Source organism: Papilio machaon, chromosome 22 (assembly GCF_912999745.1).
Source record: "Papilio machaon chromosome 22, ilPapMach1.1, whole genome shotgun sequence".
NCBI lineage: Eukaryota > Metazoa > Arthropoda > Insecta > Lepidoptera > Papilionidae > Papilio > Papilio machaon.
Window position 1 is genome coordinate 2,394,479 of NC_060007.1, and position 123,692 is coordinate 2,518,170.

At 33.1% G+C, this 123,692-nt stretch overlaps 5 protein-coding genes across 5 annotated transcripts; 3 read left to right on the plus strand and 2 right to left on the minus strand.

Annotated features, from left to right (window-relative positions):
• Nucleotides 1–6,413: 6,413 nt before the first annotated feature.
• On the minus strand, nucleotides 6,414–20,326 carry LOC106712533 (neuropeptides capa receptor). Its single transcript, XM_014505132.2, has 6 exons — nucleotides 20,026–20,326; nucleotides 8,090–8,180; nucleotides 7,523–7,722; nucleotides 7,125–7,266; nucleotides 6,917–7,020; nucleotides 6,414–6,601 (listed from the first exon to the last, which is right to left on the minus strand). The coding sequence occupies exons 1-6, from the start codon at nucleotides 20,324–20,326 to the stop codon at nucleotides 6,414–6,416; spliced, it is 1,026 nt and encodes a 341-aa protein (XP_014360618.2).
• Nucleotides 20,327–23,684: 3,358 nt separating this feature from the next.
• On the plus strand, nucleotides 23,685–36,095 carry LOC106712532 (histone acetyltransferase KAT2A). The gene is made up of 20 exons (XM_045683488.1): nucleotides 23,685–23,936; nucleotides 24,263–24,438; nucleotides 24,759–24,885; nucleotides 25,544–25,689; nucleotides 26,167–26,391; nucleotides 26,971–27,020; nucleotides 29,072–29,237; nucleotides 29,732–29,870; nucleotides 30,402–30,485; nucleotides 30,908–31,062; nucleotides 31,671–31,803; nucleotides 32,327–32,399; nucleotides 32,529–32,604; nucleotides 32,925–33,069; nucleotides 33,561–33,721; nucleotides 33,882–33,959; nucleotides 34,197–34,322; nucleotides 34,667–34,757; nucleotides 35,165–35,291; nucleotides 35,772–36,095. The coding sequence occupies exons 1-20, from the start codon at nucleotides 23,852–23,854 to the stop codon at nucleotides 35,836–35,838; spliced, it is 2,430 nt and encodes an 809-aa protein (XP_045539444.1). The 5' UTR covers nucleotides 23,685–23,851; the 3' UTR covers nucleotides 35,839–36,095.
• Nucleotides 36,096–38,903: 2,808 nt separating this feature from the next.
• Nucleotides 38,904–96,518, minus strand: LOC106712531 (protein goliath). The gene is made up of 12 exons (XM_045683503.1): nucleotides 96,204–96,518; nucleotides 61,708–62,284; nucleotides 52,817–53,014; nucleotides 51,029–51,128; nucleotides 45,910–46,042; nucleotides 44,987–45,104; nucleotides 44,638–44,709; nucleotides 44,476–44,558; nucleotides 44,155–44,251; nucleotides 43,747–43,842; nucleotides 43,071–43,186; nucleotides 38,904–39,292 (listed from the first exon to the last, which is right to left on the minus strand). Exons 2-12 carry the CDS (start codon nucleotides 61,906–61,908, stop codon nucleotides 39,199–39,201), a joined length of 1,308 nt encoding a protein of 435 aa, XP_045539459.1. The 5' UTR covers nucleotides 61,909–62,284; nucleotides 96,204–96,518; the 3' UTR covers nucleotides 38,904–39,198.
• Nucleotides 57,647–59,632, plus strand: LOC106712583. The gene is made up of 2 exons (XM_014505194.2): nucleotides 57,647–58,001; nucleotides 58,575–59,632. The coding sequence occupies exons 1-2, from the start codon at nucleotides 57,872–57,874 to the stop codon at nucleotides 59,105–59,107; spliced, it is 663 nt and encodes a 220-aa protein (XP_014360680.2). The 5' UTR covers nucleotides 57,647–57,871; the 3' UTR covers nucleotides 59,108–59,632.
• A 1,653-nt stretch (nucleotides 96,519–98,171) lies between the features above and the next one.
• On the plus strand, nucleotides 98,172–121,228 carry LOC106712530 (protein mini spindles). Its single transcript, XM_045683463.1, has 35 exons — nucleotides 98,172–98,390; nucleotides 99,001–99,131; nucleotides 99,298–99,542; nucleotides 100,285–100,445; nucleotides 100,710–100,948; nucleotides 101,295–101,489; nucleotides 101,947–102,127; nucleotides 102,992–103,125; nucleotides 103,688–103,952; nucleotides 104,491–104,698; nucleotides 105,006–105,227; nucleotides 105,362–105,599; nucleotides 106,027–106,185; nucleotides 106,429–106,648; nucleotides 107,076–107,255; nucleotides 107,858–108,027; nucleotides 108,625–108,792; nucleotides 109,064–109,184; nucleotides 109,490–109,607; nucleotides 110,316–110,553; nucleotides 110,941–111,076; nucleotides 111,723–111,919; nucleotides 113,892–114,023; nucleotides 114,463–114,563; nucleotides 115,246–115,413; nucleotides 115,720–115,888; nucleotides 116,421–116,612; nucleotides 117,527–117,702; nucleotides 117,944–118,171; nucleotides 118,410–118,533; nucleotides 118,649–118,903; nucleotides 119,060–119,213; nucleotides 119,734–119,798; nucleotides 119,895–120,029; nucleotides 120,432–121,228. The coding sequence occupies exons 1-35, from the start codon at nucleotides 98,189–98,191 to the stop codon at nucleotides 120,525–120,527; spliced, it is 6,123 nt and encodes a 2,040-aa protein (XP_045539419.1). The 5' UTR covers nucleotides 98,172–98,188; the 3' UTR covers nucleotides 120,528–121,228.
• The last annotated feature ends 2,464 nt before the right edge of the window (nucleotides 121,229–123,692 follow it).

A 123,692-nucleotide genomic window follows, 5' to 3' on the forward strand; every position in this document is an offset into this window, starting at 1 on the left:
AGTACTTTTTGGAGTAATAGGTACATCATGTGTTTCGGCGGTGGAATTTCATAGTATACCTATTTAAAATAAAACATTGTTGGAAATAAACTCGATTATGTAAGAGTAAAATCACGTAGTAAAGATAGTAAAATACATATGTTAGGAAAGTCCGACACGGGCCGTCAGTTACGATCCTTAATGAGCTGTAACTAAAGTGCAGAGTTAGATGTTAAATGCTCACATAATACGTGTACGTTTACATTTCTTTTTACTGGTGTTGAAAGTAAATACATATTGAGGCTATTTAATTCAACATAGTCATTTATTGACGTTTAATATATTCATAGTTATTGAGATATTAAATCAAGATTTAGAACTGTAAAAAAACTGAAAAAGTAAATACTTAAACTGAAAAAGCTTTTGTGATTTATCATTAAGAATCCTCTTGATTATCTTTACCTACCTTTCAATCTTGTATATTAAAAATTTATCATGCTAATATTATAAATGCGAATGTTTAGATGTATGGATGGATGTTTGTTTGAAGTTATCTCCGAAACGGCTCAATGGATCTTGACGAAATTTGACACAGATGTAGAATATAGTCTGGAAGAACATAGGCTTATTGCGTTTTTTTTTAATTCCGCGCGGACGGAGTCGCGGGCGACAGCTAGTTTCAAATACGTTTAATGTAAAACTAACAACATAAAACACTTTCTGTGTAAATTTGTAATGAGATAACGAAAGTCTTGTGCTTAAATCTCATTAGGAGCGTCTGGGTGTAATATTGTTACCTTGAGTTTGCACTATAACAATACTTGTATAGGTCGTCTATTTCTACGAAATTTATATGTACGCTTTTTCGCTTGCCACCTTATGAAATAAAAAAAAACATAGATTTTTTTGAATATTCTATTTTTTTTTATCATTCATATTCATATTTACTTTTACTGCGTCAAATTTTTCGCTTCACGTATTAATACGATAATGACGTGTAATTTATATAATCTGTAATTTATATATTGCCAATTGTATTGTATTATATTGACAATTTTGTTAACTTCTTTTATTGTGTATATTACTTAAAGTTTTCACGTACTATGGTCACCGACTAGACGTCTTTATCGACCTCATAATGGCTTATTAACATTGAATTTCAGTCAATTAAGCTGTATTATAAAGTTAACTAACCTAACCTTGATTAGGTTTAAGTTAGCAAGACCAGAATAATGACCCTTGCTTGTGGAAAGTATTTTTGAAATAAGTTATTGAGTAATAATACATATAACAAAACATATAAATGTAATAAAAAACGATAAAGAAACAAATTTTTTTACTTTTTATCAGCAAGATATTGGATCAAACATTTTGGCAAAATCGTGAAGCCGGCATAAAATCGGCATGTAATCGTTTACCGGTCGCTTTATTAATCAATCAAATTTTAGATTCTTTATTTAAATAGTTGTCCTATTAAAAATCCTATTATAATACCATTTGTTTGAAGCAAACAAAAATAAACAATTTTTTTTTCTTATATTCTCACTGGCCAGTTTAAATACAACCAAATTATTTTACAAAAAAAAATTTTTGAAAAAAAAAAATAATTACGTCCAATTTCCTCTAAGGAAAAAGGTTTGTTAAACTGAGTGTTGCATTTGTATTTATCTACGACTTGAAAATATATTTTTATAAAATATTTCTCTATAAAAAGCGACAAGATTGTGACCCATTTCGATGCAAATTGACGATTTCCTTTCGTAGACTGCAAATACGAGACACTTACAAATAATACAGGATACGAAGAAGGTAAGGCGTTTTATTTTTTATTATCTTACTAATATTATAAATGCGAATGTTTAGATGGATGTCAGGATGGATGGATGGATGGATGTTTGTTGGAAGCTATCTGCAGAACAGCTCAACGGATCTTGATGAAATTTGGCACGTCTGTAGAATATAGTCTGGAAGAACACATACGCTTATATTTTTTTTAATCCAGGCAGACGGAGTCGCGGGTGACAGCTAGTCTTTAGTAAAAACAGAGATAAATAAATGTTTATACACAAGCGATTTTGCAGTGAAAAGTAAAGATTAGAAAATATATAAAACACTTTTATTTTTTTTAATGCCTCGCGGACAGAGTCGCGGGCGACAGCTAGAAAATAGATTAATTAGAAAACTTATATCATCCAACACCAGGTTTCGTTCACATAATCGATTTATCATTCGTCATTTCATTATAAATATTAAACTAACTTCAACAAGCTCATCAACTCCCGGACCTTTTCTCACTGACGTGACGTGGGCTCGCCACACGAGGTTTTATAAACCTAAAGCAGAAACAAAAACAAATCTAGTAGTACAACGAGAAAAATTGGTGGTCGTAACACCGCTTTATAAAACATCTTTATAAAAGATGTACCTTATAAAAGCTTAAAGTGCATACTTTTAGAAGTTGGCACAAGATGTGACAAGTAATCAGTTAAGAAAGTCTGTTCATCGGGAGATAGCTTTTAAAAAGGATTATTCATTCCAATAAAACACAGAGAAAAGATATTACATTTTTTATTTTATTTATAGCATTTGTAGAACCAAAAGGCAAGTCAATACAAAAAAAAACATATTAGTTATACCTTTTTTAAACTGTTTTTTTTTTTGTAATTTTTAAAGAATTTAGAATTTTTTATTTTATTTTATTTTACATTGTCATCTGCAAAAAAAAATTAACATAATATTTCTGAGAAATTAAATATTTAGAATAAAATTACGTCATAAAATAAAAAAAAAATAGTTAAAAATAAAGTTTTAGCATTTTGTAAAGTACTACCTAGTATTTGTAGCACTGAAATGTTGCTAATATTATAAATGCCAATGTCTAGATGGTTGAATGGATGTTTGAAGGTATCTCAAGAACGACTGCATGGGTCTCGCTGAAATTAAGCGCATAAAACATAGTCTGGAAGAATACATACACTACTAATTAAGATTTTTTTTATTCCGCGCGGACGAAGTCGCGGGCGACAGCTAGTACTAAATATGCCGTTAAATGAATACTTAATAAATTTTCTATAATACGAAATTTTACGTCTTTTGATCAAGAATAAACTTTGTGTTTACACAAACGTAAGGAATACTTCACTCCGGTAGTCTCGTATACTTAAGTAATTGTTTCAAGAGAAATCAAGTATCAAAAATGTACGAAGGATTTTATGACGTAATTTTATGGTATTTCAAATGAAATTTGTTTTCTCTGTAAAAATAGAGGATGGAATATAAAGTTTCTATCTTACTAATATTATAAATGCGAAAGTTTAGTTGGAAGGATGTTTGTTAGAAGGTATCTGCAGAACGGGTTAATGTATATCGATGAAATTTGGCACAGATGTAGAACATAATCTTTAAGGACACATAGACTACTTATTAAGGTTCATTCATGTCTTTTATTAAGTAGTCTTACCTGTCTCAGAGTGCCAAGTCTCAGATGAAGATGTCGAGGACAGGGCGAGGTGGAGTAAACTGATTGGAAAAGCCGATCCCACCACCATGTGGGATACGAGCTAGGCAGAGAGAGAGAGAGAGAGACCACTTATTAAGGCAAAGACCAAGGTGCTTCTAATTGGCGCGGATCTGACATACCTTCTCGCTTGTTCTACAAACATACGCTTACATAGTTACACGTCGGTTTCGGGCGCTCTTAATATTCATCATCCATCCATCATCCATACATACTGTTAATCTAGCTAAGTTAACATTATTCTGTATGTATTTATATCATCAATGGAAACCCACTTAATAAAATCTTTTTTACAAAAGATTATTGGAGAGAGCAACGAAAATTTTAAACTAATCAAACAAATTACGTATTTTATTCAAAAAAATTGCATGAAACTTTACAGGTACAAATTTTATTTGCTAAAACTTTGATAAGTCGTTGACATGCCATTAAATGTAGACTTTAAAAGACTAGACAGGTATTAAGGAAATATTAATTTCATATTAAAGGTTTTAGACCCGAAGGCACGGCATCCAAGAACTTTTTTAAGTAAGGTACGACGGTATAGGAATTTTAATAACTGGTCGTAATAAAAAAAAACTGTATGGCATAACGAGATAGAAAAACAAACTGAAAAAAAAATGTCACGTAGCAAAATATGTCTCAAGTACTATTCTGTTTAGTCTAGTCAAGTCTGTCGTAGCTTAAATGAAATTCAATTCAGGCCAATTGTATGTCTTCCTACAATGTTTCCGCATTAGAAGATTGTTTAACGCAGGGATTCCCAAAGGGGTCGAATATTGAACTTAAAGCATTTCTAATTCTCTAATGACCTAAGTCAGAATGAAATTGATCTTAAAAGTAGATAATTTGGCAATGGGGAGTCTGTGGAAACGGTTCATTTTGGAAAAGGGGGTCACTTGTCCAAAATAGTTTGCTGATCACTGGTTTAACGAAAACGTTTGTTTTTTAGTAACACACACAAAGGCACACATAAACACACACGCATATTGCTATGGTTTACTTTTTCTCTTTTGGTTTTAAAATGTTCATTTTACTAAAAATTGTACATACTTTTAACATGTAAGGGAAGTCATTGGCTCCTTAATACTGGGAAACCTAGTAAAGGAGCCAAGGTTACAATGAAAAAGATGTGTAAAATGTAATTTATTATTATTAAAAAAGTGAGTATAAAAAAAACACGGTCTTAAATAAATTAATTACATTTATTATTTAAAAAAAAAACATTTTATAAATGGCATTTTAAAATATGTATGGAGCCATTCCATTTTATGGCAACATAAAATAAATCGATGATTTAAATTTATAAATGTTTTTTATTTTTATTCTACAATATTCTACAAGTTTTGGGTTTATCCATAAGATTAAAAGTCTAGAAAAATAAGTCTATTTTCGATGAAGTATGTTGAATTATTTATAATTAACTGCAGTGAAAACTTATAAACTGCATTTATTATGACTCATAACTTAATATAGGTATAGTATATAACAATTAACATATACAACAGTTTATTTACGACACTTAACATAACATATTTATATCTTACAAAATAATCATGACACATATTTCATACTGCTGACACATATGTACAATCGGGGAAACTGGCGGTATTCATAGTTATAGTCGCTTGAACATTCCGAACGCATTGAAACGACGTCGCGAACCAAGTAATAGGATGCAGCTTTTAAATGTGTATGTACCAAAAATGTCAGTCAGTTGTACTTGTACACGACTAATTGCTTTTACCTTTATACCATCGTTTACGCAATTGACTGCTTTTGTAAGAAGGGGAGGTGTTTGTCTCGTTGCAAACAACAAGGCAATTCTTCTGTAAGGGGAATACCGCGAAATTCCCTTACTGTACATAAACACACATACGTTTTCGTCGTATAGTTACACATTTTACATACAATTAATAAAATTGACTATCATAAAAAAATCAAGTGGACTGGCGTGGCATTTGTATTGAAAAATATAGCTGTCTCTGTTATTCTCAAAGAGTATTTGAAGGATGATAATCTTACTATATCTTAGTTTAATATTATTAAATGTTGTTTAGATGGATGTTTCCTATTTGATATCACCAGAACGTATTCATATAGCAATATATACAGTTCTGTAAGAACACATAGGCAACTAATTAAGTTTTTATTTTTGATTGACTCACTCGAGATTCGACACAAATATAGAGTATATTACGTACTGTGGATTTTGACTAGTGACTTGTATTGACACATATTGTTGTCACTGTTTTTTTCAAACAGAGTGTAGGGGATGGAAATATGTGTCAAAGCAGTCGAAACCTAAAGTTAAAGTGGATTTAATAAACGAAAATATGTATTAATTCAATTAAATTCAATGACCGCTTCGTCATTCAAGCTAACTCTCTTTTCATCTTTACTGAAGAAATAAGCCGCCGTTCCAGCGGCCTTGATGGCTTCAGTTACACAAAATGGCGACGGTTCTTTTATAAAATCGACTTTGTTGGCAGAAATAGTGTTTCGTGTGTCACGATTCTGATACTTTGATTTGTTGTAAGTAGAGAATTCGATAGTGTCTCGACATGTGTTATCCAGTGTTCGTGAATCCAGTCGCTTTCGTTTACGGCAAAGTAGTGTTTCTTGAAACGCCGTGCGGTACCTATGGACAATAATTACAAGATTAGATTAACATTGGTTTCTACTACCACCACAAAAACATATTATCCTTTCCATTCTTTCTGATAACGCTTAAAATGTTTCGGTAGTGGGAACCCGCGATTAGGATACAAACCAGAGTCGCCCACCTGTGTGTATACGTAATAAATCCCTGAAACTGTATATCCTTGCTTCGCAAGTATCGCGTTGCGCGCGCTCTCTACACATAACATTGAATCGTCAACGCGAGTTGTCTAGGCGGTCAGTATAGGCATGGCGATTACCTGGCACTCATAACGTTGTATAAAATAGGATTAACAGTAGCAGACACGTAGTAAAGAGCCCCAGCGACGTTGAAAAGATGTTCGTTGATGACGTGGAACTGAGGCAGATCGTAGCCGTAGATGTAGAATAGTCGCTGGAAGTGGAACGGCGTCCAGCACACGAAGAATGCCACAACAACAGCAACTGTATAAACAAAAGACTTTAGTAAAGTCAATAGCCTATAGCGGCATAGTCAAGGGTGGACTTCTGATAGAGAGGTAAGTAATGAATGAATTAACGTAGAGACCCTGGCCTCCGACAGTAAAAGTCTCCACTTCCCTTGATCGCGCGCCTTCTCGAGTCAGTCCTGTACTTGGTGCTCCTTAAGGTCCACGATATTTTTTTTACTTTTTTGACATCTTTAAGGTATTACGAGTATATGTTAATTATAAAACAACTAGCTACTAGACTTTATGAAGCTCTTATAGAGATTATACTTAAATATATTTTTGTTTTTACCGAGCATCCTGATAATAGCTTTCCTAGACCTTGCTTGTTTTGTTTCTCCGTGCACGTGACCATTTAAGAGACCAATTTTCGTCTTTTTCGTAACCTTCGTTGACCTAAAAATATAAGAATTTAATAAGTGTAAAGATAAATTCAGTAATATTTAATTTGGATTGAACTATATCGCTTGTGATGTTTGTAATGTAACTCAAATTCTTACCTGATGTGTAATGCAATAGTTACATAGAGGCAGAGAATAAGAACAGCAGGAACAAAGAAGAAGAAGATGCTGCTTAGTTCAAGAAGAGGCGACGGAGCCATTAGCGCGCAGAATGCTGAATTCAGTGACATGTTGCCTGAATCTGGATAAAATATAAATTGAAATATATTCATAAAGCGTAATTACACACTTTTACTATCCGTGCATATAATGACAAGGGCATGTGGCTACTATAATCCCACAAAGTTAGCTGACCTAGTAAGAAGCGATTCTATTAATGTTAGTTCTGTCAGATGTTTTATATGTATTTTAGTTTTGGAATCTATTTTAAAAACTATATTTATTTTCCTAAACCTTCCGATAAGAGCCGTCTCTACATTACATTAGAGTTAATTTACTTGGTGGATAATCTCTATAGCTGATCTCGCTGTAGACAGCAAACGGAGCGGCGCAGAGGAAGGAGATGAACCACAGGATCAGGATGATCCGCGAGGCGCGCGTCAACCCCGCCATCGCGTATAGGTACAGCGGGTGACAAATCGCCAGGTATCGCTCCAGTGAGAACGCAGATATTGTTAACACGGACACATAAGTTGCTCTGAAAACATTTATTATAAGTTAAGAAATAAATAAGTTCTAACTAATAACAAAATTGCGTGCCGAAGGCCAAATTTTTGTCCCCTTCCTCTTTCCCTTCGTCTTCCCGCCATTTTCTTATAAGGAAAGGGTGGGAAGAGGAAGTGGATTTGACGGAGGAGGGGACACGTAGGATATATCCTCTTTCTGTACGTCTCCTCCTTTGTTGATTAATGGTAGGCAACGCATCTGCAATTGCGGGTATCTAAGCAGCGGTCTCTTTGCCATTTAGGCGTATTAAGGTAGCCGCTTGCTCGTTTGTCACCTTACGATTTTAAAAAAAGGACACAATTTCTTGAATTGAATTGAATCTTCTTGCACAAACTTACGCTTCGGATATAAGTGCTCGTAGTTTGCAGAACACGAGTCCCAAACTGTACGGATACTGGTGCCAGTACACGGACAGGTCGTTGGGGAGACCTGCAATAAGATATTTAAAATTAAATATTGAAAAGCTTAATAACTTGTTTATGTAATATATGTTTTTCTACAATCGGTTTGGCAATGGAACTAACGGTAATTGAAATACTATGTCTTAAACTTTTCTCTTGATTTAAATCTATGCAACCATGCTCGTCATTTATGACTACGTTATGGCGTATTTTTAGTGTCAAAACCTTAATCGTAACTGTGTAATCATTTTTCATTCGTCTTTATACGCTCGAAGTTATGAAGCAAATCTTTTTAAATTTTTGTCACATCATCCTCTTTTATGTGGATAAATATAAGAGTACTTTAAAAACTTCCTTAAAAACTTTTTTAGTTTATATTTCCACTTCGAAGTGTAATTAATCAAATATCGAATGAAGTATCCCAAGTGATAAATTAATTTAAATATATGAACCAACATGCGGGTTTGACCTTCAATGACCAATGAAATGGAGTAAATTAGAGCCCTTAATGATTAATGCCATTTCAACGCTAATTACGGTACAGACTTTGAAGATATTACATCGACAGATGTAAATACAAAATGAAAATAGAAAATATTCCATCAAGAGTACAACTTTCAAACAACATTAAAATATTTTTAATACCATAATCTTACTAGTTATAATTATGAAAACAGTCGTTTGGACGTTACTTATGAGTTAACTCCAGAACGAATGAATGGATCTTGGAACAGAGATCGATTACTGTCTGGTCTAGCGCAAAAGCTATTCAGTTTCTTTTAATCCCACGCTGAGGAAATCACGGACGAAAGCTGGTTTTAACAAGCAGCTCTCGACTAAATATAAGGATTTTCTGATTCCTTAATAGGTACCTTATTTTATCTGCTGCCTCGATGTAACAATCTGCTTTTAATGTTGATGATATAAAAGAAAAAACTGTGCAACACTACTGACGGGCGTGTGTATTTAATTATCCAACACTGCATCTGATGTAGCACTTTTGTTCATTTTAAAATTATAACCAGTATTGAAAACATTATAAACACAAAAAACCTTATATGATTTTGCCAATCCGGTGAAGAACATGACTATTCGTGCATATAATTTATATTGGTTTTATAATCTCACTTATCAAACTTAAACCGTTTAGTAGGTTTTCAATAAAAATGAAATCGGTCAAGTGCGAGTACGACTCATGCGCCGAGTGTTCCGTACAAACCTCAAGGTACATAAGTAAAATTTACAGTTTTCGCCATATTTTCTTTGTCTGTACTGTCAGACATTGCATCGTAAATTACGAGATTCTGAGTTCACAAAAAGTACCCTGTAGGTTTTTATTCCCTTGCGATTGTCGAAAATTTGCGGATATTTGCGGCATTTCCGTTGATTGCGTTGGCTTAGAAGTTTGAATTTCATAGCTCCAAGGGACAGTAGACCTGAGTATTTGGTATAAATTCCAGCTTAATACCTCCACGCGTTCCTAAAAAAAGGGTCTTGAGAGACAGACGGAGAGACAACAAAGTGATCATATAAGGGTTCCGTTTTTTCTTTTCGAGATACATAACCCTAAGAAGAATATATTTTATTACATAGAAGATTACCTACTCTCCTATTAAAGCAAAGAGATTTTAGAAACGTTGTAATGTTTGAGAGAAACAAGTTGCTAAAATAGTAAACAACTAATATTGTATACTCCAAGTTTAAAAAAAGTTAAATTACTGCTGTATAAGTTTTAAAATTAAAAATATTTCTCTAGCGTTTTCTGGAATTCAGGATATCAATATCTGGAAATTTAATAAAAACTTTCCAAATAAACGACAAACGTTAGCTTCCATCAGTGCAGTATAACTGTAGGGTAGTCTCAAGTTAGCCTTTATTTAATTAGTGCCACATATAAGAGTAATGTATCACGAACCGCTTTGAAACTGACAACTCTCTTAATGAATTTACTTCGTGTATACCCCCCTCTGGAGTGGAAAGGGGGGATCAATTGCATTTATAACTACTACATAGAGAATTAAATTAAATCTATTTTAATATATGACATACGCATTAAGTATTATAAAAATCAATAAACAAACTTTAACTAGAATATACTAAAAAAGAATACAAATCTAACATTTTTAAAAATCAATGGTTTTTCTTTGAATAAAAAATTAATTGTTTTCAGTGAAAAACTAGGTTAAGTATTACACGCACACATACACTAACACACTTAGGATCAGACTAATACTTAATCATAAAGTAAAATATTTTGCTTGCTAAAACTGTCTCCTTAAGTGTAACAGTATATTCGGATATACGAATCTAGGTCATTGTGTCATAATACTAAGTTCTTCATTTTATAAATATTGTTTACCATTTTATAAGAAGACTAATATTTTAACTCTACTTTATGCTCGTGGGTTGCCATGTTGAAAGGTTAAATAATGAAAGAGACGCGGGGAAAATTTAAATTGCAAACTTGAGTGGCAGCGTCGTTAGAGGAAGACTAATAGAGACTAAAAGAAGCCATACACGTACTGTTTAAAGAAGTCTATGGAGGACTATAAGCAATTGACGTTGGACACGGAGCTTGTAGTTTCAGAGTGCAGTCGCTATAAAATGCAGCAGACCGTACGCCGACCACTTGTCTTGTCGATACCGACTGTTTAAAGCAATCCGCAATAAGTATGGTAACCGACAAGGAAATGTATGTTAATTTATGGATGTCGACAAAGCAAAAGAGGATCTTTACAATTTTCATATCAGCTTTTTGCTGTATAAACAAAAGGCATTTCTTCTTTACTGTGACCTCCGATAACCGAAACAGCTTTTAAATATGGAATCGAGTTCATTTGTTTTTGAAATTAATTACTAGTTTAGAGTAATTTAATAATTCACAATCTTTTTCTTTATTTAAGATTTACCCTTTTATGGTACTAGCAATTCGTCCATTTCTGCACATGTATGAATATGGATATACTTTGGTCGTTGGATACATTACGCCATTTTCTCTGATATAATAAATTCCTTCTTTAATAACATTTTCATTTTACTCCATTTATGTAGAACACGAATGAATTAAACAGCGTCCTCATAAATCCGTCTATTGATAAAACCCATATGAAAACCTGTTCAGTAATATTATTAGTTATCTTGTTTAAACAGACGAGGCGAGCTTTTATATAAGTACACAGTATGACAAACGACAAGGATTTCAATTCTATGCATTTAGAATTCCAAACTAAAATTGTAGAGTATTTGTTGCAATAACTTGAAAAAATATAACAAAGTTTTTAACGTTCAGAAAAGTTATAGGAAAAAAGTCTGCAAACATATAATAATTATTATTATTGAATAGAAAATAACTGTATTATGAAAAATTTAAGTACAAATGTAGACGAGGGTATTATAATAAAAACAGTATAAGATACGAAAACAAGGTCAATAATTTATTTTGAACAGATTTTTTTTAATTACTAGCGAAAACTCATATAAAGTGTTACAACCACACTCAGAGACTTTTTTTTAACTGAGTCCCTTAATTTAGATTTTACATACAAAATCAAGACTAAACGATTCTCATATTGTTGATAGACGTCCATTGTAAATACTATCTCATACAGATAGATATTACAAGAGTCCGTAACGAAAATTTACGATCGTAGAAAAATCAAAGTATCTGTTCCTCAATAAGCACATTAGGTAGTTTTTTTTTTAATTTCATCTCATGACAAGGGTTTTTCCGATGTTGTTAGAAAAGTGCTCATATTAAATGTCACTTTGCACAATCCAATCAAGAATGTGACTAAAAGCAATTGTTATTCGTGCTCCATGAACCTTGTCACGTCCTAGCGAACTGCAATAGCTTTTTTAATACGCTGAATACATTCTGTCGCCACACATAACTGCCAATTCTAAACGTAAAATGAACACCTAGGGAATATTTTTAATATTATTCGTATTATGGTTTTGGAATTTGCATATTTAAAGATTCTTTAAAGGAAAGATAGACTTTAATTACAACGCCATCTAGCGAATATATAATTTCACACTTGTATTAAAACATAATGTATCTGGTTTTTTTTTTTCAAAGAAAATGTGAAAGATGACAATATATTTCACATAAGTGTACGACAGTGGAAACCCACCCTTATAAAGACTTATTTTTATCTCCGACTGTTCCAATAATATGTTGATTTTCTACCAACCAAAATAAAATTTGAATGTCGAATAAAACAAATATCGAAAACATTTCTGTGAAAACGGTTAAAATTAGCAAAATGTACGTTGTTTTTTTTGTACTTGCTGTTACTCTTTAAGTCAATTCTACGTAGACGCTTAAGACTTCGCTGAATCTTTGCCTTCATGTTTTTCTATCGAAACATCGTAGTCTACTAATAGAACAATAATCTTCATATTTCATATAAATTGTACTTAAAAAATTTCTAGACAGTCAATAAAATTGGCATGTCTATATATCTATTTATATAAAAGAAAGTCGTGTTAGTTACACCATTTATAACTCAAGAACGGCTGAATCGATTTGACTGAAAATTGGTGGGCAGCTTAGAACCAGGAAACGAACATAGGATAATTTTTACCCCGTTTTCTATTTTTTATTCCGCGCGGACGGTGTCGCGGGTAAAAGCTAGTTTAATATTTAAAAAAAAACAAATTTCGTGTCCATAATGTATTTGCGTTACGTAAAATGAAAAACTGTTTTTTGTATCTCATCTGTCTGTCTGTCTTCAAGTGCTCTTTTTTCCGGGTTATCTCTGAAACGGCAAGACTGATTTTTTCGAGTCTTTTAAGGAAAAATAGCTTATGTTTGGTATACAGGGATAACATATGCATTTCTTTTTCTTTTTTTTTATTCCACGTACATGAATACATTCTTTCGATATTAGAAACTCTGATCTAGACGAAACTTAGGCTGTATTTGTTTGTTTGTAACTTGAAATATTGGAATTCTTGCAAGGGACTACGCGGACAGACAAGAACAGAAAGTTTCTAATAAATTCCACAAATAAGATTGTGACCATAATACAATGAGTTCTAGGTATTTGCATGCAAGTAAAGTAAAAAAAAGGTTTGTTTTCGTAAATTTGGACTTGTTGGCCCTGGTAGTGAATCCAGCTACAGATATAGCTCCATAAATAATAATAAATGTGTTTTTGGCTCTATGACTATGACTTAACTCTTAAATCACTTAATTGATTTTCATTTTTTTTTTAATTTATTTTACAAATCAATTTAGAAGGCACAATACAATTCGATTAGACAGCAATACGAAAACCCACAGAGTTTAAGTGTACTCACTGGTCGCTTAGTTAGTTTATAAACTCAACAAATTAGCAATATTACAGACGTCATTTACTTCATTCCAATAGTTTATTTATTTATTATTTCTTTTGAATACATAATAATATTGATTAATAAAACAATACTCTATGTTTATCATACCAAACAAAATTCACTGTTTTTTCTTACTTTGAAAACGTCCTAACTTTGCCGTACACATTCATCTCTCATTTTATAAAGAATATTGAATTGACCCTTTCAACCTACATCGCATACGGTACCCGCTATATTAAGTTACTAAGCATTCCGTAGCTGTCGCCTACGGCGTAGCACATGCCTACGCCCTCCCGCCATAGTTGGTCAAAACTAATTTTAAGGGGTAGTTAGAATTTCATTGTCTCTGTCTCTCTTTAAGAATTGACTGTAGATAATATCACACAAGTCACGTTGTTTCCCTTTTGTAATGTTGCCAACGTAACTTGGCAAGCACCAAAATTACCTAACACCAATGCTCATTCACACTTTATACTCAGTAATAGAATTCTATTCCAACTTTTTATATACCAAGCCATTTACGGATAAAGGAAGTAAAACAAAAAGTAAAATTAGTTTACGCGTCACTTATTATTGTCTTACGGCAATTTGTACGTAAGCCAAATTGCTAGGAAATGATATCCCATGGCTAAAACGAGGAAAATAAAACACTCAAGTAAGAAAGTAATGCTTAAAGTTGTACACATAACTTGCTTACTTCGTAACTTTGATTAGGCGATTTTTTTTTCAACACAAATAAGTACTTACTTATATGCTTCTATATAAATTCTATACGAATATTATAAAGAAGTACTATTTGTATTTTTTTTATATTTCTATATAACTTATAAACTCAAAAACTAACAATAGAAAGCTACATTATCACTGATTAACAAAGGCTTTATTCATTACTAGGAAAAAAAGTTTTTTTTTCAATTCCTCGCGGACTTATTCACGAGCAAAAGCAAGTTATAAGTATGAAAACGATACACACATATTGCTGTTGGTCGAGCAATAAAGATTTAAAAAAAGATTGAGTTTTATCTAAAAGATATTCGCGAAGTCCAAATAAAATTTCCAAGTTGTGACAATAATAAAATTCAGAAGTTTAATAATGTCATTTTTGTGGACATTTCTCACAAAGCTTTTACAATATTTAATACAAAAAAAACTCAAGGACGGAAACATCGTAAAAGTAATTAAAATAGACGATAAAGCCCTAGACTAGACGAAAGCACGTCTTTTAGACTTTTTATTAAATTTAAAGTCACTCGACTGTGAGATTGAGTTTGTCTAACACCACTACGAAATTATGTAAGATGAAAAATAAATTAACTCCGGAGACATTTACAAAAATCTAAAGTTAAGTTAACCTCTATATTGTTCGTAATACATGTGATTAGTGACTATATCTTAGTTAACAAATATTAGTCTCTACTATAAATTGAAGTCATGAATTCTCGATCAGATGCAGTAAAAGACGACGCAAACAGTTTATTTAAAACTATATGAGATTTACTAAGACCTTATTTAAAACACTTTTATGTACTCCTAGTACATGTACTCTTCTTCAGAGAAACCGCTAATAAACTCTCAGCTCTCACATCTGGTTAATTAATTAAGAAGGAACTTCTGATTAACTCTTTAATAACTGACATGCAATAAATACCTTCCATCAAATTAAATAGTACAGTTATAAATTGCAATATCTTTTAAACTGTTTAACTTAGAGTTTTCAAATATAAAAAGTTATGCCATACAAGAAAGATGATAACATTTTCTATAAAATCGTTTTTGTAACAAAACTTTAAGTATGTTAAGTTGAGAAGATATTGCGTTGTTTATATTGTAATACTTATTTTTAATGGACATTAATATTTATCAGGCAGGAAAGAATTTATTTTAATTAAGTATTGCCATATAAGAAATTGTGTTATATCAGCCTTGCTCTCTAAATCAGAATCCCTAGGGATCTTATTAGTGTCGTAGATTCCAGTAGGAAGTATCTTTTTCTATACTGAATAAGAACATAATGTACCTTATCTTGATATACTTCAAAAAAATTATATACTCTTTTGGCAAAAAATAACTAAAACGTACTTCAATATGAACTATATACGATGAATTTCCACTGTTGTAAAACATGTACTACAACAATATTGCTCTCTTACTCGCTTAGAAAAAACAGTGATATCAATTGAATCGGTCATTTCAAAAACCTCATAAGTCACAAAATTATAATTTTTCAGAAATCAATAAAAACTGTTTCATACACAAACAAATGAGTTTTGAAGAGCTTCTTTATGGTTAATTTAGTATTCGAGGGGTAAAAAATTAAAATAGCGTATAATCTTTTCGCTTTATTAATAGAAATAATGAAAAAAACCTGATAAACAGTTCTTGACTTATGTTGTTTTAGCGAGAAATAGGTTTAGTGGTATATAATTTAACCAAAAAAATTGTAGTAATCATATTTTTTATTGCTTGTAATTAAGAATTACACTTAAAAATAATCTTATTAATATTTCACATGTATTAATTTGTCATGTTTTAATATCTTTATGGTACATAGTCATATTCTCCATCATTCTCATCTGGATTATCTTCAACATTTGCAGTTGGCTAAAAATGTTGTTATAAAATGGCATATGCTCTTCCGGAATGCTATCTTGAACTAGTTTTAAATCGTCTATTTTATTTTTATTGATGGGCACTTTCAAATTATAGGCTTTCGTTGATGGAAGTGAAACAGAAGTTGTTATTTTCTTCAATAATGAGAATGAATGTTCAATCAATCGGTATTATTAAAAGAGGAAGGAATGTTTTGACTTAAGTTGTTTTCACCCAGAATATACATCTACCTTTGAAAAACCATTTTCTGTAAAAAAAGCATGTTGGAAAAAATGTTGACTTAAGTGGTTTTTGAAATGACCGATTCAATTATGTTCTCATGTATACAACATGTTACGACACTTGCAAATAAGTTTTTGCCGTTGCACAGACCGACTTAATGGGGTTTCGATTGAACGACGGACGTACCAATTGATCAGCTCAAATACATTTTCTATTGGGTCGATTGAGTCTGTAGCGGCAAAATAGATCCTATTGGGCCGAATAATAGTCCCAACGGAAACGAAACACCTTTGAAAATTAGTCACCCTTATTTATTAATTAAAAAACCATTAAAATCAAGTTGCAGTTGAATATTAATTCAATATTCTACATATTAAAAGCCTATTCAGTCGTTGTCAATGACACCCACACGGTCGAAGAAAGGGACGCAAGTAAATTATTTCAGCCCATTGCTCCGAATAGAATTCCGCTCATTGCCTTTGATGGTTACGGAAACTGGAAATAAATAAAAGCTACGTATTTTATATTGATGTAATTTTACTGCCCCGCTCCGAGTCTACACTAAACGATTGTTAAGTTACCATTAAAATAACTCTGAGTACCGTTAAATTGTTGACATCACAATCTTTATAAAAAGATACTTATAGGTTTTCAGCTTTTCACTTTAGTGGTTCATGTCGAGGTTATAACTAAACGTTTCTCAGGTCTCTTTTATTTGTTTTTTTTTTATTTGAAAAGGTATACGAGCACCTGAATAAGTGACAACCGCTGTTTGCTATCATTAAGGGCAAAGGACAGAAATAAAACATGACGTTTTACTATCTCGTCCCTTGATAAATCCTTATACTCTACCCATACTTTCATTATTAGAATAGAAATGGAAGAGGATTAAAACTCGTCCTTTAATATATTGGAACGAAGTTCCTTATCGCGCGTTGTGAAAGGGGGCTAGACGGAAAAAATTCTTACGAAAAGTTGTCACGACACTTTTTGCTATAGTAAGCATGTTAACGACGAATGAGCGCTACTTCACCATGGCAACGACGTGACAATATACTAGGGCTGGTTGAAAAGAATCCGAAACGACAATTAAAAAAAAAGAAATAACATTTTTTTTTACTAGAAACGTAATTTGCAGTCTTTTACGATCTCAATACATGTAATTTTGGGAAATAATAATTATTTGTTTAAAAAATATTCAGCTTTATAGTGAGACAGTTTTCATTTTCATGAAAGTGGAGAAAACGGTGGTTCGTGCCGTCATAAAGTTCTATGTTTTAAAAGGGAAATCGGCGACCCAGATTGAAACTAAGTTGAATAGTGTGTTAGGGGATTCTTCACCTTCATTTAGCACTATCCACTCTTGGGTGGCAGAATTCAAACGAGGACGAACGAGCTGCAATGACGCTCCCCGTAGCGGAAGACCAAATGAGGTAACTACCCCAGAAATGGTCACTAAAATAAAAAATATCGTATTAGAAGACCGTCGATTAAAACTCAGGGAGATAGCCCAAATTGTGAACATCTCATCTGAACGCGTTTTGAACATATTATATGAGCATTTATCTATGAAAAAGCTTTGTGCGAGATGGGTGCCGCGGCTTTTAAACGACGAGCAAAAGAAACAAAGAGTGAATGTTTCAAAGGAGTGTTCGGAACTTTTTAGACGGAATCCCAATGAATTTCTTCGTCGATTTATAACAGTGGATGAGTCCTGGATCCACCACTACACGCCGGAGACCAAAGAGCAGTCTAAACAGTGTACTAAAAGCGGCGAACCCGCACCAAAGAAGGCGAAAACGACATTATCGGCAGGCAAGGTTATGGCAACCGTATTTTGGGATGCTAGAGGTGTCATCTATGTGGATTACCTTGAAACGGGGAAAACAATAAATGGCCCATACTATGCAAACTTGTTGCAAAAGTTGAGTGACGCAGTGAAACAAGAAAGACCCCACTTGAATAGGAAAAAAAAATTGTTCCACCACGATAATGCACCGGTCCACACTGCAAAGGTTGCGATGGCAAAAATTAAAGAGTTACGCCTTGAATTACTGCCCCACCCGCCATATTCGCCAGATTTGGTCCCCTGCGACTTCCATCTGTTCCCAAATTTGAAAAAATGGCTAGGAGGACAGAAATTTTCGTCCAACACTGAAGTGATTGACGCCGTTAATGGCTATTTTGAAGGACTTGACAGTTTTTTTTATAAAAATGGAATAATAGCCCTGGAGAAGCGTTGGTCTAAGTGTATTCAGCTAGGAGGAACATATGTAGAAAAATAAATTAAATTTATTCAAATCTCTTTTTTCTCCTCTTCATTCCGGATACTTATCAATCAGCCCTCGTATAACGAAAATTCATAGAAATAAAATGTACTTCTTGTGAAGACTTAAGTTTTTTATTCATAGAATAAACATTGGTTCCTTCACTAATTAATTGTAAGGAACTTCGTTCCATCCGGGTGTCCCTTGACACCTCTCAAGTTTTTTTATACTACCTGTCGCTCGCGACTTCATCCGCGCGAAATTAGAAAAAAACCTAAATAGGCAGCCTATGTGTTTGAAGAAAAGAAGAAGAAAATTCGCATTTATTACATTAGCAAGATTTATTATTTTCTTTATCGTGTTATATTAATATTTGATAATAAATTTTGCAAATAAATGTAAATAAATTATACAATATCCATTTATCTATATTCAAGGAAATAGTTCGTGTAAATAACAAAGTCAGAACTCAAAGATGTGGTTCCACTGAAATTATTCACTCAAGAAATCTTTGATATAAAATTCAAAAGTGCAAACATAAATAAACGAGTAAATAAAATGCAAAAGAAAGCATAAAATAAATTAAAAGCTCAACTTTTGCTACTTCCCTTTTGCTATTCTCAAACAGAAATATTATAGTCGTCTTTTTCTTATTATAAGTACCACAGTTTTATAAACTTCAAAAGGTAGCAATTTCTTTGGCATAATATGTACAAGAAAGTAAAGAAATGCTCTTTCAATTTTTCCAATGGTATGAAAGAGCTCAATGCATTTCTTCGTTTATGAGCTTACGAAATGACTTAATATGCAGTTTTTTATTTTTTTTATTAAATGTTTACTTATAAAATTGGATTTGAAAAATAGATCATCTGAGATTAGCATGAACTCAGCGACAACATGACAGACAAAATTAAAAAAAAATGTGAAGCCAAAAGCTATGTGGTGTCTATAGCATTGATAAAAACCAACTAAGTATAATATTTTTTCTTATATATTTCCCGTGTGCAAACACCAACCAGATATATTTTACATGTACAGACATGTGTTAACTCTTATCTTACTAATATTATAAATGCGAATGTTTGTATGTATGATTGGTTGGATGGAATTTTGTTACTACTTAAGTTTTTTTTATAATTCCGCGCCGATGGAGTTGCCAGTGTATACCTATACAATGACTAAATAAATTAGTAATTAATTTTATATATAAAATTCTCGTGTCACAATGTTAGTTGCCATACTCTTCCGAAACAGCTTGACCGATTTTTATGAAATTTTATATGCATATTCAATAGGTCTGAGAATCGGCTACTATCTATTTTTCATATCCTTTTTAATTTTTTTTAACTACGCGAGGATGGAGTTGCTGACGACAACTAGTTTTCTATAAAATTATTGCATTGAAATAATAGATAATAATAATTTACTACTTACCGAATAAAAGTAATAACAAATCACTAACAGCAAGACTGAATAAATAATAATTGGTAGCAGTATGTAGTCCAGGATTCCTGACTATCACAACACAAACGCATACATTTCCTATCACTCCGGTAAGAAATATTACCACCAAAATAATACTGATCGGCACGATCTCAATCAATGGCAATCTCCGAGATCCCATCATCCACCACAACATTTCCTCTTCACTACAATCGAAATGTGTCAAATTATTGCAACGGTTATAAAAGTCATCGTATGTCTCGTTTGCGCGCAAAAATAAATTCAATTCCATTTTTAAAACATCAATATTTAAAAAATTAATTAACCGTTTTTTTTTTAAATATCGTTAATGTTGAAAATCGTTCGAAATCTCTGGGATCGCAGAAAACATGTCCATACGAGACGGTTTCCCGCGCGTACTGAGACCAAATTGCCTTTGGAATCTCGCCTATCAACTAACGCGCTAAACTTTCAAAAACAATTCCATACTATTTATTATGTTATACGACTAGTAGTATATGTACATAGAGTAGTAGTAACTCTTAGATAGTTGAATGTTTTTAATTCGTTTCGTTAAAGCCGATTTTTCAAATATCATTGTGCTTTATAGAACTTTGTTGTGACCAAAAATCATCATCTCCGTCAGATTCCACTGCAGAAACACCCGTACAATAGCACATTATTGTCTCAGTTTTTGAAATCAAATCACGGACGATGTTTTTTTTAGCTTGGAATGTTTGATTTACGAAGTTACTAATTTATAACTTTGATATGGCTTCACTTTAAAGTTCAGATTAAGTATCTGGTGATATTGATATAATGAATATTTATAATAATGAACCGCCATTCTTTTTAATTTTAGCAAAATGTAAATTGTAACTTGACAGACAGTTTAACTTGATTAAGGTAAAGAATTTGAGAAATTTCTAATATAATTTCTTAGAATCCAAATAAAATAAAAGTAAATTTATATAAAAGCACAGTCAAATTAAATTACGTTAGTTTAATGAGTTTTAAAAAAGGTTATTTTTTTTAACTTTTAGAATTTCACCTTCAACTTAAATAGCCGTCTACTTTTAGACATCCCCACCAAATTGTTCAGACCTACCCTAAATTAGAGAACGTATTCAGACGCTATCATAATTAATATTACTGAAATCCTTTTGATTTATATATTTAATAACACCTCTTTTCCACTAGCGCGACTAGACACGCCACTTTGAGCACACGCTTTTGCTGTTTTTGCGAGATTCCCTGCTTCCATCTCAAGTGGCAGGGCAACGACTGCATAATTTAAAGAAATATCCTTAAAACTTAGTTAACTATTAAAATACGAGCCAATTTTCGAATTCCAAAAGATATGAAAGCGAAAAATCGAAAAACCATGGTCGTAAAAAAGCTTTAATTAAACTGCCAGTGTGCTCGATTGGGTCGTCGCTCAGTCGTGAATGGGTTTTGCGAATTGAAAATAAGCGTATTCAGTAGTGTAAAAATCGTACTAATATCGTAAATGCCAATGTTTAGATGGATGGATGGATGGATGTTTGTTACAAGGTGTATCCAGAATGCATGGATCTCGATGAAATTTTACACAGATGTAAAACACAGTCTGGAAAAACACATAGGCTAATTATTTGTTTTTTTAATACCCTGCGGACGGATTCGCGGGCGACAACTAGTTATACTGATAAATCTGTACATCAGAGGTAGATTTTTTCTCACCGACATTTATTAACTGTCCCATTATCTGTTAAAATCTTTACTTCCGATCGAAACAATAATTTGTTTGATTTTTTAAATCAATAATTTATATGTGTAATCTATGATTGATGTTATCTCCCTATTTTAGTCTTGTAAAGTTTCCTGAAAATTCCACAGTGACATCTTTTTGAAACTTGGATTAAAATATTATCGAAAGTAATTTCAATTATAAGTTTTTAAAAATAAAGATAAGATATAACAATATTAAAGATACCAGGTAAATCCGATATTACTTGCTTTCATAAAGCCCTCGTTAAAAAATCCAAAACTTTAATTAAAACAGAAAAACACTTTTAGATTGTTTTGAATTTTGATTTGATTTGATTTGTTTATTTAAATTTATCAAGTCTTCACTAGCGTGGCGTCTTCACATACCTTAACAACGTTACTTAAACATTTGTACATTAGTTTAAGAATGTGAAACGAACACACAAACATTTTTCTTATTTACATAGATAGATAGACAGACAGACAGGCAGACAGATATTTTTATATTAGTAATGATGACATACCGACGTTGATTAACTTTGGGTACCGCTTTGACAACGCCGCGGGCCTCAATCAAACTTATCACTTCGCAGTAATTAAATTTGTTTTAAAGTGGTCCGTCTGGTATCTGGTTAGACATTACTAGTAATTAATTTATTAAAAACTTTATTTGATAATTAACTGAATATTTAAATTAAAAGAGGTTTGCTAACTTCATAAGTCATACAGTAAACAGTTATTTTACAGTTTTCGGTTAAACTCAAATGTAGCAATTCGATAGGCAATACTACAAATCTATATATATAAAAGAAAGTCGTGTTAGTTACACTATTTATAACTTAAGAACGGCTGAATCGATTTGACTGAAAATTGGTGGGCAGGTAGCTTAGAACTAGGAGACGGACATAGGATAATTTTTTACCCCGTTTTCTATTTTTTATTCCGCGCGGTCGGAGTCGCGGGTGAAAACTAGTTTAAAATATTTATATGACTATATGTACTAATAGTAAAATTCGGAATAAGTTAATATACTATCGCAATACTATGTTTAAATTCTAACAAATTCAATTAGGTTTCATTTAGAAATATGTTCTTTTTCGTGTTTTACAAAGGCCATTATTAAAGTAGATGAATCAATTTTTCCTTCACACAAATCCATTTCGAGAAGGAAATTGCAAATGATCTTGCGATGAAAAATTCCATTACGTTTATTTTACAAATTGTAAGGTAAAATATTTTTTATGTTGAACTTTACAGTTTTGTGAGATAATAATATTTAATTTATTAATATATATAATTTAATTTAATAATAATTATGATCTCGCTTTTTTCTATGTTTTTTTTTCACAGTACGAGGTGGCAAGCAGCTAAAATAGAGAAGTGACCACTGCCCATAGATATCCGCATTTGCAAATACGTTGTCTACCTTTAATCGAAATGTGATTGGGGCCACAGAAATAGAATATTTCTACTTCCTATGCGTCCCCTCATCCGTCAAATGCTCTTCCTCCTCATCCCTTTCTTTTAAAGAAAGGATGGGGAGGAGAATTACTTCCACTTCAAACTTATACAATGGATATATCATACATAAATTTCACACAAATATTCAAAAGTTTTAAAATACACGACATTTACGATCGATCGGTGGCATATATGGATTTAGAATTTGGATCGCGGTATACTCACAAACATAACCTTTTGTTTACATAATGGTACTTTTCGGCATTATGTCAACACAAAGGAAAAATATAACCGTTTAATAATACCCTTCACATAGTGTTTCATTATTTTTTTTAATAATTATTATCAAATGTTCCATTTTGGTAATGGCGGTAAAATGTATCCCGGTGAACTGGTAATGGTAACACTAGAATTTTTCGCCATTTTATTTAAACTGACATTTGAGTTTGACAGCAAACATAGCAACGGGGAAATATAATTTTGTACAGTGTATTTGTTAATTATTTTAGATTTGTGCATAGTTAAAGAACGGTGAACTAAATAACATAAAATTTATCAACACTTTTTAATGGGGACAAACTGTCTTCGATAGCGTCTTATAAGCAATATGACGTCTCAAATGACAAACGACATAGGTGACATAGGAATGACAAACACAGAAGCGGATTCCTCGCAAGCACACGCACAAGAAGGTAAATAAATATGAAACTTCCCGCTCAATATTTCAAACCTGAATTAAAAAATCTGATTATCTAAAACAGCCATTACGTAAAACAAGTACTAGAAAGTTTTGAAATAATAACAACTATGTCATCTGACAGTATATGAAAAGATATATGTAGTAAAATAGTATAAGTATAGTTAAAATAGTTAATTAAAATTAAAAATTTGTACAAACGTTATCTCCATTTTATTAATATGAATCAAACATAAATCAGGAGCGAAAATTATATTACATCCCCAATTTAAAGTCATTATAATAATTTGTGATACATTAAAATATTTTTTTAAATTAAAGCTACATCAAGTGCAACTCCAGATGACGCGACTTCTAGCAATGCAACCACCCCTTCAGGCAGCGAAGGAGCCTCAAGACAATCCAACCTTCAAAGAATCCAGCAGAGAAAGCAGCAAGTGTACAACTGGCCACATAACAAGAAGCTTCTCAAACTGGCCATATACTCTGCCTGTCAAGTGAGTTCTACAATGCTAGTCATTCTTTTCAGACCCAGTGTAAATCTCAATGTTATTGCAGTTAGTTCTGTCAGAAGATGTATAATCTTGGGCATAGAAGACAAGACAGTTATTTTAATTTCACTTATTTCAAATGGCCGCATAAATGTGATCCACTAGAAAACAAAAAAGTGTAAAAATTGTGTAGAAAACATTGTTTCCTATTTTGTTCTTTTTAATCTAAATTACAGTAAACTACAAATGTTGCATTAATACTTAACAAAATTGTTTTATTTGAATGTTTACATGTTTATTTACTACATAATACTTGTATCTCCTAGACTCCGGAATGTTCCTGCAATGGATGGAAGGCACCGGTAGCACAACAGCCTGCGAAAGCAAATGCCAGAACTGACCAGCCTTTAGCCAATTTTACTGATCCATGTCGCAATTGTAATCATATTTTAGGTTTGTTAAATACTTATATTTATAGTTGTCAAAGAGCGTTGGGTCTCAGGGGTTAAGCACTTCATTTGGCAGGTCCTGGGTTCGAATCCCGCTATGTAACAATGTGATTTTCGAGTTTCAATTTACATATGTACACTTATCCAACATTCTTATGGTGAAGGTAAAAACATCTGGATGCAACCTGCACATATCTGAGAATAAAATTCAAAGATATGTGTGAAGTCAATCCGCACTGGGCCAGTGTGGTTGACTATGGCCTAGTCACCCTTAAATTAGGCTCCTAGCCCCTCGGTGGGGACATATAGTAAGCTGATGATAATAGTTGTCACATGTTTTATAAACATTATTGTAATGAAGTAAAGTCACTTAAATGATACTTATTTCCCAAAAATTATGATAAATATATTCTTAAACACTATAAACTAAAAATTGATTACACAACAGAGTTAGACAACAACAATAACATAACTCACATCTGTAACCCAGAGGGGTTGGCAGAAACCATGGACCTCCATTTCGCATGGTCTAACAAACCACTCTCTCATCTACATTCATATATCTATACATACATGCTCATCAGTTTCTAGTACTAGACATAAATGGTAAATTGTAAGCTAATTTCAACAGGACAGCAAAACTTTTTTTTTATTATTTACAGAAAAACATGTGACCCACCTGCAAGGACTGGCTGTGTCTGAGGTGAATCGATTATTAGGAGCTGTTGTTGATGTAGAAAACATATTCATGTCTATGCATAGAGAGGATGACCATGACACAAAGAGGGTTTATTACTTTTTATTTAAGGTTTGTATTAAAATAATCCTATGGTGTCTTTACCAATCAATTTATATAAATACTGGTTGTTTACTGTATCATTGATATGAATTTGAGAACATTGTTTATATGGAGGGGTGAAAGGCTATTTGTTTTAAGCGACATTTTAAGCGATAAAAACATTTTGTAGCTTGAAATAAAAAAAAATATTATTATATATATTCAGAATCAGGGAATTTTTCTGTTATTATCAGGAAATTATATATATATTTAATTGTAATTGTAGAATATATATATATTCAATATCTCAAAAAATGTCGCTTAAAACAAATAGCCTTTCACCCCTCGACATGTAAAAAAAATTTACATTTCTCAGGGTAGCTCATATAGTATTTCAGATTTTATTCTGTCTATGTTCCATATTTCACCATTCAGCCATTTTAGTGTCAAGTGGTCAAGATTGAATCTTGCCGTAAAATTAAATTTAAAAACTATTTTGTTTTTCAGCTGCTCCGAAAGTGTATTCTAACAAGAACACAACCTCGTATAGAGGGTCCATTAGGACAGCCGCCTTTTGAAAGGCCTTCGATAGCAAAGGCTATTACTAATTTTGTTCTGTACAAATTTAATTCGCTAGCACAACGTGAGTGGCAGACAATGTATGATTTAGCCAAAATGTTCCTGCATTGTTTCAATCATTGGAACTTTGAAACACCCAGTGTTAGGAAATTGGTGAGTAGATTATGCTAATGGTCGGCCATTTGTCGAAATTAGACCATAATTCAAAATTAAAGAATTTTTTATTGGTTAAAAATTATTTACTTCTTCTTTTTCACATAAACTAAAATTGTGTTTAATTAAAATTTCATCCGCGCATTTTCCTTCAAAAGGTATACAATGTTTTGTTTTATGTAATTATACAGAACCGGACATGTGCAATGTTAATAAAAAGAAAGTCGTGTTAGTTACACTATTTATAACTCAAGAACGGCTGCTTAGAACCAGGAAACGGACATAGGATAATTTTTACCCCGTTTTCTATTTTTTATTCCGCGCGGACGGAGTCGCGGGTAAAAGCTAGTAAAAAAATAAAAGAAAGTCGTGTTAGTTACACTATTTATAGCTCAAGATTGGTCGAACTGATTTAGCTGAAAATTGATGGGGAGGTAGCTTAGAACTAGGAGACGGACATAGGAACTTTTTAATCTTGTGTGCATTTTTTTATTCCACGCGGACGGAGTCGCGGGTAAAAGCTAGTATTGCATATTTAACAATAAAAAAGTTTAATTAAAAATGAATGTTTTTTTTCAGCAAGTTTCAAATCAAGAAGATATATCCGCATATCAAATAAATTACACAAGGTGAGTGATTTTAACTTTATATTTGTTGTTTGGCCATTTTTATTGAAGGTACAATCAGAGTAGGTTAGGAATAATAATATAAATAACACTGGTCTGCAAAAAAAATTTTTTTTTCTCTCCTTCAAATGTTATGCAGTTATCTTGTCTGATACAACAATACTGAACATAAATATATCATTCAAAGTTTTCTAGCACATTATATATATATCATATAACATATATTCTTTGGGATGGAATTTTTAAGAAAAACAATTTTTTTAAATGAAATTTTTATCATTCATTTAATTACTTAAATAATGTTCGATGTACACTATTACACAACCTTTAAAACGCATATGACATGTCATTACTAGTTGTCAATCCCATTTTACTTAGTCATTTTTTTCGTTTTCATATTTTATAATGGAGTTTCCTGATAAATCGACCAACAAAAATCTGCAAGCATTGCTTCGGACCATTTTCCGTTGTGTCCTCTCTATGTGCAAAATATCGTGATGAAACCTCTCACAGTCTTCATCAGATACTGTTCTGAGATTTGGTGCGAAAAATTTTAAGTGAGAGTGCAAAAAATGAATTTTAAGAAACATGTTACTTTTTTGAGCCTTGCAGGAAATAAGAAGTTCTTGTTTGATTTCCTGGTAGTTCTGATTTTTTTCCAAGAAAATTTTGGCACAAATTTTCTACAAAAGCAGTCTGCGCCCTTTTTTCGAATTGATTTAAATTTATTTTAAAACTTGAGTCCTTCATAAGCTCGCGTATTTGAGGACCTACAAAAATTCCTTCTTCTAATTTCGGTCTTGATCCGGGGAAACTTTGTTTTCTATTACTGAAAGTACTGGGCTTTCACAAAGTTTTTCATAAGACCCAGCTTTATATGAAGTGGTGGAATTTTTTTTCACTAGGAACGAAAGGATATTCCTTTACATTTTTAGATACAGGAGTCAAACTCAGAGAGGTTTTGATTTTGAAAAAAAAACGTTCTTTGTGGTCAGCTTTTTACTATATTGTGTTTGTCTTTTGCGCGACTGTCCCACTCACATAAAAAACCACAAAATTTGGTATTTACCATTTGGTGATTTTAACTGAACTGCAAGGAGGAAATCCTCCTTGCAGTTCAGTTAAAATTGCTATAACTTTTAGATCAACACAAATGTTCTATGCTTATTGTGAATTTTTGATTTCTTGCAGTAATAACATCATATTCTCATATAATTTTCTTTCATATTCGCTTAAAAAAGCGTCAGATAATATTTTTTTCTCTCTTTCTATCACTGCACACCGTTTATTTGTGTGCAAATACAATCTCAACCAATTAAAGTTGCTTTAACGCGAGAATAACATAGTATAGTAATATTAGTATAGCAAATAATCCCATAATTTCTAAAAATCTAAAATCAACATTAAAAAAAATTACACGTGATAGCATAAAACGAAAAGCAGATATAGATTGAGGATGGTAAACTCTTTAAATGGATCATACTTTTATTGAAAGGAGGATTTCGTTGCAGACCAGTGTAATTTACCAGCCGTCCCTTTAAGTAATTTTAAAACCGCAATATATTGAAAAAAATCAAGCGGTTAACTGTTATAGTGCATTTTTAATATGTAAAGATAACATTATTTTACTAATATTATAAATGTGAAAGTATAGATGGTTGATGGATGGATGTTTATTAGAATGTATCTCCAGAATGGCTTAACACTACTAAATGAAATTTTGCATAGATGTAGAACATAATCTGGAAGAATACAAAGGCTAGTAATTTTTTTTTTTTTCGATCCCGCACTTACAGGGTCGCAGGCAACATATAGTTATTCAACCACATTCTAACATTTATGTTATTACTAGTTATCGCCCGCGACCCCGTCAGCGCGGAATTCAAATAAAAAACCTTGATAAGTATTCTATGTATTCTTCCAGACTATGTTCTACATCTGTGCCAAATTTCATCGAGATCTGTTGATTCGTTCCGGAGATACCTTCAAACAAACATCCATCCATCCATTTAAACATTTATAATGTTAGTAAGATTAATTTATTTTATTTCTAGATGGTTAGTATTCTGCCATGTACCAGCATTCTGTGACTCACTACCTCACTTTGAAACATCTCTAGTCTTCGGGAGGACGTTACTAAGAGCTGTGTTTAAATCAGTCTGTCGTCAATTAATGGACAAATGTCATTCTGAACGGGACAGAATGCCACCGGAGAAGAGGGTAAGTGTCATATTTATCTGACAATACAACGGGTATTTGTTTTAACTTGTTCCTATGCAATGTATGTAATAAATTTTTACTTGATTCTGACTAATTCTCGAAAACAAATATTATATTTTAATATATGAAAACTAGCTGTCGCCCGCGACTCCGTCCGCGCGCAGTTAAAAAAAATGAAAAATAGATGTTGTCCGATTCTCAGACCTACTGAATATGCTCACAAAATTTCATGAGAATCGGTCAAGCCGTTTCGGAAGAGTTCAAGTTCGAACCCCGTGACACAATTTGATATATTAGATAATCTATAACAAGCTGTGCGTAATGTACAGCAAAATGGATATTTTTCTCTCCTGTCCCCTTCCATTCAAAATCCTAGGTGGTTCTCTTATCAATAAAGGTTGGGAAGGGGAAGATAATTCAATTTAACGCCTCTCATTAACGCCATCTTGCGGCTGAAATAAAATTTATTTAATAATTGTTATTATTATCAACAGGTATTAGTCCTGACACACTTCCCACGTTTCCTGGCTTTACTTGAAGAGGAGATTTTTAGCAGCAACTCCCCCATCTGGGACCCGGACTACAAGCAAGTGCCTCCAAACCATCTACAAGCTATATTGGACAATAAAAACAGTTAGTATATATGTTCTGAAAATTTAAATAATATTTTATTTTTATTTATTTAGGGTTGCCAACAAAATATGTTACACACAGTTATACATAATCTAAAACATAAGTTTCATCTAAGCGTAATCTTAAACATATTTCAATTACAGGCAAACACAGCATTCATGTAATCATAATATTAACTAGACTAAAAATAGATTTAAGTGACATTTAAGACCTTAAGAGACATATTATATGTGAATATTCAGATGGATGTTTGTTTGAAGGTATCTCTGGAATGGATCAATGGATCTTGATAAAATTTGGCACAGACTGGAACATAGTCTGGAAAAATATATTACATAGGCTTTTTATTGCGTTTTTCTTTTAATTCCGCGAGGACGGAGTCGAGGGCGACAGCTAGTATTTTTTAAATTTCTCTGCATTATTTAAATCCTTGATTATAAGTAAATTAAAAAAAACTTTATAATAACCACTTATGACAGTATTTGGAATCTTTTAATACGGAATAATATTTTATGATCCAATCTCCAATAGGTGTTCGTCGCACGGGCGAGTTTGAACGTGTGACCCCGTCCGGGGAGAGCAAAGATGGATTCACTACAGTCACTTTGTCATCAGGTGAGATATAGTAATTAAATTATTATTCTGGAATCTGCTATTAGGATGTCCCTTTGTGACTATTAATTAATTATAGCAGTAAATCTAATCTGTTAGTTTTTTTTTTATTAACTGAAGAACTAAAGCTACCTTTATGTTCAAAAAAATCCATATTGTGCTTTGTCAATGAGTTAAATTGTCCAACCACTCTGTCACTCTGCATAAGAAAGTATTTGCCTCAAAATTTGTCTTTACTTGATTTATTTATCAATACTATAAATAAAAATGGAATGTAAAACATCGACAAAAAAAAATTATATCGTACTAATGTCTGCGTTTGTTTCGGTTAAACTCTGAAACGGCTGGACCGATTTTGACGGGACTTTTACTTGAAGGTAGCTTATGTATCCAGGAGTAACATAGACTATTTTTTTTTTGGTTAGGTTCAATAAAGCAGGAAGGTACGAAGCGTAGTGTGAGCGGCGCGGGCGAAGCAGGCGGCAAGCGGCGGAGGTTGGACGATGATGACGTCAGCGAGCGCACTGTCGCAGAGATAGTCGCTACTATCACAGATCCTAACTATATGTGCGGCCCTGATGTAAGTACACCGACAAGGATACACTATACACCGACAAGGATATCTGAACCGATGGGAATAAGTCTAAATTATGACAGCCCACTAGCGCCCTCCTGTTAACGTCAAAATGTCACAATATCCTCTTTGTACTTTAGTTGTCAGCTTATTTTTTTTTCCATATCTAAGTAGGTTTTATATAATGACAACCAACCGCAATAGCAGTGCCTTTGATCAGTTCAGATATTAATGTTTGATTATAAGTACTATTTCCACCAATGGACTAGTCGCGCTCGCTACTTCTATGGAAGTTGACAGTTGCTCGCAGTGAGTGGAAAAAGGCGCTAAAACCTCCCTAATGTAATAAATTCTCTAGTAGAAACTGAAGTAAGTTATGAATACTCTATTATCCACTAGTGGTAAGAATTGTAACGACAGTGGATCTTAATAAATTTACATTTCTACCATTGAAATGTAAAAATACCAAAACCTACCGAAAATTACCAACTAATTTCCTAACAACTAACTAAATTATAGTTCAAGCTACTTTTTAAAACTGCATCCTACTGTTTAAATATTAAACTACTAAAATCTTCCGATTCCTACCAAGTTTGCTACGTTTATGTTATCAGGCGCTGTTCCAAATGCAAGCGCCGCGCGACGAGGCCGCCAAGTTGGAGGAGCAGCGCAAGATGATTGAGTTCCACGTGATAGGGAACTCCCTCACTGGACCCGTCAACAAGCAGACCATGCTCTGGCTCATTGGTAACCATTTCTACAATGCTTTAAAAAAAAGTAGATACTGCAAATTTGTACATGGCAATATTAAACAGTATTTCAGTGTTGCCATGATTTAATTCGGACGACTCAAAGAGGATACATAATTGTTAACTTTTTATTTCAACTGTAATGACACTTGTATTAATTTATATTGCAGTCTCTGTTTTCTCAAAGTAAAATAAAAGGAATGGCAATACTAATACAAGTAGTGTTTTAGTTAGTTGGAGTCGAATTATGTTGTAACGTCTATAACTGCATTTAAAACTTAATATTAATGTCACTTGTGACAATAAAAAAAATTATAGTCTCGATGAGAGGGGCGCTGCTATCGCAATTAATTTTGTCAAAAATATATAAAACCTACAACGCTATCCACAATGATATAAAAGAATAAATAACAGCTACAGTACTGATATTGGCAGGAGGGCGCTAGTGTACTGTCATCTTTAGTTTGACTTATGTCCCCCGGGTCAAATATCCTTGTTGGTTTAAAAAAAACTTTTTCCAGGTCTTCACAACGTATTCTCTCATCAGTTGCCAGAAATGACAAAAGAGTATATTTCACAATTAGTTTTCGATCCGTAAGTTATTAATTCATTATTATTATATAGAAAAATAATTATTAAAATGATAAAATGGAACGTAATTTATATTAAGTAATTATTAATTTAGAAATAGCGCAAAGACAAATGTTTTGTTTTTTTTTTCAGCAAACACAAGACATTGGCTCTTATAAAAGAAGGTCGACCTATTGGTGGGATTTGCTTCCGAACATTTCATTCACAGGTAACCGTGGGTTTACACTGTTAATATATATGAGAAAAAATAATTACACTGTAATTCTTTTGCCGAAAGAATATTACGAAGATATATTTATCTATATTTTGAGAGGCAAAACATTATATTTTCTATAAAATATTTGGTGAAATGTTTGAAATAAACAAGAAAGTAATGAGATTTAATTGCAGTAAGACCAAGAAAGTATGGATGGATTGTGTGGAAGAGGATATGCGTAAGAGAGTGAATTTAGATATGACCAACGAATATGACATGCAAGTATTTCAGTGGAAACCAAGCTTATGATTTGTAACATGAAATGTTTGTAGGGTTTCAGTGAGATCGTGTTCTGTGCGGTGACGTCCAACGAGCAGGTGAAGGGTTACGGCACTCATCTCATGAACCACCTCAAGGACTACCACATACGGAACAACATCCTGCATTTTCTAACATTCGCTGACGAATTCGCTATCGGTATGAACAATTCAATATGTACTTAAGTTAGCTGTCGCCCGCGATTCCGTCTGCACGGAATTAAAAAAAAACTTAATAAGCAGCCTATGTCTTCTTTCAGATTATTTTCTACACATGTGCCAAATTTTATTAAGATCCGTTGAGCTATTCCGGAGATACTTTCAAACAAATATCCATCCATCTAAATTTTCGCATTACATTAGTAAGATTAAAAAAAAACTCACATTCGAACCTTTACAATAACATACATACAGAAACTAATCTAATATATAAAATTCTCGTGTCACAGTTTTCGTTCCCGTACTCCTCCGAAACGCTTTGACCGATTCTCAAGAAATTTTGTGAGCATATTCAGTAGGTCTGAGAATCGGCCAACATCTATTTTTCATACCCCCCCCCCCCCCATTTTTTTATTAACTGCGCGCGGACGGAGTCGCGGGCGACAGCTAGTAATATATATATATTAGATTTAATTACCTTGTTACTGTCAGGTTACTTCAAGAAGCAGGGCTTCAGCAAGGACATAAAGCTGCCGCGTGCAATGTACCAGGGCTACATAAAGGACTACGAGGGCGCCACTCTCATGCACTGCGAGCTCAACCCACGCATTGTATATACACAGTTCACATCTGTCATACGACGACAGAAAGAGGTCAGTTGACCCCTAACTAAACCCTTACAGTCGAGGATTTAAATTCCCTTCCCTCTTATATGAAGCGTAGCTAATTCATCGTAATCATAAATGTAGTAAAGTACATTTAAAAACTTATGGGAAACCTAAACATTGACTTATCAGTTACTTCAATTTGCAGATTGTTAAAAAATTGATCGACATGCGTCAGAAAGAGATCAGGAAAATTCATCCCGGACTTACTTGTTTTAAAGAAGGCGTAAGTACTATTTTGTTACCGTCTAATATCTTTTAAATCTAGATAATAAATTTCGAATCATTAAAAAAAATTATAAACCCAAAATGATAATTAAGACAAAAAATCTTATTCTTTCAAATTAAAAAATAACTTGATATTATTGTTATAACTTAAACCCTTTTTCCACTAAGTGAATGGCTGTCTTAATTTCTATGACTAATTTAGATAAAATTTCTCAAGTTTTAATTTAAATTCCAGGTTCGCAATATCCCCATAGAATGTATCCCGGGGTTACGAGACAGCGGGTGGCGAAGCACTAGAGGCGCGGGGGCGGAGCCCGAGCCTGACGCGGAGCCCGCGACACTACGCGCCGTGTTGCATGCGGTCAGTTGCCCAACTGTGGGCTATATTGCCCAACTGTGGGCTATATTGCCCAACTGTGGGCTATATTGCCCAACTGTGGGCTATATTGTGCAACTGTGTGCTATATTGCCCTAATATTTTACGCGTACTTTATAATAAGAAACTAAAACATATGTTGGATTAGAAATAACTAAAAGACATATACTGTAATATTCTATTTACTTAAATTTAGTATCACCGACTATTCTGATTATTTGAAAAAATCCTAGGAATTTGTGTCAATTTTCTTTTTTAATGCTCATATTAAGACTTAATTAACGTATTTCTTCTATAATTGTCAATTTACGTATATATTTTTGTTGCAGGTAAAGAACCACGCGGCGGCTTGGCCGTTCCTGAAGCCTGTAGACAAGACTGAAGTCCCCGACTACTATGATCATATCAAATATCCCATGGGTATTTTTTTTATTTATGAATTAGTAAATGTCCATTTTATCTCAAAATTAATACTAAGGGACCACTTAATTAACTATTTATGTAATAACTGACCAAAATTCTTGTCTGTACAGTCAGCTTCATAAATATGTCTACAATGTTTCAGAAAAAAAAGCTAGATAATAATAAAATTTAAGATGTATACATATTTATGATTCCAACAATGACTACATTTTATATTTTTTAAACTAATTGTGTACACAAATTTCAGAATTTTTTGTAAATGTATACATATTTATGTAGCTGACTGTACACAAAAATGTTTGTATATTAGTCCCTTACGAGTTTAACAAGTCAGAGAAAGTTTGTTCCCTAAAAAAATCTAAAAACTAAATATGTTTTTTTTTTATACTTTTGTACTTGTGTAGATCTACGTACAATGGGCGAGCGTTTAAAGTCCAGATATTACGTATCAAAGAGACTGTTCATAGCGGACATGACTCGGATATTCACCAACTGCAGGCTTTACAACTCTCCAGATACAGACTACTACAGGTTAGTAATAGATAAATATTATAATTATTACTTTAATAGTTAAAATAGTGACATGAAATTAATAGAAATTAAAAAAAATTGTTCAATTGACAATTACGGATTCCAAAAGTTGATCAACGACTCATATAGATTTGTGACATGTAAAAGGAATATAATTGAAAAAAATAACATATTAAGGAGCATGCATGACGTTTGGATGTAGAATTACCCACCAATACATTTTATGTAATAATTGTATGACTATTATACAAAACTAGCTGTCGCCCGCGACTCCGTTCGCGCGCAGTTAAAAAATGGGGGGGGGTTATGAGAAACAGATGTCCGATTCTCAGACCTACTGAATATGCTCACGAAATTTCATGAGAGGTGAAGCCGTTTCGGAGGAGTTCAAGTTCGAACCCCGTGACACAATTTTATATATTAGATTGATTTTTTGTAATTTTTATGTTCCTTATATAAAAGTGGTTTATTTATTTCCAGATGTGCGAATCTCTTGGAGAAATATTTCCAAACGAAGATGAAAGAAGTTGGTTTGTGGGATAAATGATGGCTGAACGAGTTTGTACAAATCTCAAGTACATAATGTATATATAGGACTTTTATATAACAAGATAGTGTATTTTTAGTGCCAATAGACTTATGATTAAAGTTACGGACTGCTAAATAAGTTGTAGGTTCGAATCCATTATGACTATTATCATATATATAAGTTTAATTGGAATGGTTAAAATATTAGACAGTATGAGTTTTGAATTAGAATGGGTGAACTCGATCTGTCAAAAATTGCTGTCAAAAAGTACAATTTTTTTTTCTAGCATATTTAAAACACATTAAATACTAAATTACCTAAAATTAAAAAAAATAATGTCCAAGTGACATACAAATTTTCGTTCTTTTTACCTTGTTGGGTTAAATGAGGTAATATTTTTTTTTTGTATTTTTTTACGTATTAGTTAATTGGTTGTTATTTATTGGATCTTAAAAATTCAATTTAAATGATAAAGATCGTGATAAAATTCAAATTTTAGTGGTAATTTTTTGCCAATATCAATATAATACTGGTCTTGATGTTTTATTTTTAGTTTTTTAGTTAGTAATTTGTAAATATTTCTCTATATATATGAATGGTTTTTACTGTTACAATATGTAATAAATAATTCTCAAATTTACTGTTTGATTTTTTTTCTATTCTCTTACATTTTAAATATCTATATTAAACTAGCTTTTACCCGCGACTTCGTCCGCGCGGAATAAAAAAATGCACACAAGATCAAAAAGTTCCTATGTCCATCTCCTAGTTCTAAGCTACCTCCCCATCAATTTTCAGCTAAATCAGTTCCACCGATCTTGAGTTATAAATAGTGTAACTAACACGACTTTCTTTTATATATATATACTAGCTTTTACCCGCGACTCCGTCCGCGCGGAATAAAAAATAGAAAACGTGGTAAAAATTATCCCTATGTCCTATTCCTGGTTCTAAGCTACCTGCACACCAATTTTCAGTCAAATCCATTCAGCCGTTCTTGAGTTATAAATGGTGTAACTAATACAACTTTCTTTTATATATATAGATATTAATAAAATTGGAGTGTCTGTATGTTAATAACACTGATAAAGAAAAACAAATTTTGTAAAATTTTATCTGTATATCCAAAAAGGCCGCGTTTGTGCTGGATAATCTCCGAAACGACTGGACAGATTTTGACCGGACTTAAACGGGAAGGTAGCTGCTGTATGGGGGCTTGTCATAGACTACTTTTTTTAAATTCTGCGTTGAGAAATTCGCGAGCTATCGAGATAAAAAATATTTTACATGTGCCGCATCCGCATCATGTAGTACGTCTGAAATTTATCAATGTGTGTATTTTAGCGGGCAATAAAACGCAAATAAATTAAATACTGTATTGGTTTTTATTAACATTCTGATGTACACTCTGAGTACGAACATTTTAAGGGAATGTAAATAATACATATTATTTTTTACATTAGTTGATACAATAAAGTACATACCAGTCTCCTTGTTAATTATAAAATCCGATGGATTCCGCAATAAGTACCTACGGCGTTAAGCGGTAACTTAAATGTTTAACTTAACACTTAAGAGATATTAATTAAAACTTAAAATTATGAACGAATGATTAATTTTTTTTAGTAAATCATTCGATTAAAAACCGATTACAGCTTTGGTTGATAAGTTGGGCGCGATATAACACGAAAAAATACATAGTTAAAAAAAAGAACAATAAAAGCGAAAATAACTTGTTAGTTATTCGGACTAGATTTTTTTTTATCTATCATTTTCTTAGAGCCATGTTAATGAATGTGAACAGTCTAGCCACCCTACACCTACGTCAACATAGTGATGTTAACACTCGAAAGTAATAAAAATCTAACATAATGAAGTTTTTTTTATCATATAATTCCAGACAAGTTATTTATCAGAAAATGTTTTCGGTCTCAATAAAATTTCATTTTAAGTAGAAACAGATATTAAATGAAGTATAGAACTAGAAGCGCAAACATATCTTATAATTAATAAAAAAAATCTCGACTATATGATTTTTTTAGTGTTTTCACGATCTAATAATAAAACAATAAGATTATTGATGCCAAGATAAAGTAAAATGATATCTCTGACTCTGAGATGATTTGCAATAATTGTAAGAACGTTATATCTATGGACGGATATTTCCAAAGACAAACGTTTCGTTTCGGGGACACCACAACCGATTCGTTAACAAAGTACCACTTAAGTTGATATACCACTCAGAAACATATCTTAATTCAAATTATGAATATCTCTTATCAATAGAAAAACATTTATTTTCAGTTATGTTAAAAAAATCATAGCAATGACTACTGAAACTTGTTTAAACTTGTTTGATAAAGTATTTTTTTTTTAGTAAATACTCTATATTTACAAATTTTAAGACAGTTTGGAAAAAATCGTTACAAAAAATATGGTCCTTCGAGTCAGACCTTTAGAGATCTTAATGTCTTTATTATTTAGATATTTCAAAATTGACTATTTTTTAGTCCAAATAAGATATGAAACAAATACAGTTGAATGATTGTCTACATTGTGAAATGAATTAGGAGACATTTATGAGATCTATCAAACGAATTTAGCATTTAAGTACAACATTCCAACGGCTCATAATTCCTTGCGAATGATATACAATATGTCACATGAACACTATTTCGTTGACTAGGCGGAGTCGCGATGTTTCTTAACTAATTATAATTATAACCTTATTTAATTAATATCCATTTCCATACAAAAAAAATATCACTTGTCACATCTATCGTCACTGGAGCACGTATGATTCAGGGGATATTTTTTTAAACTTTTTTTTTTGAGTATTTTTTTATATGTTAAACTTAATTACGATGTGATTAATTCATAAATGAACACATAACGTCTCACTGTTCACTCTCACTTGAACTACAGACTTACGCATTGCCATTGTTGGTAGATGTTTGCCAAATCTATCCAAATGTTTGGTCCAAAAGAATTCCACGTGTATTTGTTTGTTTAGTCAGGAAGCTTATTAAAAGGATGAATCCTGTCCGATTCTCAGTTGTAAAAACACATCTTCTTCCTTTTACTTGCAGTTCGTTAAACGTCATTAATATCAGTAATACTCCAATAGACCTAGTCATCCATCCAAAAGTCATACGTCAATGAATTTAATGAGTTTGGCAAACGGCACAAATGCAAACATTGGAACATAACGCCAACTCCAACAACCAGCATTCCATACACATATGTGATGATTGCGATAGTTTGTCCAACATTGGAATGCCAACATGGAGGCCATCCATTCAGGGCACTGGTGATGAGGGGAGTTTGGCAAACGTCACAATCACAAATGATGGGCAAATACGCCAATGTTGGACGCGTTCAGTCTTGGCCGTCGCTGGCCGAGCTCACTGAGGCCGTCTCCTGCCTCGAGCACTCCGCTCTCGGACCACCAGATGGCGATGATGTACACGAACTGAAATGTTAAAACAAATATTCTTTATTATTTTTATTAATATTAGATTTATACTAATTAATAATATTAGAGGAGAGATTTGATTGTTTAAATAGATTTCAAAACTACTGAAATAATTAAAAAAAATCTTTCACTGTTCGGAAGCTACACTATTCCTGGGTTCAGCACAGATGAAATCGCGGCCAACTGCTAGTTTATTAATAAAATGAAAAGGATAACAAATATTGTTAATATCTGTAGATAGTCAAGTAAGTAAGACGTAAGTTACCATATTATGATACTAAAATTTACCACCTCACGGTAAAAGTTAACGACCACAGTATGGTAAGTGTCAGTGACCACAGTATGGTAAGTGTTAGTGACCACAGTATGGTGTCATTGATCACAGTATGGTAAGTGTTAGTGACCACAGTATGGTAAGTGTTAGTGACCACAGTATGGTGTCATTGATCACAGTATGGTAAGTGTTAGTGACCACAGTATGGTAAGTGTCAGTGACCACAGTATGGTAAGTGTTAGTGACCACAGTATGGTGTCATTGATCACAGTATGGTAAGTGTTAGTGACCACAGTATGGTAAGTGTTAGTGACCACAGTATGGTGTCATTGATCACAGTATGGTAAGTGTTAGTGACCACAGTATGGTAAGTGTTAGTGACCACAGTATGGTAAGTGTCAGTGACCACAGTATGGTAAGTGTCAGTGACCACAGTATGGTAAGTGTTAGTGACCACAGTATGGTGTCATTGATCACAGTATGATAAGTGTTAGTGACCACAGTATGGTGTCATTGATCACAGTATGGTAAGTGTTAGTGACCACAGTATGGTAAGTGTTAGTGACCACAGTATGGTAAGTGTCAGTGACCACAGTATGGTAAGTGTTAGTGACCACAGTATGGTGTCATTGATCACAGTATGGTAAGTGTTAGTGACCACAGTATGGTAAGTGTTAGTGACCACAGTATGGTGTCATTGATCACAGTATGGTAAGTGTTAGTGACCACAGTATGGTAAGTGTTAGTGACCACAGTATGGTAAGTGTCAGTGACCACAGTATGGTAAGTGTTAGTGACCACAGTATGGTGTCATTGATCACAGTATGGTAAGTGTTAGTGACCACAGTATGGTAAGTGTCAGTGACCACAGTATGGTAAGTGTTAGTGACCACAGTATGGTGTCATTGATCACAGTATGGTAAGTGTTAGTGACCACAGTATGGTAAGTGTTAGTGACCACAGTATGGTAAGTGTTAGTGACCACAGTATAGTAAGTGTTAGTGACCACAGTATGGTAAGTGTCAGTGACCACAGTATGGTAAGTGTTAGTGACCACAGTATGGTGTCATTGATCACAGTATGGTAAGTGTTAGTGACCACAGTATGGTAAGTGTTAGTGACCACAGTATGGTAAGTGTTAGTGACCACAGTATAGTAAGTGTTAGTGACCACAGTATGGTGTCATTGATCACAGTATGGTAAGTGTTAGTGACCACAGTATGGTAAGTGTCAGTGACCACAGTATGGTAAGTGTTAGTGACCATAGTATGGTAAGTGTCAGCGACCACAGTATGGTAAGTGTTAGTGACCATAGTATGGTAAGTGTCAGTGACCACAGTATGGTAAGTGTTAGTGACCACAGTATGGTAAGTGTCAGTGACCACAGTATGGTAAGTGTTAGTGACCATAGTATGGTAAGTGTCAGTGACCACAGTATGGTAAGTGTCAGTGACCACAGTATGGTAAGTGTCAGTGACCACAGTATGGTAAGTGTCAGTGACCACAGTATGGTGTCATTGATCACAGTATGGTAAGTGTTAGTGACCACAGTATGGTAAGTGTTAGTGACCACAGTATGGTAAGTGTCAGTGACCACAGTATGGTAAGTGTTAGTGACCACAGTATGGTGTCATTGATCACAGTATGGTAAGTGTTAGTGACCACAGTATGGTAAGTGTTAGTGACCACAGTATGGTGTCATTGATCACAGTATGGTAAGTGTTAGTGACCACAGTATGGTAAGTGTTAGTGACCACAGTATGGTAAGTGTCAGTGACCACAGTATGGTAAGTGTTAGTGACCACAGTATGGTGTCATTGATCACAGTATGGTAAGTGTTAGTGACCACAGTATGGTAAGTGTTAGTGACCACAGTATGGTAAGTGTCAGTGACCACAGTATGGTAAGTGTTAGTGACCACAGTATGGTGTCATTGATCACAGTATGGTAAGTGTTAGTGACCACAGTATGGTAAGTGTTAGTGACCACAGTATGGTAAGTGTTAGTGACCACAGTATGGTGTCATTGATCACAGTATGGTAAGTGTTAGTGACCACAGTATGGTAAGTGTTAGTGACCACAGTATGGTAAGTGTTAGTGACCACAGTATAGTAAGTGTTAGTGACCACAGTATGGTGTCATTGATCACAGTATGGTAAGTGTTAGTGACCACAGTATGGTAAGTGTCAGTGACCACAGTATGGTAAGTGTTAGTGACCATAGTATGGTAAGTGTCAGCGACCACAGTATGGTAAGTGTTAGTGACCATAGTATGGTAAGTGTCAGTGACCACAGTATGGTAAGTGTTAGTGACCACAGTATGGTAAGTGTCAGTGACCACAGTATGGTAAGTGTTAGTGACCATAGTATGGTAAGTGTCAGTGACCACAGTATGGTAAGTGTCAGTGACCACAGTATGGTAAGTGTCAGTGACCACAGTATGGTAAGTGTCAGTGACCACAGTATGGTAAGTGTTAGTGACCACAGTATGGTGTCATTGATCACAGTATGATAAGTGTTAGTGACCACAGTATGGTAAGTGTTAGTGACCACAGTATGGTAAGTGTTAGTGACCACAGTATAGTAAGTGTTAGTGACCACAGTATGGTGTCATTGATCACAGTATGGTAAGTGTTAGTGACCACAGTATGGTAAGTGTCAGTGACCACAGTATGGTAAGTGTTAGTGACCACAGTATGGTAAGTGTTAGTGACCACAGTATGGTAAGTGTCAGTGACCACAGTATGGTAAGTGTTAGTGACCATAGTATGGTAAGTGTCAGCGACCACAGTATGGTAAGTGTTAGTGACCATAGTATGGTAAGTGTCAGCGACCACAGTATGGTAAGTGTTAGTGACCACAGTATGGTAAGTGTCAGTGACCACAGTATGGTAAGTGTTAGTGACCATAGTATGGTAAGTGTCAGTGACCACAGTATGGTAAGTGTTAGTGACCATAGTATGGTAAGTGTCAGTGACCACAGTATGGTAAGTGTTAGTAACCACAGTATGGTAAGTGTCAGTGACCACAGTACGGTAAGTGTCAGTGACCACAGTATGGTAAGTGTTAGTGACCATAGTATGGTAAGTGTCAGTGACCACAGTATGGTAAGTGTTAGTGACCATAGTATGGTAAGTGTCAGTGACCACAGTATGGTAAGTGTTAGTAACCACAGTATGGTAAGTGTCAGTGACCACAGTACGGTAAGTGTCAGTGACCACTGTAATTTTTATTTGATTTAACACCTCTTTTAAACTAGCTTAGCTTAAAATTTCCAGAATCCTACCGACTGCGCCATGTAATTTTTATGATATATACGAGAGGGGTTAAATCAAAGAGGAGCTGAGTATCGACTGATTTATTGTTTTTCTATACCTACCCTCAACATCTTTACAAGTACCTGACAACCACAGTATGGTGTCAGTGATCACAGTATGGTAAGTGTAAGTGAGCACAGTATGGTAAGTGTAAGTGAGCACAGTATGGCAAGTGTTGTATGACCTGTGGAGGTCTGAGCGGCGCGGGTCCTCGCAGCGCAGAGAGGGCACCAGCTCGTCGGGCGAGGAGGCGCGGCTGCTGCGCTCGCTGCCCGCTGTGTACGAGTTGTCGCTCGTCAACTGTAAAATACACAACGCACTATCACTACATACATTTATAAGTGCACTGGAAATTAAAACTTTTTATATCTTTATGAGAATATATATTTCATACTAGTTGTCGCCCGCGACTCCGTCCGCGCGCTGTTAAAAAAAAAACTTAATAGGGGTATGAAAAATAGATAGTAGCCGATTCTCAGACCTACGCATATAAAATTTCATAACAATCAAGTCAAGCCGTTTTGTAGGAGTACGGTAACTAACATTGTGACATGGAAATTTTATATCTCGTGTGCATTTTTTTTATTCCGCGCGGACGGAGTCGCGGGTAAAAGCTAGTATAAGATAAGACAAGAAAAGGAAGGTATATTATTCTACATAAGGATTAAAGATGTTTTAATTTGTCGATAATGGCGGCATCATTGGCCACTAGTCACGACAACATCGCTCATTACTTATTTCCAGGTATGGCAGGGAGGTGGGAACGGGTACTAGTGTTTTCATCAACCTGTAGTATCACTTAATTCCAATGAAATGCGCTAACAATAATAATTTGGCAAAAAAGATGTAAATATATTTACAAGTGTGAGCGGGTGGCGGTTCCTGGCGGGACTGAGAGCGCGGCTGCGAGCCTCCTCCACTTCCAGCTGCAGGATGCTCTCCTGACTGCCTGTGAACTGTACCACGAACATTATAATAAATATACACCGCAATGAACATACTATATTTTAACGTGGACTTAAAAAGTTATTTAGAATTTATTATACACTTTAAAAATATTATAATTAAATATTCAAAAAGGAACACCATAAAGGGAAGAAAAAATTCAGGAATTAAATATTTAAATCAGCTAAAGTGTTTCTGTTAACAAGATGGCGCTATTCTTAATATTAAAGTAATTTACGTATTTCAGTTAAACTAGATGGCGCTTTTCTTAATTTTAGAACAATCGTTGAAATTTAACTTATAAATATAAACCAGTGACGTACCACGAAGCCGTAGTACTTGAGTATGTCCATCTTACACATGGGACAGGTGCGGTGCTCCAGCAGCCACGGATCGATGCAGTTCTTGTGGAAGTTGTGTCTGTTGACAATAACATTATCTCCTTGTTACCGTGCGTTTACACTGACGAAACATTCACATAAAAATATTTTCAAAATGTGAAAGATAACGTTAATGTTTTTGTACTATTTCACTGTGGAAACGAATGTAAAAGAAATAGTAAACATGGTTTAATTTAAATTCTCTTTAATTGAATTAAATTTAAATAATCTTAATTGTTTTTATTCGTGTTTTATTTTACTCACCCACAAGGAAGAGATCTTAACGTTTCCGACACTTTGTAAGGCTCTATGCAAATGGCGCAGCACTCACCATCTCCTTGCACTTCCTGCGACAGACAGACAGACAAGTTACATTATATACATAATATATACATGTAAATAGTACATTTGTGTGTTATCACTTACTCGATCTTCAGTCTTAAGGCTTTTAGTAGGAATCTTAGAAAGCGCCTTCTTCGCAGCACAACATAAGCGTTTCTGTAAATAAAATAAATCTTTTATTGAACCTAAAAACTTTGGTATTTTTTTTAGATCATGGTGATTATTTTTTGTCACTTAACTAAAGAGAACCGTTTACATGACAGCAATTCGATCTGTCTAGAAATAATCTAGCAAATTTAAAACTTTGCAACTTATATTTTCCCTGCCTATTAATACATATCTCTTTATTTTAAAGAATACAAGGGACAATATGTTTTTAAACAAATGTTTCGCCAGTGAGAACCCACAGTATAAATGCAAGGTTTGTACATACAGAGAGGCGGTCCTTTGCGTGTATATATCGGAAGCGCTGTATGTAGTAGAAGACGAGCCACGCGAGCGAGATCACCATCAGCACGATGAAGGAGATCGATACGAACAGCACTGACGTCCTGCAATACCACAAAATACTTACATTAGTGCTAAATTTAAAAGACTTGAAGTCAGCTTGATTGACTTAGGTCAAGTTAAGCCAACATATTTTACTATATTGGATTGTTTAATACTCAATGAGAGAAGTAACAAATGTCAAGCGAGAAAACATCCTCCAGAAGCTTTGTTTTGAGTTCAATTGCCTCAATTGTCATTTAGAACAACAAAATGACATATCGAAAATTGCCTCTAGATTAGACGTCAAAATTATAAGTAACGTAGGTCAACCTGCCCTTGTCTCTACGGGAAGCACTGTATGTACTAATCCTCCATACATCTCTATCAATCGTCATATCTGAATTCAATCCCTTCTTACGCATATCCTCTAAACAGCTATAGGTCTGAGTAGATAAATCTATGCATATAAAGTTACATATCTCATTACCCTAAAAAAAATTAAGTTAAAATAAGTTATCAAACTCCTACAGAAAATCCAAGCTCAATTATAGTATAAAAATAGTCGAACAAGGAATTAATTAAAACGGAAAACCTTGATTCTAAATAACGTGGACAGATTCCAAGTGTTCGCGGTTTAGAGGAATACATCGCGTTTATATTTACTGCACCTAATCATTTCATACTACAAATGTGGTTTCATCATTATTTCAAATACAACAAAGTCCAATATTACTGGAAGTTATTCAACTTTAAACCAGTTACCGTGGGCTTCCGAGACCACCTACAGGGATGACGATTGTTTATACAGATTTTGGTCTCAGAAACCAACGGTTAGACTTTCCTTTACAAAGGGGTATTGTTACTGACTTGTTGACACCGGTGATGCGAGTGATGGTCTGTCTGCCTTTAATGATGGCCACCATGACGCGTGTGCCGTTGTCTGCCAACCTGGTGATCTCCTCGCCCTTCCACTTGTATGTGAACACCGCGCTTATATTGCCTGCAACCAGAGATATTCAAATAATTTACTGATAGAGTGGGCATTAAACACATTTCCATACAAACTATAATAGGCTACTTATTATATTTTAAAACCGCTTGTACGGAGCCGCGGGCAACTGCTTGTAATTACATACAATCAATTAAATCGACTGACTGTACAAACACTTTGGAGAGAATTCAAATGACAAGGGAGGTCAAAATATAATGGACATACAAATCAACAAGTATTAGTAGAAAAAACACACAACTCATGTTCAAGGGAAGCAATTTAAATCTTTGTAATTATAAGAAATAGACTAATAGGAATATGGGACTTCACCATAAAACACCGCAATAATTAATCACAATATACATAAAAGTCTATTATTGTTTCTATGTCAATTAAAAACACGGTAGCCTTATATCTCAGGGGAATCCTAGCACTAAACGACACATACTTATGACACCATTGTTATCAACAACCTATTCTCTACACATTTCTTTGAATAACGTAGTATTCAAAGAATACAAACTTTAGATTCAGATTTACAAACCCAATCTAAAACCATATTTGCTTATCTAATTTACAGTTTTCAATATATTTTCTTTAAATGAATTCTAACAATCAGCTTACCCCACTGAGGAACTCGGAGCCTAATCTAAGTTACTGGCTAGGCCAGTCAACCACGCTGACCTAGTGCGGGTTGGTTGACTTCACGCATATCTTTGAATTTCTTCGCATTTAGTTTATCGTAAGATAATAGCAATCGAAAAATATGATCAACTTTCAGTAAATCGGTTTCAGTTCTAATGGTATCGTGAATCCCGAGAGAAATTTTCAATAATGACGTGTATAATTCTCAGATGTTATTGTACAACTTCGATATCATCACGTTTGTGTAGACAATTAATTATGTCGCTTGTTACTGATAAGTCACATAACTTGTGTCTTACTCAACAATACCTTGTATAGCTCTTTTGTTTGACAAAAATATGGTTAACTGCCGCGTCATATAGTAAAAAATCCGGTATCTTGTCCCATAGAAAAATGACTAATATCTTCGTTTAAAACATATTGTTTTCTCAGTTCTCTTGTTTTTAACGATGACGATAGAATAAGGTAATTAATTCTAAAGCGCCTTTTATCCATAACAATCGAATTAATTCATGCATTTTATAACAGGTGTAGCGAAAACTTTGCACCTCTTTTTAAGGAAATTGCGCGAATGGATAACCATGAAATTTGACAGTCAAAATTGATAAGGTAAAGAAATACAGAAAGTTTTTTTAATAAAAAAAAAAAAGATCTTGAATTATGAACTATGGCTGAATTTCGAGCAATAGGCGACCACTAGAAATAAGATATAGTGTACATTTACAAAAACATTATGCCATACTATCAATAAAATCATTTGCAAAAAAAAAAACAAATGCTTTTCATATTATAGTTAACCAATTGCTCGTAAAACCTTTGCATTTTTTATAAAAAAAAAAACTAATTAGACGTGCACGACGTTCCATAGCATTTAAATTTGGAATGCGATGAGAATGTAACTATAGAAATGTTTACGGTAGCAATCAGAATGATTTATGGTGAAATTTCATAATATTTCATCATTTCTGTCCTTCGTAAGAGTTTTTCCTTGAAATGGTGACTAAATCATAAACGATTTTGTTGGTTGAAATTAAATTATCATTTGCCTTATACAAATTTATTTGTGCGGAAGTTAAAGAAATGATATGTCATTTGCAAATATATTAAAACATACTACAATAATATCTTTTTCCAGTGACACGATTACATATTATTCCTTATCAATAAAGAAACTGTTAGGATAACATAGCTGGATAACTAGCTTTTACCCGCGACTCCGTCCGCGCGGAATCAATAACAGAAAACGGGGTAAAAATTATCCTATGTCCGTTTCCTGGTTCTAAGCTACCTGCCCACCAATTTTCAGTCAAATCGATTCAGCCGTTCTTGAGTTATAAATAGTGTAAATAACACGACTTCCTTTTATATAGATTTACTTCCTTAACTTTCTTTCTGACATACGGAAAATATTGACGCAAACTGTGGGTGATAATTAAAATAGAGGCGAAAGAAATTGATATTGATGAGTCGTTGGGTATCTCGGCAGGGGGCGCCCTTGTCATATGAATATCGATTACTTATGAGCTTTGACGTTTCATAGACGTCATTTCCATATAGAGAAGGTATGCAGGTATATTCTGCAGCAAATGATTTATTTTTAAAAACAAAATTCTGAATTTATGATATTTTCTATCAAAGTAACCAATACAGAGACCTACATTAAATTCCTGTTTTAAAAAAAATATACAAAAACGCTAGGTATAAGTAATCCCTAAGAGATACCTTAGCGACTCATTACTAACTCAGAGTACGATAGTAAGACGCTGTATAGATTAACAAAGAGATGTATTGAAATAAGTAAATACTACGAAAGTAAAACCATAAAACACAAGACAAATGCAAGGGACCGTCGGCGGACCAGTCGACCTCGCCACATTAAGCTGTGTTTTCACTGCTCAAACATACAAACAAAATATGTATTCTTATCTCAGTTATTTCTGATAGAAAGATAGAGATGCAATATGTTTTTATGCGAATGTTTCCGCAGTGGAAACCTACTAACATGACAAAGGTAAATGAACAAAGAAGTAGGCATGAACAATGCTATTTTAATACGCGTAGAAAAAAAATGATGACGTAAATACAAAATACAATACGATAAGAACCATTTAATAATAACATATGCAATATTAATTATTAATTTTAAATATATAATATACCAGCTGTCGCCCGCGACTCTGTGCGCACGGAATTAAAAACAAAACTTAACTAGTAGCCTATGTGATCTTCCAGACTTTATATCCATGCCAAATCTCATCCAGACCCGTTAAGCCGTTTTGGAGATACATTCAAACAAACATCCATCCAAAGATTCGCATTTATAATATTAGTAAGAACATAGTAAGAAGTATGATAAGATTGTCATAAGATAATAACTTTTATATTTTTACTTTTTTCACGAAGTTCACTCGTTTTCTACTGTCTTCAAATTGAACTATGTGTCGTCGGCTGATTATAATCACCGAAGCGCTCGGAGCCTACCCAAGTTAGGGGTGACCAGGCCATAGTCAATCACGCTAGCCCATTGCAGATTTGTTGACTTCACACACAATCTTTGAATTTGCAAATAATTTGTTTTTCTTACCTTTAAAATCAACGCCATCTTGTAGATGACGACGTTTTAAATTTTTTATAATAATAGTTATAAACTTTAAAGATAACAACGCTTAGATATATATATATATATATATATATATATATATATATATATATATATATATATATATATATATATATATATATATATATTATAATATTGAAAGTGGACTTAATAACATAGGAAATTCGAAGAGCTATTATTTGTAGCAGTTATATTAATTGGCATAATTTTACCTTACGGTTAATAACGATAATTGTTATTAATAGTTTTCATTCCCGACCTACAAAATATACATTTTCTTGTTATAATGAACATGAAGATGATGAACGCGAAAGATTTCTGTCCGGTCCGGTCGAGGGCTTAATAACTGTTAAGGACTGGACGGACATCTATATACGTCCAGGATTTGTTTTCCATTTTCTTATTCTATAATATATACATTTATCTGACGTATTTACGGCGAAGGAAAGCCAACCAGAACATGTTTTCGAAGAAATTCTAAAAAATGAGTGAAGTCAAGCAAACAACTGGGCTAACGTGGTTAACTTAGTCACCCTTAAATTGGGTAGGCTCATGAGCTCCTTATTATCTGAAGACGCTATAGTTGATATGTTTTGTCATAAAACACGTGTTCAAATCATAAAAGTGTTAAAACGTGACAATTTAATAATCAATTAAAAAGAACAATCTATCAATCTGTGCTTAAAACTGTAAGAGGTTATCAAATTAATGAGTGTCGCAACATAGATTTATCATATAGATAAATACTTTGTTACGGACTAAAGATAAAATTCAACACGTCTGAAGTAACGAAAAACATAAATAAGTTAAAATTTAAAACGGTTAGAATTTTTAAGTGATCTCGGAAATGGGTAATAAAGTGCACACCTCACTAGTGAAAACATAAAAGTATCGTGAGACCTAAAACCTCGGTATTTAAATTATTTTTATTTAAATCTATCGATAGTATGAGTGATGGATGGCTAAAATAATGAATACATAGGTTAGGATAAAGCGTGTAAAAACATAGTAAATATGTATTGTAAAGACGGGTAATTATATTTCGAAAATATCAACATAGAAAGATTTACAACTTGAAACTCATAAAAAGATCTATGTGAAGGTCGTGATACAATGAGAAATAAATAATACGGCATATGATTTTATGACACAAAAACGGATCTGAATTTGAAACAATGACGAATTACGTGACATGTTTATTATATTAACAAGTAGTATGATAATTAAAAAAAAACTATAAGCCCGACTATTTCGGCCCTTACGATGATAAGGAAATAATCAAATAATATCCCACTCGTCATGATCGGCTCAGTCAATTCGACTATTCGGACACAATGGACTGGCAACTTATAGTCGACTTTAATGTTAGTGCCTTAAAAAAAAATATTGGAAATCTAAAATTATATTTACACATTTCACTGGCTAACAATATCATTTATTTTGACATGTTTCAGTGTTTAATTAATGATACAAACAAGTGTGGTTTTAATAAGTCAGTGATGAAAGCTTTACAAAGGTATAGTCGTTTAGATAGGTTTGCTATATTGTCACATTTACATTGAATTGAGCTAAACAAATCCATGGAAAACATTACCCTCTGGTCAGTTAGGTAAAAAAGAACAGATAAAACTTACGATGAAAGATGGCAAGTCAAACCACAGGGCAGTTTAAGTATTACATTACTAAGTTACATTACTATATGTTATAATTTAATGAAAGGTTCAACTTACGTCCATTATCCGTGGACAACTTCATCTTCTCGAGATCGGGAGCATCACGGTCGTTGTAAATGAGGACCGCGGTGGCGTTGGCGCGCCACGCATTGTTCACCTAAAACAACAGTTTATATTAACGTGGAATTTCACTGCCGTAACATCATTATAAAGTCATATTGTATCTGAATTTCGATACTGGCGTATGCAAATTCATAACAACGCTTCGAATGAGGAGAAAAGCTTTAAACAGATGGCGCTAGTGCCACGAGTGGACTGTCATCTGTCAACGTTTTTATACGTCATCTCGCGATTTCAATTAAGTATTTTCGTTTTAATTTTTTGTTATTAATATTATATAAACAATATTTTCAAAATATTTCAATTTTTTGAGTAAAATTTGATGGAAGTCCTGCTCTGACTATATAATTCACAGATAACTTTGTACTTATACTCTATATATTTAAAATTTAAGTGTTTTTTTTTTTGTATATCTGTGGTATATTTAGTGTTACTATCACTTTTGATCATGCTAACATCTATAGTAAGCAAAAGGCACTTTTCTTCTTCAGCTATCAACTTTAACAGTTCTTTTTCTATTATTTCCAGCCAGCATTACTTTCATTTATTCACCAGTTAAATACACCAATGCATGATCAATGTCATAATTTTTTATCAGGACATCAATCTTTTATATCGGACATTGGAATTAATAAGTCTAGTAGAGACAGAATCAATGATAAATACTAGCTTGTCTAGACAAGGTATAGAGACGTGAACGCTTATCATTTTTTTTATTATTTTTCTGTGTCGTGTAATATTTTACAAACAAATATTGCCATAATCATATCAATCATCAGGACGATTACCAAAAAAATAGGCCATGTATTTATTCTACTTTTAAAATAATAATCACATTTTAGAGCAAGTAGTATCAAATTTCAATTAAGAAGTCTTTTTTAGTATTCGTAAGTAACACTTATTGTTTTCCTTTTTTTTCTTCGTACAAAAAAAATGAGACAACAGTATGTTTTTACATTTATTTTGGCAGTGGAAATTATTTTAAGCTCAACTTGGTCTCTTTTTTAGGTTATTACACTCTAACTCTATATCAGATAATCCTGATACATTTAATATAGGGTCAGATATGAAGTCATGGCTAGACAGATTACACTATTTTATGACAATGTAACGAGAAATAGATATACATAATAACTCGTGAGAGATAATACCTAAGTATTAGGTGTCAATTGATAATATTTGTAGATAACGCAATAATATTTCCATTAGTTTCCACTGGTACAAAAACGTATTTTTATCTGTGTTATTTCAAAGAGAATTTTATTATTATATTAGATATGTCTGTACTGAAAACCCGCGGTTACAATTTTAGCATAGAGTAAAGAAGAATATCACCATAGAATAAAAACCAGGACTTTGAAATGAACAAAGTGGTCGGCCAGTATACAAACTTTTTGATCATCGATATCGCTAAATTAATGTCCAGTACTTTACCATCCAAATTCGGTTTAATTATTTATGGACGCAAGCTACCTTTCAACTCGGATTCCATGGCACAAACAAGTGGAAAAACTAGTAGCCCTTGCTCAGTGTTTTAAAATTCTAGATAGCTTTTAAAAAGGTTTGTGATATGACCAGTTGATGTTGCTAAATATATATTGAAGGTAGTTCAATAAAGCAGAGATTCAAGATACAATGGACACTAATTAATTATGAGCCATTTACCATTACCCAAACATCTGAACAAAGACATATACACTTATCATTCTTTATTATCAGACATACCTTGATCTCGAAGTTACAATTCCCTCGTTTAATGACCGCAACCCAAGGTTCAGTCGGCAGGGGCTCTCCGGGCGCGGCGGCTGACAGCAGCGGCCACTTGCAGCCGGTGTGGTCCTTCTCCCCCTCCGGCCCTGCGGCACGCACGTGCACAGCGACCCCTCGCGACGAGCCCACGAAACCCTCGCCGTATTTACCAGTCTGTTGACAATGGAAACATGTCTCAATTAAGCAAGATGTTGATGAAAAATATGGATTGTAGGTTTGTAGGCTACATGTTACTAAATGTGGTCATGTTTTAATAAAATTCACCGGTTATGAATGAGCGGAACAGTTCGGTCAAATTTTATTATGGCATATTTTACTTGTCCTAATTTTTATGGCTTCATGTTAGCTTCTACTACCATAGCGTTCAATTGTTTTGTATTTATTCGTACTTCAAACAAACTGATTTGATCCTTTATTACCTGTTCAATAAAGATGTTCTATCAACTGATTATGACAAATAATTTGTAAAAAAAAATAGTAAGGTATTAAATACGTGTTTATTTCGATATTTGTTTCCCTTATAGTGTGATTATGAAAGTGAAAACATTGAACGACAAGTTAAAGAAAGAACAAGGAACTTTTGAAAATTTATAGACTGCTTAAAAGTATCAAGATTCATAATTCATAGTATATTGTAGACATACACTATACAATGTAAGGTTCGCTGGACTTGAGGCGGCTTTGGCCAATCCAAACAGTTTCTATGACGTCACTCGCCTTATGTTTATTCATCAGGAGTTGCCATCTGTCCCTTTGCAGCATTTATAAATAAAACATTTTCGTATACACAAATATAAATTAAAGTGTTTGGCTCTAATTCTATAAATATTCCCCTTTCCTTCGGCAAGTAATTTAACACTTTCATATCTTTGTGGATTTCAGAGTTGCAAACATTTTTTGTTCACATTTTAAGCGTAAAATATTCTTTCTGTCTCTGAGATAAATAGACACGTATGTTCTCTTTGTATATTTTTACAATAATTCTATACTAAACCTTTGAAATCATTTTAATTATTCATGTAAACATATAAGTTATCATTTATACATGTTCTAAAAATAAAACGTTAAATAAACATAAGCCACGTGAATAAATCCTCGCAAAATATGACAGGCTCTTTGAAGTGAACGCCTGCAACACCACGAGGGACATTAGGGATAAAATGCATCGTCTATTCTATGAAGATATAATATTATATTTAGGTTACGTTAAAATTATAACGGACTAGCTTTTGTCCGCGACTCCGTCTGCACGGAATTTAAAAAAAACTTAATAAGTAGCCTACATGTTCTTCCTGATTATGTTTTACATATGTGCCAAATTTTAACAAGATCCTCTGAGCCGTTCCGGATATACCTTCAAACAAACATCCATCCATCCAATTATCCATCCAATTATCCATCTAAACTTTCGCATTTATTTTATTAGTAAGATATGTTTCAAATGCACTGAATATAGAATGTTGCTATGTTCCGTTCACAAATTAACAAATTAGCAACCCTTTAGTTAGTATGTTTGATCAAGCTATTCGTCTAACATTTCAAGTTTAGACACAAAATTTGATTGTTTACGGGAGCACTAATCGCTGGCAATATTACCATGTGCAAAATTTTAAACGTCACATCCCTATGTTCATTGCTGTGTACCAACTGTGTACGTTTGTGAAATTGGCAACCCTGCATCGATCGCACAGAGTAAACAAACCAGCCAGTGGCTCAGGTCGGCGTGATCGCAATCACAATGAGTGGCTCACCTTGACTTCCGCTTCCTTATTCGGCTCCGATGTTATTCTCGAAAGGAGAACGTAAGTAGCGCCATCTGAGTGACTTACGATAAACAATTTAAAGTGTATGATTAAAGAATGAAAGAGAAGTAAAAAATATTGTAACGGATTAAAAATTAATCGAAAATATATTTCTGCCCAATTGACAAGAGGATTATGTTTGTATGTATGTTGGTTTCCGTGTCATTGTGTCTTCGTCATAGTGACTTTTTTATCATCACCATCATCACAAGTCTGCTTTCCCAATTTTCGTAGTAAAATAGATCAAAGAAAATGTGTAAAACAAATAATATTTTTACGATATATAAAATCCGGTACAAAACTTTACACGTTGATGTAAGCCGGATAAACACGGTTATCCGGCTTAGATCAATGTTGCCACAACAAGATGTGTACTTTATTATATGTCGTAAAATAAAAATTATGACAATGCGACTGGGTTAAGTGTTTTTATTTGTCTTGCATGTATCTATTTTGGCATAGAGTAGAAAAGTAGACAATAACTTTTTGCTCGAATATTATAAAGTTACGAGATTATATGTTATTCAAAAGAATATGTGTATGTAGGTAGTCCATAAAATTCTAAAAATTGGAAAAATGCACACATTTTTGGAATAGTACTTTGAAGTAAATATGTTTATCCACCCCGCAAATGTTCGATTTACCGCCTATTCTGCGTAAAAATACATTTAAATTAATACAACAACGTCATCGCCAAGTCAACCTCAAAGTAACAACGACTCGAATTATCGGTACTGTTTTAATTGTCTACCATAACAATAACAAACTACGCTTCTATATTACGCGAGCATTTAATATTACAACTCATCAAGCATTTATAGCCCTTATTTCGTTAGCCACAAATACTAAAATTAACTGCGGTCTCCAAACACATAGTATACACCGACGCATACAACGTAATGTTAAAGGATAATTAATTCAATTTACTTTTAATTCTATTACCAATACATACAGTCGAAAATCGTTTGTTATTAACAGACGGTAGAGGTTTCTCTACGTGCACTACTGTACCATATCGGTATATAGGGCTGCCACCTTTAAACAACGACCATTTGTCAATAAACCAACAACAAAAATACCCAATCTTGACTTTTAGCGAACGTCAAAAAAAAAAAACAAGATGCAATAACTTGGTTCTCATCACGCACTCTGTCCAAAAAAACAAACGTTAAACACTTATGTGTGTATGCTTTAAAGTAGCAAATATTTTGTGTTAACAGTCAAACGTGAAGAGGTGTCAGCCCTAGTCTTATGTGAGTCATTACGCGATGAATCCGTCCATTTTAAGACTGCCACTTTATGAATCATTTGTTTACCTTACAAAGTAATTTAAATGCATAGCAATTGTCAACTGTTGCTAACCAAAATAAATATAAATACAGTCTTAATTGATTCCTTTTTTACTATCCGTACTCACCCCTCAAAGAGTTAATAATTAAGAACAAAACAATAAGTCCGGCTGCTGTGTTGCAATTTTTTTTTAATTGCCATTAAAATCAGTCGTGTATTTACATAAGAATTGTTTTTCTCTGTTTCTGTACGATTTTTAAGTTATTTTGTTTACATAAAAGTATTTCTAGTTAAGTGTATCCCATATTGAGGTTATCATGTTACTCCGAATGGATTGTATCCTGTGTTGTTAATTACAATAGAGTATATTTAATATTATATATTCCAGGAAACACATAAAATACACTAGTTATTATCTTTATACATGCATCTACAGACTGCAGACATTTTACGTGTCGTTTGCATCTCTATATATAGTAACATATATATTATTGTTCTTTTACACTTATCTCCAACCTTATATACTTAAATATCGTTTTGATGTGTGTTCCTAACCTAAAAGGTTAATTTTTAAATAGCCATAGAAATACCCAAATAATACGAGTAAAGAGCATTGACATTGACTTTCAGTAGTTCGGTATAATTTTAGCCCAGAAAAAAAATATCGTTCGTGAATTAATAAACATTTAAAACTGCCTGAACAATTTTGCGTGATATTAGTTGGAAAATATTTATAAACATAGAGTGCATTGACTCTTAAATCGATTTGATTCGCTGGCCAAGTGCCATTCAGTTTGCTGAAAAATTAATGATCTAGGACAGAAAAGACACATGCCTGTTTAGAAAGGGTTTAATGTGAAATGATATGCAAAAATAACTGTGGGCGAAGGAGTAGGAACTATCAGCAGGGGATTGAACTCATAGCTAGTAAATTGATTTGTAGTTAGAATATAATGGTTTCTAAAGTTGGTTCATGTTAAGTCTTAGGAGAATGGTTGGAAAATGTAAAATCAATAGTGGTTTTTGTTTCCTTCGCCTAAGAACCGAGGGGTAAATTCCACTGGATGTTTTTTCGCCGCTGTTCGGGTGTACTTAGATTGAAAGCACGGAGCAGCAACATTGTTACCTCGTTAAAGATTAGTGGATGAAAAGTCGAGAGGTTGGATAACGAATAATTATAATGAGGTTAAATATATTTGTAATATTTTGTCTTGTTTAAAAAAAAAATTATAAACTTGGTGATGTTAAGCTTCAAGATTAAATGATATGAAGCATACACTTCATAAAATTTAAAGGGTAAGTACGACCCGTTGAAATATAATTTGATCAAAGGACGAGAATATCCCCTTTGGGCACGCTGTTAATTAGTACGTATGTATAAATAATTAAGGTTAAGTATATGTCCTAAACGGAACATTTCGATTCATACAACGAAAAGAGCTATTGCTTATATGAGTTCTCTTAAAAGATGAAACTCTTTTCGAAGTGTCATTGGTCCACTGGTAAAACATCTACATAAAAAATGAGATAGAAAGGGAAGAGAAAAATAAGGGTATGATCACAACATTTGATTGTACAATCGATTTGGTATACATCATTTTAGTGAGTTCATTTCATCATATAAAGTAACTGATTAAGATATTTTTTTTAAATTAGCAAAAAAAGTTGCCATTAATAAAAACGCGTCAAATCACTAGCTGTCAACTTCTTTCAGTTATCTGTGGCTTGATAATGATGTTGAAATATCGATTAAATCGAGTAAAGTTATCGATAAGTTTCTACCCGGCGCGAGTGCCTCGGTTGGCGGCACGATGATTCAACATGGCGGCATACCCCTCCTCCTCCTCGCCCCTCGCTCGATAGTAGCCAGGCGGCCTCCAGCCGTACAGACGTCTTTGTATCGTAACGTGGCAGAAAAATGGACAATACTCTAATAGAAGCAGTATCTCGAAGAGAACCAATATGGAATCCAGCCAGTGGTCTTCATAGAAATTCGAATGTTTTAAAGTGTCTCTGGCAAGAAGTCGCCAATGAAGTGAACAAGGACGGTGCGTATTTATTTAGAGTCGTAAGTTTTATCGGTACCCGTTGTGACCTTGGATAGGGTTGCCACCTATGAATGAGACTTTGTGTAGTGCATTTTCTGGCTACAGCTGTGAAGGATATCTTCGAGTCACACACTACCCAGTAGTGTTTGGCGCTGAATTTCGTATTTTTATAACTGCCAGTGTTCGGGTCTACGTTAAGTTACTAACAGAAATTGACAGCCCTAGTTGACATTGAGTAGGTAGGTACATATTATAAGTACTGCATAATATAATACGCAGTCTTTGTTGTGCTACTTTGTAATAAACATAATCACGATTTTTTAAAGCTGGGTAGTTTTTGTACATATTTTCCGACAGTGGAAACCCACGGATTTAAAGAAAAGACAACGCTATTCAAAAGTATGTTAGTGTGTATACAAAAAAGGTTGTATTACGTTTAACCACTTCAGTAGGTCAAACGTGAAAAAAGTATACAAAGCGTTATCTATATGAAAACACATTATAAATGTGCCGTGTAACTTACCACAAATCTTTAATTTAATATTGATATTTAAAATAAATCCTTTGTTACAGTAAAATCAGTAAAATCAAGATGGAAAAATCTAAGATCGTATTACGTCAAGGAATGTCAAAAACTAGATAGCAAAACCACTGAAGGAGAGGAACAGATCAGTTCATGGCAATACTTTGATGATATGCAGTTCCTAAGACATACGCTGACATGTTACAAGACTAACAAGCAGGAAGAATACGACGGTGATGAAATATACATCACCAACTTAGATACCATCGCTAACCCTGAACCTCTCTCACCAGGACAATCTTCCTCTGAAACATCTCACACCACGCCAACAACAAGAAAAAGAAAGATGCAAGCTTTAGCAACAACAAGTGATACATTAATAGAACTGGAAAGGAAAAAATTAAAAATCCTAGAAAATGATATAGCCAGAGGTTCTAATGACGATTTATTGTTCTTCGAAAGCCTTTTACCTTATATGAAAGAAATACCAATAGATCGGAAACTTCGTCTTCGTTCTAAAATACAAGATTTAATCTGTGGAGAATTGGAGGTTGTGCAAGCGATGCTGAATAATGACGAATAATTTAGTTTAGAAATTTCGAAACTTTGCTGTTGAAATTACTGCTGTTAAAGTTCAACTTGTGAACCGTCAACTTTTATTTACCGCTTACATACGTCTTCCCAGGGTTTTCCAAAGAATACGCTTTAGTAAACAGTGATTTAGCTATGGGATGGTGTACATATGAATAGTTACCAAGTATTGCCTTCTAATTTCTGACAAAAAGACGAACAAGTTATTCTGTGATCAGTACTAGTGTTAATGAAACTGTTTGATTCAAAAATGATGACAAATTCAACGAGAGAGTCGGTGACGGAACAATGCAATTTAATATTTAATGTTTAGGTATATTTAATTTATTAACTCTACAGTATAAAATAAACATAATAAATGTAAAAAGTGTGTGTCATATAATTAGTCATTTAGATGATTCTCAGATTTTGATGAACAGTTCCTAGAAACTAACAAAATTCGAAACAGAAAAATCTTCTATTTTAATACAACCGCACAAAAAAAAACGATGTATGACGCACATTTTATTATTACCGTGTGTTTCCACTGCAATAACACATTAACAAAAACATACTGTTTCTGTTTTTTTTGTACCTAAAGGATGAGTGTTTTAACATGATGATTTTGTACACATTGATATGGCAGTGGAAAATATGTTATTGTACATATCGTACCATAATATACCTTTATAATAATTAAAAATAAATAACAAATGCGATAATTTTTTTTTAAATATTTAATTTTAGATCTCTTGTGTCGTATGTTAAGACCCATTTTAGGTCGCTTAACCAACGACGTATCACCATCATCATCTTACTATAATTCCCTATAGTGGGTCTCGGAGCCTACGATAAGTTAGGAGTTAGGATAGGAAGGGAAACCATTCCCTTTCTGTGCGTCCCCTCCGTCGATTAGGGGTAACGCATCTGCAATTGTGCATGTCTAAGGGGCAGCGGTCGCTTCGCTATTTCAGCGAATTCACGTGGCCGCTTTCTCGTATGCCACCTTGTAATATTTAAAAAAAAAATAGCAGGAACCAACCGTTGGTTTCTAAGACCAAAATCACCGTTTAAAACATATCTGTGTTTTGTCAAAGATAATGACAAGGATGACGATATTAATCATCAACCCTTATACATCATTGGATTTTGATGTCAAAAACCAATGATGTATAAGGGTTGATCGGCGTACAATACAAAGATTTGTTAAGAAGTACGGGACATCACTAGTGCAAAAATATTTGGTCTTTTTGTTACCCGGTTCTTCTTGTCTCTTAAGTAATCTATAAACAATGCCGAGTGTAAGTAAATACAACGATAAGTTTGTACTCGCACGTCTAAATGTGATAACACGGATCTTATGCAATGCGGTAATGTGGAACATTGTTTAGGGATAATGGGTACATTACATTTCATGTCACATATACAAAGACTAGGTATCTAGGCGTTTGTCAGATTGGCAGATATCACATTTCGTCTTTTAAAACACGAATTCTTCGTTAATATAGATCTTCACAGTGGAATTCAACTTGGCTGTCGAAAATGTAAATACACTACTACATACAGCTACAAAAAGCTATAAAACTTATTAGCGAAATTTAAGATCATTTTCCACTTAACTACTGCAGTCACCTCAATGAGACATGCGACCGCTATAGAAATAACGATGGCATACAGCTGGTCATTAGTGGAAAAGAGATCTAAGAACTTTTTAACTCTTCTAGGCAGATCAATTACTATTCGTGCACTGATCGCGACTTATAAATTCATTAATTCTTGTTTACTTTATTAAAATACATAAATGTACACATTATAAATAAATTAAATTAGCAGCGAGCAAAGTAAATGGTTGTTTAGGACGATGTATCGATCGCTTTGTCCGTCTTGTACATTCCTTGTTAATTGCATTATATAATACGTAAGGGATGAGCGTGTTTATATAATTAACGAAGAATGCATTAATATCTAACGCGTTATGTAAACTCACGGTAATGCAATAAAGGTGCTTCGTAAGCAACTTATCGGATTATAATGCTACAGCACATATATTAAAAATGTGCCCCTATCTATCTATTAAAATATTTATCGTTAAGAAAGTTATCATAGACAATAATTAAATTGTACTGCGTAGTTTATATTGAAATTTACATAGACAGTTTTTTACCTGCCACCCTTAGGTACAAATTATATTAATATCTTAGTAAATGTAGAACTGTTCAAGTCATAGAACTTACTAGATTTCTTTATTAATATGTCTAGTTTTGCTCATAAAATAAATAATTTAATAAGGTCGTTAACACTTAATTAAAATAGAATAAAAATCAATAACATACTTACATACTTTGCTTTCTGAATTTACTTTTTTATTTAATTGCGTGAGGAAGATAAGTTTGCATTGTCGCAAAAAATACTAGCGGCCGTTAAACCGACCTTTTAAAACTGTCGATATTCTATTTGCAGCAGACCGTTTACATTAACCATAACATAATCATTAAGTAAAAATAACTGTTACAAGCGAATGGGAATTGACCTACTAAGAATGCACTATCACGTGATGACGTAATAAGAATTAACTCTCAATACGATGACGTAAAAACATTAAAAACAACTCACCTCCGAGGTTTCCGTGTAAAGCTTGCCATGCTCGTTCGGGTACGTGATGTTAATGTAGGCCGCAGTGAATGTATCACTGAACCTGTCATCCGCGGTCGCTAATCTCGACCCCGCGAACTCTCCCGCGGGGGCGTGGCAACCGACCATAACTGCAACCCAGCCTAGGGTTGCTAACTGTGACCACATCTCTTCACGACGCATTTTAAAATACAAAGCACATTCGAACACACAACACTACACGTCTCGATGTTACCACGGATCTTCACTATATGATTTATAAAAAAACTATCGACTGCTATCACGCTATTGGTTGAAGAAAACGGTCTCGACAGATTAAGTTATCGTTATCGGCCGAAACGTCGACTTTTGGGTATTCTTTATACAGATTCTTCGATAATCCGATTTCGCGTTCTATCTACGAATGTAAATACGATATGTATAGATTTTTACGAGAGAGTTTTCGTCATAAAATCGACGCAGCCTCTCCCCGCATTTTTGTGGTCAGCTAGGCTCTCAGAATTGTCTGGTAGTCCACCGCTGCCCCATAACCGGCGAGAAACTTTGATGCAGCAGGCAACTGAAACAAAAAAGAATAAATTTAGTTAAATCAAAATAAAATTAAATCTATAATTTGATTTATTCTTCTTCGTTATTAGTAACAAATAAATAGTAAATTAATTGAATATGTTTTTATCAATTTTTAAGCAAAATTGTAGTCAGTTATCGATTGCATGTATAGGTATACCAATTATTAATAGTATTTCGCAATAAGACGTTAACGTGGCATAAAATTTAAAAATAGATGTAGTACAATGACCTTAGGCCGTCGACCGCAAAACGCATAAAATAGTTCACAATAATCTATGGATTGTGACGTATGTGTTAACATATCAATCATATATAGATAATAAAAATATTTTATTCGATATAATCCCATTGTTGTTTACAAAAATCACGTGATTTTCTTTTATCTAGGTATGCTATTTTGAATTTTACATAATGAAACATACACCATGCGTATATATTATTATAATATACTAGCTGTGCCCGCGACTTCGTCCGCGTGAAATTCTGTCTTCGGATAGAATTTTTTTTAGACTAATCATTTTACTTAACATAGAGAGAGGTGTGCCAGGACCGCTCCAAATGTCTGGTCCTGGGTCTCAGCCTACCCTTCTGGGTTACTGGCATGAATTTTGTTGTTGTGGTATTTTACTTAAACTTATTAAAAATTACAACAAAACATATTAAACTTACAAAATATTCACATAAAATCGTATATTCCCATACAAACTTTCATCCCCTATTCCCTTTTGTAATATTGCAGCGTTGAGGGTAAAACTCTTACAAACTTCAAATGACAATTTATTTATATCACATCAGCAGCCTAAAAAATAAAGCCGCATTCACATTTGCCTGACGTGTCGTGTCGTGATGCTTTCTGTCGTGATGGCTACTGTTCACATCTATGTGACGCGTTATGACGCATTTTTAATCAGTTCCGTTATAGCTCTCGGAGAGTTTACACATTCGCAATGTTTTTTCATGAATCATCCGATTCGGATTCAGATTATGAAGAAGATATGCAGTTATTGGCACTGGCAACACTTCTAATAAAACAAAAAAGAGAAGAAGATATTGGATACATCCAGTAAATACAAAAAGATAGTTTAGTTTTAATAGATTGATCCTTATATTGTTTACATTTTGTATCATAAATCGCTTTATATTGTCGTACGTACTCGATCAGCTCGTCGTCCATACCATCTGACGCGTCACAACACGACACGTGCGCGTGCACACTAGTCCGACCCGCTGTGTCGTGTCGCTGCGCCGTCCCCCGCACCTCACCCAACTGACGCGGACCGGGATCGCTACTGACGCGACACGACACAAGCCATCACGACACACTGCGTCAGAGAAGTGTGCACGCAACCATATTAATTGTATGAGACCGATACCTTTCTGACGCATCACGACACAACACGTCAGGCAAATGTGAACGCGGCTTAAGTTTCAAACTTCTAACTGTAAAAATGACGACACTTACATTAAATTTTCCACCCCCACTTTCAACCCCTTACAACGCTTTTCCTGCGTTAAAAAGTAGCCTTTGTCTTTTCTCAGGCTCTAGACTAAATATTGGTAAGGGTAACAGCAAAACATATTAAATGTGTTTTGACATTCACCAAAACCTCACATATTGCTAAACAAAATTTCATCCCCTATTGTTATTTAGCACCCTAGGGGGTAAAAATTTTTACAAAAATTAATTTAATATTTTTATATCAAATTAGCAGCATTAGAAAGAAATTTCAAGCTTCTAACTGTAAAAATGACGATAATTCCATACAAACTTTCAACCCCTTACAAACCCTTTTTCATTCGTTAAAATGGGCCCTATGTTCTTCCTCAGGCTCTAGACTAAATATTGGTAAGGGTAACAGCAAAACTTATTAAACAAAACATTCACCAGAACCTCACATATTGCTAAACAAAATTTCATCCCCTATTGTTATTTAGCACCCTTGGGGGTAAATATTTGACGAAAATGTAATTTCATATTTATTGATATCAAATTAGCAACCTTAAAAATAAATTTCAAGCTTCAATCTGTAAAAATAACAATAATTCCATACAAAATTTCACCCCCACTTTCAAGCCCTTACAACCCCTTTTTCGCGTTAAAATGTAGCCTACGTCTTTTCTCAGGCTCTAGACTAAATATTGGTAAGGGTAACAGTAAAGCATATTAAACAAAAAATTCACCAAAACCAAACATATTGCCAAACAAAATTTCATCCCCTATTATTATTTTGCACCCTTAGGGGTAAAATTTTTACAAAAATTTATATTTCGTATTTATCTATATCAAATTAGCAGCCTTGAAAATAAGTTTCAGGCTTCAATCTGTAAAAATAACAATAATTCCATACAAAATTTCACCCCCACTTTCAACCCCTTACAACCCCTTTTTCGCGTTAAAATGTAGCCTACGTCTTTCCTCAGGCTCTAGACTAAATATTGGTACGGGTTACAGTAAAGCATATTAAACAAAACATTCACCAAAACCGAATATTTTGCCAAACAAAATTTCATCCCCCTATTGTTATTTAACACCCTTGGGGGTAAAATTTTTACAAAAATTTAATTTCATATTTATCTTTATCAAATTGCCTTGAAAATAAGTTTCAACCTTCTACCTGTAAAAATGACGATAATTCCATACAAACTTTCCCCCCCCACTTTCAACCCCTTACAACCCCCTTTTCGCGTTAAAATGTAGCCTATGTCCATCCTCAGGCTCTAGACTATCTGTGTACAAAATTTCATTTAAATCGGTTCAGTAGATTTTGCGTGAAAGCGAGACAGACAGACAGACAGACAGACAGACAGAGTTACTTTCACATTTATAATATTAGTAAGGAAGTAAGGATTTGAGTTATTAAAATATTTAATTCTTTTTCACACCTTACTCTATGTAACGCAAACATCTTATCCGATTACTCTTTGCACTTCGATTTTTTTTTTCGAGAAAAAATATCAATCAAACAAAACACTTGTACTTATGTTTAATTCTTATCTACATCGTGACCTTTAAATAAAAACGAAACGCATAAAAACCACGTGGTTGGTGTGAGGAAATAGCTCATGAAACCATCATAAAGGACTAAGTACCTACTAACATTATGTTAGGGCTAGGGTGACAAGAAATCACACTAATTTTGATGGATGAAAGTTTGGATAGATAAATGTTTGTTACTAAATATCTTTAAAGTGGCTTAACGGATTCCGATGTGGCACAGATGTAATACTTAGTCTGGAAGAACAACGTAGGCTACTTACTTAGTTTTTTTTAGTTTGTTTTAGTTTAGTTTAGTTACGCGGACGAAGTCGCGGGCAAAAGCTTTTTATACAACAAACAGATATTTCACATAACTGTACATCTATACATGTGACGAGGACTGCATACCATTGAAGACATTGGGGTATTTCTTTGTATAGTAGTGTATTGTGAAAGATAGAAATCTTCCTAATATTATAAATGCGAATGTGTGGATGGATATTTGTTTGAAGGTTACTTCAGAACGGCTCAACTGATCTGAATGAAATTTGACACCGAAGTAGATCATAGTCTGGAAGAACATATAGGCTACTTATTATTTTTTTATTCCGCGCTTACTTATTCATTTTTCATTTCATTTTCATATCCTTTAATTTAATACAGATATTTAAGTAGCAATAACTAAACTTTTTACAAAATGTTACATAATCATCATGTATGACATCAAATAACAAGCTACCTACCACATATTAGTGAGTTATATATTTCAATTATATATTATCTGAAGTCAACGCTTGAAAAATAATACTAAATTTATTCCATATCCAATCTTTGTTCCAAAGCATGGTGACCCTAGTCAAAGTCGCTCGCCGGGCGGAAATTGGGGCGCAGTAAAAACCACATCATAAAAGGAAAACGGCGGTGTCGTGTAAAGGCGTACTACGATTAACTAGTTGCTGAAACAACGCTCGTAACTGTACTAATACTTATGTAATTATATATTTAAAAGCTAAACTTTATGTAAATAGTTGATAAATACAAGGAATTTGAAGAAAAAGTAGGAAATATTGTTAATAATATTATATTATAGGCACACTCCTTTATTCTCAGTATACATTTTTAGCTACATAAGACACATGCGAGCACATCAACGACAAAACCGGAGTTGAAGACAGTCGCCGTGGCCGATATCGGCCGGGATTACATCATCATCATCATATTACTATCACTACCATCAACTACCTGCCTTGTCTGCCTGCTTCTGCACATAGAGGTGTCTTCAGATCTCTTTCTGAGTGTACAAAATTTGTTGAAGGAAGTAAATAAGAACTCTCCTAGTTTTATAGCTTTTTATGACGGAAGGGCAATGTTTTATTTTCGGGCATATCTTTATGTTTAATCTATTGTTTAATTCAGATTAATTCTTGGAGAATCATAGCGTCATGCGGGTTTATTTTATTTAACGTTTGTTTCTTGACATATTCTTAAATCATCATGTCATAAACCTTATTAACCTGATCCTACCTTAAGTTACGGATGACTTGACTATCAAACACGATGACCCAATAAGGGCGAGTTGACTACAAACATATCTTTGATTTTGGCTACTAAAAATTTTATAAGGTTGTATAAGGCTTATGCAAGTTGGCAACTGCAACATAATGAGGGTAAAAGACAGACAGCGAGCGGCTATTGTCTTGGCAAGCCGCCGCACTAGGTCAATTGCCTTTGTTCTAAGGATTCTACACTTACATCGATCGATGCTCTAAAACAAACATAAGAAGTACATTTCATACAGGATGGAAATATTTAAAATGCCTTACTTAATGTGGTCTAACATTTTAATCACTTTATTCTTAAAGAAGGCATTGTTATTGCTTGCTTTTTCCCCAAGTGAGAGTAGGGTAATATTTTTCGCGAGTTATCTATGGAGGTTTACATGCAAGATCGTACAACATACATTGTTATGATAAAATAAGATTATACGGACATTGCTAACACATATAAATGGTATGTTACACATCATACATTTTAAATTAAAGTAAATAATAAAATCACGAAACAAAAACATTTAAATGTTATCAATTCAATGAAACTCCAAACCCCAAATTAACGCTGTATAAACATTACATAAAAACCTACATAAAACTATAAACAGACTTCCTAACATAACAAGGCTATACGTGAAGATATTAACAAATCGCAAACAGTTGATAGTATCGTGCTATTCAAATTTTATCGAGGCTCGAAATTTACCACGAGACGCTTAGCAACAACACAATATTACTGTGAGTATCGACTTCCATGACACTTGCTAATACATTTTTTTTTTGGTCTAAAAATGAAAGGTATGACAATATGGATTAATACAGTCTTCCTGCAGTGGATTTCTATCTAGGGTTGGGATAACAAGTGCTCGCAACTAACAACGAGCTGCCATAAAGTTTGAATCTAATAATACCATGATTACAAAATTAATACGCGGATAATGTCGCCAAATGTTCCGCATATAAACACAAACCATTTGTATGTACGTACTTCCGTATGCGAGTTGGAAAAACTTACGCAACGTGTACGATTTATCTAAATACCTTGTTTGCAATTCATTTAAATCGCATTGAAGGTAACAAAATATCTAGATCTTATTTTTATCGCAATCAGTACCATGCATCACGTTGAGAATTAACGTGGACATAATTTGTTTGTGACCTCCACAAGTTCCGTTTCCACTGCGGAACACTCATACAAAAACAAAATGTCATCGCTCTCGTTCATCTTAAAATAACAGAGCAACATGCTTTATTATAAGTTAGAGGGTTACGGCAGTGGAGTTTCGCAGAACGCAGGCTCAGGACGAAGTCTACTTATGCCAGATAATGTATATAATCGTGTTCAGATAAGTATCATATTATATTCCAGTGTTGCCACACGTTTTCCTCGCGGGCTACCGAGGTGAATGACCGTTATCGCGGTTGCCACAAGAAAAATGTAATCTGCCAATTTTATTGCTATAAACATAATGCACTTAAGGTATGTGGTATGCGACACGAATGCACTACGATAAAACATTTCGTTCCGCTTTCAATATAGATGATAAAAATTAAAAGTATAATAAAAAAAAAAGTTTATAATAAATGTCATCCAATATATTTTTTTATTTAATCATAATAATTTAATATTAAACTTCGAAAAACAGGCTCAGATTTTCTTTATCAGAAACGTTAACGTTGATAAATATAATAGCACTTATCGAACGTTATCTTATTTCTGCGAAACTGAAAAACATATTACATATTACTTCTGATTGTACTATTATGTACTAATCCAAATTGAAGGTACATAAATCAAATTTCAATCAGAAGTCATAAAAGCAATTCCGTAAAAGCGAGGAAAGTCCCGGAAGTTTGTTATAGTGGTCATTACTGCGAGGTTATGGTGACCATGACTGAGCTAGGAATGTCCTTCACTACGACCGTGGGGGTGGTGAATCGACTTGTGTAGTATAGTGATGTGCCTTCATATTTTACTATCGATATTATTCTTTTTATTTAAATAAAACATAAATATTTAAATTAACAAATTGATATATTCACAGACAAGTACAAACACCTCCTTCAAAAGGAAAAACACACGTAATTTATAGTAGATAATTGTTAAAAGTCTAGAATTGCTCCTAATAATTCTCCTTAAAATCCTCTTTAAAAAACGAATATTTTGTATAAAAGTATTACAGCAATCGAATTTCACGGTAATTGAATTATATGTAACACAGTAAATTCAGTTTAAACTTCGTTAAAAATATTTTTATGCACCAATAAATTTGACAACGACTGTACGAAAGTAATAAACATCAGATGAAAACATTTATTACCCTCGTTTCACTTCTTTATAACCTGATTAACCTAAATTTAAATCATGCTCCATATTACTAATTGACGATAAGTAATTAATTAGTACATAATTAACGTATAACTTGCAATGTCGCACTAAATTGGTTGAGATAGAAGATGATTGTCAATTCTTTCTAATTGCCAAAGGCCAGAAATTATATATCAAAATTAAAAGAAAATGGCTTAATTTCCTGGTAGTGCTTTAGTGATAAGACATTCATATTTTAACAGTCACCTATTCCAATAGTTGACACTCAGGAAATGCAATATTATCTTTACATATTGTGCTATCAGCTTTCTTTTTAAATATCGAATAAACTAGTGCTTGCTTACATACCCTACTGATAAATCTGTAAAAGACACTTACTACACTATACCTTGTTAAAAAAATGAATTTATGTAACAGTAAACCCTTTTGGTTGGAATTTGGCGTTACCCTATTTATAACACTCAGGTGTTATTTGTAAAATGATATAGGTAGACATCGATATCGACTTTTTTAATATGTCAAACTGTTTAATAAACATGTCGATACGAAATGGTACCGACATTAGTGGTTGGCCTTACAGAAAGGGTAGCTTCGCCCCTTGCGTGCTACCACCAGAGGTCGACCCAAGGGCACGAACTTGGACCCTAATGATGGTGTGGCATTGACACTGGCTTGTATTGTGCTATAGTTTTTTGTTTTTTTATTAGACAAAGGAACGAAGGTTGCGTAACGTGGAAGGAAGTCGTAATCGTTATACAATTGAAACATGTTTTATCGTAATTTATTAGAGCTGTAGGAATTTTATTTCTGTACAACATTGAAAAAACTTCAGCTTTTTCCGTTGCATACTTTTAAAAAGATTGTGAGGAAAATGGTAGATTAATAGACTAAGAATTCTGATTTTGTAATAAACAAATTGAATATAAAATGAACAGCATAATTTCAAAAGCAAGTTGATTGACCGCAACTTGCATTATAAATTATGCTGAGCTGCGTGAACTATCATTTCACTTCGTTGGATAGTAATTTAGGAGTAGGAACGTGAACGAACGCCATAATCTCTACCATCAGTGAGACAGAACGCTTCCTCGGCTTGAGGTTTTTGCGGTTCGCAATCACTCCGACAAACGGAGCGGACACATCTTAATTGACCTTTTTTGTAGATCTAGAAACATCGCAACGATATCCGTATGAAAAAGAAATAAGATTTTTTAGTTTTATTTAGTTTATGAATGAAGAGTAACAAACGACATTGTTAACTGTATTGTGCAAATCCATTTATTTTATGAACTCTATAAACAATAAATAAATTTGAACTAAACTTTAAAGTAGATCAATATTTAACAGTTCAAATTTTAACTGGTTCTTTTTAAAAAAGTCTATGCATAACTTTGAAATTATAATGCTTCATTTATCTCTCGTGGTTCTATTCGTTGAACCCAGTTATTAGTAGTGTGCTGAAAAATGTTGACCTTACTTTCGTTATCATCTTCCACAACTCATACCGAGTGGGCTAGAACCTACTTAAGTTACGGTTCTTTTCAAGTTTCCTCCCGATGTTTTCTTCCATAATGTGATACTTTGGTATCAGCTTATTGCAACCTCTTTTAAAGGGTACCTTAGCTCGACAAACAATATAATTCTCTGACGTTTGAACATCATTACTCCCATTGTGCCGCAACTTGCAGCAATTTAATTACTCCTGCAAAATCAATTAATTGCCTCACAGAGTATTTGCGAAACCCTTGTATTGTGCAATCTTAGTTTATTGTTAAAGTGAAACCATTGAAATATAGTCGTTATTTATATTAATTAGTTCAATGTTCGTAGTACTTATACGATAAAAACACCTACCTACATGATGATCAATAAGGGACGACTCAGATGATGGAAAATAGATCAATCTGGAATACGAAATAGGATAATGACAGGGAGATGATGAGTTTTATAACGAAAATGAACTTGTGTCTTTGTGAACGGACCCTAATAAAGATGTATGGAAGAGTAGTACATTGGTACTGTTATTCTCCATAGATAATAGGGTTTGCTGATGTTGATAATGATAATATTTTTATAGACCTTAAAGTAACATTTAGCAATCTAATGTTCTACACGACCTCTATTATTCATCGTGTGACTATACCAGTTTTGACTAGTGATTACTGCAAACTACTCGAGTTATCGAAATATAAGCGAGCTAGGCCAACAATGCTTTCTGGGCAACAACTTGTATAACATTTACACAATCTATTGTTACATGTTTGTTTTCACTACTAGTAAGCATATCGATAAACGTAATCATTATGAAATATCAACTTTACAGTTTTAAAAATTAACTAATTAACGGTTAGTTTTCACCAACGTAACACTGGAAAACCTTTTGATATTAAGAATGTTGATTATATGTATAATTACTAATGTTTCGGCTTTGAAAATCTATAGAAATAAAATATACAGGCAAAAAAAAATTGATGCTAATGCTGAAAATAGTTCAAATGGCTTTATCCATTCATCCGGATGAAGTCGCGGAGTTACTAGGCGGAATAACTAAGGCTAGTCAAAATAAAATGTCTTTATTCTCTCTCTGTCTCTAAGTGCCTCTCCATTAATGGAGGTTGGCCGTCAGCGCAGTGAACTTTTGCCGGTCTTGTGCCAAGCGAAATAAATGTTCCACGCTGGCAACATTCGTCCACTCCTTGATATTACGCAGCCACGATTTCTTTCTTCGTCCAGTGCGTCTTTTGCCTGCAATTTTGCCCATCATAATAAGTTGGAGAAGATCGTATTCCTTGTGCCGTAGAACATGTCCTAGATAGGCGACCTTTCTCTTTCTCGTCTTCATTATAAAACAAAATTAAAATGTCGCTGTATAAAACTGGAGTTTCTCTTACAAAAGCCTAACTTTCAACAATAATTGTACAAACACCAACAGAAAACATCCTTGACATACTAACAGTTTCGTAAATATGGATACTCTGATAGGGATATGGGTTAATCTTTAATAGGGAAGGTTTATCATAGTCAACATTTAGCCTGACAAATATTAGCTTTAAACGAAAGCAATAAGGATTAAGAGTCAGTTAGTCTAGTTATCTGATAAAAACACTTGATTTACACATTACAGTGCATTCGTCGTTTTGAAATGGGTCAGTTTTTATCCTATTCAAAATATCTCAAGTCTATAAAACGTCTACAGATAAGTCGATAAAGAAATTTCGTTTTTGGATTTGTTTCCGGGAATGTTGATAATGCTGTTCGTAGGTCAACAGTTCGTGACATTTAATAATTTAACAAGTACTAGTCATTTCGCACTGTGCCATATTTAACAGTTAAAATACGACATTATTTTATGTAAACTAAAATCATAAAATAATTACTGTCAGCTTCTAACGAAGCAACTTTATTGATATACAAAGTTCAGGTGGTTAGGTGTATTTGCAATTAAAATATAACGCATGAACGACTAAAGCACGTGTATTCCGTTTTCTGCCCGGATCCATTCCGTTAAAGTGCCATCAAGCTTTAAAAAAAATAGATTTGAAAATTCAAATGACATCAGGCCTTTTGCCATTTTAGTTTTATAAGAATAAATTTTTATGTACTTTCGTATTTTTTTAAATGAGTTATCAAAAATGTGTTACGTTACACATCTACCTTAAAAAATGTAAAAAGAGGTAGCTTGATGGAAGGACGTGTTATTTTCTCTGTCATCCTCAAAAAAAAACTGAGATGACAATATATTTTTGTATGAATGTTTTTGCATTGGATGACGTAATAAGAAACTATTTTGACATTGTAAGTAAACAAAATGCACCTTGAAGGTGACAAGTAAGATGGACGGAAACAAATTGGGAACAATGGTTTGTAAACTTCATACAGTCATTGTCTTCCTAATGCTTATATAACAATGTATATATATATATATATATATATGTTCGAGACTTGTATACGGATAATTTCTTTTTTAAATTCCCCAATCATGAATTTGTGTAGATGTAAACATTACAGCTCAATATCGTGGATTTTATTTCAATCTTACTCTTTTGTTAACGGCAACCGATCAGGTGCTGCAAGATCACAGAGGTATTGGCTTTTTCTTTCCTCATTAACAGCCACATTACGAATTATTTAGTCACTAAGGGAGCCACATAGTGAAGATTTATCATAATACTACACTAAGGAAGATTTCTTAGTAACTGTGTAGCTTTCAGTAAAACTATATTTCAATATTTAGAGTACCAAAAGTGTACCTTTTTTTATCGAACTTTAAAATGTCACACGGCAAATGTCACTCGTATGTGTTGCAACGTTTACTTACGACCTTAACACATCCGAGACTCACATGTGACAAGTCAACGAGATCGAATTTCGCAACGCTATGGGTCAATGATAACAAAATAACCACTGTAAATGTACTCGGCGCAACATTACAGCAAAACTTAAAATCTAGGTGTTAGTACAGATTTCAAAGTTTACGATTCGTAAAACATAGACCGAAAAGGATAATTAGCCCGGTGAGCATAGGTCAAACTAAATTATAATAGCACACTAGCGCCTAGTGCAGTAGCCGCAGCCGGAAAAACTGCGGATCACAACCAATTCATAAATAATTAGGTTACAATGACCACTGTCAACGCGACCCTATTGTGACAACCACATAAGATTTGTCATCATTTCGTATTTTTACTGAGAATGTAACATGATGAGTTTGTTTATTAAAGACAATGAATTGTAACTCTGTCAAACAGTTCATTGACCTTGTTAGAAAGTGACTAATTAAGTAATTAATGTATCAGGCATTAATAAATAAATGCAGCTAATTAATCTACAAACGAAGGTTTTCCTCGTGGTTAATTGTTGGCATCCTTCTCATTATCTTTAATAAAACAGAGATAACAACATGTCTTGTAAATGAATCTCGCAAAAACTAATCTTAATCTTTTTGTAAACCGCGTAAAGAGGTGTAAGTACAAAAATGTTGCCGTATAATAAGACAACTGTAAAATGAACGCCTCAGCACGAGTTCCACCTGGTTCCATTCAATCATCGTATGGTTGACGTTTTTATGGATATCCGGTGCAATTTTTTAGTAACTGACAACTGTGGCTTGTATGCATGTCGTGTCGCCGACTATAATGGTTCTAATTGTGAATTGAATGAAAGGATACAACTTACATTGTAAAAATAATATATACTGTACATTCCAACTCAAGATTCAAATTTTGTATACAAAAGGTACAAAAATTAAATTCGCTATTCTTTAGGATCGCATAAAACCTATAATTGAGCACGTACGTATTTTGCTTAGTCAAGTTTTCCACCTAATTGAATTGTGGGAATCAAATAAAGAAAGAAAAACATGACAACACTTTATGGGTTAGAAATTAAATTCTTCGACGGTACACCATTTACGTTTCCTGTCTTATTCAAAATCTTTAATATATTTTACTTAATATCGATATTAAATAAAAGCACTTTATCCCACGATCGCGTGCATTGAATAATTAAAATACAAACCAGTGCTTATATTTTTTGTTTACTATTTGTCTAGTTTCCTAGACTTGTTTGTTTACAACGTGTTACAAAACGACCTTGACTTCTTGACTATTTCCTATATCGACGTAACTACGTTGCTTTGTCGTTGAGGATAAACCTTGTTAATTCGGATATAACTGAAATACAAAAAAACATAGCCTAGACCACTTTGGGGTAGTTAGACATTGAAACTAATAATTTCGGCGACATCATGCTTTATCAGACCGTTGCTAAAAATCAGTTTTATAACAGAGAGAACAAACTATTCCATATACAAGATTGAACATAATTTTACAACGAGTATTCTCCACGCCATTCTATGTACAGACATTCTTCTCTGTTCAACGTTAACATTAGAAAGATATGTAGATATATTTATATCAGCTATATTATACAGATAGGGTTGCCAGGTCGCCAAATCTACTAGCCGGACAGAACAGCCAGTTTGGTCGGACATTTGGGTAGAAAAGTCGGACACCCTATATTATTTAGGATTTTGTCTCAGTATTATTAGGTACACTCTCGTTTGGGAAATGTAAAAAGCCTAACAAAAGCCGGAAAACCGTTTATTTTGGCCGGACACGCAATCTTTTGATCGCCTACCTATGTCCGGCTTTATCCGGACGCCTGGCAACGCTATATACAGATATATTATTAAACATTGGCACTCCGTATCAGCTCATCTAAACAATCTTTTTATTTAAATTTCATTAACACATTTCAAAACATTTGCAGACGAAGGTATGACGATCTCGATACGTTTTTATTAATAGATACAAAATCGATGTTCATTTAGATTAAGTACACATCTGCATTTCCACTGATGTAATATTAATTACGGCGAGTTTCCACTGACGAAACCCATATTAATACTATTTTAATTACACTATTTAACTGCGGTTAGTTTAATTAGGACAGTTGTTTACCCGTTACGAGTGTTTTACAAACACATACGGCGATTCAACAACGAATCGGTAGTTCTCGTTAAAACATACTCTAGAAACTTAAGAACTTCGTAAGGAATAAAATAAAATAATAAATGATAATAAAACATGGTTCGTCTATGTCTTGATGGTTCCCACGTAAACAATCGTATGTCAAAATTTTCAGTTTATTCTTCTCCCTTTTCTTATATACTAGGTAAAAAAGTCTTAGAATTAGTACAGTTTCAAAGTGTATAATGTAGGTTATTTTGATGTCGCAACTAATTAAAATAAATTAAATAACTTTGCATTATATTCAAAACGGGCTATGCAAAACGTTGACTCATCGTATGTCATCCAATACACTATTGTATTCTATACTGACAAGTATTATTATGAGGGCATGAAAGTTTATACCACGAGATAATGCTGTTGTCTTTGTACTTCTGTGTAACACTACACTGTGACATTTTGCTTTCTCGCTGAAAAAGCTTTCTTTGAAAGGCTGTAGCTATACTCTGTAACTTGATATCCGTTATAACTAAGAGCACGTATTGTCTCTAATAATAGGTACCTACAATACTGATTAAATAAGATACAGAATTTCTGCATATATTTATTTTTACAGTGTAATGTGATCCTTTTTTCTTTAAATAACATAGTGATTAAGGGTACGGATACGATCTAGCAGTCGTGGGTTCGACTGTTGTCCTGACCATATCCAAACATAAGCTGCACCTTATAAGGAATGGTTGCAAAAATAAGTAAATAATAAAAATAAAAATTACAAAGATAAAATAAGAATAAAATTTAATTACATGCTTCTTTCGTTATTACGAAGTTTAGATTAGTCTTTTTTTGTTACTGAAACAGAGTTACCTACTTCTATTTAAATTTATATACACAAACTGTTTTATTTTTTAATCGAGCAATGTGATAGGAAATAGAAACGCCCGAAATAGAGTTATCACTATATTATTTCATTTTTAAATAGCATGTTGTTTAAACATTTTCATTTTATGATTATCCAAAGACTGACTGAAAAATCAAGAAAAAACACGAACATTTAAAAATAAATAATTCGAATACATCCAACTTCTTAACTTTTACTCTAAATATTATATCATCAATAGCTTCTTAGGTCAGTATATTTACTGTATAAATGAATATAGATTAAAAAAAACACACAAAGTATTACAAAGGCGGGAACCAGATGTTGCAATACCAAAGGCCGCTGTGCAAATATCACGTCTTTTAACACTATTTTTATAAACGTTTCCATTGTCACTTTTGATACATATGTATAATATTCGCCTTCAATCTCTATATACCTGAAGTTAGTAACAAACAGTGTAATACAAAAATTAAAGAAGAAATGTTGTCTCTCGTACCTGAAGTTCTTAAGCATTTGTCTCACTCGCTCCTAGATATAGACAATATTTGAGTAGCTAATTTCGAATAAATGATTAATTTATCGTTGGTTTCTAAGACCAAAATCCCTGTTTAAAACATATCGTCATCCCTTTCATTAACTTTGACAAAACACAGATAACATAATTCTGAATGCATATTATCGTGTATCTGTCATAACTTTTTATAAATTAACTTGAAAACCTTGATTGTTTAGTTTCACAATCTATTTTCCTGTGTCGTGTCATGTCAATAACCTATAATCTATTATTACTTTGTTATTTGTTTTTATTTAATTGTTTATGTATTCCGGGTTGCGATTGAGGTTTGTGCTTTGTTGTGGTCAGTTATATCTCTGTTAATGTGCAATAAACTCTTAACCCCGATGTGGTCTCACCCCGGCGAAGGATTTAAAGTATCAAGATTGTTACATACGTTCTTGGTACTTTGATCTATTATTATTTTATTCTGGTATTGCAAAAGAGTATATGTTGGTCAAGACTTAATGATCACAATTTTAATGCTCCAAAACAAGGTCAGTCCAATGTTAGAAGTAAATTCTAGTGTCATAATAATTATAAGGAAATTTATCATACTGGTGGAGTAAAATTGAAACTAAATTTAGATTTGTGAAATCATACTTTTTTCATCGCCTTTACAAACAATTTTAATCTTACGCAGTTCATCGAGCGGACAAAAACACATTTAAAGAGGGATTTTATTGCCAGAACAAATACTATAAAAGAATAAAATTTTTAAAACTGGATTCATGTGCAAATGTCATTCTGTTTCGGAATCCGGTTTTTAAGGATTTTTTCCTCGCTGTAATAATTATTAATTGTATTTCGTTGTAATGCAAGTGCACAAATCTTATATAATTTTTTAATCGATCGCATGTTTTAACCCGATTGGGGTAAACGGCCTGATAAAAACAAAATCGAAATACGAATTTTATCAACATTTTATCTTTGTAAAACAAGTTTTGTTTATTAGTTAGAAATAATGTTCGTAAAAAATGAAATTTCCAAATATTTAATAGCTATAGATGGGTCCTATTTTATTTGTCCAAATAATTTATAAAAAAGGTAAGACGATTGCTGTAATTACTGATGACATATCATACAAATAGTAATAGTACATACCATTTTCTTGTATGAATTTTGGAAATGTATATCCATGGTAAGGTATCAAGCGTGTGTGATTTATTGTAATGTTTTTCAACATACTTTATAATCGATTATAAAGCCGAATTGTGAAATATAGTGTTAACTCTTTATTACGTTATCCTTTATAACAATATGTAATGTTGAAGTGAGCCCAACTTGGTTGGTTTGCGTTAAAACTCACATATTGAAACACTCTTTATAGCGATACGCCATTCTCTATTACGAAGAAATGTGTTCATATTTGTAGGCAGTAAATATTTATTATCGGTATTATTGTTTATATTATGTTGACTTGTTAATTTGGTTGTTTTTTGTTTACTCCATATAACGATAACTCTCTATAACGACCAAAAATGCTCAGTCCCTTGAGTTTCGTTATAAAGAGTTTACACTGTATATTTAGAAACTATTAACCTAGGAGATGTTTTTGAACAGTAGTGATGGGATGAAATACTTTGTACAATGCAAATAGGTACATGTTCATAGCTATGTTGTAAACACGTTATTTTACATATACTCACGTGAAATAATTACCATCGATTAGTACTGCATTAACATAAGTCGCGAGGATAAATATAATAAACAAGCATATATATGTATATTTCTCTTAGCACGTCATAAAAATATCGTGATGAACTTTTTTGAACCCGGGCATAAAGTACAACTATTACTTTCCTGGGTAGTAACATTTCAGATTCAAATATTTTCATAGTTGTCGATAACTTATAAATCTACAATTTAACTATATGAAAATAAGTTATTATCTTACTAATATTATAAATCCGAAAGTTTAAACGGATCTCAATGAGATTTGGCAAAGATGTAGAACATAGTCTGGAAGAACACATACGCTACTAATAAAGTTTTTCATTAATTCCGCACGGACGGAGTCGCGGGCGATAGCTAGTCTAAAATAAGGTTAAAAATGTTATATTTCTATATGATAAAAAGTGTTTCACTATATTTTGGTTAGTTATATTTGGTTAAGGGTTTGGATTGGAACTAGGTATAAACGCGGTAACGATGCCAATGTGTCAGTGCATTTATGCAACCACTTTTGTATGGCTGCAAATGAGGCTAAGCCTCTTGATACAGATTCCTAAGTCTGTCGATCCGATTTTCTATCATGAATATTCTAGAAAGTACACTATATTTACCTCTAAGTACATATTCCTGATTTAAACCAGCTTAGTTTTTTTTTTCTTTCTTAGAACTAAGACATTATGTCAAAGAGTATAGTGAGTTTCAGTTGTTTTTAAAACCGAAAATATACTAAACATTGTGTCATAGAGCAGTTGTGTTGTACAGTCGCGTTCATTGGTGGCATTCCATATTAAAAGGGACAATTGTTTGAACTTCTTATACCTTGAAACCATAAACAGTAACGGTTTTACCTCTACTTTTTTACCATGCCTGAGGGAAGATATATAACAGGGTTATGTGAGACTGTTATTCACATACGTATGTACGTATAAGGTGCCCTTACCTAACGCCGGCCCTAACTATAAAGGTAAATGTAATAATTATTTGTACTAAAACAGTAGTGTAATTAACACTATGTAATATTTATCTAGTGCAGATAAACCCATAATTGTTTTATATGATCAAGACATGGATAGCAACTTTATTTTATACTTTAAAAAGCAAGGAACATGTAGTAGGTAAAGTATCTCAACCAAGGTATCTTAGAGAAATATGCCTTGACCAATAATTTTCCGAATCTATAAAATAACTTTTCGTGTACATTTAAAGGATCCAGAGAGATTATTTTTTATGGCTTGTAGCTTGTCAAGTAGCTTATTCGGAACTTGGCCATTATGATAAAGACCCTTAACTTCTATTTGTTGAGTGAAATTTATAAATGTTTGGAAGTTAGTTACGCTCTTTGTATTCCACTTACACAGCTGTATGCAGGTGTGTTTTTATACGCACTTCCGACAGGTGTCTATGTGAATGTAAAAATAATAAATATTACTATATAGAACAAAAAGTATTCTTCGACTGCACTATGACAATTTGTTACGTAAGTGAAAACCCACCGTAACTTGTTATCTTAACGCTTCCGTGTCCGACGTCCCGCGAAACACGCAGCGCGTGCCTCGCCTTATCGTCCTGCATTGTCTTACTATGTTATGTTAAAGTGATTCAAATTAAACATATTTGATACATTATATTGTATGTCTTTATATCTTACACATATTAAAACAATCTGACTGTTATCAGGTCTTCTCATTTAAAATATTATTATCAGAGTACCTACACCAAGAGAAGAGCAGAGATGACGTATCGAGTTGAAGAGACTAATAAGGAAAGCAGCCCCGATCACCATTAGGGGAAACCGACAAGAGGAAGGGAAAGAGACCGAGGGACAAATGGGATGGGAAACGGGAGGTGGAGATCACAATTTAATTACATCGAAAACTTGTCACAGCAACAAATAGTAGTTACTCAATTACAGTTTTCATGATGAAAATTTGTTGTACGACATTCGATAAATGGGATGTGGGAAGTGGGAAGGGAATTTTTATTATTTAACGTTGTACGTACATCATAAATCGCGAAATACTTTACATTTATTAGAGTCAAAGAATCATATTGCTGAATAAAACAAAAAACAAACATTCCTGTTATCGACCGAACGCTAAATAAGGAAGACGCACAAAACATGATTATCCATATTTCTTTTGTCGTCCTGACAAACAATGAAGATGAGATAATATTTCAAAGAGTATCAAGTATTATATTTCCATTTATCCATGACATGAGTCAATGATACAGGTCAGGTAAATCGACACAATGCCTTTAGTAATACTTCAGTATTGAAAATATACTTCTTTCATATATTTTCGGTCATGACATAAATTCCCAAACAATATAACTTCGATTGTCAAAGGTCTTGTAACAATTAAAAAAGTGTATCATGAAAAAACGCCTAGACTTAAAAAGATATATAATTTGGAATTTAGGTAATAATTATAACAGAAAATTCTCCAAATCGTTTCGGTATTAAATTCAGGTCATAAAAATTAGATTACTGTATGATCTTAAATATAAAATCAGGAGAAAAACGACAGCAAAATAGTGCAAGCTTAGAGGTAAAAAAAAATGGAATGAAAAATTCTCTGGTTTGTGATACAATATTTTGCTTTTACATAAAATCGTAATCGTATACATAGATTAATATTAATTATTTCACGACTGTGCAAATTTAAACGGACTGTCTGACCGTGGGTTTCCACTACCGAAACACAGACTTTTCACACAACTCATTCTATATGAAAAAATAAGATGGCAATGTTTATGTAAACAAATAAAAGAATTGTGTGCGGTGTGTGAACAACCTAATCGGTTGCTACCCAACGTCGTTACATAATAGTGCTGACCTTGAGTTCATACAGCTAATAATATTTGACCATTTTCACATCACTAAAAACGCAAATAGATTTCGAACACCACAAAACCAAAATAGCGACTTGACTAGAATAAAGAATACAATGATAAGGCTATATTTGGGTACTTTTACACTAGGTACATTTTTGTAACGCACGCTGTTACATTTTTAACTGAAGAACTCCACTACACTACGCTATTAATGATAATAGGGTTGTAACGGAGGCTTTCTTAGCGGAAACGGAGGTGGATGCGGAGAATCGCTCTTCTCGCAATGTAAATCAACGTCAATAAACCTCCGTTACAAATCCGCAAAGAGTAAGTCTGGAGCGGAATGCGGAGATATGATTTCATGCTGAAGTTCCGGACGTACGGATGTGTAGGTGAGGTTGCGTTACAACCATAATTTATGTTATAGTTATCCTTTTGATAAAATAGAGACTACATTGTGGATTAGTAAAAGGGTCATCATATTCGATTTCGCTACGTTGCTAGTCGCAATATCCCTGTGGCATTTCTAACTCTTCTGAGTTGCATTTTATCAACTTACCTCCTCGATACCTTATACTAGAAAGGGAGTGACGTAATAAGGAATTACATGGAGTACAATACTCATATCGATGATAAGGACAGCCGATAACATTGTAAATGCGTGTACTTACATAAATATGCATCACGCATTAATCAATGTAATGAAATTATATTAAACAAATCACTATTACCGTAAGTTTTCGCTACCATAAGACTTATGTATTTCCTTCCTACTTTTTTTCTTTAAAAATACAGAGATAACAAAATATTTTAGTACTGGTATTTTGGCAATGAAACCAGACAGTAAATAGATAAATAAATTAATGAATTTCTGATATTATTTTACGATCAATGACGAATTAACGATACAAAACTTAGCTACATGAGTTTAAAATTCAAGAAATAAAAAAACAACAATTAACTTTGTTAATTTGTAGAACATTCTACAAGGCGTGGAATAGTATCGTAATGAGGTGTTAACTCAATATTAATGAAGAAGATTTGGCGATAAGTGTTTATTTACAGTAAAATTCCATTCTACATGTAAACATTTTTAATTTCATGAAGACTAAAGAAAGCTGGGAGGTTGATCTTTTGAGTCAAAATCCATTTTTAAAAAACAATACACATACTATATAGCTCCTCTAATGAACAGAAGATGGCAAATAATGGGTACATGGGAGCATCGACTACAATCTACAACATCGGGCTCGATCATGAACCTCAATAACACTAGAAACCCGAGCGTGAGTATGACAGTTGGAGGAAGAATGAATCCTCAGTCGTTTAAATTATTTCAACTGTACAGTCTACAGGTTACAATAGAATTTACAGACGGTCATGTAAAAATAATAAATAACCCTTAGTAAACATTATAAAGCCAACCAAATACATACACGCAAAGTAAAATAAATTTATAGTATAAGGAAATCGTAAATACTCAAACGATAATGTTTATAAGGACAATAGATGCCCTCTAGGTCAACGGATAAGTGGCAGTAACGATATAATTGATTGATTCATTTATTTAACAAGTTTGTTTCAACGGTCATTAACTTTTTAAACAAAAAGAAATCATTACCAGATTTTTTTATCAATTTAATCAGTATAATTAATAATATGTATTCCTTAATATTATATTGTCACCTATTATGTTGTAATTCGGAATTAAAAAAAAATCTTACCCGTTGTACTGACTCGGTGTTTTTCAAACTTTGAAATGCAAAAATAATGTAAAAAACGTCAAGTTTTTTTTTGTTTATTATAGAAGCGCTGTACATGAATAATTACTGGCTCCAGCAAATAACATATATAGGAAATAAGTCGCTACCTTGCTAAAACTATCTCGAATAGCAAGGACTTGAAATCGTATCGTGTTCACTGACGCGTACACAGTGTATTGTGTTTTAAATTAATTATGACCTTTGCAAGGTTCAGATAGGAGCGCGAGGTGTCGTGAGCTCGACTATAATGTGGTAATTATTCATTCAAATTAGTATTGGAATGAATATCACCTACTGATTATTTTGCTTACTAATAACGGCCTTTAAACGGCCGGTCTAAACATAAAACTAAACAGGACTGTTAGAAATAAACTGTTTTTGTATTTAACGCACGCATTTCTTAGACATCGCGTTGGTGGCTCAGGAGTAAGCACTTGATTTGAAACCTGCAGGGGTTCTAATACCGCCATGGGCCAATGTGTTTTTCGATTTTCGATTTACATATGTACATTTATCAGACGTTCTTACGGTGAAGGAAAACATCGTGATGCAACCTGCGTATATCAGAGAAGAAGTTCAAAGATATGTGTGAAGTCGACCAACCCGTTCTGGGCCAGCACGGTGGAGACGTATAGTGAGCTGATGATGGTGATGATTTCTTAGACTTTTAAGAACGTTTTTGCCGTCTTTAGTTTTGTTAAACGTTATATTCGCTCATTGAACTTTTAAATCGTCAAGCCGATTTTCATATTTATTTATTCACCTAACATCGTTCGCCAAAACGTAACCTAAATGCATGCAACCCTATTCTTATATAAAGAGTTAGTCAAAAACAGGAAGTTACGTAAGAGAAACGCGCGAATTACGTCACGTAGCTTATACGTGAAATGTCACGTATTAGGCTATGTACACACCACGCATTTTATTAGCCGCCGATTGTAAACCGACTCTTGGTGTGTCCACTAAATCATATTGCATTTTTCTAATCAGCGACTACGCAGTTTGGTGTTATTAATTCAAACATTATTATGCACGCTCACAGTCATGGTTAACAATGTATTTAGTATAAACACCCGCTTTGTGTGAATGAGTCCTAAGGACAACTTGCTTCGTTTCTTAGCAACACAGAAGATAACCCTTGATGACTTAGATTGCAACTTTGTTATACTACTAGTATTCTGTAACTATTCATAAACTGCTACGTACGTGTTTCAAGGCTTAAGTGAATGATTGATGAATTTAAAAAAAAAGTCAAAAGAAAAACAATACAAAACATCAGTGCCTTGTCGTTGCCAAATTCACAGAAGGTTTAGTAATAAAACTTTTATAATGCATTTCACAACCATCACAACTGTTCGAAAACCATTAAATCTACAATGGAATATAATCCCTCACTTTTTAATAAAGTGCTAATCAGCAAACTAACAGAATGCTTTCTCGTCTGCCAATAAACAAAAAAAACAAACTCTATGGTAAAATCATAAAGTGGATAGAGACACAATTCCCTAAGCTATTTTATTTTATCAATACAGCAATGTATTCGTTGTTAAATGGCCAGTAACAATTAGTAAAGCAGTCGAAATGCGTAGAAATGGCAACGATTTAATGAAAGTACTCGTAACCCTGATTTGCATAACAAGGACGGCGTGTAACATTCGACCTCTAAAATCGTTCGGGGTTGGAGAAAGTAAATAAAAAATACGACCTCACGTTCGAAGGCTGCACGCAAGTTAAGTTATTTCTGACAAGTGTTATTTTACCTACATATTGTATCTAAACAGCAAATATTCAAATTGTCAATGATAGAAATTCTTCTGAAACTTAATAGGTACTGGGTTTAGCGGTAAAAAACTGGTTATACCTCTGAATTTCTATTACGAAACACCTGTTCAAAAATATATTGTCGTCTCTGGTTGCTTAAAGAGAATGAGAGGGATGCAAAATGTTTTTGTGTTCCGCCGATGGATACTCACCTTAACATATTATATACTTTTATAATTTTAGATCTTTCTAGAAAAATAACATCTTGTTCAAAGGTCAGCTCGGTATTATGAATTTGGAAAATGAACATTTTTCATATAAAAAAACCGTCGTTTAATAACAGGTTTTGCGATCCTCACTGTTCTCGGATACAAAAAAAAAGTATAAAATTGTTAATGCTAGTATTCAAACAATCCGAAAATAATGTTACGATACCGCTATAAAGATGCACGTAAACATTCTATGCCACAAATACAGCAGATAATTAAATTCGGATTCGTTAATGATCTTACAAATATATTCGTCGACAAATTTATCTGACAGTGCTTCGACTCTGCCAGTAGCGTGAGGTAAACATATAGCGCAGCCAAAATTTTAATTAATACTATAGCTATGAGACTGTTCTGTTGATCCTTTATTTGTTACCTACATGCTAAACGTGACCTTATTGCAACGTGGTACATCTCATTTTAGTGTAATTTCTTAAAGAACGTGTTTCGTTTCACAATAGAAATCGGTTGTCGTATGTATTCAAGAAATGTGGGTAGTATTTTAGTGGATTCAAATAGTTTAATAGTAACTAAACGTAGAGTTTTTAAACTAACTTTTGTTTAAAATTGCGAGGCAATTTTAATCCAAAAAATGTTTTTACATACTTTAAAACATTACCTACATATCAGAACAAAAAGGTTTTTTTGGTATCTGATGCAAATTACAAACTGGTATTTAAGATTCGGAATTAATAAGATTTCCACTTAGCCGCTAACCATGCGACCGCTTTTTGTATGAAGTCCTATTTCCACTGGAACCCACGGCACCACAAGTGAAGTATACATACCTCCAAATGAAAATAGGCACTAAGAGACACCATAACTACGTATAAATCAAGTGGGGAATTCGTACAGACGTAATCGTACAACTTTCATATACGAAATGAGTTTGGTTTGACCAATTGTGAATTAAATAAAGAGTTTTCGGGAAGTTAAACGAATTATTTTCAATGTACTATTGTTCACATTGTACAAATTTATATTAGGAAATATGACACACATAAAGGTCATTGTAGTCGTACTATTGTTGAATATTTGATATCTATGGGGAATCAATTTAATATCTTAAAATATACGTGTTAGTGACAACGTATTTCCAACAAGAATTATAAAGGAGAGAACGCCAAGGTCTATCTATTTCAATGTCGCGTTGTCGAATACAGACCGGCTATTACGTAGACAATAACATTTGTTTTGTAATGACGTAATGTAGTAGTTCTCTATACTTTATGTGCCCCTGGTACCAGTCGTTTGAAAATTTTACACGATGACAACTTTAGTTTAGAATTTGGCATTATAATAGCGAAAATCAAAAGTTTATTTTAATTACTTTTAGATTACTAAGGCTACATAAACGATAAATATGAAATACGAGCTGTCGCACGCGACTCCGTCCGCGCGGAATTAAAAAAAACGTAGTGGCCTATATATTCTTCCAGACTATGTTTTACATCTATGCCAAATTTCAGCGAAATCTCTTTAGCCGTTCTGGAGATACCTTCTAACAAAAATCCATCCATCCATCTAAACTTTCATATTTATAATATTAGTAAGATATTCGAGTTTTGGACACTTTTTGTACATACCGGTTATATGATTAATTTATTGAATATTACGACTAAAATTACATTTGGGCCTTGACAAAGAGACATGAAATTGAATGCTGTTATGTACTAAAAAAACGATCAAGACAGTTTTTATGAAGAATTTCAAGCATCGATAAATATGGAACATGTACATTTTATAGACCAAGAAATAATAAAGCAGGAAGTATTTTTTAATTACTTTCAATTATTAAAAAACGAGTATTACAACATAATATATAAAGTTAAAGTACAAGTACAAGGTGACACGCGTTTCCAATTTATATACCGCTATGGGGGTTTAAGTTATAGGATATTAATAGTGTGGTTACACCATATGGTGTCAAGACATATTTACGACAGGTCCCCGCAACGAAAGAAAACAAGAATGGCCACATGCGGTGCGCTGAATTAAGAAATACCGATTAATTTGTTCTAAATGTGCACATGTCCTAACATAATAACAGTGTATCACAACTAGGAAATAATATGTTTAATATCTGTACTGATATCACAAATAGAAATAAATTTAAAAATATCAATAAACTCGTTTAATTTTACCTGTATCACAATCCGAGGAAATGTTCAAATCTAATGACGTGTTATTATACGTGGTAGGTCAATCAGATTAGGCTACAAGTAGCCATATTCGAACACAAATTTGAAGAAATGGAAAAGTATTTTTTTTACAAATAAACAGAGGAACATGGAATATCTTATGTTCTGCCACTTTAAATTGTTCTATTGTTAGAGAAATAATAAAAACCAAATGAAAGCGTCAACTCAAACACGTCATTAGAAACCTTTATAAAACCTGATTCATCTCCAATACAACTCTATTATGACAATAAATAAATATTCTATCTGTAGAACAATCTATGTGACGTTACAAATGTCATGTTTAAAACGATTTAATGTAGATAATGTGGGTACAATATGTATTTATTCATACATACATAGCACTCGTGTAAGACCGGTTAGTGGGTATTGCAGTGCAAATACAAATTGTATGATGAAATGCTTATAGAAATGAGAGATGATCGGGTTATATTGAATGCAACTATATACGTCAACAAAATATCAATAAAGGTAGTGTGGGCAGACCTTAACCGCACCGTTAGAAACCAGAGAAGATTAGAAACTAAACAGGTATGTTAACAATGTTTCCATGTAGACGACGGCCCGGTAAATCGCCGGAGCTTTTTACTACACTCTGTTTATAAGTACTTTGCTCAACAGGTTGTATTACATGACAAAAGCGGCCATGCCACACTTGTGTTCTATATAACATGTGCTTGTATGCGTAAACCAGAACCAATAGGATTGTTCAATAGCCACGCACACTTGCACAAATGTATAGAAACAGTACTGTTATACAGGTCACGATTACATGTGTGTAATTTGAGTTCACGAGATAAATCTATATCTATATCATTACTTTCCTAGTACATGAATAAAGTATGGCTTTAAAAAAGGTTCCGCAATGAGAAATTTATTGACAGCTTATGGTCTCTTCTCGTTATTTCAAAAGCTTCGCCATTCGTCGAAATTCGAACATAATAAAACAAAGAATCATTATTATTTTTGATTAAAAATAGCTTAATGAAAATTTTAGCTTTACGTATTAATATAATGATGACGAAATAATTCATGGTTTACGAATTTAATCCAACTCCATAAAAGGTATTCGATCTTAAACTTCCTGAATCAATTACCATATATTCCTCAAGTTTAAGGATAAAAGTTAAATAAACCCTTTGATGTTACATGTCCTTAAAAATTGAAGAAATAAAACAGCTTTACCGGAAGTTACGTCGTCCTTAAAATGCCAATGACAAGATGGCTCGCGAGTAGCGAGGCCGGTCAACTTCCGGTGGGCGATATTAGTTTATTTATAAGACATCGCAGGAAGTGCGAACGAAATGCGTAATATTGGTATTGTACCTGAGGTACTTCCTTTGTGTACAAAAGTGCATAAAGCTTCCTTCCGAAGCTACTATTTAAAAAGGTTAAGATAAAATTAACTCTTTTTATAATTAGCTTCTCTTGTAACGCTCCAATGCGTCAGGTTGTCAAGTGGGCCTAATGTAAATACAATCATTATAATATGTAAAAAAATTAAATGGATTTGGGAAATCGAATCTAAAACTCACGGATTATCGCACCAAAAATCTATTCGCATATACAGTACTAGTTCAATAATATTTATTTTTATCGAGAAGGTTTTATTGTAATGTCGGTAGTTTATAATAAAATATTAATATTTTTGAATGAATTCTTAAGGAGTCGGTTGCTACTGAGGCATTGTCTTCACGTCTGAAGGTATTTTACATGTCTCACTTGCATACAAATTATATTTTGCATCAACTTTCGTACTTATAATCAAGGTTGTTTATTTTTAGAATATTAACTGAGATGCAATTTCCCTGTTTTCATTTAAGTACTCTAAACAAATAGATTGTTTTTATAAATTAACTGTTAATACTTGGAGAAATAAAGACAGTGAAGTTCAGTGCAACTAAATCGCATCTAAGGTCGCAGTTACATTAGTCAGATGTGAGAGATTTCCAATTCACGCATGCCATAGCGTAAAACGCCCGCATGCGGGAACCGATAGTAGCGTTGGCGTGCGTCGGGCGATAGCTCTTTACTTTTCTTTACCACGCATTATTCTCGTTAACTAAATCTTCGCTCGGCGCTTGCTTTACATCGACCGATCAATTTCATTAGACGTTAATATCCACAGGGAATCCTCAAATGCGGTATAACGACTAATGAAGAATCGCCCTTAAATGAGTTATTTTACAGTATGAACATAGCTGCATATATGTATGTATATAATGAATTGACATAGACAAACTTAGATGCCTTAGCCACACATTTACAACAATTATGCATTTCAATGTATCTACTAATTCTGATGCAACAAAATCAAGATATGAGTACTATAAGGAACATAAATAGATTTTATTTTTCTATTCAGGTGTGTGTTGTTACAAACGTAGAAGTGTCAGTACAACAACCATTAAACTTCAGAAGTATTCAATTTTGAGGGCACGACTACTTGAAACTTTACTTGGTATGTACAAAAAGTATCAAGATTAGTTAATCCAAACTAAAATGTTTTATGAGGTATGACTGCGGAAAAACTTATTCAAAAACATATCGTCATTCCTTTCAATCCCTTTTAAAAAAAATGAGATATCTATACTTTTTGTTACAAGAGCTTCAGAAGTGAGAACAGACTAAAAAATGCATTTAAATATTAAAACATAAACGACGTGAAAACTGATGTCATGTTTGAAAATAAATGAGAATCATACAAAGATCAGAAACGCATTATAAAACTGCAATGAAGTAATTAACTGGCGAGTAGTAGGTAATTATAAAATGATTAAAGTTGGTTTTAATCGTAATTATTTTAACTATCCTATCCTAGAGTTTGTGAGTTTGCACTGCCGAAACAATATCATAAAACATGCTGTGATCTTAGTTATCATCAGTGTTTAAACGAACGTCAAAATTATAATACAATAGATTCGGTTTTTATTTTCGAATCTCATTTGTTCAGTACCTACAAGCCATCACAATTGATTTTTAAAACTTAAAACAACATATGTAAATGTAGGAATACTTAACATAATTGCGTTATTTAAAATAGGCAAGTAATCTATTATTCATTGTCTATTACTTGTTTATTCTTCATTTAAAAAAAAACCACGAGATTGCCTACATCATAATTTAATATTAACATAGTGCAAAGTTTATATGTTTAACAAGTGATATGTCTCTCCATTTGTTTTTGCAATCAGTTTGCTGAATGAGACAATATTTAAAACGTGCTGTACACGTGCGTTTGTTCCTAAAGAATACATCCAGTGCCAGGTTCAAGGGTAGGGCACGGTTGGGCGACTGCCCAGGGCGCTGGACAAAGGGGCGCCACAGATCTGCGAATTACTCACGTAACCCTGTTAACCCTTCCAAAGGCATAGTTAAAAAAGGGGGCCCCCATGGTAATCTCAGCCCAGGACACTGGTAGCGTTGAAATTAGAACTGCATACATTCATATTAAGAGAATAAAGTTAAATAAATAAAGTTGTGGTAAACAGCAGCATTATGTAGGTAAAATAACTAATGTTTCAATTTCTGAACACACTGCTAATAAGAACCATGAACTATTGAACCTTACTATACAATTAAAAATCAACACCCAAAGTTTGTAATAGTACATAATTGTAGTACATAATAGTACCTATAACAAATACGCATATAACCATAGAACTATGTATATAATATATTTATTGATACTATAATCTAAAAAGGTATCAACATCTTCGAAGCAATCATTACTGGTTAGGCACTATAAAAAGTAAAGAGAATAATATTCTAACTTTAAATTATTTGTACGTGTAAATACGTTTAAATTAAACCGTATGGTTAACCTAAATTACAAATACATCAGATATGAGGCCGTAAATAACCAGTTGCCATGTTTGCAGAAGAAAACCGAATGCACGTCTAATTTTGTACTACTCGCATTTATTTCGCAATGAACCGTACTGTATTGAGAACCGTGAGACGTGATTCCGCTTAGGTTCTATAGTAGGCTATAGGATATAAGGTTAGTTATATTTTAGTTAGCGTATTCGTAGACTAAAAATCGTAGTAGTATTGATACTGTTTGGTTACTTCGCACACAGACACAAGAAACTCCGTAACCGTGAATATCAACTATCTTTACTCTTATAAAAGACCATAATTGTTGTCTATTTTTTATCCGACTTCAAAAAGAAGGAGGTTATCAATTCGACTGTATTTTTTTATGTGTGTTACTGTGAATCTCCGCCCCTGGTGGTCCGTTTTTGATAAAAATTATTTTAATCGAAAGGAAGTGCTTGGAGATGGGTCCCATTTTTTTTTTTAAATAACTAGAAGACTAGTAGATTTTTTAATTAGCTGGAAAAGAATATCAATATGTTTTTATACAAGTGTTACGATAGTGGAAACATACAGTAAACTAGTTATTGGTGGTCGCGTGCACAATACGCGTGGGTAATAGAATCAGATTCACGCGGAATCCTCTAGAGTGCAGACATCACGTCAGCGCACACACCTAAATCTAATTATAACATACTAGAATAGACTTGCGAAATTAATGTTAATTCTCAATTTGTTTTGTTATATTCAATCCATTTTATGGACCAAGCACTCACAATAGAAAGACTCTTCTTCAAAGTTTCGACAAAGGCATGATTCATATTAACACATCGTTCAAAAAAATTAAGACTCGACTAACGGAAACAAACATTTAAATTCAACAATAATTAAACCTTTTTATGATTGCACGTCCGGGGTTCTGGTAGGGCTGCCCGGTCCATCAATGTCTTCACGTCAAAGTGGTAAGTGTAAAACAAGTCTCTGGATATCACTGTTTTCGTAATCTACTTAGGATTAAGGATAGACGTCATTTGTTCAAAGGTTGACACGTAACTGGCTTTCGTATTTTTTTTCCTCCAATGCTCTTCTTTTTTTTAAGTTGGCAACCCTATGTACTGGCTGTAAAGAGTCCAGTGATCCGCACTCGTGTGATTCACATCCAAAGATGGCGCTTTCCAACATGGCGGCGATTGCAACGGTCCATAATGTCTGCGGGCTACGTGACGAACTGCACGTTTATTTTAGCTATATGACGCGAATTATTTACGAATTAAATATAACATTAAAGACGGTTTCATCAGAAGTCAGAAAGATAATTTCGATTTCTCCATAATGAGATACGTGACTCTCCTCATATCTTACTAACTATAAGATATCTAATTAAATACATATGTAGTATTACCCATCGTTTTAATACACTAACCTCTACGATTTCAATTATAAACTAAGTAGAAAGCTAACAAACATATAAAATGCCTAAAATTACGTAGAGCAATACAAAACACTTGAAGGCAATCACGACTAGTTAGATTACTGTTATTTAATGTAGAGCAATATCAAGGCATGTTGGTATTCATTGTTTAAAATAAACCTATTTTCACACACCTAGAATTATACGATGACATGTAATATCAAAGATTACAAGTGACAAACACGGCAAAAAAATGCGGCGGGATTGAAGCAACATAAATATCTTGCCACTTAGCAGTAAAAAAATTATTTACCGAAAAATATTTAACTTTTACTCAGGTGCACAAGGCTTGCAAACGGTTGTCAAAACGGTTGTCTAATGGTATGTAACATAAGCTTTAAACTTCTTTCAGTATAAACTCTTAATAAATGAACACATAAACTCGCGAAATTTTACCTTAATCTCAATTTCATTAAACCACAGACCATCAACCTATACTTTTAATTACAGTATTGATCGTCTACACGACACACTATGGTACAATAGCAATAAAGACTGGTGACTTTATGGCTTAATGAGGCCCTGTGTGGGCCCACACCAATAAACAGTTCCATTGCCTATCAGACGTAAAATTTTCGACAACAAAGTCGTGATTATTTTAAATCGATTGAACTATTCTATACATTTTAAATTGAACGGAATAAAATAATTAAATAAAATGTTTGTAACAGCTTTTGTTTGTTTTTTCATTACAGCAAAAACCCACGATTCCGTGACAAAAAACTTATACTTAGGTAAGAATGTGGGGTATGACATTTGGTATTTCTAAGTTCGTAAAGTAAAAAAATATGCAGATGTCAGATACCATAATTCCACAAATTTTTCGTAATGTAAAAAGGAAAAAAGAAACTAACAAACTTACGTCAATTCTTCGCTTTTTTATATACGGATATATTTTTTCTACCACACAACATGAACAAGTCACAACTGAAAATTGTAAACGAATTGCGAAGTCTTATCTCGTCGTAAGAGCGGTTCAAGGGTTTGTCATACGAACATTGCACTCGGTAAGGGCAGTAGCGAGCATTGCCATTTCCGTCGACTTTGAATGATAACAATCTAAAACAAATATCTGCGGTCAATGACTACAAATATCAAAATCTGAACAGGATAATCTAATCTTGTTATAGTATTTTAAAAAAAATTGGCAAGCGTAACAAAACAGAAACTTTCATAAAAATTTTGAAAATGCGGACAGTTACATTTGTAAGCATCAAATAAACTATTCCTTCGTATGAAAGAATAATTATTATAGTGCGTGATTAAAATTTCAAACGCCATTTTTTGATAAACCAAATGTTAAGTTAGTTATAAATTTAAACACTGATTTATACAAATGACATGTGTCGAAGTAGGTACGGTGAAAAAAATATCTTATTACTTATTTCCCTTATTCTGCAAAATACAAAACTATCTTAGAGTTGTTTGATGAGTAATGAATACAGGAGAGTCTTTTAACGTGACTTTAATGACTTCAGTAGTTCACTGATCGGCCTTAAGTCGAAGTCAATTCCGATAGAAAAAAAAATAATTGATTCCAGTATACCGTAACAAAGAAACATTATCGCGGAAGTAATGTACAGAAGCGACTTCCGATCATATAATCAAAAACAAAGTTCAAACACAATTAACGTACTAATACACTAAATGCCTACAAATTTATTTAAAAAAAAATAAACGAATCTAATACATTGCAAGTGTTTAAAGTAGATATCATGTTATTCGTTTACTACTTCTGAGTGGAAATACTATAAACATACACTCAGGTTTACGATAGAGTATCCACAAACTTTACATCAACCAATTAAAATGTACACGTGAGTTGTATTGCACGTGACTAGTTAATAAATAGAAAGGCAAATGCACAATTTTTTTTTAAATAATTGGTGTTATCGAGTGAACTATATTGTGGTGTTAAATAATAAAAGATTGTACGAAAAACATTTATAATTCCGTAACAGTAACACACAAAGCCAGAACTAGCAAGAAGTGAAAAATAACAATTGAAAGTCGATGACATTTTACAATATTAATGAATAAAAAAGAGTATATATATAAAACCTCTTTGACTGGCTCTGGCCATTCATGTACAATAGGTATCCTGTGTTATTAAGTAAAGAGAAGCAGCGTTTTTTTATTAAATCAGTTTTTTCAACTTATTCCATGGCGTGAAAAGGTGTAACGTAATTTCACACCTTTCCATCACATCGACCGTTTCAGTTACATTTCGATATTAACGTAAAAGTTTCAGAAATTCTTCGAGGTTTAGCGATATGGGCTCAACGATCCCTAATTTATCTACATCCTAGCATTTTTTTTACATATGTACACGGCTATAAATTGAGATCGATGTTTAGTTGTCTCGCTTAAAGATCATAATTAACAGATACGGATCTGTTACCTGTCTTACTAACCATTAGCCTCCAAAGGTTATATATCACAAAAACAAAATCAGTTTTTCGCTTTTATCTTGAATATACTCTTTGATATGTAACGTCCGATAATTTGCTTTGAAATAATGCAATCACTTTATTATTTATTTATGGGTAGATTTTGAATAAATTTTGAAATTTTTAGTCTTAGGGAAGCTGAGGTCTTTATTTCTGCCTCTCACTTTTATTAAAGTATGGGTTTTCGAGCTCGTAGTCTACCAGCTATTATTTGATATTGGTAGACCGTTAAATGTAATTCTTTTATTATGGGTTGGTTAAGGTTCTGCCATTTTCAGTTATAGGTACGTTAACTCATCCGAAATAAGCAGTACCTATGAAAAATAAAAATAATATGGTACCTTCAACATAGTATAATCGGACTTGATCTAAAAAAGTAAACTACGACTTTTATAACAGATATTAGACGCTATGAAAATTAGGATATAGGTTGGTACTTAACTACCTACTTACTGTTGTACTTAAAAAATATACAATAAGAGCAAAAATATTTCTCATTAGAAATATAGTCTTACCTACCTCCGCCGGTATAGTTTTTGTTTTTTTTTATTTTACGCATAAACTAATAAGGGTTTAAAAGTACAAATTGTAGGTATATTAATTTTCATTTTACAGAAATAGTCTTCATAAAAAGCTTAATAGTAAAACAGACTCCGTGATAACAACTTGTGGAATATAGGTAAGGGTAACGCTAACGCGCCAATCATGTGCGTCAAGCGTCTTTGTTCTATAGATAGAATACATTTTTATATGCATATCAATAACTATATAAAAAGAATAGACGGTTGATTCATTTTATTTCCTTATCACAATATACAAGCAAATGTAAACAATAACCGTCATTTAGTTTAACATGTACACATATAATTGGCGTTTAAATACTTAATTTTCAATTGTACTTACAATATGGAGCATACTATGCACAAACAGCTGATAAAATTTCTCTTCTCGGTTAAAATAATGCAATCTTCTCGCCCCAACACCGAACGAAAACACAACACTGGTTTGTTTGTCTTGTCTATCTCGTGTACGTTTCACTATTATTAAATCAAAAAGTAATTAAAATTAGTATAAAGGTACACATGGAACAGAAAAAAAATCTAGTATTGTATTTGTAACAGTTGTTGGCTGCAAGAGTAGCGAACGCACAGCGATCGCGATGACAACGCGACACACGTCTCACTCGCTATCTATCTCAATACCATTTGAAAAATGAGATTGTCAGAACAGAACGAATGAAATATATCTGAACTATAGAATGAAGTTTTCAAAACAAAACAAACTGCAGTGAGGAAACGAATGATTGAAAATTGAATGATTTTCATTGACATTAGGGAATGTTGCCTATTTCTGATTTAAAATATTAACTGGTGTTTTCTTTTCGTAAAAAACACAATAAAAACGCCCAATTCATATTTAAAAGGTCACTACTTATTTACAGGTACTTGTCCGTGTAACTTTACAAAACATGTTAATAAGAGTGTTTTTGATATTTTGAAAAAGAATTTTCTCTCATCTGAAAAAAAAATCGTTAAATCAAACCAAATTTAGAAATTGGAGACAATGAACAGAAATCTAAATGATATGAAACCTGTATTTTCCTGTATCATTAAAAAAATACAAATATAGCTATAATTTTCGTAATATTTATTCTTTGTTCCATTTTCTTAAAATTTACTGCTGGTAACATTGATTTTACTTCCATTTTCTATCATTTCGCAAACTCAAAAAAAAAACTATAGCACTGCGGTGGAAAAGAATTCCTTTTGTCGGTTAAATATTATTTCTTGTCGTTAGATCATGTGAGTGGTTCATGTTTTGCAAGTTTTAAATTTATTTTTTGTAGTTTTAACCAGTGATATCAAGAAGCGCTACAGAATAACGGTAAGTTTAACGACATTTGATGCATTTTGTTTGTATTGCAGCTAGAAAGTAACCGTTGTCGGATGTTCGTTCCGTGAATACTCGCTCCAGTTTCACATCTCAACGTAATGGGTACAGCTATAAATGAACCGGCTTGAGATTCAAATTTCTTCTAGTATATTAGCCAGGTAGCCATTAGTAATTTGAAAAGGACGGATCGTTGAATCATCACATTTTACGTCTTTCAAATTTAGCATAACAAAACTCTTTAATGTAATTAATTATAGTTAACCGAATCCTTTGTTTCTTATTCCAAACGCTTTTACTTGGACTGAACAACTGAACATTTTATGTAAAATAATATAATCTTGTTTAATGTCTTACATCAATTACATATGGAAATATTACAACTTAAGTAACAAAAGAAATAATTCATTTACCATTTAGTAACCCTGTAGAAAATTACCGTAATATTTATTGGAGGTATAAATGCAAAACTTTTTCCCTTACAAACTGCATTTACTGCATTAGTAACCTTGAAAAAGAAACTTCCTAAAGGTCAATTGTATGCAACATATGTGCATTGAACAAATTGTACTCAGGGTTGACGAGATTCCTTTTATGATATGTGGATGTCAAAGTCATTTTACTACATCCTGATTGAAACTTAACCTTAAATGGTTACACATAATTTGCCATACAATTTCCTTACAAATGTTTGACCTCTGTTGAACTCTTTCAAGACCATTTGTAAATGTTTACACTCTTTGTTACAATATTTAATCAACAGTTTTTTTTAAATAAATATTTGTGTCAATCATATATTAAAAAATAGATACTCCCAAATGTTATAGTTTCCATAAATTTATTATTTTAATAATGTATATTTTAGTATCTTCAAATTTTGTAATAAATTGAATATCTGATGAAAAAAGTTCCATCTATTAAGTAACTCGGTTCATGGTTAAAATATATTTTATATATAATATATAATTTCTAATAGAATTGAAGACTAAACACTGAAAATGGAGGATGAAAATGAATATAAAAAGTTACCGACAGAAGAGAAATGTGTCCACAAACTTTGGAAGGCTCGCGTCGCTGGATATGAGGAGGCAAGCAAACTGTTTATTCAAATTGATGATGAAAAATCACCCGAATGGAATAAATATTTAGGACTTATCAAGAAATTTGTGACAGACAGCAATGCAGTTGCCCAGGAAAAAGGTGAGTTTTTACTCATCATTATAAATCACAAATGTCTTACAAAATTATTATAAAAATATTCACTATTGATTAACCTATCCAGTACATATTATTATAGCTCATATGTGAAAAAAATAAATAAATAAAAAAATATGCCTTGTTATGTCAATAGAAACTTATGGTTGTACCAACATTGTTGTTTTTATTTTAATTATTCTGATATTATCATATTTTAATTGAATATGCAATAAAGAAGAAACTATAGCTTTGTATGCAAGTAGATTTGATTTTAGCATCAATACATTTGAAATTCAAATTTAATTGAAAATTTAAATAAGCATATTTTGTCTGTAACCACTGTAGCAGTTTATTGCTGATTTTTTTTAATGAATTTAATAAATACATTGGTTCAAGTCTTTTCATTAACTTGAGTTAAGAACGGGGTAGACAGGATGTCATAAAAATGATAGAAAATTTAAATTATAATAAATTGAATGGTTTTTAGTATTTTGGAAAAGTAAAATTAGAAATAAGACATGTTTTTTATGGGGTTACTTATTAGTTAGCCTTATTTCTATATTAGTTATTCTTCATGAAAGAAATAAAATTTTTATTTTTCAATTTAAATCAGGCCTGGAGGCTGCATTGGTGTTTGTGGAGAATTGTGGACATGCAGGCAAGACCACCGGAGAAGTTATGTCTGGTATTGTCGCTAAGTGTATTGCCGCCCCTAAAACAAAGACTAAAGATCTTGCACTGCAGGTAACAAACTGTTTTAATTTTATCAATTTTTTTATATATATTATAAATATTTTGGAAATTCTTGATTTAGTTCTTGAGTACTTACAATAAAAGTTTTTTTGTTAAAATTTATAAACTTAATTGAAGATATTCAAAAAGATTTTAATTTCATATCTTTTTTCATCAGATAACACTAATGTACATAGAAATAGAAAAACATGAGATTGTTGAAGAAGAATTGTTGAAAGGAATGGAGCAGAAGAATCCAAAAGTTGTTGCAGCCTGTGTATCGGCTCTGAACACGGCTCTCAAATTGTTTGGCAATAAAGTGATTGCTATAAAGCCTATGGTCAAAAAGATACCAATACTCTTAGCTGACAGAGATAAAACTGTGAGAGATGAAATGAAAGCATTAGTCGTTGAAATGCATAGGTAAGTTATATCATAAATTGTAAGGAAATTAACTAACATGTTTCTAATGTACTATACATTCAATGGAAATGAGAAAAATAAGGCTGTACAAGGCTGTAATTATAGACTTCTTAAAAACAGACATGTTTGTATGATTAATAATAATAAAATATTTTCATTGAATTTGACCATTGAGGCATTGTAATCCATACATTTGGTGTGAACTGATTGCTGCGTATAGACATCTGCAAAAGCTTATACAAGTTGTATTTTAGGTGTCGCATCTAAAGCTTCTTTCCATCACCTAAGATACATCCTGTATATTTTTCAGAATATTATGTTTGTTTACCTGTTTTATATGTAATAAGTTTATTGTGCCAATAACCTTTTTAATGCTAAGATAAGTGTTAAATATTCATTCTTAGAGCAGTTCCATTCTAATAACTATGCAAACACAAGCAATACGCAATTTCTAATTCATGTTAGTGGGTTAATAAAACTATAGTTCTGTACATGTTGGTCTACGATAGTACTAAATACAACTTAGTAAAATCTTAAAAAATTATTTATATGAAAGTGTAGGTATTTTCTACTTGTGGGTCTAGCCGAGTGTGACGGCCATTTCCATGAGCAACGTATTTACTATTTTCACCAGTGTGATTGTGACTCACATACACATGCTCGCACATGTAATCTTAGTGGAAACGAGTTCTAAATCCACAGATTCATTAAAATAAGTTATTAAATAGAAGCATTAATCTAGGTGGATAGGAGCAGCAATAGAACCTCACATTGCCAGTCTCCAAGCTGTTGTCCAGCAAGAGCTGAGGGAATCCTTCGGTTCCGGAGGTGCTCAGCCCACAAGATACCTCCGCTCTCAGCAGAATAGAGTTAGAGATGTGCCATCTGCTGATGCAGCTGATGGTTAGTGTGTTTTAATATTTATTTATTATTTTCTATTAATAGCTTTTTATCGTGATTTTGGCGTTTCTTTCCTTAAACATGAAACTTTGTCAAAAGCTTGAATTTTTAAAAGAAAAATCAAGATTACTTAGGTATGTTGTTTCCTAATAATATGTGAAAAAAAGTTATAATGATAAAAATAAGATGATCCATTGATTTTAAAAAAACGTTTACATAAACTGGTAGATTTTGTTTAATAATAGAGGAAATGAATAATTTATTTAGGTGGGGCAGACGACCAAGACGTAGAGAATGGTGGCGGTGAATCAGCGGAAATGGACCCTTACGATCTACTGGACCCAGTGGAAATACTCTCAAAATTACCAAAAGACTTCTACGATAAACTCGATGCTAAAAAGTGGCAAGAACGCAAAGAAGCACTTGACGCTTTGGAAGCATTGTTGAAGACTGCACCAAGATTGGAACCTGGAGATTATGCTGATTTGGTCAGAGCATTGAAAAAGGTTTGTATTTTTATTAAAAACATTTTGTAAGGAAGAAATGTATTTTCTGTTCAATTAATTGTCAATAAGAAATCTTTGAATGATAAATTTAATCTCACTACCAATATCCTTCCGATGTTTTTTTCCTTTATTAATGTTTTTTAACATAATATAATAATAATAAACTTTTTATTGCCATGGAAATTAACAAATTTTAAAACACAGATATTTTCAATCTTTAGTGATGGTAAAAGGGGGTGGTTCAGCTTCAACACCGGTCGGGATACAGTGTTGAGCTGGTTTTCAGCCACCCCCACTTCCCAAGATGAAAAAGGGAGAATAGCTAGTAATATCTTTTTTATTTCAGGTTATATCAAAAGACACAAATGTAATGTTGGTAGCTCTGGGAGGAAGATTAATGGGGATGGTGGCCAGCGGTCTGCGTGGCAAGTTCCAGCCATATGCAGTGTCCTGTGTACAATCTATACTAGAGAAGTTCAAAGAGAAGAAAACTAATGTTGTAGCTGCGCTCAGAGAAGCTATAGACGCTATATACCCTTGTGTAAGTATACTAATAGTTAAATCCGGTTATAACGACATAGTATGCTATTCAGTCGTAATAACAGATAATTCATTTATTATAGATACAGTTTTGGTTTCCATAATTGATATGGTTCTAATTTTCATTACTTAAACTATTTTAATTAACTTTATTACTTTATTGGTTATTTATATTAGATTCTGTTTTTTTATTTTTTTTTTCAATTGTAGTATATTTGTGGAAAAAGAGTCAATATGGAAACAGTCATGTAGACAGTCACATTTGGTTAACAATATAACTAGTAGAATCATCAAAATGTATAGGATTTACGAAATGTCACATTGTTGTAGTTTCTAAAGTTTAAATTTTTTATTAAATTTTTTCAATATTTCACAAGCTATATCTCTAATTGAATGTTTAATGGGGCTGGTTGTATAAATTATTTTGTGATTTCTAATAATAAACATTATTATGACAGACAAACTTAGAAGCGATAATGGAGGACATGATTGCTGCATTTGACAACAAGAATCCATCAATAAAAGCTGAAAGCGCTTTGTTCTTGGCCCGAGCTCTCTGTCACACACAACCGGCTGCGTTCAACAAGAAACTTATCAAGGCATATGTTGCTGGATTACTTAAACTACTAGAAAGTGCAGGTGAGATAAAAATTATAATATAATCAACTAGTGCCTTACATAAAACTACAAACAAACCAACTACTAGTACTTTGTATCAAATTGAATTGATTATCCTCTGACTGATAGATTTGATATATATCCTTAGATTGTTTGTAGCAAATTAATTAAAACTGTTTCCTATTTTTCGTAATTTTTTTTTTAAAAGAAAGGACATATTGGAGTTCAGAAAACTATTAAATAAATTTCAATAGACAGCAATAAGCAGCTTGAAAAATACTGTTTACAAAAGCAAAGTACTACAGAAAAAGTCGATAACAAGTTGAACTTGTTAGTTAAATTTTATAGAACGTCGAAACAATTTATATCGATTGAAAATTTTCGGTCACGCCAAACAATTTGACTCGCAATGTCGGTCAATGTTCGTTAAACTAGAAGCGAAAGTATTTAGTTTAAAAGACTTCTGTGTTTTGTTCATTTATATAAGTTTTTTTTTTTTTATTGTAATAATAATATTTTCCTTTATTTTTAAATAAGAAAATGGTACTACTGACTCACACTGGACTGTGTCGTATGTAATGTGTAAACAAAAATTAAATACAGTTAAGAACATAATTGTTAAGGTCCGTTCACATATACCTATGTGGAAAGCAGAGCAAATTTTGTCAAACGATATTGAGCTTTATGTGATTGTAATAAGTATTAATTTTACTTTACACATGTACACTCAATTTTAAATGCTATAAAACATCTACTCTGCAGTACGCCTATGTCTGTGAATCCTTAATCAGTAATACGTTGTTCAGTCGGGATCTTATGTTTTGATCGCTATAACCGATAAGTTATTTTAACAGATGTATTAAGCAGTGTTTTCCTATAATACAGATCCATCTGTAAGAGACGCGGCTGCAGAGGCACTTGGTACTGCAACTAAATTAGTAGGCGAGAAGAATATAGCACCGCACATTGGTAAACTTGATAACTTGAAGGAGCAAAAGATTAAGGAATTTGCTGAAAAGGTATTTAAATTGCATTTAATGCGTTTTTAATATCTACATATGTTATCTTTAATTATCGTTATTATTTATATGATTATGTTTTTATCTTTATTTATTTATGATCATGTTTGTATTTTTTTTTATTCATCTATATTTAAATATCACTGAGAAAATTCAGAAAAAATAGCGAATTTTGTCAGTTTATAATCTCTCGTCATTATTGATAATGAACCGAATATTTAATTAATTAATTAGCCTTTATTTTCATGATAGTTTCATAAATTAATTGTTTAATTTAAAGTTAAAAAGTTAATTAAATAAAAGAAACAGTCATGACCCCTGTTGGGCTTTAGGCCTCCTCCATTTTTCTACATTTTTCCCTATCTGTTGCCGTTTTCCACCAGGATTTTCCTGCTACTTTTATTAGGCTTTGGGTCGTCCTCTCATTCTCACGCCTTAACCGAATTACTAACAGTTTAATATGGTTTTCAAATAAAAAAAGCTTCCTGTGATTTACATTTAGAAAATAAATTACTAATTACTTATTTTGTTCAAGTATTGAATGAAAATTTTATTATTTAAGGCGGTGATACATGTCAAAGTTGCCGCACCTAAGAAGGATACGAAACCAAAAACCCCAGTAGCGGCGGGTAAAGGTGATTCTAAACCAACAGCCGGTTCAAGCCAACCCAAACCGGTTAAGAGACCAACAACCGGCGGTAAGAAACCACCTGCCAGTGCTAAGAAGACGACTAAAGCACAAGCCAGCCCGCCAAGAGAACAGGAATTATCTGATGATGAGGTTGATGCTAGAGCGGAGAAGTTATTTGCATCTGAAGTTCTGAGTGGTAATTTTTTGTATACATTATTTTATACACTTGTATACTTTATCATCCTCTTATCACTAAAACACACGTGTAACATGTTTTAATACAAGTTTCGGCAGAAGAAAATATTTAAAACTAACTGTCGCCCGCGACTTCGGCTGCGCGGAATTAAAAAAAGAACTTAATATGTAGCCTATATGTTTTTCCAAACAAATTTCATTAAGCCTTTCTGGAGATACCTTCAAACAAACATCATCATCCATCCATTTATCCATCCATCCATCTAATTTTTTTAATTTTTTTCTGTCATAAGAAACTTCTCGTGACAATAACAAACACAAAAAAAAGTGAAATCTGTTCGGTGATAGTGTGACCAAGGTATATAGGGATTCATTTTTTTATATATATAGATTGATCTACAAGTTTTAATTAGGTTCATTTTTATAACAATAGTTTTTTTTTTAAATAACAATCTTTCGTTAACAGGAAATCATAAAAAACTTCTTTAAATTTTTTACATATGACTGTGAATATTTAATACCAACTATAATATTTTCAGGCTTAGGCGACGGTAACTGGAAGAACCGTCTTACAGCAGTTCAGAGTCTTCATTCAACAATACAAAGTCTATCCTCTGATGATACATCAGCTCAAGTTCTATACAGAGTCCTGAACAAGAAACCCGGCCTCAAAGATACTAATGTGCAAGTCCTGAAAGCTCGATTGGAAACCTGCAAATATATTACGGAGAATTTTCCAATTTCCACGTAAGTTTATTTCTAATTTCTAAACAGACAAATCGGAATGTATAAATATCTGTTTTTTTTTTTTCAATATATATTATATATTTTTTTAACCTTTTTTGAACAAAAAGTTTGAATGAAAAAGTATTACAGTGTATAAATATGAAAAGGAATTATAACTTACAAGAACCTCGTTAAGGGGGAAGCATACTGTTATAGGTGCCTCCCCCTCCCCCTAGATAATAGTAATAATGTAAAATAGATATTGATTTCTCTACAGAAATAATTAATTTAATGGTTATAAAACAAAAAAAATCCTCTTTCTCATCAGGACAGCTGCCAATTTCGTGTTACAAGATGTAGTGGTAAAACTAGGAGAAAGTTCCTGCCTGTCGATATCTGCAGATTGCCTCACATCTCTGGCTGATGGCTGCGGATTGGAACATGTTCTCAATGAAGGTCTAACATACGCTATGGACTCACAGAAGAATCCTAAAGTACAGTCTGAGATGTTTAACTGGATGTCTGGCGCGATTAAAGAGTTTGGATTTACGTAAGTATTGATTAATTGTTAACTTTTCACTAGATACTAGAATAACTAACAAATAAAACTATGTTTTGTCTCAAAATACCATTATGGTCCTTCGAGTCGGATTTTTACTTATTTAACTTTTTTTTTTGTTACAGTATGAATGTAAAATCGATAGTAGCACATTCTAAGAAAGCACTATCAGCTACAAATCCTAACGTTAGAACATCAACAGTCAACTTCCTTGGTATACTATCTCTATATGTAGGACCATCTCTTATCAACCACTTTGATAGTGAAAAAGCAGCGACCAAGCAACTGATTAGTCTGGAACTAGACAAATATGCGAACAGTTCACCTCCGGCACCTAGTAGACAAATTGGAACAGTTAGTAAGGTATGTTTTAGACATTTTATGTTGTAATATATAAACTTCGTCTATTGCCATATGTTCTAGTAAAAAACATTCTTATAATAAGTTTTAGGCAATATGTTTATTTACAAAAGCAAAGTCTAAAAATTATTGTGTTTTTTTACTTGTATTATGGTAAGAACTCAGAGTTGTTAAGTGTTCACTAATAGAGCAGCTTAGAGTCGATTTAATATTTCGAATTTATATAGTGTTTATCATTAAATTTCTATGCGTACGGTTGTTATGTATAGACAAATTCAATGGATTGGACAAATTTACATAAGTCGCTGTATGAAATGAACATGTGTTTTGATTAAGTCTATTTTTACAGCGTTATTAAAGCTTAGATAGGTTTGTTTTAATTTCTCGTTTCGATTGAATTCGACTATAAGTGTATATAAATTTCTTGCAGTCCGCGAGCAAAGGTTCGGTTGGTGATGAGATAGAAGAAGGCTTCGAAGACGCGGTGGATGAGGAGCCTGTCGTAGTGGAGGATGTGAGAGCTCGCACTGATATCGCGCCATTGATTACTGACGCCTTAGTCGCTGAGATTAATGATAAGAATTGGAAGGTTTGTACAAACATTAAGAAAACTTTATTTTTTGTCCTCTATTAATATAAAAATGATTTCCTTTGTGAACAATACACCTTAAAAATTCTACATTGAAAGTAATTAAGTAAATATTTTTGAAAACACCTTAATTTTTTTAACATTATTCTGAGCTAAATTTCTTCAGAGTAAATGTTACGTGTGTTAATCCCACATAAACTGTTATTTAGTAAAAAAATTAAATATTTCTAACTTGATTTCCAGGTTAGAAACGAAGCTCTTGACAAATTAAAAGCTATAATCACAAACTCGTCACCTATAAAACCGTCTCTTGGAGAATTACCTCCAGCACTTGTGGCCAGGCTACTGGACTCTAATTCTAAACTAGCTCAAAGCGCGTTACATATCTGTGAAGTCCTCGCCACTGCGCTGGGACCTAAATCTAAACAACATGTACGGACATTCTTCCCGCCTTTCTTCCAAGGTAAGCATCAAGCTTTAATGTACAAATTTTAGTATTTTGTGATAATGTGGTGATATACAACTGGGTTTTCACTGACGAAACATCCGTACTAAAACATTTAATTATCTCAGATTTTGATGAGAGCATGACAGAATGACAGTATGTTTTTTCTACGAATGTGTCACGAAATTGTGCCACTGCATTAACTTAAAATTTGACACGATTATAGCTAATGTGGAGAAGAGCATATCATTTTTAATGAAAATAAAAAAAATCATTTTATTTATTTATATTAATATCTTTTACTTATGGACAAACTTCGACCAATGAGTGACCATTGGGATTATTAAATAAATATTTACTAAATACTATAGGAAAGTAAAACGAGGTTTTCATTTAATACAGATTGCATTGTTGTGTTTACATACAAATATGATATTTATTCCAGCATTCGGCGACAGTAAACAATGGATCCGTACATCAGCGGTGTCGTGTGTGGAGACATGGTGCAAGGAGGCTGGGCCGCACTCACCTTTTGAGGGAGAGATGGTGTTCGACGCCCTCAAATCCGGCTCTCCCGTGCTCCGAGCCACTCTACTACAATGGCTAGCCGACCATCTGCCCAATGGTAATATATTATCGTGCGTTCACTTTGTCAAAACATTCACATAACAACATATTCTTGTATCTATGTGAAAACTTAATTATTTAAATGAGAAATTAAAAGAAATCTATCTTACAATTTTACCTTTATAAATAGACATGTCTATATCATTAAACACTAAAGCTTTACAAAATAAATCCACAGAAAAAATTTTGTCATTTGTCAGCCAAAATGTGTAAATATAATTTATAATTTCCATGGAATCTTACTCCGACTAGATGTTACCATAAAATCCCACATTTCTCTTTATCGCTGACAAAACTCTTTCATCTCAAAGAGTCACAGACTCAACACATTATCTGCTTCTTTTTACACAAAAATAAGCAACCTGTTTTACTTTTTACTATCTTACTAATATTTTAAATGCGAATGTTTAGATGGATGGATGTTTGTTTGTTTGAAGGTATCTCCAGAGCAGTTTAACGGATATTGCTAAAATTTGACATAAATGTAGAACATAGTCTAGAAGAACACATAGGCTACTAATCAAGTTTGTTTTCTAATACCGCACGGACGAAGTCGCGGGTAGCAGCTAGTGAAATAATAACATCAATATTTCTTCACAGTTCCATTAAAATCATTCCCTCGTGAGGAGCTATCTGTGTGCGTGCCGTTGTTGTTCGCGTGCGTAGAAGACCGCGCGGCTGATGTGCGGAAAGCGGCCGCGGATTGCGTGTTGCCCATCATGCTGCACCTCGGCTACGAGAACATGCACAAGCACCTCGACAAGCTCAAGGTACCCCAACCCAATACCCAACTAAGATGACGTAGTACTTGAGCCAGTGACGTCACTCCGTGCTAAGTGCATAAGTACAATTTAGTGAACAATACCGCGCAATGTCGAATGTGATGAAAGAACATGGAAGCGTTTCATTGTCTTCAATTTTATGTGGTTTAAGTCAATAATGTTGACTTGTTGAAATGTAAATGAAATGCTTGTCTATGTTTTTTAATATATTGTGGAGTAAAACTTTAAGGATTATTATTTATTATCTCAAATATTTAGTGTACAATCTTCTTAATAATATTAATGCGAATGTTTAGATGGACGGATGGTTGTTTGACGGTATCTCAAGAAAGGCTCAAAGGATCTTGATGAAATTTAGCATGGTTGTCATAGTCTAGAAGAACACATAGGCTACTTACAAAGTTCTTTTTTTTTGCCGCGTGAACAGAGTCGCGGTCTACTAGCTAGTTATTTTCATAATCCTGTTATTTTTACTAGTAACACCATGCAAAAAAAAAATATTCTGCCATCATTCCAGCCAGATTTATAATTTCTATTACACCATGCAATAAATTAAAAAATATATATTTACTTTTTTTTTACCAGCCGGGGTCAAAGACGGTGGTGCTGGCTGTGCTAGACAAGGCGCGACCCAACCTGCCTGTGCAACCGTTACCAACTAAGAGCAAGAAGGATGAACCCCGCGGCGTCAAATCCGCTGGCGCTCAGAAAAAAGACGCCGAGAAGAAAGCTACACAGCCCGCTAAAGGAAAGGTAATAAAATTAGTCATAGAAATATCTTTAAAAAATAATATGAAACTGAAATTAAATAAAATTATGACATACATAAAGATGTGTAGGTAGATGTTTAATACAAAGTGCAAAGTTTTTTTTCATTTTTGTATGTAAAAAATGAACTCTAAAACTAATAGACTCATTGCCAAAAATGTTTTTGATAGAATACATAATTCTCGAGTAACATAGTCTATTTTAAAAGATTTAACTAAGAAATATTTTTATGAAATGTAATATATTTTTTATTTAGGGCGTCGCTAAGCCTTCTTCGGCGTCGAGTCGCAGCAAAAAGGAAGATGATGACTGCACTCCGTTATTACCTAACAATAATGCTAAAAACCAGAGGATTATTGACGATCAAAAGTTAAAAGGTACATATCTTTTTAATTGAAATTTTATGATTTGCTTGTATGTAATATTTAATTGCTTTTTGTGTTCTATATTTCTTTAGATTTCCATTTTATTTATAGTAATTATTTATTACATTTAAACTCAATACCATATTTACCATATATTTATATTTAATTTAAGTATGTAATGTACATTAATAAAATCTTAATGTAAGTTTATCACTATGGTTTTTAGAGGTCATTGTCTATGGAAACTCTTATAAACAAAAAAAAAAGTTTTCTATACTATTATTATAGTATTTTCTTAAATAATTTTTTTATTTCAGTTTTAAAATGGAACTTCACGACACCTCGCGAGGAGTTCTTTGACCTTTTGAAGGAGCAGATGACGAGCGCTGGATTGAACAAGCAACTTATTGCTAACATGTTTCATAGTGATTTTAGGTAAATATTACATACTAGCTTTTACCCGCGACTCCGTCCGCGCGGAATAAAGAAGTTCACACAAGATAAAAAAGTTCCTATGTCCGTCTCCTAGTTCTAAGCTAGCTCCCCATCAATTTTCAGCTAAATCAGTTCGACCGATCTTGAGTTATAAATAGTGTAACTAACACGACTTTCTTTTATATATATAGATTTATACATTGTTTTCTTTATATAAACGCACATCACATAACTACACATTTATTAAATACAAGCTGTCGCCCACAATTCCGTTCGCGCGGATAAATAAAAACTTAGTAGTTTACGTGTTTTTCCAGGCTATGTTCTACATCTATACCAAATTACATCGAGGTCCTATGCAGCTGTTCTGGAGATACCTTGTAACAAACATCCATTCATCCATCTAATCTATACATTTATATAATTAGTAAAATTAAAAAAAAAAACTATTTTGTTTATAAACAACACATTGTAATACAATGAGTGTAAGAAATAAGAAACCAATAAAGTTTTCTGCACACTAAAGTAAGCTTTTCAGTAAAAATTTAAATATATTTGTTTATATTATTACAAGAAAAATTAAAACCTATCGAAATTAATATTTTTTTGTCTTCAACTCAAATTGAATATTAATTTTCGTGTTGTATTTATTTTTATACATGTTTTTTCATCGGAATATAATAAAAAATCAATTATATTTTGTTATAGATACCATTTAAAAGCAATTGAAGCACTGTCGGAAGATTTACAAGAGAATGGGTCAGCTTTAATGGCTAATCTAGATCTAGTGCTCAAATGGCTGACACTAAGGTTCTTTGACACAAACCCATCTGTGATACTGAAGGGTTTGGAGTACCTTTCTCTGGTGTTCCAGTATTTAATGGATAGTGACTATACTATGGCGGAATATGAAGCTAATTGTTTCATACCGTATCTTGTATTAAAGGTTTGTGACTTTATTTAGTAGTTTCGAATATTTTTTTTTTATTTTCCATTATTGATAGTCTTTCGTACCCTTATTATGATAACATTAGAATTTTTAGGATATTTTAGAATACCGTACCTCGAAAGGTAAAAACAGGTTCCAGATAAGATCACTTTGTTCGTCCGTTTGTCTGTCTGTCAATACTCTTTTTCATACGTATTTGTTATTTTATCTCATTGTTATTTATATTATATACATTCATTTAAATTTACCACTTTATTATGAAAATTCTTAATAGAATATTGATTGTATATCTCAATGTCCAACTTCTGAACTTAGTGTCGTTTGCTTTTTTTTTATAAGACGTCTTTTTTTACAAAGCTTGTGTTGATTTGAATGTTTTTTTAGGTCGGAGATCCAAAAGACACAGTACGTAATGGAGTAAAGGCTCTTTTTAAGCAGATATGTGTCGTGTACTCTGTCACCAAGCTATTTGGATATCTAATGGAAGGACTTAAATCTAAAAACGCAAGGCAACGAGCGGGTAAGATAATTTTTTTTTATTTCATTATTCTCAAAAAAAAAAAAACACAGATGGTAATGCTTGATGTTTTTTTTTTAGAATATTTACGGAATGAAAGAATGTTGTACTAAATGCAACATTTATCATCTTTGTCTATCTCACTTCTGGGGTCATTAAGTTTCGAAGATTAATTTGCTTGAAATGAGACGATTATTTGTTACCTATAAAAGACTAATTGAACGGTAACAAATCAAAAACACAGTTTTTAGGACATGTTTCATCCATTACCACTATAAAGCTCCTTCTTTTATTATAATATCTATACTCTAATATTGTAAAGAGGGAAAATCTGTTTGTTTGTTTGTATTAAATAGGCTCCGAAACTTCTAAAAAAAAAAAATTATTTCTCCGTTGGGAAACTACATTATCCCCGAATTAAAGATTGGCAATAAATAATCTAACCAAACTTTATACATCTTATATTTTTACTTTTTTTTGACAATTCTTTTTTTCGTCAAATAAAATAGAAAATTAAAATATGTGAAGAAATATATACAGACTGAGTTGGATCAAGGACTATAAGAATTTTTTATCTAGTCTAGTTTCAATACCCTGGGTGACATAAGCTATATTTAATACTAGATTTTTTTTTCTATCATAATTTCAGAATGCTTGGAGTGTATCGGTCACCTACTGGAGACGTACGGGTCCACGGTGATGTCTGGAGGTGGGTCGGGCGCATCTCTGCGAGAGTTGGCTAGACATATCGGAGACAGAGATAACGCAGTGCGCTCAGCTGCGCTCAACTGCGTAGCTAATGCATACTTTTTAGAAGGGGAAAAGGTCTACAAGATGATCGGACAGGTACTGACTTCAAGAAATTTTTGTTCATAGCAGTTATTAATTCTGAACTCCATGGGAAGATTTAGGATAGAGGGGAATGGCGGGAAAACTTACTAATATTATAAATGCGAAAGTTTAGATGTATGGATGGATGGATGTTTGTTTGAAGATATCTCTGGCACAGCTCTATTAACTCTAATAATTTGTAAGAACACATAGGCTACTTATTAAGTTTTTTTTTAATTCCGCGCGGTCGATTTCGCGGGCAACACCTAGTATAATATAAAGAGTAAAAAAAAAAAATTGGACATTTTTTTTAGTCTACATCCGACTTTCATATTATCACGGCTTTACAACCTTTTTTTTAATGTATTGACCGAATTTATTATGTCTACAATTTTTCATGTACTTTTTAGGGGTTTTCCCCTCACTCGTTTAACCAACACGGAATTTAATATATCAAAACTCAAATTATACAACATCACCATCATCATCATCATCATCATCAGCCCACTATACATCCCCACCGAGGGGCTCGGAGCCTACCCCAAGTTAGGGGTGACAGGCCATAGTCAACCACGCTGGCAAAGTGCGGGTTGACTTCACATATCATTGAATCTCTTCTCAGATATGTGCAGGTTGCATCACGATGTTTTCCTTCACCGTAAGAACGTCGAACAAATGTACATATGTAAATCGAAAATTAAAAAACACATGTACCAAACATGGCGGGATTCGAACCTGCAGATTGCAAGTCAAGTGCTTAACCCCTGAGCCACCGACGCTCGTAATTATACAACATTAGCAAGAAATACTGAAATAGAGAAGAATAGACAAGTCTTTAATTGGTTTAAAGACTGTTTATTCTCTTCAGAAAACCATTATATGACGACGTTGACTAATTATCACATGATGTGGTAGATATTGTCACGTGAAAGTCGTAATATTCAATTAGACAGTTAATCACAGCTCATTGAATAATTAGATTATATATGTTACTATTGCTAATGTTCTTATTCAAAAATAGTATCTTCAACCCGAAGCCTTAGCTATGCACAGACTAATGCGTGTTCAGTCAAGGACGGTATTAAACTTGTCTAGAACTTTTCTATCTTAAAATTTTATGTATAAATAATTTTGTTAAATAAAAGATATGTATATTTATCCTTCGAGAAAGCACAGCATATGAATAAAATTGGAGTGTCTGTGTGTATTATCGAAGAAATATATTTCGTACACATGATGTATTTGCTTATAATGAAAGACAAATTTTTGTCTGTCTGTCTGTATGTCCGCAAAATAGCTGGACTGATTTTGGCGGAAAGGTAGCTGATACACGCTGTCATATGATAGGCTATTTTTTTATTTACTTTTATTTGGCTAAAGAAGTTGCGAGCGAGCGCTAACTGGTCAATATCCGTGTCCCTTAGCGAAGATTTTCTCTACTAAAATACACTTAATGACAGTAAAAACAGAATAATCTAACCTTTATTTTTTCCATTTCTTTTCCATTTCTTAGCCGACTTCAAAAAGAAGGAGGTTATCAATTCAACTGATTTTTTATTATTAATGTGTTTAAACGAAAAGTTTTTTCAATGAATACCTTAAATTATTTATCACAATATTTTATATTATTTATATATAAACGTGTAATACTTAAAAAGGATTTTTTTTAGCTCCAACAGTTTTGTTTTAATTTAGACACTATCATTATTCGTGTCTATCTTATCATATTACTTTTAGAAGTATAATTTACAATGTCACTTTAAGTCCTTGAATTTATCACTACATTGATCCTTATGTTTTTTTATATAATTAATATATTATTAATAGATAGTGAGCATTATCTTTAGTATTCTGACATATACTTGTTACAAGCAGTAGTATTTCGTTATAAAGTTATTTACAAATAAAAAATGGCTAGTGAAAAATAAAATAATTATTAAGAAAAAAAATGTCTAAAATCCCAGTAAGAATACCATATGAATTGCAGATATCGGACAAAGATCTCTCTCTGTTGGAAGAGAGGATAAAGAGAGCGAGCAAGAGTAAGAGTGCGGAAGCGAGAAGGTCAATGGTTGTGCCGCTGTCTGCCAGCGGGAAACCAATGCAGCCTATGCCAGAGGTAAGTGATTACAATCGAACCTGGAAAAGCGAGAATCTAAGGCACCACGATTTATTTCTGGCTTATTGAGGTTACTCTGACCCGAGTTTCTCGCTTTTAGATGTCTGTCAGGACCTGAGAATGACTCTAGCTTATCAAGGTTTGACTGTACTTGTATTATGAGAAATGCTAAATGTCCACAGTCTTTGAATTAAGTAGTACTGAAGTTTGATGCTGAAATTACTTATATCTGGTTTCAATTAAACGACTGAATGACTATTACGATATATCATTCTTAGAGTATTTTTGTAAAAGGTATTACTAAAAATATATTTTTGTAAAATTTACGGCTTTATGCCTAAAAGTAGCAATTTTTCTATGGTTAAATATTGAGGCATAATTTTATGATTCGTGTAAGGTTTATGTGACTTGTCAACTAAATGATTAAATATTCGTTCAGGAAGAACCTCCGAGACGAGTGATCTCAGTGGACACAGTGCCAGCGGCGGAGAGTGAAGAGGAAGAAATAGAGGAACAGCCCCCACCACCTGTCACACAGCCGTAAATATATACTTTTTTTTTAATATAATCCATGTTAAAATATTGTTTATAATAATAGTTGTATTTCAGTTTCAAGAAGATGTTGAAATGTGGATGATCATATTACTTCTTACTATTTTACTAATATTATAAATGTGAAAGTTTAGATGTATGGATGGATGTTACAAGATATCCCCATAACGTCTAAAGAGATTTCGCTGAAGTTTGGTATAGATGTGGAAAAATAGTCTGAAAGAATGCATAGGCTACTAATTAAGTTATTTTTTATTCCGCGCGGACGATAGCTAGTGCTTAATTGTCCCCAAAACATAAAGTATTAGTGTATTTTTTTCATTGTAAGAATAATACAGAAAGAAAGAAAGAAAAAATATTTATTGCCACACAAAAAAATACAATCAAAAAAGAAAAAACACACACATACAAGGCACAAACTGTGGCAAAAGGGAGCCAGCTCAGCGAAGCAGGGACAGACTAAACTGTCCCTGCGCAGTAAAGTAATCGTTATGAGATGTAATAACTGATTCCTCTGGTCATCATCATCTCCCTGGCATTTTCCCACACAAGGTTTTATAAACCCTAAAGTTTTGGCATAAGTTTTTACGGCCGTTCTCCTGCCTGTCACCAACCCTACTTGGAAGGATTCCTCTGGTATTAAATAGATTTAACCTTTTCACTGCCACAGTGTAGCGCCGACGCCGCGAGTGATACCGGGCCCGTTCGGTTTAGACCCGGAATTAATCGCGAAATTGGACGCATCTGTACCTACACCTAGAAAAGTGGATATTCCTCAAGTCGATCTGAAGTTCTTAGATGAACCTGTACCCGTGCCCCCGTATCTGCAGCGTAGCAGGTATGTTTAGTATAGTTTTATTATTTGACACACTTTACTAAGGAAGACCCATAAAAACTTAGTAGAACTATGTTAAATAGATTAAAAAATAAGGCCGGCAACGCATCTGCAGTTTTTTTGGTGTTGTTGATGTACCAGGTGCTTCGGATCAATTAACATTAGGCGGTTCAAAAAGTATTTTCATACAAGGATCACTACATTTGGATTGATTGTATGAACGTAGCCATTTATCACAAACATGCTGTATGACTATATTTATGTTGTTTAAAATGAAAATTAAATTTTAATTTCTGTCTGTTTGTCCAGCATGGTACCGATGTGTCCGCCGCAACATATGCCTACGTACCCTCTAGCGGCGCACGCGCAGCCCGCACAGCCCGCACAGCACACACAGCACACACAGCACACAACACCACTAGTTGACGACTCCCAGATAGCTGATATTATACACTCTATTGCTAGCCCAGATCTCAACGTAAGTTAAAACATAATAATTGACAATGATTTTACTTTAATGATTACTAGAAAATATGGTTGAGATTTAATACCATGTGTGTTTATTAAAAGAAAAGAAGCTTTTATTTCCACTGGTGTAGTGAAATATGTGCATACAGGTTGATTAAATGAAAGATTTCTAAGGATAGACAAATAACCATAGGTATGTGAAAATCTAGCCCTAGTAGTAGAAGGGGATTTTACAAAAGAGAGGACGCATAGGAAGAGGAAATATTCTCTTTCTGTGCGTCCCCTTCTCCGTTGATTAAAGCTAGGCAATGCATCTGCAATTGCGGCTGTCTATGGGCAGCGATTGTTTGCTCGTTTGCCACTTTTTGATATAAAAAACACTGATTATAGTGATATATTCGAAAGCTCTAAAGGTTTATGGCTATTATTATGTTAGGAATTAACTCCAAATTATTCTAGTACTTAATATTGCAGGTAACTATTATTAGTGATTGTGAAGCAAAGTATACACAGACACTAATGTTTGCAACATTCCTCACCAGGCGGCGTTCCGAGCGGTATCACTAATATCAGGTACGGTGATGTCCGGTCGTGGTGCGGCGCTGGCTGCGTACGAGTCAGTACTGCTCACAGCGATTGCGACACAACTGCGACGTGTGCGCACTTCACCGACACCTCCAGACCCGCAGACAACACTTGCTGCCTACAAGTGTCTCACTGGAGCACTTAACACGGTAATAACTACTAATATTAATTAACATTTTATATTAAATCAGGTCGTTGAAAAAACCAGTTTAAATTGTCAATTAATTGTTAAAGCATCAAAGTATGATTTTTGATAGTTGAAGACGATAGCTTGATAGGGTTTGGATTCTTTTTCTTCATATTAAAAGATGACAAACAAGCAAGAAGTCTTCTGAATTCGTCAAAATACTGAAGCGACCGCTGCCAAAAGATTTCTTTTGTTAGTCTCCTCTATCAAATCCATTTCCCTAATAAGAAAAGGGTGGGAAGGGAAAGAGCACTAAATTTGGCCTCCGGCACTCACACTCAACTGACGAAACGTGGAATTGATGGAACTGAGATAGTATATATATACAAAAAAAAGTCAAGATAAGATTTACTTAAGTATTTATTGATATAGTTGTATGTAAACAAACAATAATGGATAATAAGGATTGCGTAATTTATTCCATTAGTTAATTAGAATGACTTATGTACTTACTGCACTATAATTCTGTTAGCCATACAGGCTTATGTAATCATTTTTTTCACTTAATCTAAGACTATAATCTAGTTCTGTTACAGTATAATACTAATTAACAGTTTTTAAAAGAATATTCAATTATACTGAAATTGTTATTCGAAAGAAATCTGTTTATCAACTAACTAACGTTTTTAAACCTTAGTATCTACATCTAACCAAGTCGTAATCTAAGTAAGTCGTACATGTGTTAACTGTCAATTATCAATTACGTTAGGTTAGTTATGTTTAAGTACAGGTCTCAGTTTTATCTACACGTGTAAATGGGACCAATGTGATCTTTTTTATTGTATGGACTCATCCGGCCCTAAAGGAAATGTTTATAAGTTCGTAAAACTTTACGTAAATTGTTTTGTTCAACATGCTTATACATTTTTCTAATAGTTCTATGATGCTGTGGACTGTGGTGGTAACGCCAACGAAGAGGCACTCTGCGAAGTGTTGAAGGAACTTCTCCGTGCGCTAGGTGGCGCTGCGGGCGATGCGGAGCGCTACGTGCGTATACTGAACAACGCCTGCGTCAGCGTACTGGAACATTCACCCAGAACGCCGTTGCTATGGTAACTAGACTAACTTTGAACTATAGTACCTTTAATAAAAAAAAATTGATCCTTCGAGTCGGACATTTAAATGTATGAATTTAATACTATTTTCATATAATTAAAAACAATGAGAAAGAAACATAACAAATACAGTTATGCATGAAATTAAGTAAATTTTTAATGTGATATTTGATGTCAAACCATTACTTTTGACTAATTTGCAGTTAATTAAAAGAAAATCAAATAATTTTTTTTTCAGTGCAATAGTATCACTCCTACATGAATCTATCGGTGTTTCGGATCCAGCTTTCCCTCGCTACCAAGATTTATTACTGAAGTGCTTCTGGAAGACTCTCAAAATGATAGCCACGTGGGACGTCAACTCCATAGACTACGACGCGGTGCTGTACAAGATACATCTCTTCTATAAGGCATATCCTAATAACTATTGGAAGAAGAATACTGATATCAGTGATACACCATACAGGTAATATTTGGCGGTAGAATAATGGAAATTTTTTATAATTAAAAAAAAACAACTAATTCGAGTTAATACTCTATACTTCGGTAAAGAAAATTATTTGGATAACACCAGCTTGTTGGTATACTAATATTTTGATATCCTCGAAAAATATACCTTTTTGACATGAGAATATTAAATATTAAAGTAAGCAATTTTTATTTAAAAACATTGATTAATTATTATCTTATATAATTGTTTTTAGAACTGTAAAGACACTTGTACATACGCTGGTGAAAATGAAGAGCTGGGCAATAATAAACCACCTCAAGCAAATACCAGATGTCAACGAATCTGATCTCTTGCCGTATCTGTTCAAAGTATTAAAGGTATGGTTATTAGCATTATATTAAAAAAAATAGCAATTGATAAATCATCGGTTTATTTTTGAATATTTGAAAACTTCAAAGTTAATATCAAATAAATTTTTCAATATTCTTACAGCAATTGAAACAGGATGATAAGAAAGAGAATGTCGTCGAGTCTATGAATGGAGGCAACGTTCCCATCGGTGTGGGCAACGTGGGCAATGTTGGGAACGTGGGCAACGTGGGCGGAGTGGGCAACGTGAGCTCCAACACAGCGCTGCACGCGGGCAGGCTACCGAGAGCGTTGCACGAGGAACTGGCCCTGATATTGAACAGAATCAGTACAACTGAGCACAAGAGAGAAGCATTGTCACAACTGTATGATCTCAGAGTGAGTTAACTTTTTTGTTTTAAAAAAAATACATCTATTAAGATTAAAGATAACTAAATATGATTCAAGAAATTCGTAAATTATTAATATGTCAAAATTTAAGTAGTATTTTGAATTTTTTGTGCTACTTATAGTTTTTAAATATGAACATTTCAGGAGCGACACCCCGAAGTGGACATTTGGACGTTTATGAAAGGTTCGTCGTTCTACTTCCGGAATTATGTTGAGAGAGGTTTGAAGGAGGTGGCGGAGATGCGCAAAGCGGCCACCATGCCCATGTACAAACACGACTACAAAACTGACAATATGGGTACGTAACTAATTAACTGAGTTTCGTCTGCAGTGATTTTTTAATAGTATAAAGGCTATCACCAAGGCACCTAAAATCGCCAAAATAGCGAAGCCTGCTCTCGAAGAAAAGATTTGGATGCGGAAGGAGCTCACAATTAGGCTCCGGAACGCACATTTATCTGATTGTACGTGGAATTGTTTCCATTTGACGCCAGTCTTCTGCGAGGTTGTGATATTGCAGCAGACGAGCCAGTTCATTCGTGAAACATATGTTGCTGGCGTCTACCTACTGTTAAGTTACTTACTTCTCATATTAGCATCTTTTACATTCTCTTTGCAAAAAGCAGAGATAAAATATGTTTCGGTTATTGAAACCCACAGAAAGACTTTATTTGGTTGTCAAATGTATTAATAACCCAATATTAATTGTATTTTTGTATATACAAAATGTAAGATTAAGTTGAAAATTTCCATACTTGCCCAAGACTGATAATTATAATTTGTTTTGAAGTAAAAACTCATATATTTTAATGTTCCAGATATCAACAACGAGACCGATGAAAAGTCACATGTCGTCTTTCTGGAACGATTGCGAGCATTACAGGTAAAATAACATTCAAAGCCTTACTTTTGGTCATTATAAATGAAATGACGTTTTATCCGATGTCGTATTAACTAATTTGTACTGAATTATTTCTAGGCAAAGGCAGGTTTAAAAATCGATTCAAGTCCTACATCACAGCCTCGCACACCTGTGGGCGACAACCGCGTCCTCGCAGACTCGCTGGGCGACGGCAACCTACCGCGCGCCCACAGCATTGACCCGCAGCTAGAGGTAGGCACACGTACACTTTACAAAGTGTACAGTCGAGGATTTTTATTTCCTACCCATGTCCGTGAAATACTATTTGACGAACACACTGTAATTAAATTGAAAAATGGCCATAGGAACAAACATTCTTGCTAAATTGTAGTCTTAATGGTGACAGTCTGTTTTAAGATAATTTGTCAATTTTTATTTTTATAACTAGCTATTGCCCGCGAATCCGTCCGCGTGTAATTAAATAAAAATAATAATAATTAGTCTGTGTTCTTCCAGACACTGTTCTATATTTACGCCAAATTTCTTCTCGATCCGTTCTGAAAATATCTTCAAACAAACATCCATCTATCATAAACATTCACATTTATAATATTAGTAAGATTATTTTTCACCTCCGCCTATTTAATGTTCCAGTTACACACGGCGCAGTCATTTTCACAAAGAAACGAAGCTGACATGGACGCGCTGCGGCTGAAGTTGCAGCAGATCAAGAGCTCCTCTAAGAAATAGGCCCAGACTTGCGTACGCGATTGTAGTCCTTATGTTATAGTAGATAGGTGTTACCGCAACTTGTTACTACGTCATAGAGCTTCACTCGAGGAATAAAGCAATCTCATCACTGACACTCTGACTCATATTGCATTGGATAGGCTATAAGCTGTGGTATTTTGTGCCTATTTGAAATTCGAACAGTCGACGGTAACTTCAATTGGAACGAAGTAGTGTAATTTACAAGCAGAGACCTGTCCAGTCTATTGAGGTCAGTGAACTTTACCGGTGCGCTTCACGATTAAGTTAGTTCCTACGGCAGTTTTAGTGTTAATTGCATGGAGTTTGTATGGCCTATAGTGCGGCTCGATACGTCCACCGCCCCCATACCATGAAACGTGTCGAAAATGACAATACGAGAAACAGTATCGCAATTAGCAGGGTATAAGACGCTTTTAAAAATTAAATCGTGAATGTCGTGGTACGGGGGTATTGAAAACATGTTTTATATGACGATTGATAGAGATGTTTAGAAATCGTTACGGTTTCTTGTCTTTTTAGTCGAGATTGACTTGTCGACTAATTAAAAATTGCAGTTGACAAGTTTTTATTACTTGTAGATAATTTTCTTTGGATATAAAATAAATTTGAAGCACTCGAATGCACATTTTGTAGAAATACTTAGTCCTTAAAAATGTATGCCCCAATTAAATATTTTTTATTCCACACTACGATTATATAATAAAAATCCCGCTACTAAATAAATATAATACTACTAAAAATAGATTCAATTTAAAATGCCAGTGATTTTAAATTATAGAACGAAAAAAAAATAATTTCAATAATCTAATCTCTATATTAATATGGTTATTTTTTAATATGAGCGATCAATGTAGCCTTCTTGAATAGAAAACTACAATTGATAAAGTACATTTACGAATAGAATTATTTCTTTGTTGCCTGTAATTTTCTGTTTAGAATGAATCTGACTGATCGCGACTGGAATTTTATTTATTTAATTTTATTTAACGGTTGGCAATCGTCATCCAGTAGGTTTTTAGTAAAACTTGATGCTGAGATGAGGCCGATTTTAGAATATTTTTTTTTTATTATATACTTCCAATGAACCGAACTAATGAAATTGTAACCCAAACATTCCCACAGTATTGGTTTTCAATGTACAATTTTTTTTAAATTCCACTTCATCATACTTATTATCTTTCACTCTATTCATTATTGCTAAGTACTCTAGTATATTGTTTAATTTTTTTTTTGTCAATATTTATACAATTTTATCCATTAACATTTTGAAAATGCATACGAGTTTTTTTATATAAGTATTGACTGATTTTTTTCTGTGCTCTCAAATGCAGGCAAAAACATATTCAAAATGTGCAAAATTTTAAATGTGAAAGATTTTGTTCTATTGAATATACAGTCAAAATCTGTTATAACGACATCGAAGGGACTACTCATATTGAGTCGTAAAAACCGATAGTTGTAACAACCGGTGACAGGTATTAATAGGAAAGATATGTTAACATTCAGCCAGGACCTTTGATTTTGGTCAATTTAACCGGTATGTTGTTCTAAACGATGTCGCTATAAACGGTTTTGACTGTATATCGTAAGTTTTCACTCCCGAAATACTTGTACAAAAGCTTATTTGTCATTTCTTTTATTCTTACAAAAAAACTGAGACAGTATGTTTTTTGTGCGTGTTTTTCGACAGTGAAAACTCACTAGCCTGTGTATAAATGTAGTCGTTATTTCGTATTCATCTTTTCTATTATCTAGTAAATGTCTTGTAGTTTTTTTTTTTAAATTAAGTTTCGATGTTGACGATTTCTTTTATAAAAATCGACATGAATTTAATTCGAGATACTCCGAATATTTCGAGCGATTTGTTGACTGATGAACTTTTGTTACAAGTTTGTTCTGAATGTTAAATTTTATATCAATACAATTGTTTCTCACATATATCGATGTGATTTTGATAGCTTTTAGCACTCAGGAAAATGTAATTCTGTTCAAATATTGAATAATAAAAAAAATGCAATAAAACATATGGCTTCTTATTTCTCGGAAGTTAGCATAACGTTGAGAGCCATATATCTGTCTGTCCCACCTGGGTCTCTCGCATATGTCTCGTTCATTTTAGTCGTTTTCTGAAGACAATTTCATAGAAAAAAAGACCCGTGGTGTATAATAAAGCATAGATTTTAAAGTTTGTATCAATTTTACAGCGATCAAATAAACCGGACTATATTTTTGGAATGTCGATTGTATTGAGGAAAGGTTGATTTTAAATGTTTGTGATCGTTTCAAGTTTATGTACGTTTGCTTTTTTTAATATTGAATAATAATTACGAGCATTTATTTATTGTATGTAAAATAATGTACCAAATCATGATATAATAAAGTTCATAAACAATTATTTTTTGTTGTTTTTTTTTATTAGGCACTAGATTACATCCTGATTATCTTATTGCTGTCTCGTAAAATTGCAAGTTTAGTTGGATAGATGTTTATTGGAAGTTCTAGAACTAGCTAAACTGAGCTCCCAGAAATTTGTCATAAATGTAGAACATAGTGTCTGGAAGAACACATAGGCTACTAATTTTTTTTAATCTGCGCAGACGGAGTCGCGAATAACAGCTAGTTTTATTATACAAATATTTATAATATAGAATTATTTTTGGAATTTATTGCAAATTAATGTTTCTCAATATGAATTGCAAAAGGTTGAAAGTGAACAAAAAAAACAAACAATTGTACTTATCCAAATTATTATAATTAAAGCTCTGAACATACTACAACTAGGTGTCTAGAATTATTGCTGGTACAGTAAAAGTATTGCTTAAAAATAATCAACGCGTTATTTTATTTTCTTTAAAATGAATTCCATTCTAAAGAACAACATACATTTAAATGGCAACATTAGTCAAAGTATTTAAAAAGAATTCCAACTTTAACTGTAAATATTGAAATGCCCTATAAATTTATTTTGTGAGAAAGTTTTTTTTTTGTCGTTGTGATTAAAATTGCTTACATTATAGCTGCTACTTTAACTCGTTGATAAAAACAATACAAAATTCTAAAGCTACAGTAAAACATTTTAAATACAATTTTTGTAAAAATTTTTTAGCTAATCTCATTATACAAGTTAATTTACTAACCCTAATA

What these genes read in the sequence shown, in the direction of transcription:
- LOC106712533 (XM_014505132.2), bottom strand. Translation starts at nt 20,326, where the DNA reads ATGGAATTGAATTTATTTTTGCGCGCAAACGAGACATACGATGACTTT. An exon ending in TTTGTTATTACTTTTATTCG is followed by an intron (nt 8,181 to 20,025) that starts GTAAGTAGTAAA and finishes ATCTTATTGCAG; the next exon opens with GTCTCCCCAACGACCTGTCC. An exon ending in CGAGCACTTATATCCGAAGC is followed by an intron (nt 7,723 to 8,089) that starts GTAAGTTTGTGC and finishes AAATGTTTTCAG; the next exon opens with AGCAACTTATGTGTCCGTGT.
- LOC106712532 (XM_045683488.1), top strand. Translation starts at nt 23,852, where the DNA reads ATGACGTCTCAAATGACAAACGACATAGGTGACATAGGAATGACAAAC. An exon ending in GAATGCCACCGGAGAAGAGG is followed by an intron (nt 29,238 to 29,731) that starts GTAAGTGTCATA and finishes TATTATCAACAG; the next exon opens with GTATTAGTCCTGACACACTT. An exon ending in GACCATGCTCTGGCTCATTG is followed by an intron (nt 31,804 to 32,326) that starts GTAACCATTTCT and finishes AACTTTTTCCAG; the next exon opens with GTCTTCACAACGTATTCTCT.
- LOC106712583 (XM_014505194.2), top strand. Translation starts at nt 57,872, where the DNA reads ATGGACAATACTCTAATAGAAGCAGTATCTCGAAGAGAACCAATATGG. An exon ending in CAATGAAGTGAACAAGGACG is followed by an intron (nt 58,002 to 58,574) that starts GTGCGTATTTAT and finishes CCTTTGTTACAG; the next exon opens with TAAAATCAGTAAAATCAAGA.
- LOC106712531 (XM_045683503.1), bottom strand. Translation starts at nt 61,908, where the DNA reads ATGCGTCGTGAAGAGATGTGGTCACAGTTAGCAACCCTAGGCTGGGTT. An exon ending in TCAAGTACTACGGCTTCGTG is followed by an intron (nt 43,843 to 44,154) that starts GTACGTCACTGG and finishes TTCGTGGTACAG; the next exon opens with TTCACAGGCAGTCAGGAGAG. An exon ending in ACCGCCACCCGCTCACACTT is followed by an intron (nt 43,187 to 43,746) that starts GTAAATATATTT and finishes TGTATTTTACAG; the next exon opens with TTGACGAGCGACAACTCGTA.
- LOC106712530 (XM_045683463.1), top strand. Translation starts at nt 98,189, where the DNA reads ATGGAGGATGAAAATGAATATAAAAAGTTACCGACAGAAGAGAAATGT. An exon ending in CTTCCCGCCTTTCTTCCAAG is followed by an intron (nt 106,649 to 107,075) that starts GTAAGCATCAAG and finishes TATTTATTCCAG; the next exon opens with CATTCGGCGACAGTAAACAA. An exon ending in CCACCACCTGTCACACAGCC is followed by an intron (nt 114,564 to 115,245) that starts GTAAATATATAC and finishes TCACTGCCACAG; the next exon opens with TGTAGCGCCGACGCCGCGAG.